General features: G+C 41.1%; 4 protein-coding genes across 6 annotated transcripts; 3 read left to right on the forward strand and 1 right to left on the reverse strand.

The window, feature by feature from the left end:
• Positions 1-24,357: 24,357 nt before the first annotated feature.
• On the forward strand, positions 24,358-70,150 carry JADE3 (jade family PHD finger 3). Its single transcript, XM_053935059.1, has 11 exons — positions 24,358-24,407; positions 38,567-38,626; positions 39,750-39,832; positions 49,326-49,483; positions 51,361-51,551; positions 53,680-53,891; positions 56,458-56,625; positions 62,305-62,421; positions 62,886-63,359; positions 65,086-65,203; positions 66,701-70,150. Exons 2-11 carry the CDS (start codon positions 38,578-38,580, stop codon positions 67,591-67,593), a joined length of 2,463 nt encoding a protein of 820 aa, XP_053791034.1. The 5' UTR covers positions 24,358-24,407; positions 38,567-38,577; the 3' UTR covers positions 67,594-70,150.
• A 68-nt stretch (positions 70,151-70,218) lies between these two features.
• Positions 70,219-77,536, reverse strand: LOC128783706 (uncharacterized). Its single transcript, XM_053934726.1, has 3 exons — positions 77,514-77,536; positions 76,946-77,214; positions 70,219-70,703 (listed from the first exon to the last, which is right to left on the reverse strand). The coding sequence occupies exons 1-3, from the start codon at positions 77,534-77,536 to the stop codon at positions 70,222-70,224; spliced, it is 774 nt and encodes a 257-aa protein (XP_053790701.1). The 3' UTR covers positions 70,219-70,221.
• RGN (regucalcin) lies at positions 77,249-88,491 on the forward strand. 3 transcript variants are annotated; one of them, XM_053935061.1, is made up of 7 exons: positions 77,249-77,354; positions 77,749-77,914; positions 80,357-80,539; positions 81,815-82,030; positions 83,473-83,604; positions 87,260-87,414; positions 88,150-88,491. In XM_053935061.1, the coding sequence occupies exons 2-7, from the start codon at positions 77,752-77,754 to the stop codon at positions 88,198-88,200; spliced, it is 900 nt and encodes a 299-aa protein (XP_053791036.1). In that variant the 5' UTR covers positions 77,249-77,354; positions 77,749-77,751; the 3' UTR covers positions 88,201-88,491. The 3 variants fall into 3 exon arrangements, with proteins under 3 accessions (XP_053791036.1, XP_053791037.1, XP_053791035.1); XM_053935062.1 differs by lacking the exon at positions 77,249-77,354 and adding an exon at positions 77,364-77,462 and having other exon boundaries at positions 77,701-77,914; XM_053935060.1 differs by lacking the exon at positions 77,249-77,354 and adding an exon at positions 77,364-77,462.
• Positions 88,492-90,902: 2,411 nt separating this feature from the next.
• Positions 90,903-103,837, forward strand: LOC128783944 (regucalcin-like). Its single transcript, XM_053935138.1, has 7 exons — positions 90,903-90,945; positions 96,858-97,026; positions 97,468-97,650; positions 98,876-99,091; positions 100,531-100,662; positions 101,279-101,433; positions 103,196-103,837. Exons 2-7 carry the CDS (start codon positions 96,861-96,863, stop codon positions 103,244-103,246), a joined length of 903 nt encoding a protein of 300 aa, XP_053791113.1. The 5' UTR covers positions 90,903-90,945; positions 96,858-96,860; the 3' UTR covers positions 103,247-103,837.
• The last annotated feature ends 6,273 nt before the right edge of the window (positions 103,838-110,110 follow it).

Consider the following 110,110-nt stretch of genomic DNA (forward strand, 5'->3'; position numbering starts at 1 on the left):
TCACATTTAATATATATGCATTTTTGCATTACTTTAATCCACATACCATGCTGCACTTACATAACTTGGACATTTTTTTTTAAATTCCATAAAGAAGCCTTGACCTTTTATTACAAAATACTTGCTTAAGTCATTCTGACTAATAAGGTAAAAAAAGGTTGTTTTACTGACTTTAAGCATGAGTAAAACTCTGGAGCTGAATATTTTCTTATTTAAATGCTGGCTTTTAAGTACTTAGGTGTAATTAATACAGAATTCAGGGTTCTGCACAAATTTAAATCAGCATTGATAAGATCTTCTAAAATATGTTGATTTCAAAGGCTGTTTTCCTAAAAATTTAATGCAGGACATAGTGAAATAAGTCTTTTAACACCTAGGAGTAGCCCAGTTGCCTGCCTGATTAGTTCCTAAACTCTAGTAGGTCTTTCACTATCAGGTTCCTTGTTGACTCATTGGGACCTTTGTGCCATTTATTTTTTGAATTAATGAGTAAGCCTCCTGAGTCCACAAGGGTGATATACATCTTTGGAGGTCTGCAGGAACAGCTCTTCCAAGGCATGTTTAAATCTGATCTAAACCATGTAAATTCTAGTCCAACAGTTTCAAAAGCTATGAATAAGTGCCAATTGCAAGTATTGTCTCTAGCATCCATGGATTTGAGTGGGATGGTGCAACTGGCTGTAGCACTTCCTGAAGCTGTGTGCTGTAGTACTGCATTTTGCTGCAGTATATGTTGGAAGGCAGCTAGCTCTGGGAGTCCACCCTGTTCCCTGGACATTGATTGCAGAGTTTGCAGTAGGAGCTATAGTAATTTGCTGAGGACAACAATTTCTGAAAAGTAATAATTTGCTGTATTGCCATCCTGGAGGTTTTTCTTAAAGCTGTCTAGTCAGAGCTCTGTCTCTCAACACAACCATCTACATATGGCAAAACCTTGCAAACATCAAACCTGCTAGAAACAACATGTGCAGGAGGATTAACTGAATGCCTGGGAGTCATGGAGCATTAACAGTCCAGACATTGATATCTTGGTGTCCAGTTTGATAGAAAAATGCTTTTTACTGCTTTCATCTCTTCAGAGTGCCCAGTTGCCATAAGACTGTTGCTGGTAATGTTTGTGGTCAGAGTCTTCCTGAGGCACACATAATTATCACTGCTTCTGAGTAAGAGAGAAGAAAAGGAGGAGGAAGTGAGAGAAGCTTTTAAAAAAGCTCTTTAGTTTTCTGAGTACATAAAGAAAAATGTGCAACTGCTCATTCTTTCTTTTTTTTTTTTTTTATGCATTTAGTGATAATCCCCAGCTATTACAATTTCATGGCCAGAGTATCTGAGTATTTTCCCAGAATGTATATTAAGCAATGTGGCCAGCATCTGTCAAGTACAAGTCATCCTCTTTCCAATTGCTCAAGGCTTTAAAATTTACAGTGCTGCAAGGGTCTAGGAGATCTTTCAAATATGTGTGGATTTTGCTTGTATCCTTTTGCTAAAAAAGATGTAGACAATTTGTCCTTCAAACAACAAAGTTCATAGATAGGAAATTACAGTGATGTTAAAAGGCTCTTGAACAGTGTTTAAATGAGTGTTTGTCTCATGCTCCCAAACTGCAAAGGCTGAAAGCAATGTGCTATTACAAGTTCTACCCAAATGATGAAGCTAAATTTAAAGCAAAGCACCTCTGCAGTACTGGGAGCTCAAAGGACTCTGTGTCTAAATAACAGTGGTATGTATCTCTCTGCTTTTCCAATTTCATTTTAGCACAAGTATTGTGGTAGTGAAGTCACAGTTCATAGTCATGTGCGATTCTACACTTTTAATTTTAGGAACCTTTTGTCATAGGGAAGAAAACTTGGAAAGCTTGGGTTTGTTTCTTTATTTTGTTTGTTTGGTTTTTTGTTTGTTTGTTTGTTTGTTTGGGTTTTTTTGGGTTTTTTTTGGTTTTTTTTGGTTTTTTTTTTTTCCTGTTTAAGCCATTAAACTCATGTGTCTCAAAAATAAAAAGAAAATAAATTAAACCTTTTGGGGGACATGGAAAGGTGGGATGACCACAGAGCTGTGATTTCTGAGCACTGAAGGGAGCAGCAGCCCTATTCTCCCCTATTTACATGGATGCTGTCTGTTGTGGTGAGATTTTCCCCAAACTGATGTACATCACCAGGGAGGCAGCTAACTTTTCAGGTCTTTTAGGCAATTTTATTTCCTCACTAATACAAGCATAAAATGTATTCTTTGATTCTTTTTTTTTTTTTTAGGTACTTACTTCTATGCTTTTAAGGTACAGAGCTATAATACTAATCGGTTTTGAAAGCTACTGGCAGCCCTCTGCATTCTGTGCTACTGTCTTAGAAGGAGAAAGATAAATCAAAGATCTCCCTAAGCACAGAACTTTGAACTTGTCAGATCCTGGGAAGTGAAGCTGGCACATTTTGCTCTTAAGAGAGTAAATGGCTCATGATTATGAAAGTACTATATTTTTTTTTTTGTCTGAATGTACTGAACTTTTTATGAAGGGAGATCTTCCCCCCCCATTTCTGAAGTCCCTCCACAAAAAACCCCAACACTTCAGGGGCCTTTTTTTATAGGGTCCTGGAGATAAAATGGAAGGGCTGTACTATGACCTGAGGGCATCTTTTGATAGCTGCCCCAACAAGTGCTAAGGATTGGATTCAGTGTTTAAAGACTATCTTTTGAAGCTCTGAGTGTTCTTTGCTTCTATTTCTACTAGTGAGTATTAGAAACATTTTTAGCCACAAGGGTTTAGAGATGGCTAGTCATCCTTATTTGAGATTCTGCTTTGCATTTTTTACACAGAAGAATGAAAGTTTCTCTGCAGTCATAATTAATGCTCTCATTTGCAGGTGCATGTTTAAGATTTATGGTAACAGTTCAGTAATTTTGCTCACTGTGAAAGGAAAATAAAGAAGTTAAGCTTTTCTGTCTCTTGCCAGTAACTGCCAATGCTTGCTCTGGTTTCAAGGACATTGTATCAAGTTTTCATCAATGGTATCTGCTCTGCTGATGAAGGGAGTTTTATGCAGCATCTATGCATTTCAAAGAAAAGTAGTACACCAGCCTTTGGTATCTGTGTATTTCTTTTATCAGACACAACTAGAATTGCTGACCATGGAGTCTTCTGTGTGCAGGCCGGGAATGCCACAAAGACTTGGAGGTAAGGGGTTTGAATTAACTTCCCAGGCCTTTCTAATGCTTGTTTCCCCCGACTACTCCTCTGTGACATACTTGTCTTTTTCTTCTCTGTTATCTGATCAGCAACAGCAGATGCAGTATTAAAAAATACTTCTTGTTGCTGTTGTTCAAATTTACTGGAGTATTTCTAGGTATTTCAGTTAGAGGTACTTCTTTTGTGGCTCAGATCCATGTTAAACTCTGCGTGACCATCTCCTCAAATGTTAAACTCTACTTCAGTGTAACTTTCTTAATATCCTAATATACCACAGGCAGCTTTTGTACAGCTGAGTTAGGACTTGGTTCAACTTGGGTATGGTATATGTGCATACATTATTTTACCCTGATCATACCTCTTCTAGTTTCCAGATCATTCTTTCTTTGGGAAGACTTCCTGTTTGTGCTACATTTTATCAATGTGTTAACATCTGGCTTTGTAAATTCCTTATATTCTCTAGGTGCATAAGAGCATCTGAAGTTCATCCTTTCGTGAGCAAATGTATAAACTGTGTTGCATACGTCTTCAAAAAGAACAAAAGTGTACAGTCTGCTTCCTATTTATTAATCTTGCTTGGTGTTCCTATAGAAATACACAGTGAATGTAAAGCATTTATTGAAATATGTAGCCGCACAGACTTTCTGATGCTAGTTTTCCTACGTCACTTATCTTTTGGCTATGAGCCCACCATGTACAGCTATGGATTTACTATAGAATTAGAAGCTTGGATGTCATTTTCTCTTGACATGTGACAGCCAGTGTAGGGAGGGGTGTGTGATTCCAGACATGGGAAATGAAGATAGCTGTTAAACACCTTTCCTGGGCTGGGCTGCATCTGCTCCTGATGAGGTCACACATATATAAAGTAGTCTGTCAGGAAACTTCTTGTAAGGATGTTTTCTTCACTGATGGGAATATACATTCTTTATTGTCCTTCAGAATGATGGATACTTTAAACATTATATGTGTGTGTGTGTGTTGTGAGTATACTCTACTAAGGTTTCAAGGACATGAAAAAAATATAAATTGTTCTGAAATCCTAATGAAGATATTGGTACTTGAAAATGGTTTTTGTTTAGTTTAATTCAATCAGACTTTATTTCTTTTATGACAAGAAAACAGGTCTTTAGTACTGAACTTTGTTTTATCACTCTGAATTCCCTTCATTTGGGTCTTCAAATCTCTTGTCTTAAATTCAGTATTGCTTGCCCTGCTGCCTGCTTCAGCTGGTTCGATATGAAGGATTCCACAAGTGGCGGTGGTAGGGGCAGCATTCTTGGTGTTTTACTTGATATTGTGGTTTTCTGAAGCTGCTCAGAGTGCTTTTCTGGCACATAAATGAACTGAAGGCAAATGAGGTGATTGCTGGTGTGTGAAGGAAGTCATATGTGTCAGCACTGGTGTTTAGTTGTGGTCTAACTGCATTTGTAGAAAGCTATGCCTCATATTACACTCAAGAATATGAACCAGTTATTCTAAAGAAAAAAGACTATTATTTTTTATTTTGAAGCAGGTAGTAGATACATAGAAGTCCTTGCCAGCAGTGATTTACAGTCAGGAGCCTGCAAGAATTCAGTGAGAGATGACTTGGACAAGTACTTGGAGAAGTGATTTGTTTGGGGTTACTAAAGAGACGCTCCACATACTGCTTGGGAAATGTGATTAAGTACTTGGAGAGTACTCAGGGGAAGTATCTTACTGTGGATGCCCACATGGGCCAAGAGGAAGTCAGTGCGAGGTGCCCGTGACTTGGTAGAGCAGGTGGGAGGCTAGGCTGAGCTAGATGGAACATTTGGCTGAAACAGTCCCTCCTTTCTTATGATCTGTTTCTCTTCATCTTTTGACTGCTGTCAGAAAACTTTGTAGAAATGCAGCTCACGCATGCCAAACTATCCTTTCCGTGCTTGCTGCTTATCTCTTCCTTTTTCTCCTTTGTACTCCTTATTATAATCTTGCTGTTTCTTCTCTATGCCTGACCTGTACCCCAGAGAAGAGAAGGCCTGTACCCCAGATCTGAGTTCCCAGGTTCCATTTCTTTTTCTGCCAAGTTTCCATAGCCCTTCTGTGCCTCAGTTACTGTGTGCATGGAGAAACAGGGCTGCAGCAGCCAAGGGGTGATCTTCAACTAAGACTCTTTGCAGCAGACCTTCTGGTAAGAAAGGCAAAAGGGCTTTCCAGAGGATTTGACGCAAGTGATACTTAATAATAGCAGTATGGGAAATGAGTGTGGGTGTGGGGTGTAACAACAGAGCAGGTTTGCTGAATTTTTGCCACTGTTTCCTTTATTCTGATGCTTCCTACTGTGCTTTCTATCTAATGTTGTTTCAATGTCACGGGCTGAATGATTAAGACTGATTGCTGGCTAAAAGCTGCCTTAAGGTAAAGTTTACGCTCATTATTTTCCAGATTGTGCCACTGAGGCAATATGTCCTCAGTTGAATTCTGGACTGGGCTGAGATGGGTGCACCGTGCCCTCAGAAGCTGTTAGAAGGTAAAAGGGATGTGGTGAGGTGCCTGGCCACCTCTGTCACTGCCACCAGCTGCCCAGTCCAAGGCTGAGTCTCGGTAGCCAGTGGCTTCAGGGATGCAGACCAGGCATTGCCTCCTGGCTCATCTTCTGAACTGGCAAAGGGAAAAGTAACATGTGAGAGCGGTGGGAGCCAGCTCCTGTCTCTCACCCGGTTTCAGGTATGGTTCTCTCCCCCCAGTCCCTGACACCCACTGGAAGGGCTGGGAACTGTGACCTTCCCTTCCAGCCTCTTCACAGAATCACAGAATGAATTAGGTTGGAAAGACCCCTGGGAGCATCAAGTCCAACCCATTACCAAACTCTGCTATGTCAACTAGACCATGACACTGAGTGCCACATCCAGTCTTTTCTTAAACATCTCCAGGGACAGTGACTGCACTACCTCCCTGGACAGCCCATCCCAGTATCTAATCGCCCTTTCTGTGGAAAAATTCTTCCTCATGTCCGACCTAAACCTCCCGTCATAGTTTTAGACTAAGACCTCTTGTCCTGTCGCTGGTTGCCTAGGAGAAGAGGTCGACCCCCACCTGGCTACGGTCTCCTTTCGTGGTTGTAGAAAGTGATAAGGTCACCCCTGAGCCTCCTCTTCTCCAGGCTGAACAACCCCCGCTCCCTCAGCCGTTCCTCTCAGGACATGCGCTCCACACCTTCACCAGACACACTGCCCTTCTTCCTTCCCTGCCGCCTGCTTCCCGCTCGCTCTCCGGGCGGGGGGCGGCTTTGCCGGCGCAGCTGGCAGGAAGGCCCGGCGCGGGCAGGGAGGGAAGGGGAAGAGGCGGGGCCTGGAGCCCAGCAGTGTCAATAATACAATAGGGCTCTTGTGCGGCTGCCGCCGCCGGAGGAGGAGCGGGCCGGGCTGCGGGCGCGCCGAGCAGCCGGCACGCAGGGCGGGAGCCGCCGCCGGCCACGGGCCCGGGCGGGCGAGCGAGCGGGGGCGATGCGCGCCGGCGCGGGACGGCACCAGCAGCACCCGCAGCAGGAGCCGCCGCCGCCGCGGCGGGAGCGCCAGCCCTGACGGCCGCGGCCGCCCACGGCAGGGAGCAGGGCAGGAGGAGGAGGCGGCGGCGCGCCGGGCCGGGCCGGCGGCGGGAGGTGAGCGCGGCCCGGGCTGCCCGCATGGAGGCGGGGCGGGGGGCGGGCGCCGGGGCCGCCGCGCCGGGCCTGTGCGGGGGAGGCGCCGGGCCTGCGGCGGCGGCGTTTGGCGCCAAGGCCGGGCAGGAGGGAGGAGGAGGAGGAGGAAGCGGCGGCGGGAGCTGCGGGTACGTGGGGCACCGGCGGAGAGCGCGCGGAGCCGCGCCGGGGGCGGCGGGTGGCGCGGCGGGCAGCCCGTCCGGTGTGGGCGCTGCGGCCCCGGCCGCGTCCGGAGGGAAAAGTTGCGGCGGCTCCGGAGCCGGGCGGGAGCTGCACCCGCGGGGGGCGGCAAGGGCCGGACGACCTCCGGCCAAGCGCCCTTTTGTTCGCCGCAGCCCGGAGAGGCGGCGACCCGGCGGTGCCCGAGCCGGCGGGGCCCTGCGGAGCGCGGCTGGGCGTGGCTGGCGGGCGGGCAGACAGACAGACAGACAGACAGCCGGGCGCTTGTCCGCCGCCGAGCACCGCTCCGCCGGTATGTCGAGGAACTTGCTAGAACTGAGTTTGACAATGAAGCGCTAGCGCAGCCCTCCCGCCTGCCCGGCCGCGCCGCCAAGGTAAGTTTTCTCCTGAGCGGCGGGGGCGGATGGCCCCCCAGTGCCCTCTGTGTCTGCAGGCAGAGGAACAGGAAGGTCCTGACTTCACTTCTCCAGATCAATCCTTACTACCTTGCATGGTGTTTGCTTTAATGCTGTTCATCTTCCTGCAAAGGCATGGCTTCGTTCTACGGATGTACCGTGACCAGTATGGTTAGCGGCTGGGGATGTAGTAAAAGTATTTGTACTTGCAAATAATTATGGGATGATTAATGGGAGAATTTGGTACAGGGCACTCTAAAATACATCTTACCAGGCAAATAAACGCCACGTTTTTCTGTCTTTTAACTATAGTTGTTTTATAAATAGCACTTGTAGTTACTTTAGGAGTTCAGCTATTGTTTGCAAATTGTTATAATGAGTAGCTATGTGTTTTTATTAAAATATCACTAAATTTGTGCTGTACTTCAAAGCCCAATGTATTTTTCATGTTCAGGAGAGAAGGGATGCTGAAGACAACATCCAAGTGTGATTAGAAAACCTTCAGTTACTACACACTAGACACTTGAAGGCTTTTGTGCTTCTCTGTTAATGGAAAAGAGCCTTTGTGCTAAAACTGAAAGATTAAGAGAAATGTATTTTGTCCTGGTGCTTGCAAGATGCTTAATCAGCAGCTGACTTTTTACATCAGGTTGGTGCTTGTTATGGGCTGTTCTGTAGAGCATCTTGAGCACACCTGCTCATCTCTATACAGTGAGACCGCATCTTCGTGATGGTTAGAGAGCTGGCTTGAAAATGTGAGAGCCTTAGGCTGGAAAGGTCGACCTGGATGAAGGCACGTTTGCATAACTTTCCAGCTTGCCAGAGAGTTCCTTAAGGAGACATCAGAAAAGTCTTTACCTGTACTTACCAATGGGAGAAAATGCAATTTGAAGTCTCTTTGGTTAAGAATGGACCTTTTCAGACTAAAAGCAAATTAGTACTTTTAGGATGTAAAGTTTGTGTTGTTTTGTTTTTCTTTTTAAACTGAACTTCTGACCTCTTTTCAGACTAGATATGCCCTGTTTTTATTGCAGAGAGGAGGAGAACTCGCTTTATTTGCAAAACTTGGACTTTAGATGTAGTAAAAGTAATCAAAATAGCAGAACTGTTTCTGTTACCTGTCCCTCCTTTGATGTTTCCTCTTTCTAAGTTCCTTTTACAACAAAGCCTCCCTCCCCCAGTGGGAAAAATTCCTCTGAGTTGGGTCTGACCATAGGTCTGTTTTATTATATTTGTATTACATACATGTAGCAAATACCCACAAAGGTTTGCCGGAGAACTGATGTAGGAACATATGCAGTGGCATTTATTGGCAAGGATGCATGTTCATTTGGGATCTCATTAAAACAATGAAAATCCGCTGTGAATGTAAGAGGCTGGGATAGATAGATCTCAGTGTAGTGTTAGAATAAACCCAACTGTTTTCTTCTCTGGGGTTCTGTGCACTTCCTCTCAGTGGCAGAAAATCAGGAAGTTTGTGTTTGGGATTTATTGGGATACTTGGGATTGTCGTGGGCTTTTTGTTTTGATTTTTAAAATATACATACTTTTGATAAACCTGGATGATTTGCTTATGGAGAAGAATTTATATGATGCCTTCTTATCTACAATTTAGTATTATTTTTACATGTACAGTTTTATATGTATATACACATGGGCAGAGACTTATGTGCGTGGTCACTGTAGTAGCTATCACATGCTGAATGCTGTAGAGCATTTTCCTCAAGAGCTTGTTGCAGCTGGGCTGGGGGATATCTTGATTGGTGATCTCAGCTCCTGGCTAGTGTGTTGGCAAGTGTTCAAGGCCATGGTGAAAATGGCTGGATTTGGTAGATTTGATGGAGAGAAGTGAAACTAAATCCTGTACAAGCTGACTTGAGTTTGAAACATTCCTGCAGTGTTCCTTGTGGTCTATTTAGGTAGCTTATTTCAATCTTTGTAATTAATTTCTGACTATCATGCTCCAGTGGGTGAGGAGCGGGGCATGGTGCCTGCATATTTTTGGTTAGCTTGGCAAGACATGGGATGCATCTGGAGAAGGAATGTGCACCCATTTCTGTAGTGCATCTTTTATCATCCATGGATGGAAATGTCATGTAAACATATGTTTCTGTGGTTTGTCTTCCTCCTTTAGTCCCTAGAAGTCTCCTTCAGAAGTTGGTATGTGCTTTGGGAGGCTATTACTTGAATGGGTTTGATGGTGTAGTGTTATGACCACTCTTCAGAAAATATCAGGCAATTTGATAGCAAAGAATGTTGTATTCAACTGAAATGTAAAAGTTAATATTATGTTAAGTATAGGTATCATTCTCTCAATGCATTTTATAACCAAAAAGTTACTGTTTTGTCTAGATCAGTGGTAGTGTTGTGTTTTAGTTGGTGACTTCTTTTGTTATGGACAGAAATGGACTGAGCCAAAACTTGCTATTTGCACATGTTGCTTAATCTCTCCACTCCCACAATTTTTGTGGGAGCTATAGCTAAGGAGGCTCAGGGGCTTTTGAATTCTACAGAGAGGGAAACCTCTGAAATTGTGTGGTGTTTCTCTTTTCTGAAGATTTGAAGTGCCTGTAATGCTCGAGGCTTCATGTAATTGGAGACATAAATACAATTTTTACATACTTTACTTAAAATGGAAACTAACAAGTTAATAATAGCTCTTATCGGGAGTATTTATGTAATGGAAGCCAACAGATGCTATTTGCATCTTGAAGAGCTGATGTACAAAACGTTATGTCAAGGCCTTGGCAGGTTTTATGCTGGTGGAGGCTGGGTCAGGTGGGAGTGGGAGATGCTGGAGATCTGGAGGGCTTGATGGCACCTCTGAAAAGTGAGATAACTGTATGAAATTTTGCCTTTTAGCACATAGCTTATTTTAATCTAATGCTGCTAATAAAAAGAACAGCATTTTGATTTGAGAATTGATTTCTTTTATGTTTATTCATGTTAAATGATCAATTAAACCTGTCACTTTAAAAGTACTTTTCTTTCTGCTATTTTCCAGTTACAACTGCACGTCTAATGTTCAGAACCCCTAAAAATTGTGTCTATAGGTATTATGTTTTTTGATACTTCAACTTACTTTGACTACAAGAAGGTATCTGGTAAATAAGTTTCAGAAACGTAATGTGACAAACTGGATGTTGCTTTCTGTGGAAAGATGCCGATGTATTTACCAAGCACCTCCCTGTTTCCCTGGGCCGTTCACTCTTTCTTACTCATTTGCTTCCAAGTTACCCTTTTGTAGATGACATCTGAACTTTTCCAACTTCTAATATCTTATTTCAGTGTGTAGGAGACCAAGAATTTAGGGATTAGAGCAGTCTGGGAAGTGTGATCTTGGACCTAAGGAAAGCTCCTGTGTTTGTTGAGCTGTACTGCAGGCTTTACTCTGATTTAAAGGAATGGAAGAGACCCCGAGCTGTGAGCATGACTGCGGAGGCTCCACTGGTACTTGCTTAGTTGCCCTCTTCAGAGAAGCAGGAGAAGGTGGGAGGATAAGCTCATGACTGCTGATACTATTTGTTATAACTTTCTCCTGGATTAAATACTGGATGCTTGCCTTAGCTTGTTAAACTTTGTTTGAAAAATTTGGAGTGCTTTTCTTCTTCAAAGTACACCTGTTACAGCATTAGATTAAAGAGCTGTGCTTCTTGATTATTGAATTGAATGGTGAACATAACATATCATGTAGTTAATGTCTCTTTGTATTTTAATTAGAGCTCTAGGAGATGTTAAAAAACAGGTTTATACACATGCCTGACTGGTTGCTAAACTGAATATGCTTGTCACACAGTCTTGAGGGAATAATGTATTATTTTGCTAATCTACTGTTCTAGGCTTCCCCCAGCCCCCTTTCTTTCCTTTTTCACCACCTTGCTCTAAAAAGTTATTCTTGAATATTTTCTGAGGGTCTGTCTTATCTGCTGAAAGCTCCTGACAGTTGATAGCCTTTGCTGGTGAAAGGCTCAGGCTCTTGCTCATGTCTTAGAGAGCAGTTTCATGCCTGCACAAGTGGTTTGGTGCACAGCAAGTCCAACAGCTTCTAGGCGTTAGCATAGTGCATTGGGTGAGCAGAGGCTAGGATGCCTGAGCTCCTCCAAAGGGAGGGGTGATACCCCACACACCAGGTGCTGCAAAATGAAACAACTGACCAGGAACATTTATTGGAGGTAGTTAATTTTGTGTGACTGTGTTATGAATAGTTTTCCAAGCTTTGTTTTTTATTTTCAGGTAGTTCTTGTTTTGGAATATGCTCTTGGGTTGATGACAGAATAGTGAGAGGAGAACTGCATAGGAGAATTTCTGCCTGGGTGCTGCATTTTAATTGTGCTATACAGTTTATCATGTAATATTGAATGACTGAAATTCATTAAATCTGTTGATAAATGATCGTTTTAATACAAGTGCTAGACAAGAGTTACAGTAACATGGCTGTTCACAAGCACTTGAAAACCATAACTAAACTATGAGCTTTCATTCATACTTAAAAATGTAAGTCTTGGTTTTAGACCAGACAGTTTGTAAATAATGATTCCTCTATAGACTGTGGTAGCATTGAGAAAATTACTACTTTTAATGTGCAAATATTTAAATCTTGCCGTCCGTATCAAGTATAGCAGAATAAAATGGTAGTATTTTCTATCTACTGACATGTCAGAAAATCTGACATCTTGAACTGCTGGATACACAAGTGTATAGGAGAAAAGTCTACCCTGTCATGGGAGGAAACAAATGTCCCTAGTGGGACTCCTTGTGTTTAATTCTCTTTATTTGTTCTGCTTTTAACTGCTTGTACTTATTTAATGTTCTTTCAGTGTTAATTTGCAGGCTTCGATATCAAAGTGGCTGTAGAGGGCTCATCATAGGAAATAGTGTCCGTGTCCTGTACAGGTTTTGGCTTTAATGAAAAAACAAGCCAACCAAGGACTTTGAGGAGCTGAAATACTCAGTATGTAAGTACATTACAGACACACAGGAAAGTATTAGGCTCAGCAATTCTCTGGCCAGGAGGAGCCTCAGCAGAGAGGTAGGACTAATACTTCTCCCACTTTTATTAATACTTGGATAGAAAAAGCAGTAATAAAGTGGTGCTCTTCTTCCTGCTTTCATACTAATAGACTCTTTTTCCCAGCAGGAAAATAGTGACTGAAATAGTGATAACTAGTGATTACTCTGCAGTGCAATGTAAACTTGTTAGATGTTGTTTGATAGGAGGGAGGAAAAAAATGCTCATTTCAAGCACAGATAACAGCTTTTTATGTTAAGTTATTTTTTTCCCAAGAACTGCTGACCAGAGCACTGAAAAAGGAAGGGCTACTGCTTGTCAGTGTTGCTGCTATGCTTTGCCATTGTTCACCTTGTTTGGGGGAGTTCCAGCAACTCTTAGGCTTGAGCCTAATTCAAGAGCAGTTGTGTTGTTTTACAAAAATCAAATTGCCTGTCATTTAAGTAACTGAAAAGCAGATACTTAAACCTGTTAATGAAGTTGCAGTCTTCCTTATGTTAACTATGTAATCATTTCCATTGTAGCATGAAATGAGCAATCTTGAGAAGTAAGTGAAGCATTTTGCTTGACAAATTTGAACTTGCAGCTCTGCAACAGAATGTGCTAGGAGTGAGGGAGGAACCAAAAAGTTGTTCTTAATGTAAGGTACATGTTTATGAACAACAGTATTGTAATGGCTAGGAAGTAAAATTCACTTCTTCTTATGATACTGATTCTTTTATGGAAGATATTTTTTCAAAATATTATGCCTGTATAACAGATACTAATGTTCTTCACTTTCTTGGGTACTGCTTGTTCACTTTTTTGGGCCAAAGAAGAAGATCAAAAAATCAAAATAATTCCATATTTTTATATAAATAGAAATGATACAAAATGATTTTGTATGCCCTTTGCAACTGGTATCCATAAATTTGGGTGGTTTCATTTTGATTCTTGTAGTTTTGTACTTTTTAATGATTCATACTACAATTTCCAGTGATATTTTATGAAAATTGTGAAAGTTGTTCTTTATTCAGGTATTTTTCAGATGCCTAAGTTTGCTCATGTTAGTAGTAAACATATTTTTGATCCAAATACTTACGTAGATAGCTAGTGTACAAAGAGTTTACGTAAAATGGCAACTGAATGAGATTTTACCAGTGACTGGCAGGTTACATTTGTGTGTGTTTCTGCAGTTTTGATGGAGATCTGACTTGCCTTATTTGGTCGTATACACCTATACAGAGACAGAATATCTCTGGTATAATACTGTAGAAAATGGGACTCTGCCCTGAGCTCCATGAAAGAGGAGTTTAAACTGTGTTTCAATACTTAGTATTCTTAGTAGTCTTTCCTCTGTTGCTTAAAACTGGATACATATGGATCTGATGCATGATGTTTTCATTTTTCCTCCTCTGTAAATGCCATAGAACTTCAGAAGGTGGGACATAAGTTATTAGAAAGCTTACATACCTGCCAATCAGCTCAGTACCAGTCAGAGCCCTGTGACTGCCATTAGGTGGATTAAACTGGCTTAAGTGCTGTCTTAGATACTTTGTTTGGCATCTTCTATATACTTGTTCCAGATTTTCAGAAGCCTCTCTATGTAACAGCAAACAGGGATGTGCATTAATCTAGGTTACTGAAATCCAGTAGCTTTTGCAGGTGCCATTTCATTCTCTGTTTAAGATTATTGAACTACTTTTTTTTCTGTGTTCACTTCTGTGTGCTTGACTTCGACATTTGAATTAGTCAATTTTTGAAGTATGAATGGGTTAAGAGTTGGAAAAAAAAGTGAAAAAACTTAAGGGAAAAAGTCAAGCCTCAATTGCAGAAGAGAACTTGAACGTGATTTGTAGTTCTTACTTACCTCTCTCAGCCATCCATGTCTTTGATGCCTTTGTAGTCTCCCTTTGGTTTCCCCTCTTCTTTTTGGAAAGCATAACTTTCCAACTTTTTCCTTATTATTGGAAAAAACAGTGTTTCCAGTGAGTGTCTCACAGTCTTCTTGGGACCCTATAAATCATCTGGGTAAAATTAAATTTGTCTCCTGTACCAGACTACAGACAGTATAGACTTCCAGATTATTTGCAGTCAACCTGAAAGTATTTTGGCAGACTTGTTGGTTTGGTGTGTTTTTTTTTTTTTTTTGGTGTAAGTTTGCTCAGTCTGATAAAGGGGGCCTTTTCCTTCATCAGTGTTTTTTTTGTAAGGTGGTTTTTTTTTTTTTTTTGTGGCTGGTACATTTGTGGGGGTTTACATATGTGCATGTACAAAAGCATCGTGCACTGCAAATTCAAGTTGTATTTTTTAAAATTCATTAAAAGAAGCGTTTGTGATGTAAAACTTTTTTCCTGATGTGATGACTATTTAGCTAGTGTTTAACAAGAAACCCTTCTGTGTTATGCCTGTACATAGGTAAATTTTGCTTGGTTAAGGAAATTAAATCTCTGTGTTGTACTTAAACACACATCAGCAATTGTGTTTACTTTGGTACAGATAATGAGAGTGTTTCAAAACAAACTTGCTTTTATATAGGGAGGAACTGCTAGAAAAAGTAAAACAGTGGCAAAGCATTGGTTTAGTGAAGTAAATTTTAAAACATTTCAATGCATCCTGGTTACTTGTATCAAACTCTTTTTAAACCATTTGCTACCCTAAGATAATTTTTTTGTCAAAATATGATTTTTCTTTCCCCCTTTAAATAATTTCAGGGACTCTATCCTAAGCTCATTCTATCAAATAAGCCAGCTTTCATAACAGTTTGAAGGTGTTGCTCTGGTGTAACTCTCTTATAATGATCCGACTGGTCATGTACACCTAATTCTGAAGTGGCATTAGTGTCAGCCTTTGCACAAGGGCTGTACTAGTTGAGCCAGCTTCACTCCTGCACCAGATTCCTTTGGCCGTAACAAAGCATCTTTAGATCTTTCTTTTAGAGGTTTTAATGTCGCATTAGGGTACACTATGTCACCTCTGCCTGTTTGTGGTCTCTTATAGGTTCATAGGGATTTAATCAGTCAGAACTGTGGATTTAACTGCATGATGGCAATTCTCAAAAGAGAAAAAGCTCAGCTCCTTTGTTTACTTCTGCTTTTGAGCTTTCCAGGTCTGGCAGGATTATAGAGGTTTTTGTGCTTCAGGTAAGCAGAAGTAATGTAAAACTCTGAGAGCAAACCTATTAAGGCTAGTTTTCTCTTTTTTTTTTTTTTTTTTTTTTTAATGCCCGTGTATGTGAAGGGCAGTGTTACCTGCTGTCCTTCTTGGAACTGGTGGAAGCCCATCCATAATGATGTGGGTGGGAGACTATCCAAGTCTAGTTTTATCCCTTGCTTAACAATATCAGAAGTTTTGCCTCTATAAAGGTAACAGCTTTGTATAGTGGAAGTCTTACGTTAATAAACTACAAGAAAACAGAAAGATCTTAGGCAGTATTTTAGACAATTCTGTTAAAGGTTTTTCCTTTTGACAGTAAGTTTTTCTGACAGTGGGTGCTTTGAAAAAGAATAGTTTTCTTGCTTTACAACTTGGTCTTGCAATCCTCCACCCTTCCCCAATATATTTGCATCAGAAGATTTTAAGAAATAAACTCAGTTTTGTAATTTAGGAATTCTGCTCACAAATTCATCAGATAAATGTTTTGCTAATTTCTGGCTTTGTTTTGGCACTGGCTTTAATTCCCATTGACTCCACCAAGACCACAGTTTCCTTGCTTGTTTCTCAGAGCTTGTCATGTGTTTTGCCTGAGTAGGAATGACTTTGGAAAAGGATTGACACAAGTTTCTCCTTCATAGCAGTAAAAAAACCCCCAACACAACCCTTTCCAACCATTTAAGATCATCTTCAAGGAAGAAGGCATATTTGATTGCTGCTATGGGATTTGTAGCCACAGAGGAAGAAGGTGATGAGGTCTTGTTTACTGTGTTTTAGTTTCTGCTGCTTCATTAATTGTCATTTGATTGGGCTCCAAGTCTTGTGTTTTTGTGGTCTAAGGGCAAAGCTTGGGTGCTTTATTTATTTATGCAGTTTCTTTGCAGGTGAAGGTGACAGTTTAAGTGCTGGTGTGATATCTGACCATGAAGGAACAGAGAGGCTTTCCTTATGAAAAATCACAAATACCAATGTGCCAAGTTTGATAAACGATGTCAAAAGTATGTTAAATCACTGTGATAATCAAGTGAAGTTAGCAATGTTACCTTTTTCTTGCCCCCTGTTTTTTTCTTCTGGGAGCTGTCATTCAGTTAAATACTGACTAAATTGTTTTATGTGAGGTGAGCTGTTTATGAAGGTTATTTTTCTGTGGCCACTGAGACCCCCTTGAGGGTCAGGAATATTCAGTATATCTACACTGCTCTTTACTCAAATTCCACATAGCTGGAGCATTTGAAGAAACTCAAAAGAGTGTGCTCTTCAGCCTTTCTGAAGCCCTGTGTTGTACACTGGTGAGCATCGCAACTTAATGTATACAGAAAAGGAGACAGAATCTTTTCTTGTTGTCATCCAGTTGTGAGATAACTTTCCTCCTGTAATCCAGGCATAAATTATTCTTAATATTTTTGCTTGTAATTTCCTTTTTTTTTCTATTTGCATTGACTAGGATTGGAACAGAGGCTCACCAGGCTCATTTGTTTTGTAAAAGCAGGTGGTGGTTGAAGCATAGATAAGAAATGCTTGCACAGAATCGTCTTCTGGTGAAGCGATGGGAATGACCATATATACTTAAGTGCTGTCGGTAGGCAGCAGCAGAGTTGTGCAATGGAAAAGGGTTTAAGGAAAAGGCAGAAAGTGCTTGAGCAGACTCTTGGTGGACAGGAGAGGAGAGCTGGGAAAATGGGGTGAAAACTAAGGACAGCCTTTGAAGGTGTGGCAACTGCTGACACCTTATGTGATACTGAATTTGATCCCTGAAGAGTGCATATGAGGAGAGGAGGAAGAAAGGTCCAAGCATGTGTCTGACTCCTGAAGGTATCCATTTACAGTACTGCAAATCAGTAGTTGAATCTGTGAGAAGAGAGAGTTCTGGCATCATTCCCTATTTGGTGTGTGAGCTGGCTGTCCTGAACATGCTGGGCACTTTGAAACTCACTGTAAAGACCTTTCCATTTGCTGCGTGGGGAGTTAAAACCTTGTGGGGTTTGCTGTTTCTTGTTCCAGAGCTTTAGCTTGAGTGCATTGAAGTGCACAGTTTGGTATTACTTTGGTCCAAAGTTTAAATGTGTCCCTTCATATTTTATATTGTCATTGTGTGGAGAATCCACATACTGCTTTTAGCATTTGTAACTCTCTTGTGTGTGTGGTGCAGTCATGGGACTTGCTGTGGAGAATATGGAAGTGGCATATCTGTGCCATCAGAAACGTAACATCTGTTATCTTACCATACTTTAGAAATTCTCACACTTAAATAGTTTTATTCTTTATTTTACGATCTCCGCTAAAGGTCCCTAACTGTGTACAAATATAGTTACATTAAATAATAGAATTCGGCTATGGAAAAAGTTGCTTCTAGGTCATCTAGATTTATTGCTTCTGAAACGTTTGTTTGAACCACCCTTCAGAAAATGTGTGTTTGAACCTTCCTACAGGAAGCGCACACGAGCACATCTGTTTAGTACAGGAGGTACAAGTCGAATGAGGTGGGTTGATACTTAAAATGCAACTGGCTAGCATGTGGCTGTGGCTAACAGCAGGACATGTAATGTTCTCCTACCTCAAGAACTGCATTCATTTTGTTTTGCTCCAGATCCTCATAAATAGCTCGTTTTTGCTGCTCTGTGGCTCATAGACCTGTTTTCAAGTTCCTGGTAGTAGGTACTGCCAAAATACTTCTGTTGTTTCTGCCTGTACCCCATTCCAGGCTTTGTGGATCAGGAAGCCTCCTGCCAGTTTCCTATGTTTTTATCTCAGTTTAGATCTTGTACTTGCAGCCTTCTGCCTCATGCATTTGTATTCTTTCTGCTACATTCCTCTGCTTTGAGGAGCATCCTACTGCAGGGAATACCTGCTCTTCAGAGAGAGATGCATCCTGCACCAGGCTGAAGGAACACATCGCCTTAGCATTTTGTCCCACAAAAGAGGAGCAGGGATCTGAGCTGCTGTGCACCAGCTGTCATTGCATGCCATGCAGCTGTACACTGTAGCATCTGTCAGGGATATCTCTATCTATATCTATATAGATATATCCCTCAGTCTCTGATGTAGGGAAGAGAGATGGCATGGTGGAATAGCTACCTGGAATTGCTTTGCTCTCACCAGCATGCAGCGATATGCCTGAGTTCTGTGGAGTATCTGATGCACAGTACTTGCTGCTCCACAGCACCATGTCTGCATGGTGAGGTGCAGCCCTCAGCACAGACAGTCCCAATAAAACACTTTGTGCAGTGCTCTTTATACTCAAGTCCCATTTATTGTTGCCTTGCCTTTGGGCTGGGTTGAGAACAGCTGAGCTCTGCGGAGCATGTTGTGTTGGCAGCACAGCAACCAGGACTCTTGTCCAATCTTTGTTTAAACGTCAAGGGCTGCAGCCTCCAGTCCTCCCCCTGGGGACATGGGTCGGCAGTTCTGACTCTCAGGATGTTTCCTTAATGCTAAGCCTAAACCTTTTGGGTTTTATCTTAAATTTATCCCATTACATTTCATCTCTTACAGACGCAGGCTTTTGTTTGACTAATTATAATCTCCTATCTGTATATGAAGAATGTAAACAGCTTTGCAGCTTAAAGTAGGTGTTTTGTTTATGTTGGTGTTAGTAGTTTTTCCCTGTAAGGGCAGTTTTTTCAGCCTGACTCAGTTTTTTGCATATGTATGTTACTTGCGTTATGTAACAACGATTTTCAAGTAATCAATAAGATATTTTGAGTGTTTTGCAAAGTGGTTGGCTCTACACACAAACTAAATAACTGCTGTGTTGGGTCACCATCTGAGTGCCTGGGGCCCAGGACTTCAGAACATTTCATAAAATGTCTTGATGTTACTTGTTAGCTGCCTTATGAAACCTGTCCTTCTAGACATCCTGCTGCATTGTTTGTCTGAAGGTGGGGTAAGCCACTGTGGGAAATTTTTTTCCCAGCAAGTTTTAATTGGTTGCTGGGAATTACTAAATCGCTGGCTGTTATTAAGAATAGGCTTGTTGCTGCATAAAGGTGTCACAAAATAGTTTTGTGACAGTGGAAAGAAGTGAAGGTGCTAGAGAGTTGCAGGATTTACTAAATGCTTTCAGTGTATCTGATCTAACTTAAGGTGAGATGGACTGTCTTTGGATTTTTACAACGAAATTGTGAATTTATACTGAATTACTTTGGCTAAGCCAATGTGGAAAAGGGGTAAAAATTAAGAAGCTGCAGAGTACTCGCTGTAGTCAGGACTGTTTAGAAGCTTGTGAAGAAGAGGAGGAAAAAACAACAAAACGGTTTATTACAAGCAGAAATCCAACACTGTTTGCTTCAAAGACTTTGTAGGGATTTTACAAGACTTCTCTTAAAGCTTACTGACTTTTTCTTTGCTACCTTTAATCTCTGTAGGATAAGTATTGCCTGGAAATAGCTCTTCAGTTAAATATGATGGGTACTGTTGGATACTTGTTGGATACTGATGGATACTCGTTCTGTTATAATTTTTTTCAGAACTATAAGAGAAAGAGTACCATTACTTTCCTGCTTCATACTGTATTTATAATCTGAAAGACTATTGGCTTTATTTTTTTTTCTGTCTTCGTAGTATTAATTTTTTTAATCTGCCTTTTGTAAGAGGTCTCTGTAATGTTTACTTTTAGTCCATGTGGAGCTGTCTGTATGTGCTGTATATCTGAAACAGTCTGTAAAAAAATTAGGAAATTATAAAATTTTCTAATACCTTTCCCACCTAAGCAGTGTTATATCCCTGGGATTATTTATGGAGGAGATGTGAAATATCACAAGACCAGCTTTCTAATTCAGTTTTGAAAGTACTTTGTGAGGTAGGAATTGCACAGTAGATGATGCAAGTTATCAGGCAATCCATATTATCAGAAGCTAGCTAAGGAAGCATGGATTAACTGAAATGCTCACAGGAATGTTTGTAGCTGCTCAGAGGAACTGAGAGGATAATTGCTAATTAGTTTCAAACAAGACAGGTGAATTAATATTTGCAATTAATGATGTGGGTGAAGGGATGAGGACTCTGTTCATTCAATACCTGAATCAAGCTGGGTGGAGCTGCATGTACACTTGAGAAGATGCTTTGAACTCAGAGTTACTTTGACTGATTGGAGATGGAGTCTGGAAGGAGGGGTTGAATGGAGCTGAGCAGGGCATGGAGGGGCAGTTCTGTGATATAAAGGTTTGGCTGCATGCCTGCAGGCTGGGAGCAACAGGCCCCAGCAGCAATAATTGCTCACAGCCAGGACTTGAGACAACAGTCATGCTGTTGCAAAAGCAAATGCACTGGAGTTTGTATGTAGGATTATTATCTGCAACTCATGTGAGTGACAGTAAAGGATATTTTTCTATAAAAAGAGAATAACAATTTTTTGTGTAGGGAAAGATTCAGATGGGAAACTTTGTTGAGGACATCACAACTTCATACTTGTTTTGTGTGCCAGCCCTGTAAAGGGCACCTAGAAGAATCAGAAGTATAGAAGACATGTCCTATAAACAGAGGGTGAGAAAACTGTGTTTTCTTTATTCTGGAGAAAAGATAAGGACCCACTGACAAGAAAGTTAAGTTGGTGTTCAAACTGTGTCAAGAAGAAAGAGGTGAGATCATCAGGGTCCAGGGCTAGGAGACACCTGGTAAAGGCTTAAGCAGAATGGGGAAAGGTGTGCTTAAAGTGCTGGGACAAACTTCCTGGCAGTAAGGGTCACATAGTGTGGAAGGGGCTCCCCTGGAGAAGCTGAGGAACCTCTGTAATGCAGAGTCTGAGTTCTCAGTCCTACCTGAAAAAGGCTGTCCTTTTTCAGGACCCTGGCAGATCTTTATTCTGCGGCCATCTCTGTTTTTGCAAATGGCAGCGCAGTGTGTGGGATGGTTGATGAAAAAAGCACGAAGCTCTATTTTCAACCAGTCCAATTCTTGTTTTGGTGGCTTGGCTGTTGGTAAGCACTGTGGTAAATTACAGAGAGAGTGATAGTATAGCAGTAGTGATAACTACAAAAATAGATCTGTGTTCCAAGTGGCCTTCTGTTGTTATAAGCTGTATTTTAAGAAATAAATCTTGCTGATGCTTTTTTCCCTGGTGACGCTTAGTTTCCAGGCAGTATTTATGAAAAGCTACTGTGCATTTCTAAGTTTGTTTTCTGTGTCTACACTGTCCTTTAGCTCCTATAATTATTTTTCTGTTTCTTCATGCCACAATTTCTGTTGCTGGCCCATTACTTTTTCAAATGCATCTGGAGAGTAGGAGTTAAGTCTGTTGGCAGTGTGGAAGGGAGGGTGAGCATCTTCTGTGCATTCTTTACCTTGCTCCTGAACTTGTTGCTCACAGGGGGATTAGTATTCTTCCATTTTTTGTAATCTGTTGAGGAAGAACCCCCTGATCATTAATTTGAGGTGACTCTAATGTAGTGTTTCTCAATCAATATGTTAAGACAGCTTTTAAAGCTTTTAAAACAAGGAGGGGGGAAATAGTATTTTGTGGGAGCAACTGTATTTTTCATCCCATTTTGTATATTTGTTCATGGTTGTGAAATAAGTGAAGTTGGGACTGAAGATTATGACTGTATACTGTAAGGATTAGAGGAAGAAAACAATTTTTAGTTGAACCTTCCAGTATTTCAGAGTTCATCTTGGCATTTGACTGAGCAAATAAATGTGTTTTTAATGAAGAGTTCAAAAATATATTAGTTTTGTGGTTCAGCTGGGAGGCAAAAGCTGTGGTTTTGTTCACACTTAAAAGTTGTAGGCTGTGTTGCATTTTAATGATGCCATTTGAGCTGCCACAACCAGGGCTTTGCATGTGTTTCTATGGAAAACTTATATTAAATGGGTTCAGTCGGGACATTAAAGAATTATCCTGTAATTAAATATGTCATAAGAAAAATTCATTCAAGGTCATGTTTGGAAAACTTAGCCAGCCATTTATTAATTATTTACTTATTTTCTTCACTTGCCCTCCCTCCTCCAGTGCATTTTGTGGGTGAGGCTCTTGGCATTTCTTAGCTGGAGGGTAGAGTAGTACCAGGCAGAGCAGCAGTGGGCTGTTTAAGTGAGCCCCTCTGGTCACCCCAACTCCCTGTGTGCCAGGTGTTTCTGCTGCTCCTGAGCTGGGTTCCTCTGGATGGAGCAGGAGGCTCCTGCATGGACCCTGTGGATTACTTTGGGCCATGTGTGTGGTGGTGGTGGCCGAGTGTGTCTGCTTATCTCAAGTTAAAAACCCGACCCACATAGTGTGATTCATGTTTCAACAGCCTTGGCTCTGGTACTGCTTTGATCAACAGATCATCTTGTCTTGCTCAAAGTTAATTGCTTAATGTGGGGTATAGCCAGAGAATGTCAGGAAGATGGGAAGAGGAATTTAGGAAGATTAAAAAAAAAACTCAAACAAACCCCCAAACCAACCAAGCACCTCTGCTGCCGACTCCCCCCCCCCCCCCCCCCGCAAAAAACCCAAAACAAAAGACACAGAAACACAAAAAACGCCCAAAAGTGAAACTTTAAATCAAAGAGAATTAGTACAGCCAAAACTTAAAAATTTTGCATAGTCAATAGACAGGAGCTGTAATATATAATGTGTTCCCCTTCTCTTCCCTGCCTCCCCCTCAGAGTGTAAGGAAATGTTTTCTTTTGATGCCACAGCCTAAGTTGAGAAACAATAGTTGTAATAAGTAATGGGATCTGTGCCACTCCTCAGTGGATGGGTGGTTGTATCTTTTTCTTGCACTCCAGATGGGTGGAGGAGCGCAGATGTTGAGTATGGTGCTGACACTTTGACCAGAAACTGCTTTATGTAATTTAGAAAAACATTGTCATGTCCCCCTTTTTAATTCCTTTTTCTTCTGGCAGGGTATGCAGCTATCGCTTCCTTGGTTTTTACTTGCAGTTTTGCTCTCTAATACTTTGTTCCACACCTCTTAGCTGCCCTGTTTTTGTTAACTTTTTGCTCCAAGGCATGGGGCAGACTGCCTGCCAGGAGAACCCTTGGTGGGGCTGCTGACATCTCTGGGGAGTGCTGCAACTCATCTGCTGGGTGTGACGGCTTTAATGCCTTTGCCATGTGCATTACAATAGAGCACAAAACATACATGTGCATGATCCTGCAGGAGGGGAATGTGGGCAGTTGGTAGAGGGAAAAAGTCCTTCTATTCCCATATTTAATGTTGCTCAAGGCTCAGGACTAGATTAAAAAGGACGAGTAAGCAAAATCCCTGCCAGGGAAGCTAAGCTATTTGGGATTGTCAAGGAGAGGTCTGGAGGAATGTCGTGGGGAATTAAATCAGGAGCCACATGGAGCTTTCCCTCTATGCTTATTTTATTTGCCCTCCTGTGAATTTCTAAGCATGCGTGGTTCATAGAAGACCCTCTTGAATGAAGAAAGCATCTGTGTATAAGGAGAAATCAACACCTTAAGTCAGCTGAATAAGTGTGCATCTATCTGAATGTGTTAGTTGAAGTGTTTTTATTCCCAAAACAGGATAGAGAAAATACTAATCAAAATTTCATTTTGTTGGTATTGGTAAAGTTGGTTCCTGTTCATGTTAAGACTTTGAGGATATTCTTATAAATTTGTTTTTAGCTGTAGTACTTGCTGCATTGCTATCACAGTATGTGCACATATAGCTTATACATTTAATTTTTCCACATATCAAATGAGAATTGTGGAATTTAAGGCTTTATATTCTGGGCATATAATTTGCTTGGGAAAGTTGCAATAAAAATTTAATACAACCTTCACTTACTTGCCAAAATTTAAAATGTAGCTCAAACATGAAATGCCTGATGTCACTCCTACTACCTAAAAGCACTCCTTTCATTTTTTTAGGAGCTTGTGATGTCATCAGCTGAAGCGAAAACTTCTACCTCATGACCTGGCATGTAAGTGAAGGAGGAACTGATACTTAAAAATAAAAAAATAAATGTGTCTGTTGGTGTTTACAATGTGTAAATTGAATCTATATACCTTCAACTTTCAGATATCACCTTTTGAATGAAAGCTTTCTGAACTTTAAAGGAATATAAAGTCTTTTAAAGGGGAGGAAGTCATAAAAGAAGCTGTTAATAGTAACATTTCAGCCTGCAGGACTCCTTAATAATTTCAGTTAAAATCTTTTTTATGTATCTCATAATGCTTGAAATGCTGGTAGGCATAGATGGAATAATTTTATCTTACCTCAATATTTATATATGCTGCTTCTACTCCTTTTTATTCTGTGATTCTTTTCTGGATATAAATTCTGGTAGTTGTGATGAATGCTTACTATACATTGTGATACCCTTCCTAAAATTAAATACTCTGCTTGTGCAGAAGATTTAGATTCTTGATATACTCAAGATACTTCATCGTGAACTTTCTGCAGCTTTGTGACTCTTCTATTTTATTCCCTTAAGTAAGCAAAAATATTTTAATCCTCTGCAGAGGCATTTTTAGATTTTTTTTTTTATCTGCCCACTCTGCTTTTCTTTTATGTGGCTTAGAGGATTAAAGTGTAGTCAATGCTTTGAGGGGCCAATGTCAGCGGTGAGCTGAGTGTTCCTAATTGGTGCCAACACCTGTCCCTCATTATGAAGCCTTGTTCAAGCTGTCCGGTGAACCGAGGTAACCGGTCTCCCTTGTATGTCTCTAATGTGATTATAAAGCCCTCTCCTCATGCAAGTTTTATTACTTATTCAACTTTTGGACTGATGTGGAAAGTAAAGCTAAGCTGAGCCATTTGGCTGGCTACCAAAGATCATAAGGAGTGGCAAAGAGAAGGGATTCACTCATCTCAATTTCAAGAATTTTAGATCAAAGCCTGCTTCTGGTTTGACCATTTAATTTTTTTTTTTAAATGGGAGGAGGACTGTTTTTGGTTTTTTTTTTTTTTCTAGTTTTCAATGCCAAATGCTCTGAATTTAGAGACCAGATCTACAGACTCCAGCTGAGCTGTGAACATCTAAGTGCAGCTGCCATTGTGCATAACCCATTGATTTTTTGCAAACAGAGCTTTGGCCTTGACTACTCTTGTACCATCACTTTGTCTTCGAGGGGTCAGGGCTTAGCAATTCTTTCCTACACAAAACCAGCATCAGCCTCTCCTCCCACCTGATTCTGTACTGTTAGCAGGGCTGTGATGCACTGTGCTTTGCCATTGCAGTTGGAAAAGATGACATCAGATTTCACCAATGAAATGAGTGGCTCAGATGAGATGGATCACTATCATGTTTGGGCTTTGTAGGCAGAAGTTTAAGCATGGTCACATTTTTCTAAGTAGTTTAGGTAGGTTTTTAAGCGTTTAGCTTGCAGAATTCAAGTGTGCAGCAATACAGTGCTGGCTGGAAGTTTTGGGTTATTTCCTTATGAGGGAGGAGAGAGGCAGAATAACTTCAGATGTGTATCTTGGAAAGGTTTGAGATAATAAACCTGTAAGAATCACATGAGAACGCTGTTAGTTATCCAGATTGGAAAAACATAAGAAAATGAAAGTGTTGTGGATTCTTAAACTTGTGACATGGAATTGGAAGTCTAGTTATTAAAGGGATTGAATCTCTGCATAATAGAAGAGAACCCAAAAGAAAATCCCAAGTGGATAGGGCCCTAAGGTTGATGTAGGCTGTTTTTGTACAACTGTTTATTTGATTTCTCCTTAAAAAAGAAAAACTAAAAATCAACAACTTAAGTACATTGGGGGTGATCTAATCTTTTACTTAATAATTTTGACTAGAATAGTTTGGTGAACAGCAGTCAACAAATTTTAATAATAACAATATGTCAAGTGTCAGAATTTCTGCTGATTGTGCTCATCATAATCAAAATCTTATCAGATAAACATACTCATTTCAATATTTATCATGGCCTTATAAACACCCATCTGATCTGTAGTCCACAGAGGTCAGGTTAGGAAGTGATGAATTAAAAAACAATGAAATCTGTAGCACAAGAAGAATTAATGGGTTATGAGTATGTGTAGTTCCAGATGATTTACCTTACTCAATTAGGCCAGTTGCTGTCTCTGATAATGTTCAGCAGTGGACACCACAGGAAAGAAAGCATTATAAAGTTCTATTGACTTTGTTTCTCATAAAATTTTGGTTTTGGGATTTCCAGCAGATTGACATGACATTATGTTTAATAGCCCTTGTTTTCCATTTTGCTTATTTTTCTTCAATCTGTTTGCTTTTCAACCTCTGCAATATGCCATAGCATGGAGTTTCTCAAAGTCATTTTGTACATAATGACCTTTTTTTTCTTCATTTAATTACTTTCCCTTGAAGTTCCTTCTGTAACTTTGTTTTCCGTATCTCCTGGGCCATGAGAAGCTGTGAGTTGTCTCTTCGTTCTGTTGCTTCTCTTTGCCACTTAAAACAGATCTCCCCTCTTCTACATCCTCCTTTCACAGATAGTCTGTTTCATCTCTTACCCTAAAGCCATGGCAAACTTTCCTTAGAGCTGTAGTTGGGGGTTCACATTTTACAAATACTTCTCCAATGGTGTTGAGGGAGCTGGAAGGTACTGCCTTGCACTTAGCCTGAATGAGTGACCCACTAATGTTGCTCATCCATAAAGCTTTCTCTGTGCTGCTGAGTGGGTGTAGCAAATGAAACCAGACAGGCTTGTGTTGATGCTTGTTGCTGCTGCTCTTGGGCCTTCCCAGAAGAATGCCTTTCTTGCATCAGTGTGCTGTTCTCCTCCTACAGTAGTTTGCTACAGGTGATTTGGGAATGTCCAAGTACTGTATTTTTAAAGACATTCAATTAATGTGTGTGTTTTCATCTTCAGACCTAGAAGTGTCTCACACCTGTGAGACACTGTGGTGTGACTGTGTATGTATTAATTAGAAACCATAGTCAGTGTTGGGATAGGCCAACAGCACTCTGCCTCACTGGCAGGGATGGCTGAGGGAGCAGCTGCATGTGTCTGATCTGTGATCTGATACCATATCACAGCTTCTCTGTGAACAGCCGGTCACTTTTGGTGTTGCAGAGCTGGGGAGGTGGGTGGCCAGAGTCTGGGGTGGCAGTTTTATTCTGCCCCAGTCCAAGTGCAGGCTTGATTGTGCCTTCTCTCCTTTGCAGAGCCCCTGGTAACTGGTACAGCTGCAATCTGCCCCATGTCCTGCAGCTAGGCGAGGTAAGAGCCTGCAGAGAAGGCAGCTTCTTTACAGGTCTGTGAAAACCTCCCTGACCAGGTGGAGTTGCATGTACAAAACATATCAGCTGCAGGTTTTGCATTGCATCATGGAATCTTAAGAGTGATGCTGCTGTAAAGGTGGTTTTGTTTGTTTTGTTCAGTTTTGTAGTTGTACTTTCAGTTGGAACCACTTTTCTCTTCCAGTTTCTCAGCAGAGATTTTAGTACTGCTCTTTGACAGCATGGGATTCAATTGCAGCAGCTGCAGCATCTTGTAGCTTTTACCATATGAGTAAACATGTAGTGAAACACCTTCCCGCTTCCATGGCTTGTAGGCATTTCCATTCTTGCCAGTACAGGAGTGCAGACAAGAGACCTGCTTTGGAGGCAGACTCACTACTTCACACCTTAGCAGTTTTAGAAGGTCAGTTGTGATAGTTCCTTATCCTCAGGTGATGGAGAGTGTTCTCCTCTACTTTGAGTCCACCTGTTCAAGTCCCCATGTTCTTTGTGATCCACCTTGTAGGTTGGCACCTTTTCTCCTGTGCCAAAAAAGCCACCTGCATCAGCTCAGCTTCAGCACAGCTTGAGAAGGACATGTTTTCTACTAGGAACAATAGAATAGTGATGGTCTAGTCTTGTTTAAATCTTGTTTATTTCCACAGAACAGAAGAGGAAGGAGGACTTTAAAGGACTGTTAATGGTTAGTCCTGATCAGTGTGTCCCCTCATTAAAAATATGGAAGTACTTTGGCTTCAACTTGGCCATTTGTTGAGAAATTGAATCTTACATGGTTTTCAGGATGCATCTCTTGACTGCTTTCCCAAAGAAGATGTGCCTTGAAGCAGTTGTGCGTTACACCCAGGATGCAACAACCTTGGGCAAATAGAATCGTCCTTTCCTCTTTTCAGGGTAGCATTAGCCCCAGTGAACAAGTCTGTTACTTATTTAGTCATCGCTGCAGCTTGTGTTATGACAGAGAAAAATACTTGTTTCTGCCTCTACTTTGTACATAAAAATGGACAAACATCAGTTGGCCACAGTACATCTTTCATAATGTTTTTTCCCCACCTCAGTTTGGTGATATAGAGAAACCTGGAATGGTATTTATTTTTATAAATCTATTTTAAATCTTTGACTTAAAGACCCTCTGTGTCCTCTGATGTGTTGTATGTTACAGATTGTAGTACATAACATTAATTTAATTACACAGGCATTAAAATTAAAATTAATTTTAAATCATTAGTTATTATGACAGATGTTTTATCTCTTCAAAAGGTTTTTTTTAAACTAAAAAGTATTTTAAGAAACCTTATAGTAAATGTTTTCTCATGTGTGATGTTTTGAAATGGAGAACCAAAATAATAATGCAACTGCATATATACATGTTGTGTGAAATGAAAATGTAGAAGAATGTTAGTATTCAACCAGAGATTTGAAATATTCCAAATACTATTTAGAGTTCTGCCTGTGACAGTACATTCCCTTTAATTGTTCCCATCCAATGATCCCCTCAGTGCACTCTTTTTATGTGAGGAAAACTTTAGTATCCAGATTGTTTATTTCAACTTGTAAATGACAGACATTTCTTGTCAGATAAGGAAAGAAATTATCAACCTAATGTTTCCTGCAGGAAAATATTTGTGTTCTTACTTTCTTTGAGTAGGGTATAAAGATGCATATTGATGTTTTCTGCCTTTTACAATCCTTCAGGTTTTGTTGGTGCTGCAAAATTTTGCAGTGAAGTGGTTAGCCTCTTCAAAGCATTATAAGTAAGAAAAAAAATGAGTTGAAACAGATAAAATATTTAATGCAGGCTGCTGTTGTTGACTCTTATTTGAGACTTGAAAAGAACAAAGCAAGAACAGTGAAACCTACTTTAATATATTTATTAGCAAGTACAAAAAATTAAATTATTATTTTAAGCAAGTGTTTTGTAGGATATAAGAACTGTTTCCTATGCTATTAATAGAAAAGTTGCTTTTCATTATCCCAAATAGCACATACATTTCTAGATCCTTCCTTCTTTGATAATATTTCCTGCCTGTGATCCTAGCTGCAATACTAGTTCCTGCACCTGTATTTTGTCATGAAAGAATGCATTAGTACAGCTGAAGAAAAGAAAAAGATACAAGTGGGCAACTGCTGGCAGCGTCAGGCAGATAGGGCAATGTGGAACTTAACTTGAACTAGTATAATACTGGTTATTGCTTAATTTTCAATTAAGTAATGATACTTCTATAGGTTTTTTTTTTTTTGTCCCCATCTCTCCTCTCCCTGCAGTTTCATCATTGTGCAACAGCAGAACAATACTTAGTGCATCACAGGGATTTTTCTTCTGTTTTTTTCCACATGTGCATCAGCACAGGAAGGGCAGTGAGTGGCAAGGTCACAGAATATGCACTTGGGAGACCTGGATGCAGCTGCTGCTGATGCTGGAGGCTCCAGTGTGATGTATGGCTGCTCTGCGCTGCAGCTCTGAAATGTCAGGGCTTTTAGTGCTTGCTTAATATGAGCTTATCATGAGAGTAGATACGGTGAAGACTGAAAAACACTTAGAGCCAAGGTAACGTGAATCATACCAGTTCTTAAAATAGAAAGCCCAGCTAAATGCTCAGAGGTTTTTCTGCTCTGTCATATTGGTGGAGAGTGTGCTGCTCCTGTTTCTCACCAGTGCTTGGCATGCCCGTGGCTGCAGTCTCCTTGCAAATACAGGGCGTGTGGCTGTGTTTGGGTGTTGAACCCCCTGGGCAGCCAGCCCCTTGTTTGCTTAGCAGAGGCTGTGATGTCCTGTTCTGGTCCATTTTTAGTAGCAGTGCATCCACATCAGTCTTTCTTCAAAGCAGATATTGTCCTTAGCTTCATTTAGCAAGTGGGCTTTGTGGGGTTTTCTTCTCTTTTGTTCCTTGGTTTTTGAATGTCTTAGTGTTAAGTCAGGTATAAGTTTTCTTCTGAAGAAGCCCTGTAAAATAGACAGAACATGTTCCATAACTGTCTCCCCACCTGAGGGCTCTTCTGAGTGGATGAGCTTCCAGAGCATGAGTAACTGGGGTAGGTGCTTTTCCATGGCACTTGGTGCACGTGCAGTTAGAGGGCCCTGTGTGAGCTGGCCCCTGCCTCCTGGGCATTTCCTTCAGGGATCGATTAGCTGCTGTGTTGTTTCCAGCAGCCTGACAAGAGGCAGTTCATGTGATGCTGAGCAAAGGAAGTGAGAGCTGTAGTGGCATCCCTCTGTTGGCAATGTCCTGCTGGTCACCTCAGCAGGTGCTGGTGCTTATTTGTTCAAAATCACTGTGACTTTCCCGTTGGGAACTTGTTCCTCATTTCATCTTGTTGGGGACTTCCTTGTCCTCCCCAAGGGAGGGACCTATAGGAACAAGATGGACCTGGCTGGGGTGGGCAGGCACAGTACCCTGTTGAGGGCCGTGACTCCCTTTTCTGAGGGATGTACCCTCATTTTAGCCTTTTCCCTGCCTGGGAGTGATGCCAGGAGGAAGGTGAGAGGAGCTGGGAGGTGGAGGAGTGTTCAGCGAGCTGGAGCCAGGCAGACACACTTCAGGCGTGTAAGCGTGGTGATGCCAGGCAGCACCAGACTGGTTGTGGTTCTAGGGAAGGAGGGGATTTGGGTTTTTTAAAATTTTATATTAAAAGCAGACTTGCATTCAAATGCTGTATGGTCTTTTGAAGGAAATAATTTTGTGTGTCCAAATCTCTGCTACTGTTTTAGGAAAATGATAGTCCTGCTAATAACCAGCTGGTATAAAACCAGTGTTGTGCTCAGGAGTAGAAAACTGATAATGAGGACTGAAGCAGAGAGTGGCTCAGAACCACGTACACAGTGATGTAATTGCTTGAATTAATGACAGTCTGATGTTGTTCATTCTTGTTTTAGTTGACTCTGCCCAGATCAGTATTGTCTTCAGGATGCTAATGCTAAAACTGTGTCTATAATGGACAGAAATATTTCCATGTCAGCCTGGCCCACCTGGCTGTTCTGTGTACAGGCCAACACGTGTAGCTTGCCTCAAACATGAAAGTAAGGCCACTAAGTCACTGCTGGGTGTCAGGAAAGCACTGCAAAAACAGTGCAGTGTAATTTCTTTGTAGCCTCTTGGAGAGTATAGGCTGAGGTAATGGTGGCACTGCACGTGCGTGCTGCTGATGATTTGTTCTTCTGAGGATTTCTGGTTTTTAACAAGCTGCTTGGTGTGAGGCAGTTCAGGAAGGCCTCTGGTGTAAATCTGCTCCCCTGCCTCACAGTGGGTCAATGCATGGATGTGGTACCAGAAATTAAAAACTGTACTTCTGTTTTCAAGGTAGGAAAGGTGTGCTGTATTTTATCGTGTTGTCAAAGCATGTTATTGATGTGAAGTAGCATCACTTAGCTCTTTTTATATCGGCAAAGTGATGGTCATTAGGTACTTTCCACTAGACTGAATGATGGATCATCATGGTAGAAGGGCACATGAAATGATGTCAGGGTTCCCTTTTGGCCCATAATCCACAATGAATGTATGTGTGTGATTATATTTGGGTTTCTTCATCCTGGTTTTAGGATCTATCAGATGATGCAGTCCAGAATTTAACAAATTCAGGGGGTAAGTAATGTTAGAATATGATATTTTGGGCTTCTTTTTTTCTTCTCCTTTTTAAACCTACAGTACCTTTGAGGCAGCTGCCGAATTGCTTTATATAAAGATGTAACATACAAGGAAGATAGAGTTTGAGAGTATGTCTTGTTGCTACTGCATTTCATATAGACCCATGTTAGTAGCCAGATTCCTGTAATGTGCACTTCCTTGCTTGCTACAATTACTTACTGCCTAATGACAAAGGAATTGGCTGTTGCTGGTACTGCTGCTTCTAAAAACCGGTGCATTCCTCCTTTGTTGAATTACAGATAATATTATGTTAACCAAGACTTAGTATGGAATAGTAGCAAGAAAAATTTTGTGGTGGGCCCAGAACAATCTTCACAAAATAATTAATTTATTTATTTTGGGAGTTAGGGTAGACTAAGATAGATGTGGTCACTCTGTTATGGACTTCCTGAGTAGAGTAGGTGTATGCTATACATTTTAAAGAATTTTCTGGTTAGAGTGAAAAAAAAAAGCAATCACAGAATTGTTAAGGTTGTTACTTTGTTTGCTGATCATCTATTCTGTGAATTGATTAACCTTTCAAACCTTTTCAGTGTAGCAAATATTGCTACATCAGGTTCTAAGTGAGTATTTTTTTCTGTTTATATAGCCTTTTTGTGAGATTGCATAGGATAGTAAAAAATAACAATAAAAAACACAAACACGAGTGATCTCTCTTCCTCTAGTTATTTGAGAGGTTGTATTAACTCTATTCATACTTCGTAATTTCCCTGGCAGTTGACTATGAAATTTGACCTATTTAAATGGTTTTACTGTACGACATTTCCTGGAGACCTTTCAAGATAATTTGCTTCCTAATCTAAATTTAACAGTTACATAAACCACATTTTGGAGACTTGGAAATTGCTACCTACTGCCTCTGCCTTTTTTTTTTTTGTTTTGTTTTGTTTTGTTTTGTGGTGGTTTTTTTTTTTTTTTGTAGACAAGCCATATTGTAAAAATGTAAGTACAGAATTTTAATCTGAAATTTGCATGTAGCCTGTCATTTGGTTTTCATACATAGATGCTGTTTTTCTTTTTAATAAAATAAAGTAGGTTACTTTTTGTCCCACTTGAAAATTTCCATAGTGTTGTGGCCAATTCCATTTTTGTCAGGCTATTTTAAGATGTGAAGAAATAAAATCTCACAGGTCTAGGATATATTTGCTTAACCGTTTCTTGAATTTTCTGGTTCTGTTTTTTCTACCTCTGTAGGTCCTAACAGGTACTGAGTAGTATATGGATGGATGTGTTTAACCTTTGTCTGCAACAAACTGAAGCCAGGAAGCACTGCTATTCCTTGGAGATACTGTTTTGTTCAGAAATCTTGGCTGGTTGTAAGGATTCGTTTTGTGTGCTTGTCACTGACGTCTTGCCTAATATGCTGTACAAATTCAGACTCTGTGATATCATCCTTGTGTCTGCTGTTACTGATGAACTATCAGAGGAAAGCATTAAAAAAAGAAGCTAAATGTAATAGTTTATTTAGTAAATTTAGTTGTTTACTCTGGTGCATGTAATAGTATATAGTATACTATTATATAGTATAGTATGTAATAGTGCATGTAATGGTGATGTAATAGTTTATTTAGTAAATTTAGTTGTTTACTCTGGTGCAAATTGAAAATGAAAAAATATTTGTTTGTCTTGTTTCTACAGGTATTTGAAATGGGTTTTTGTTTTGGATAAGGCTCTGAAATTTTGTTACCTGTCTGCTACCTACGTGTGCTGCTTGAGTGATTTTTTTTTTTTTTTGAGTAATCCATGGTAACTAGTTTTGAAAAGTGGGAAGTGCCTTAAGTCAGTACTGCATTGATTTTCTGCAGGGGCAGGAGAGAATGGTGGTAGAGGCAAGTGGCTGCTTCTTGTTCACTTTAGCACTTGTGAATAAGCAAAAAGGAGCAAGCGTAACTTGGAAATCATTAATTACAAAACATATCCATTAGATTTTTGGAAATATCAGTGTTACTGTCTTAAGATTCTTGCACATGCTGGCTGAGGTGTTGATTCCTCTTAGCTTGGGATTCATGTTTTAATTTCAGCCAGTTGCATGTAGGGTGGCTTTTCCTGGCTTTCCTTGAAAGTGCAGTGATGTGTTGGATGCAAGCATCGGTCTGTCTCCAGGGCAAAATTCCCAATATGTACAGCAGCCTTGTGGAAGCCAGGGAAAGCTGGCAGCGCAGTGTTACTGTCTGTGGCTGAGGCTTTCCTGGGGTTGTTTTCTGCTTAAACGCACAAAAAGGTTCAGGGCATCTTGACCCACGTTCAGTTGTTAAGGTGACTGCAAGGCAGTGATGCTGATTTCTCTTTTTTAAGGTTGCAGTTCATGTCTTAAGTTGTTTCAGGCAGATAGGGCATAAATGTGCAGCCATGGCTTGGCAAGTTTGAAGTGTAACAGGTGCAGAATATGGTTCAAGTTTAGGAATAACTCTAGTAATTCATATTAAAAATGATGCCAGCAAATGTTTCATTGCAGTAATTGCCTGGAGAGTTGAACATCTTTTTCCTTGTGATGTGATGATTTCTTACTGCTGCTTCTGTTTTTCACTTTTCATTTAGAAGATCCCTGAAGGTGGGCATCTTTAGAATTTATGTATGTTGTCATACAAATGATGAATAATATGTTAGTCCCCCTATGGATTAAAAAAAAAAAAGGGGTGAAAACCACTTAATATATTATGTTTGTATTTTTGATTATAATTTTTGAGGTAATCTGTGCTTGCCTATGATGCCTGTGCACTCTGGAAGCCCATAGCCAAAGTACCCTACTTACTTTCTAAGGTAGTGAGAATCATCATCTAGTGACTAAGAAACGAGGATTTTCTCCAGGCCACGTTGCTTCTGCTCTGCTTCTGCTCTGCTCTGAAACAATGTTTCAGTCTTGAGTTGCTTTACACTCCCATAGCTTGTACATTGAAACTACTTCAAAGTGTCAATGTTAAAACTTCAGTCTATTCAGTCAAGGAGTTCAGCGTGCCCATTTACAAAATGCCTGGACAAAAACTGCAGGATGCCAGTCTGCTCTGGGGATTTTGGACTGAAGCTGGGAAAGGTTGACATCAATTTTCATGGGTGTGGGGGAAGAGGAGGTGTCCCCTGTTTTTCTGAATTGAGCAGCTTCTGATTCTTCTCCATTCTTCAAAGGCAGGTGAAGTGATGCAGGAGCTTTCCCGCTGAATGGATGTTACTTTGGGATCCCTCTCTAGTGTCTAGGGAATGGAAGCATCATTATCAGGGAGCCTTTCTGATGAGCCCTCATGCTTTGGTGTGGAAGTGAGCTGGAAGCTGTGTGGCAGTCCCAGTGTATGCAAGGGTACATCAAAGCGGCTCTCTGTTTAAAAAAAAAATTGAAATCCCCTGTAGAGGTGGTCTCTGCTGAATCGTGCTGAGGCTCTGGGTCCTCCTGCATCGTGTGGGGACATAGAGTGAACTTGTAGCCTGTTAAGCACTTATATAACCTGATTTACCAAACATAGCACACCTGTAATTTGTTGTAACTCTCTGGATCTTTATACACTGTTGATGTGGTTAATATTGCTGAAAAAAATCAGGCAGGAATACAGTAATATTACTATTCAGGGCTTTTTGCCCTCAGTGACTACTTTTTCTGTTTCTGTCTGCTGTCATGGAGGTGTAAATCTCTTGCCTGAGCTGCTACAAACCCAGTTCTCAAATAACAGTTACTTTTGTTTAGTGTGTGTTTGTTTGTTTTTCTACTCTCTCGGAGGTTTTGGCAGAGGTGTGCTTTCTGCTCTAAAGGTTTTGTTACACTTGACATTTCTATGTAAGCTGTCTTTGAAATGTAGGCATCTCTGCTCTTCTTTCCTAGTCGCCCAGGCAGAAGTCCAGGCTTTCTGGGTGTTCTGTCCTGTAGTTGTCTCTCTCAACCTCATGTTTGACCCTACTTTAATTGAATGCTCATGTTATACTTTGCAGATAGCTGTCCTTAGTACAGAGTGAAAAGGTTTTATTGCTGCATGTTTATATAGACTCTAAGAGATGGGAAACACCTGCCATAAGCTTTCAACAACTTTTAACAATTGCTCAAAAATTCACCTGAACATAAAACCACAGCAAGTAGCAAGCACTTCCATTTCTTGCTGGGAAATGGAAGTGCTTGCTACTTGCTAAGAAATGGAAATGGGGAATACTGCTCGGCTCACCTAGATGCTTTTTTGTTGTCTCCCAAGGTCTTCTAACATACCTGATGGTCTTTAAGCCAGGAAGTGAAACCTGCCAGCAGATAAGTTGTCATGAGCAGAACCTGCATTTTTTTAGCCCCTTGCATGCTCCAAGGTGCTGGGTTTGGCCTGCAGTGCAAGCTCTCAAACAGACAGTACAATTTTATTTGCTCTTGATTAAAATCCATGCCTTTAAATTTTGTAAGTTGCCAATATGAAAGTAGTCTTCCAGACCTGCCTTCAGTACCCTGCAGCAAACTTCAAGCCTGGTGCACCCAAAACATGTACAAAGACAAGTCCTTCTGACCCAAGTGCCTTCAACATGTCAAACAGCTTTTGTCCAAGAGCTTCATGAAGTTTCTTCATCTGAACAAGCTACCTTACGTTGCTTGCTGGAAGCAAAGCCCTGTGGTGTATTGAGTATTTAATTTTTGATGTCACTCTTTTCTTGGACCCTGGTCTGCACATATAGCATGACTGCCTTGTCTCCTCTATGTTGCCTGAGCTGTGAGATTATTAATGTGAAATTATTTGTTATGTAATGGGATTTTATACCTTGCTTAAGTGATGATGCAAATTACCTTTGTCCTGTGTGTTTCTGTCTTCCCCCCAGGTTAAATACCTGACTCAGAAATTCTGTGTCTGCTTTCTTGATGACTGGAAGCATCACTTCCTTTGTCAGCTTTCAGGAGTGTGGACAATGTCTTTTTTTATAACAGGTTGAAAGGATTGATTTAAACTTCCAGTGATCACTGCATTTAGATTCAGTAAACTCACTGTCTTAAATACAAAGACTGCTGTAATTTTCCACTAAATTAAACACTTGTGCTGCAAACAATTCAATTTCAATCTCTTCAAAGCCTTTGGGCAGCCTTCTCTTATCTGGAGATCTTGTTTATCCCGTGGTATTTGGATAATCTCAAGACCCATTGTACAGTAACCACTGTGGAGTGCTAATGAAATGGGATATTCAGCTGTGTTGTTTTTTTTTTTAATGGCATGTAGTTATGTTGAAGCAATGAAGCTGCTTACACTTCAGGTGTAGCCAAGCTGGCACTTAGAGTACTGCAGACATCATATCAGGTCCAGCTGTCTGTAACCTACTTGAGCATATCTTCTGCTTAAAAACAAGCAAAAAAGATAGAGTTCTTGTATATTCCTGCAGAAATACTTTTTACTTATTTTCTTTATTGATTTTTGCATTCAATCCATTACAAACATAGGGGTGATTTTTATTTACTGCTATTAATTGTAAACTGTTATTGAACCTTAGTGAACAAACGTAATGTTGAATATTATAGAGTGGCAGGACTAATAAGATATATATGGATTTTTCTTGGCACTTGTTTAGAGTATGTAGCTGGTAACTGTTTTGATTTTTCTTTTATTAAGTAGAGAAAGTTACTCTTCCCCTCTCTGTAGCATTACATGTTCAAAAATGAATTTTGAAAAGTTCAAGACCTTTTTTTAATGCAATTAGTGCAGTTCCACTGAAATGTTTCTCAGTGATACTCTTGTTCACTTCTCAGACTTCTGAAAACCACATTGCTTGTGAAATAAATGGTGAACAGATGACTTACATGGCATCAGTCACTCCGTTCTATGATTGTCACTATTTAAAATCTGCCTTTTGCTCTGCATGGATGCCTTAAGGTTTCTTTGTGTTTTGTTTGTTTGTTTAGATTTTTTTAAGGTGTGTTATATTTCTAAATCCTTGCCTTGCTGTGCATCCACCTTATTTCCTGGCCTCCACCCGTCTCTCAGTTAGCTACTGCCACCATGGCAACTCTTCCTCCAGCTGAACAGATGGGACATGGAGTGGAGCAGTGCACCGCTCATGCCCTGCCGGGAATCAGCTGGCGGGTTGCACTTCTTTCTGCAAAATTAAAAGCAGGCTCTGCCCAGCAGAGGCAGGCTGGTTTTGGGGGTGCTCAGTTTCACAAATAGTACTGTGATCTAATAGTTGCTTGCAGAAATAAAACATAGTGACTGAACTGGGATTACTTGTATGCCTGAGACCTCTTCAGAGGAGCCATTGCCTTTTAGTTTGAAGAACTTGGCGTCAACCGTAGAACGGTTGTCATCAACTTGGTTTTTTTCTCTTTAGGATGCGTCAGGATGAAACGCCACAGGCATCTAAGCACCAGTGACAGCTCAGACAATGAGAGTAAGTAATACCTGCTAATTTTTCTTTGGTCTATCACCCCCTTGTGGTTTCCCTCTGTGGTTTGAAGGCAAACAGTTTCACCTCTTAAAATTTTAAAGAAAATGTTTCTTGATTGATTTCTTTTTGTATTTGTGGTCTTTGGTGTTCTGAATCACGTTACCAGAGGAAAATAAGGCAAAGGATCTTACAAGGGGAGTTTTGAGTATACTTAGAATTTCAAGAGAAACTTGTGTATTTTTCTCATTCATAGTTGGCAAGAAGAAATCTGTAAATCAAGAGAAATTGTACTGCCCAGGGTTCTATTTTGTTTATTTTTTAAAAAAGAATCCCATTGTCTCATGGTATGCAGAGTTTCAACATTAAACATTGGGGGTGGCAAGTTACTTGAGCATTAATTTGTTAGAATTATAATCAGTATATTGATTGTTGTGCTATTTCAAACTGATTCTTGATCTACTCCACTTCAGTCTGTTCAACAATGTAGTAAAGTTACACTTTAAGTGTTCCTTGGCAGACATCCACCTGAATATCTTCCCATTTTATCTGCAAGAAACCCAAAACAGAACAACCCTGTGTGACAGGGTCTTGTTTGTTGCTTATAAACCTGTGCCCATCTAGTAGCTCTATATATGATAATGATTCATTGTCATATTCACTGCAAGTCATTGATGTATCCTCTGCTAAAATAACATTTTGCCAGAAACATCTAAGATATCACACTATGTTTTTTTTGCATCTCTTGTTAGCACATTTTAGTATCATTGCTTTGTTCTTCAGGGGGTTTTTTTGAGCATTTTCAAGCTCTGTTTTACTATTCCTTCCACTTCGTTTGAAGGGAACTAAATGAAAGAAAGCAGTCTGTCTGCTTGTTTCTGTTTACTCATGCTTGTATTGGGCAGAGCAGAGTGTACCCATAAACTTGGTGTGCTGAGGTTTTATAAAGAATGAGTGGAACAGGAGGAGCTGAAATTAAGCCTACAGACTGCCTAACAGGTTTTTTTTTTCCCACATCTTGTCAAAAATTATAATTCAAGCGATTGGAGTGCCTTGTTTCACTGGAAAAATTAAATGAATTCAACTTGAGCTATAATGATCCTTTTTTATTTCTTTTTTTTTCTAACAGGTCCTTCCACTTCCTTTTCTTCTTGTTCTAAATACAGGAGCAAGTCAAAAACACCAGCAAATGAACAAAAGAAGCCTGCTGAGGTAAGAACTGGGTTGGTCACTGGTAGTTTTCTTTCGTACAGTTTTCATGTTTCTAAGCCTTGAAGAAGTGAGCTATGAATCTAGTGCTGGTGAGTCCTTTTGTCACCTGTCAAATTCTCTGTGGACCCTCATTTTCCTCACCATGTGAATATTGTAGGAACTCTGATGTTTGATGGACCAAAATGACTTAGGGCATTTGCAGATAGTTACATGTAGTTTGTTCTTTCCCTGGAATTCTAATATCATTTTGAAATTGGCAAAAGCTGGTATGGTCTTATGATTCGAGAGCATAGCACAGAAAAGTGGTTCATATGTATGTTTTTGGGAAGGATACTGTCTTTCTGCTTCAGGATGAAACAGTGGGACACTTAAGTGGGTAGGATATGTATGTGTAGTGTTTGCTACTTGGTTACTCTTGGCTTTTTGCTGTCAATGTAGCTTTTTTGTTTACTCGGCCATCTCCACTTGTTAGAACCTCAATGCTTACCACCACTGTCACTAGACCTGTACTGACCTATTTAATAAATTGACATCTATGCACAATCCAGTACCCAAAGCCATCCTGTTGGTCATTCCATTGGTAGCCCCTCTTAGTGGAAGATTTGTTGGCTGCCTTCTCCAGATTTTATGCTTGCTTTCTTAAGGCCTGAAGTCAGATACTAACTGCAAATTTGAGAAATATTTCTTGTAGCTAATTCCCCTTACTTGTTATCACATTGCCTCTGAATGAGTCCTTCAGAATTTTAGTATGACTGCTGAAAAAAGACTGACAAACCCCACTTTATTTCTGTAGAATTTAAAGTTATTTACTATAACAGCAGCTTTTTACCTGAGTGGTTACTGCTGTGCAAGGTTGTGTGAAATACATAGATTGTGCTCCTATAGCTTAAGCTATTCAGCAAACATGCTTTGTGCTTCTTTTCTAAATGCTGCTAACTAGGTGGGTTTGGTGTGGTAAGAACAAGGTAAATGATACAGAATGTGTAATTTCTTTGGAAGCTTAATTCTTACTGAAAGTCAATTCAAGAAAACTCACTTCTAAAAGAAAATGCAAAAAAAAGTTCAAAAAAATTGGCTAGAACAAGCTAGCTACATAGTGTTTTATTTGCAGCCACCAAGAAGGTTAAGAAAAACCCACTAAGCTTTTTGCCTTTAAGATGTTGTTATGAGGATTATGGTTCTTTAAGAATTTAAATCTTAAAGCAGCTTGTGGCTGTTGAGGTCTTGTAAGTGTTGCTCATGTGTGCCTAGGCAGCAGCTCTGTTACCAGTCAAGCTGTGCAAATGGGAGCTGAAGCACATACATTGCCAGGCTTGTTGCTGTTTCAGATACACCTCAGTGCTAGTCCCTTACCAATCCCTTCTTTCCCTTACCAAGGGATTGGTAAGGGACCAATCATCCAGTCATCCAGCCCAGCCATCCAGTTTTATTCTTCTATCTCTCCATCTTAGGGATTGCCCTATTACAGCCTTCTTTGAGTTTGCTCCATTCTTTCTCTATGTGCATATGTACATTAAAACAATAATTATGAAGATGTGGTCCAGCTATGTAGCATACAAGTTTTCTGTTTACATAACTTCTAGGAATTAAAACAAGCGGTGTTTTCAGTTCCTTCTTTTGAGATCATCTTTGCTGCTTTTTAGTGGTTCTGAGGTAAAATCTTGATTCCTCTAGTGCTTGAAAATATGAAATTTTGGAGAACAAAATCTGGAATGTACACTTGAAGTTTAATAAGTCTATTTCATAATGTAATCCTTCCAGTAAAACTGGAATCTCTTTGTTGTATTTGACTTAAGATTCTCCTCCTGGGGAAAATAAAGGAATTAAAAAAAAAAAAAAAGGAAAGAAATCCCAAACTTTAGAACATATCCTGTTTGGAAAGAGTGTTATGAGTATAATATTTAAAAGATCCCTGAAACAAATAAAGTTCTCCAGGAAAGGGAGTGAAAGGGAAGGTGACAGTAGTACTGTACCTCTTGTGCAAAAGACTTGTGGCTAGTCTTTGTTTTGCTTTTGTTCCACTAAAAGCAAGCGTTCCCTCCAACCCGGTGAAAACCATATGCTGGGAAGTGTATTATACAAAATGCTTTTGTCAGCAGAGCATGGAAATTGATTATTTATGCATCAAGTGGTGACAGGGGAGCAAAGCAAATACTGAAAAGGGATCCGACTACATATCTAATATCTATTAGATAGAAATTTAAATTTTCAGGCTGACAGCATCTCTTTAGCAAGGCTTCTCTGTAACAAGTTGGCATTGCTCTCCTTTCATTCACCTCTGCTTGCCAGGCAGCAGGCTGTTTCTTGAGTTAGTGATGCAGAAAATGTAGAAGGTCAAAGCTATAAATAGTTGTTTGGGAATATTTTTGTTCACGGTCTTCATACATTAATTTTTTTTCATGCCAGTAAGCCTTGGTTTTTCAAATCAATTACATGTGAATACATATGCTTTCTTCCCCTTCCTCTACTATCACCAGCCCAACCTGAGTACCTGGGTTCTCTCCAAATAAAAGCTTGGGTTTGGTGCTCCAATAAGCAGGTAGTGAGTATATGTTCAGTTCAGGACTTATCTGAATATGCCGGTGTCCTCTGAGATTGCCTGTAAAAAGTGATGAGCGGCTGCATCTGAGGACTGCTTGAATTGCCTTCCAGGTGCTTTAGAATCCAGGTGGGTTTGGGAATGGCCTCAGTGGAGCGAGGTCATCTGGTTTTACTGCCAGGCCAAGAGGTGTTGTGATACACTGCAAATGGCCATTTCCAGGGCCTGTATCAATCCAGAAGGGATTGATCAATGTTACTCGGTTGGACCTGGTTTCAACTTACTCCAGTCTCCTCCTTGGAGAAGAAGGTGAGAACAAGGGAAGCCTGTAATGATGCTTCTTCAGACCATGGTGCTTCTGTAGGTAATGTCAAAAGCAGGGCTGTGTCTCTTTCTTGCTGCTGGCCTTCTGGATTACAGTCTATCACAAACTACTGAAATGGTGACTTAAAAATTCTGTTATCCAATTAGCTTTAGCATTTACTGTGAATAAATAAGCTGTGTTGAGATTAGAGGCACACCAGTAATTCAAAGTCATAGCTGGTTTGGAGACTTTTATGATGATGTTGGCCACATAGCATTTGTGGTGTTGCCCCTCAGTGGATTTAAACGTAGACAGGAGAGACTCACAGCCTTCTGCAGTAGGCTGTGTGGGAGCAGCAGGGTAGGAGACATTTGGATGTCTGGCTCGGCATGAAGCCTGTACTTGGCAGTTTCCTGTCTCCATGAAAGCTGAGGCAGAAAATGATGGCAGAGTAGTGGGAATCATTTTTGCAGGGAAAATGCATTAGCTGGACCGGCCTGTATGACTGACCAGGTCTTTTCCCTTTATGCTTGTGGGGTCACAAAAGAGCCTAAGAGATCTTTATGACACTCAAATTTATGTATATCTTTTTTCAATCCTGTCTCAGTGCAAAGAAGTTAAGTTAGTGTACTTTTTTTTTTAACACCCCTTCCATATAACATGGTAATATTTTACTTCTCTTTGCAAATAGGGTTTCGAATCTCACAGCAGGCGTAGTTTTTAATCCCCTCGTTGCTGATTGTGACAGCTGTATTATCATGTGAAATGCAGCTTATCTTCCAAAACTAAATGGTCTGCATTCATTACTTGGGTACATGAAACTCTTTTTAGTGGCATTTAACTGCCACATAAATTGTAGGTCTTGATCCTGAGAAGCAGCCTGTAAGACTAGTATCTTGGCAGCAAATGGACTCCTTTTGCAGTTTGGAAGTGCTTTATTTTGTTCTGTGACTGAATGGGCAACATGGTTAAACTATATTGCTTTGCATGCACCATGTGTAATAAGAGACTGCCACTTTTATGTGCATGCTTACCTTAAAAAATTCTGAATTTTCTGAGACGTGTACAGGCTTCTCAAGACCTCTGGTGAGCGTGTGTTATCCATGAGCTGCTTTTTAGCCTGCTTGGGTTAGTTGATTAAAAAAAAAAATGTAAGGTTGGAGGTGCAAACTCATCAATTACTTCTATGATAGCTTTTTTTTTTCCCTTTGAGATACTGTCTCAGGCTATTTGAACTCTTTAGGAAGAGGTGACCCAAATGCAGAGAGGTGTGGAAGAGCTTGCTTGTGAAAAAGCTGAGCTATTTTACCTTTGAAGTGAATGAGCAGGCATAACAGTAAAGTGTGAATGGGTTGGAAACAGCAGAGCTAGAGTGCTTCAGTCCTGCCTGTCCTTGTGATGGAAAAACTGGACAGAAAAGGCAGCCGTGAGCATTGAAAAATGAGGCCAAAACTTAGAAAATCTGTAGCAATTGAAAGGATATCCTTTTCATGCAATTAGGCTGGGAAGCTCATCTGCTACAGGAAGTTGTTGAGACTGAGAATTAAACAAGATTAAAAAAGGAATTGGACAGATGATAGCAAGTACAGATTTTTAAAAATATCTGTATAAATTAGTACCACTTTAAAAATTGATTGTTAGGATTAACCCCAAAATCCAAAGCTTATGTCTGATTAGCAACCAGAAGGAAACTTGACATGTTCTTGCACATTCTTCTGGCTCATGAGATACTGTCAGAGACACGATGTTAGGTAGCATTGATTTAGTATCCAATTTCCTGGCCTTTCCTATACATGCTTGTAAAAGGAGGCTAGGAAGAATCATGGCTACTTAAATGAAAAGTACAATATTTAATTTGCTCGAGCCCTGGATAATTCATTAAAATAGTTTTAGAGAATAGGAAGTTTTAACATCAGGATTTACTGCCTTGCTTGTCCAAATTGTGTGGATGTTTGAGAGCTACAAATTTATTTCTACACGTATTCCTGACTATCACTATCACTTTTAACATTTAAGTTTTTCAGTCTCGTTGGTATATGTCCCTGGAACTGTAGCTTCATTTGCATTTGAAATTTATGTTGCCTTTTATTTACTTTGCTGCCACATATCCCACAACCAACCAAAATCCAAAGCAAACCGGCTTTAAGTTTCTACACTTCTCTATAAGGCAAGTTACTTAGTTCAGCAATTTCATGCCCAGGTTGCAATGTATTAGCAAGAAAAATTCTACCTTTCCAGGACAGGGTCACCAAATTCTGTTCTTGGAGCTTCATGCCCTGTAAATGGGTAGTCTTTTGCACATACTGTCAAATATCTGTACAAAGATAAACTATGCTCAGATACTGTGTGGCTGTATTACACTTGCAATAAGTCATATTAGAATTTAAATTTTGTTTTATTATTTATGTGGTGATTTTAGGTGTAAACCTGCTGCTTCGTGTGTTTGCTGAGGGCCTGTTCTTGAGAGCTACAATAGTAGAGTAAGCCTTAATGTTTGGGGGTGCTTACGGGAATAAAAGTTACTGGATCCTTTCAAAGGAGAATAAATAAAATTATTTGACCCTCGACATGATGGAAAAACTCTTGTGTAATTTACATTTCACATAAATCCAGGAGTTTGACAATAGAATTTTAAACTTGGCCTTTGAGATGGATTGGGAGGGGCACCAAAAATCTAGGAAAATGCTAGATGTTGTCTGGTTAGAGAGGATGCTGGCCCTCATTCCATGCTGTTTGCTGTAAAAGATCTAATACACTTTTGCAGGGAAGTCAGGACATTATAGTTCCCTTCTGCTTTTTAAAAAAATCATAGCTTTGTGTTTCTGAGCAGTGCATCTCCTGACTCCCCAGGTGATGGGTGTGATGAAAAGCCTGAGTTGCCAAGTTCTGCCGGGTGCAGGGGAAGCCTCACCACTGAAGCAATTACATGCAATCCAGCATAAAGTGGGCTTTGGTTATTTGGTAACTCGTGTTTATCCCAAATCAAGGACTTTTCTTCTTTTACATGTCTCATGCTCAGACAGGGAGGAGGTATGCAATAAAAAATAAACCACAAAACAAGAAAGACTGTGAGGTGGCATAACTGGGACAGGTGACCCATACTGACCAGAGGGATATTCCACCCCATAGAACTATTATATAAACTGGAGGAGTTACCCAGAAGGGGAGCTGATCTGGGTTTGGGAAGCGGGGTCTGGCATTGGTCAGTGGGTGGTGAGCAACTGTATTGTGCATCACTTGTTTGAGTTTTTCCTTTTTATTATCATTATTGTTATTATTATTTGCCATTATTATTGTATTTAACTTTATTTTCAATTATTAAACTGTTCTTATCTCAACATACAAATTTTAGTTTGATTCTACTCCCCATTCCACTGGGTTTGGCGGGGGGAAGACAGGAGGGGGGTTGAGCAAGCGGCTGAGTAGAATTTTGTTTCCAGCTGGGCTTAAGACCACAACAAGACTAAAGAACAAGGTCTTTTGTTCTATATTTAAGCTCCAGTACTAAAGCATGAAATATGTAATAGAAGGTCTCAATGAAGTGGTAATGATTAGATTATGAGACAATGATTACATAAGCAGACACATTTAATTGATGTAATTTACTCAAAGTGCTGCACTGTTTGTGGTTGAAGCTAAAAATTCCTGGCAGCAAAATGCAATTTTAAGTTCAGACCAAACAGTCTTGCATGGTAAGGCTAAAACTCCTTTGTACTTTCATGCTCTCTTTGCTAAAAAATATTTTTTAAAAATCCCACTGTCACACAGTAACTACTGTGGAATGCTCTAAATGGTGGGGAGTTTCCCACTTCTGTGTGGCTCTGGGAGCTGCACTTGGTTATAGCTCAGCTCTGCAAGGCCTTCTGTTGTGTGCTAAAGACGCTTGACACCAGCTCAGTCTGGTTGTGAGGAGTGACGTTTCTGGATGGGAATACCTTATAAGCCTAGCCTTGGCATGCTCATTTTTCAGGTATTTTCAATATGTATGATATTACAGGTGATGTTAAAATAAAGTTGAGGGGGTGTCATTTATATAAGGTAAGAAGTAGAACTACTTTGGAGTGATTGAAAGATTGGCCACTGAGCGTCATGGGCTAACTGGAAATGCAGGTGGTTCTTGCCAAGAGGGGAGAGTGGGTGCTGTGGAGCAGACTAGCTGTTGTTCTCTGGACACAGTTAGTAAAGGAGCAGCATTTATTTGTTTTTCAAATGTTGGAAAGAAACAGCCATGAGGAGAAGCTGGCTATTTAAATCCTGAAGGTGTGTGTGCTGCTCTTTGTGTAGATGGCTTAGTTCATGGCCTTGAGGCTGACTCCTGAAGTAGAATTTACTTGATTTGTCAGAAAACTCTCTTTGGGTCCCCTGAGTGTTTTGGTTTACTTACATGATGAAAGAAATACAGACTGAGTATTCTCATATGTTGCCCTCTGAGAGTATTTTACTGTTGGATGACCCTGCTTTGCCACACGTGAAGAAATGAAGAATGACTAGAACTAAAGATTGTAATCATTCCAAATGTCTGCAAGAAATCCTCAATTGCACTGTTAATCACAAGTACGAACAGGAAATTCTTAGGAAGTCTTAGCTGAGTTTTGGAGTCCCTTAAGGTTTCAACAGTTATCTTTTTATTGATTAAATTTTTGACCTTCAGTGGTACCTGTACTGTAAACTGTAGGAATCTGAAGCAGAGAACTTTATCTTGTGGCATGGTGATGGTGTGGTCAGTACTTGCAACAGTCAAAAGAAACCCTGAAGAAGTTCATGCTCCAGGAGGGGGCTTGTGCTCTAAAAGTAGAGATATGGTTTGCATACATAATGGATGATCAGAAGATTTGCTGCTAAGCAATGTAGTTAGAATACTGATGCCTTTAATAGCATTTTTCATCTAGTGGTTAAGAAATAGTGCATTTGATAGGAAATATGTCACTTTTATATTCTGTCAGTGGCTTAAAAGGTAGTTTGTAAAGCACTTACCTCAGATAAGATTTGAGAAATATATTTTCTGGTAATTAAAGCAGTCATTGCACTTCCCTGTATTATACTTTTCCCTTCCAGTGTTCTTTGGAATTGTGCCCTGTTAGTGTTTCTCATAATTCTGGCTCTGTACCTGTAACACAGAAAACTAAAATGGCTTTTAAGTGGCATAAATAATTTTACATTTTATTTTGTTGTGTACATATAGTGCTTGGGGAAAAAAAAAAAGGATGCTTGCAGTCTTGCAGTCTCAATGCTTTCACTCTTAACATTCAGATTTTAATACAGGCCTGTTAGGTACCTGAGGAGTTTTATACAGAAGGCAGCAGTGAACAGTCTGTTCTGAACCAAGACAGGTAACACATTAATAGGAAATACATGACCCTTGAGTCTGTGGGTTTGAGTACCCTCGGTCAGCTTGCTCTCCTGGCCATCCATATGAGATGCAGTTGTAGAACATAATGAAGTAATGCTAATGTTCCAGGTCACAGCAGCTATTTCAATACCCATTTAGCACAGAGACTTTTAAAGTAATATTTACTTGATGATTTCCAAGAACAGCTGAGAATTTCTGCAGTAGGCATAAGCAGTCTGGTACTGTCAAATTGAACAGGGTACATGAAGATATTGGGCTCTGAGATTGTTTATTACTCTTCTGGTTATAAAACTGAATTAGTGAAAAGAGAGTTCAACCTGTCACAACTTACTGCAGGGATATTTTCCATGTCGTTTTATTGCCCTTTGAGGATTTGATTTCTTATTACAATAATACAGTTAATTAGTTGCAATGTCTCCCTAAAACCAAGTCACAGTTACTGTTTTGCTTTACTGAACATTAAGCTGGTGCAGTGGGGGAGAAAACCCACAGAGGATACATATGCTCTTTATTTAAATTGTAGGCACCTGTAGTTGACAGACACTGAAATTAAGTAAGCTTTGAGATGACTGATAATCACGTTTACATGCTTGTAAAAACGTGACTCTCTGGAGCCAAGTGTTATGGCTGGAGATTTGCCGCTGTGGTTTGCTTTGTATGAGAGTGGTGTTTCAAAGTGTAGGTTTGCTGAAGGATGCTGAGGCTGGTTATTGTCCATCACTGCTTACACACAGAGCAACACAGATCTTGTGTTGCGGCAAAGGCAGCTGTTCATCTTCGATCTCGGAGATCCCAACCAATAAAGCTTCAAGTGGTTTTAATAAATGAGCGAGTGCCTATCCATCAGTTTTGCCATGGCAACTGTTTGTAGCCCATGATGAATATGACAGTTTAAAGTAGCTGAACTGAGTGAAAGAAAAGGATATCCTACTTTGTGTTTAAGTTAGGATACAACCTACAGGCTGACAATAAGCTGATTGAAAATATGGTGACAAGTCTTGAATCAGATGCAGGCTTCCTTTCTCCTCTCTCTGCTTACCTGTAAAAACCTTCTTCCTTCTGGTTAGCCTTTGGGCAGCAGCATGGTTTTGAATTAGTGTAAACTTCTTATCATACTGTACCTAATGCACTAAAAATTAATAATCTAGGTAGTTTCAAATTGATTTCTTTATGTTGATAGTATTTTAAAAAATTATCAATGTATATGCACTGTTTCAGTGTAGATAAGAAAAATGCCTGCCACGTTCTTCAATGCAATGCTCTTTCTCAAATCTGTCTTTGCACTCTGTGTTTCCTGCAGGTGTTCCGCAAGGATCTCATTAGTGCCATGAAACTCCCAGATTCTCACCATGTCAACCCTGATGAGTATTACGTCTTTGCGGACACATGGAAACAAGAATGGGAGAAAGGGGTTCAGGTTCCAGCCAGTCCAGAAACTATTCCGCAGCCTTCTCTCAGGTATTGGTGATCAGACATGGATCATGTGCACAAAATGGCAACTCAGAGAAGATGGTCGCTCAAAACCAAGTTGTCTAAGTGCAGTCAGCTTTTCTCTGTTGGTATGTTTAAATCTTCAGTGTAGCAGCTTTCAGACATGTTCTTAAACCACACGAGTGCCAATTTGGAAAACATTTCTGTGGTGCTTCAGTCCAGATCTCATTCTGTCTGCACGCTGTTACAGTATCTACATTGTGAGTGTAAAGAGATCTTTTTTCTTCAGGCACATGGTGCTATGGATTAAAAGCTGTTTTTTATTTGAGCATGGGAAGTTGAATAAATTAAAAATAAACCCATATCTTATGCATATTACTTGAAAGGTTTCCCTACCCTGCATGATGATATAGAGCACTAGGCATGCAGTAATTACTGATACCTGATAAAATTACTAATTTGTTTTTATAATCTAATTTTGGTTATTCTCGATGTTTTAACCTTTTCTGCCTTCTCTCACCACAGTTGGCCGTTTAACATTATAGAAGTTCAGTGATCTCAGATTTTGGGAATACATAAAGAATCTTCTGCTCTCTCACACTGTGTTTAGATTAGGGAAACATAGCACTGTAGTCCTGCAACCCTTTTTGGTGGAAACAAAGCATGTTTCAACAAAGAAAGGTTAATGCCAGTGTTGTCTTCAAGACAAAGATAAATTAATTGTCTGGTGAAAGTGCTGAGTCAGCATAATTTAATTTCCACTGGTGCTATTGTCAGTACCAAGTTATTAAAAATAAGTATATAGCAGCTCATACCAGCAGTATTATATTAGCTGTATAGCTATAATAGCTATAGATTTGGCTGGAACAGAGAAAAGAAAAGCTCACAAGGGAATTAGAGGAAAAAATGAGCAGGGTGAAGGGGGGTGGAGAATGGCAGAAGGTCGTTACTTGTGCTAACATTGATAATCCACATTGTCCAGTTAGAATTATTTGGGTTACAGCTTGACAGCTGCCTCCCCCTTCTTTGCTGTCTTATTTTCCAGAGTTTTTATCTTTTCCTTGTCCTGTGGAGGGTGAGCTCCAGAAAGCATGTAGAGCTGCTCATGCATGGCACTGTTCCATTCTGTATCTCTCTGGCTTCCTTCCACATGTAGGGCTTTTTGCATTGAATTCAGAGAAAAATTGAACTTTATCTAGTTAAGATTATTCTTTCCATTCCAAAATCAAACCAATTAAACACCGAGTTTTATCTCTGAAAATACTTGAAAGAAACAACAGAAGGAACACAAATATTTTTCTCCATTGCTTCTTGGATGACTTTTCCCCTTTACATTTTTGCTTGGCATCAGAATGTTTTTTGCATAATGAAAATAATGTATTTGTGATGTGGATAAGGTGTCAGTTACAAAATTAGGGATGACTGAGTATCCCAAATGGAGAGTGAGGATTTTTCCACCACACACACAGACACTACAGTAGAATTACTACAGTAAGCTTTCATGAAAAAGCTGGTATTTTCAAGAGATCAGTTGGCAAGATTTCCTTATGTCATTTAGGAAGAATATAGGACAAAGATTGTATTGGTTTTATGCACAATACTTTCAGTGGGTTTCAGAAACAGTTGCTTTGTCATACCAGTAGCATTTGTTAAATTGAAGTCATATGGACAGGCTTACATTTTAAAAAGGATTCTGTATATGTAGTAAACCTTGGAACATTTTGTGTGAAGAAATGACATTTAGAGAATCCTGTCTCCCCAGGCTGACTATACTTACTGGCTTACTTAATATACTTACTTAATCTGTGAAACCCCAGCTTTGCACTTACAGCAAATATTTTATGTCTTTCAAGGATGGGTCTTAAAAAGCTGTAAGTATTTTTTTTTTTTCTTTTCATTCACAGGGTTGTAGCAGAAAAGGTAAAAGAAGTACTGTATACACGACCCAGAAAATACATCCACTGTTCCAGCCAAGAACCCACAGAACCAGGTTACATCAACATCTTGGAGCTAGCAGAATCTGTGTGTCGCTATGACTTGGATGACATGGACATCTTTTGGCTCCAGGAGCTAAATGAAGAGCTTACAGAAATGGGTAATTGCACAACATTTTCTCATTTTAAAAGCTGCACTTAATTTCTGCTGTTTGAGTTGTAGTCTGCTGTGTAAGGTCTCTGAAAGATTGCTGAGTGAGAATTGAATGGAAGTGCTAAGAGAAGCAGGAGCTAAAAAAGTAATTACTTTCTTGATCTCTTAATGTTTTATATTTTACCTGTTTTGTCTAAAAATTTCTTGACGTCCAAAATCATCTGCAACTTCTGCAGACTGAGGCAGGAGAGGAAAAGCCCACACCAGGTGGAATTCATTTTAGGACTTCAAAAGTTAAAGAGTTTATGTAGGGAAAGCAGATGTTTCCATTTCTTGAACTTGGAACATATCTACAAATTGAGAGTTCTGAGGAATTTGCATGCTGGGTTCTCAACAGAGTAATTAAGATTCACACATGTTAGCCCATTCAAAATCAGCTAAGTAAACTCTTTTGCCATGCAAGTTGTGGGTATAGAGGTCTATGAGAAGGAGTGAGCTATGGAAAATAATATTGGAATGATCACTGGAATAACTGAATTGTGATTGAATAGCCTGTGTGGCTAGTATTCTTCCATGGGTGATTGTAGGTCCTTTAGGAAAGACAGGTTAGCATCTCCTTGTATTTGCTTTTAATAAAATAAGAAGTACCCATAGAGAAGTGACAATCAATGGCAGTATTGTCTGTAACAGCAATGAAATAGTGGTGACTGAGCTCCAGAGAGGAGTGAGGAGGGGAAGTAGTTTTTCTGGTCCTGGACTTCAGGACAGCATGTTTCTGTTTAGGTAACTGGGTGGGATCTGGGAGGCAGCTCTGAAGCATGGAATTACTGAAGAGAGCTAGCAGCACTTCAAGAACACTGTCCTCCAAGCACAAGAAAGTTCCAATTATACATTCAGGAAAATGAGTAGATGTGTTGAGAGACTGGTTTGGTGAAGTAGGGAGTTCATGACTGAGCTCCAGTGCCAAAGGATGCATATAAGTAGAAGCAAGGACAACAGCTTCCCAGGCATACAGGAATGCAGTAAGCAAAAGCTGTTAGCTTTTCAAGGGCGCAGATCTGCATCCATGGAAATTTTCAAGATACGACTACATGTATCTTTTGAGCAACAGCCTTTTTGGATTTCCTATTCCCTGTTTAGAGCCTGGGCAGGGGCTGAAGCCCTCTGTAGGACTTTTCCCACCTGAATGATTCGGTAATTCTTTTAATTCAGGCAATGAGAAAGTATTAGGGCATGGGAGAGAACACTTTAACTCTCTCTGTTTCTTTTTTGTAACAAGGAATCAAAATTAGTAGCCTTAGTTGAAATATTAGCCTCTGCAATTAATGTTACATGAATATCCCAACATTTGAAGGCCTAAGTAAATCATAAGCTGTGAACATCATGATCATTTTTGAGCAAGGATTTTGATGACATGCAATTTGGAGTTGTAGCTGTGAACATCATGGGGTTTCTAATGCAGTGCGCATCCTGAAGCTGCAAGCTGATGGCCAATCTCATAGCAAATACTTTTACAGTGATCCTGCTTACGCTAAGTTTGATTAGTGGTGAGTATAGATAGCATGTGTAGTGTTCAGATAGTATGTATTGCAACAGTATATTTATCTACTATTTTGTTTTTAAAAAAACATCAGAAAAATAAAAGCACTTTTCATAAACATCATGTTTTGATCACTTCATCACAAGGGACTTAGAGCTACTGGGTGGTGCAACTTTCATCATAAGATATGAAGTATTCTTGATAAGTTTTATTTCCTAGGGCATTCGTCTTCAGAAGAACACAGTGCATGATTTTTGGATTTCATTAGTGTTTAGTAAAATTACAGAGGTGCAGGAAGGGTTGTATGAGAGCAGCCAGCAGTTACAGCTACTGCTGTCTTTTGTGCTGCAGTGTTTTCTTCCAGGCGCAACCTTGTGGTTTGTGTAAAATTTTTACTCAAATAATAGTTCTGCTTGTATTTATAAAATAATGTTATAATTAGCCTGTGAGTGAAAAATCTCGTCTATTTTTATTTTATTTTTAGATGCTGTGTCTATTGCATTAGTCGGTAGAAGTTGTCTTTTTTCTCCTCCTGCTTCTCTGACTCAGAAGCATCTGACTGTCCTCTAATTGCCCTTCCCTTTCTCTTTTGTAGGATGTGGGCTCCTGGATGAAAACACAATGGAGAAGACAATTGAAGTGCTGGAGCGGCACTGTCATGAGAATATGAATCACGCCATCGAGACTGAAGAAGGGTTGGGTATCGAATATGATGAGGACGTCATCTGTGATGTGTGCCGGTCCCCGGACAGTGAAGATGGGAATGACATGGTGTTCTGTGACAAGTGTAACATTTGTGTCCATCAGGTTAGTGCCTGCAGAAATGTTGACACTTTCCTGTGGTTTAAATTTACCCAGGCAAATGTGCAATTTGAATGGATGTTAAATGCTAAGTGGAGGACTTTGCGGTTTTCTACATATGAAGGCTGGTGCGATACTGAGGTGAATTTTTACACTATAACAATTACAAGTAGATTAAGTGGCCTAGCATAGTTAATAAGTGGACAGCCACAGTCTAACAGGAATGCAAAGTGTGGTTTTGGGACATGCAAGTATTTCTTCTGTGACTGTAAATAATTGTTCCCCCTATTACTAAATCTGCTTTTGAAGATAAACAGGACAGGAAATACTGGCTTGCCTGTTTGTGAGAAATCTAAAGATCATTTGTTTGAGGTTTTTTTTGCCTTTATTGAATACTTATTTAGTCAGACATAGACTGTCCAAATTTAGCCATCTGGAACCATATATAGGCACTTTTATAGAGTGATCCTTTTCAGAAGCCATCAGCACCTGCAAAAACCATCGTCTCAGTCTGAATGGTGCTCATGTTTATAGTGTTTCAGATGTAGTCAAGACTTTACACTGCCTGAGCTCAGCATAGTCAGGTAAAGGTATCCTTATCAGAAGAGTGGTATGAATCCTGTGGCTTTTGTACATCCTATTCTGGAAGGGAGTTTTGCTACAAATTGAAAGGAGAACAAGAAAGTGTTGTTCTTTTTTTTTAAATGCATTTTTGTACTGACTGTGAGTAATATTTGGAATACACATCTGACTGAAAAAAGACCTGTCACCTTCCTGCTCACAGTGGGCTGGCTTCTAGCCCGGCTGCTTTCCTGACCTGAGTCCCTGTGTGAAGCAGCCTGTGAGCCTGAGTTGGCAGTAAGGTGGCCAGTGACAGGAATATGGTTGGCAGATGGGCTGCTTGCTTCAGTCCCTGCTTGTGCCTATTAAGGAGTAGTGATGGGTTTGCAGTCAAAGGCTCATGGTTGTCTGCTGACAGCTGAGCTTGAGTTGATGGTCTGCTGCCTTCTTGCCCCTCACTCTTCCCTGTGCTGGATCTGCTTGAAACAAACTGGAGAGTGTGCCTGGGCTAGAGCAAATCCTAACTATTACAGGGCTAGAGCAAATCCTAACTGTAACAATAACTTGTTTTATTTTTAATCTGGATCAGCTTTGGTTCAACAAGTAGCCTCAGGTCTGTTTGTCATCACAAGTTTGGAGGTGGAGGGGAGGAGGAGTGTGAGAAAATTCCTCTTTCATGGTACCCTGTTGTGCTGGCTCAAACACATGGTGAAATGACTGTTTTAGTAGTCTAGGTATCCTTTGCTTATCAGTTAAAATTAGAAAGTAGTTTCAGTCCATTTCCAACACCCTAGATATGATCTTAGATGTAATGCTGCTTCTGCTCTAGTAACAGAAAGAATTCTGGTGGGAATATGCCACAGAGGAGGAAAAGAACACTTGTAAAATTTGGATTGCAGCTCCCCCTGTTGGGCTTATACTGGAGTTGGCACATCAGAAAAAAAACCATTTAGGTTAGTCAGTTTTGACGCATTTAATTCAGGAAAGTCCCCCTCCCTACAAGCTTGACATAAATGTGCAGTGTTTTATGATATTGTTTAATATTAAATACTGAGATATTGTAAGCAGAAGGCTGGAAAGGCAAGTATGGGAATTTTATAGTAGATTTAATCTGAAAAAATGGTTACAACTAATGATCCCATTCTTTTGAATCTTTTGATGTTATCATTACCAGAGATAGTGTTAGAAATTGAGATCTCCTGTGATGTCCACCCTTTTGATAAAACTTTTATTTGGAGTGGTTGCATGAAATTAGGCCTCTGTGGTAACCAGTGATTTCAGATATGCTCAGCTTCATGGAGGTAAGGGGGATATGCATGTACAGCAGGGTCCACCATTGGCTCCATTAAGCATCACGAGGAATTTGAATTAGAAATTAAACTATTTATTTTCCTTTCTTTGTTTTAATTCTCAAACCTAGCAAAACTTAAGAAATCTCTCATTTTCCATATGGTTAAGTATAATGCTTGGGAAATAGGTATAAAACCCAGCATCTTAAAATTCCAGTATATGCTGTGATTTTTGTTGCAGTATTATATAAATATTTAAAGAAAAAAAGTTCACAGAACTGTAACCACAAACACTTCAGGAAATTGTTTTCAGTCAAACAGCTCATATCCCTATCCCTAAATAGAATTATGTTAGAGCACTACATTTTTAGCAGTAGGAAATGGTGATTTTAGAAAGTATTAGATACAGAAGCTAATTTAAAGGAATATCCATGTTTACTTCAGAAGTTTAAAAGTCACTAAAGGCAAAGGTGAAGGTTTGTAACACCAGTGCTGTTGTGCGGTCTCAGTGGATATGTTTTATAAACATGTGTAAAATCTATTGCTTTTGAGGCTGTTTCTCTTAGATTAATTGACTCATTTTAAAGTAAAGAAATCACAGAAAGATTAAGTGAAGGCCAGATTGTGCCTTTACTTTTTGAAAGCTTGACTCTGTGTGATTATGAATGCTTGTGTGTGAAACAATGTCAGCACAATGATTCCAATATCTGTTTTTCTCCAAGGCTTGCTATGGAATCTTAAAAGTACCTGAAGGGAGCTGGCTGTGTCGCACCTGCGTCCTGGGAATACATCCTCAGTGTCTCCTCTGTCCTAAAAGAGGAGGTGCCATGAAAGCTACCAGGACAGGGACCAAGTGGGCACATGTGAGCTGTGCTCTTTGGATTCCAGAGGTAAATTTCTCTCCTGTCCTCCTCCTTCTAGTTCCATCCTCTGCTTTTTGACATTCTCATGATTTAAGGTCTTTGACGTAATACTGGGCTTTATTTTGATAGGCATGCTCAGTCTGTGAAGTCTGGGAGAGAGCCCAGCTTGTATTCCATTAATGAGTCACTTTGTTGTCTCCATTTAGTCAGCAATCACTTCTTGGTGTCATTATAGTATCTGTGACCTGCTAGAAAGGGCCACTGATATAAGCTGTATCTAACAACTGCAGCTTCATTGTCTCATATTTTTTGATGAATTTCTGTGCTCAGATACGTGTGTAATTTGCATGAGTACCTCCACTTTTTTCAGAGTTATGTTTGTTTGTTTGCTTGAAGGATGCCTGCACTGCATTATTTCTATAAGATGTATGCTGCAATTTGTACTTAAAATTTCTTTGAATTAGAATTTTTCTGAATGGTGGGGAGATGAGAATTTTTATCTCCATGTTGTATACACTTTATAAGTAAAGGCTTTTTTGCTATATCTGTGCATAACATATATGGAGAATTTAATAATGAAGTTTTACACCTCCTCCTCCATTTTGAATTAAGTTTAGCATCACAGTGTAGTTCTGTAAATCAGAAAGTTCACTTAGGTATAGATGGAGTTTGTGTTTAATTTTGCACTTGGGATATTTATGTTTTATTTCTGGTAAGATTCACAAATCCATTATGGTGGGTGGTTTAATGTGAGACAGTAGCCAGATCTGTCAGCACCATAAAATCAAGGGTACAGTATTTTCTAAATTTTCTGCTCCCAAGTGCAGACAGGTCTGATGTGTGCACAACTTTGAGGAAGATGCTGAGATTTTGATTTGGTTTATTTTGACTTAGCAACCGGATATAATGTGTAATTCTTAGTTGTCTCAGGCATATAGCTCCTTCTTAAGGAGATTCTTTGCAGTTGCACTTTTCCCTTCAGGCCTACTTGTAGTTTCTGTCATCTCTTTCACCTTCAAGGAGAGAGGAGTTGAGGAAAAAAAACAGAAATACTTACTTTAAAAAAAACCACTTCTCTTGTGCTTATGAAGTGTCTTGCCTGGAAGCTGTCCTGGCTCTGAGCTGACTGGTTTCTCTAAGAGGTCCATTCTGCATGTGGTTGCCTTGCTGTTCTCATCAGCAAAGGAACGGTGAGGTTTGGGAAGGTGGTGATGGCCAGGCAGGAAGCACACTCTGACTTCCTGCCTGTCCATCTCCCTTTGGCTGAGGAAGAGAAGCTACTGGGGGACACCCAGGGCACCCAGAGCTTGAATCCAGCTGTTTCCACAGCCCATTCAGCGATTCCAGATTTTGGACACCTCCTCCTCTCCACACCAACGCCAAGTGTGTCAGGCATAGTGAAGAGGTGGCATATGCCTGCAGGCATGGGAAATGCCTCTTGGATCCATTCTCGAAGGCTTCTGTATAGTCACTTGTAAAACAATTCAGTTTCCAGAGAAGCCAGGAAACCCTTTGTAAATCTACTAAAATGGCAAGTCAGTTCCTGTCTGGAGCGGCTTTATGTGCTGCTGGGGGCAAGAAGGACATAGAGTTTGAAGACCCAGGGATGGATGCTTTAGGGGTGAATGTGTATTATCATATATCTATTTTTTTTCTTCCAAGGTACTAGCATGCTGGAACTCCATAAAAGAAACATTAATTACAAGGTCACTGGTATTTCCTCTTGTGGCCCTAACAAAGTGAAGCATGGAAGAAAGCAGGGAGGAAGGGGCTATAAATGTCTGTCTTGTGGCAAAAGGTTCAAAGAGGCTTCATGAGTCAGCAAGTGTAGTCTAGCATTGTTGCAGTCAATTGTGCCAGGTATTCTCCTGCATTAATTCATTCAGCACTGTCTTAAAATCTTTTTTCTTCCCTGCCTTCCTTGGGAGTTAACGCTTTTTAAAGGCTTTCTTTTCGCTCCCTTGGCTGATTGGGACAGTTGAAGGTTTTTACTTTCCAAAGAGTACTCGTTGGTTTATATCCTCTTTTTCTTCTGCCTTTACTTTGCTTTAGTGTAAATGTGTGGTCTATTTCATGGTTTTTTTTTAAGGTGTTCTTCTAAATTAAAAAAAAAAAAATCAAAAAAGGAAACACTGATACCAGAAAACCTGTATTGAGTGTTTTGAAATTCAAGGTGTTTCTCTGCCTTAGATAACCTATTATAGGTATGTCTTTGCCAGTCAATATGGTGTTAGCTGAAGCAGAAAGTGATAATGCCCCCCCTGGGTGAGGAAAGATAAAATTTACTGTCCTGAGCAGCTGTTGTGAGTGGCTGTGCTCAAGCCACTGGGCTGAACCACTGATGCAGATCCTTGTGTACTGGTGCAGCTGGTGGTGGCACAGTTAGCAGGGAAGCAGAGGACAGCAAGGTGATTGATCATGTGCATAACAGATAATAGGCTTCAACAACCCATTGTCTTCACTCTCTCCCACTCTTAGAACTTCTACAGAGTGTAGCAGTCAAGATGTAACCTGATGCAAAGTTTGAAAAGTTTGCAAAGAAGAAATTGAGGAAATGACTACATGTTATGGCAGATGGATCATTTCTGCCTTGCAATGGGAGTTTTTTGGGGGGGATGAAAAGGTTGGGCTCTGCTCTCTGGATCCCTTGTGAGCAGCAAAGTTCAAACGGACTTTGCCTTGAATCCTCTCTGCAGAAACATGCAGGTGGCACAAGGCCAGTATAAATAAATTGCACCTGACTCTGTAAGTGCCTCTTTGTACTTTTACAAAGCGGGATAATATCAACAGTCAGCATTACAAGCTGAATGAACAGTATTCCCAATATAAATGTTTCCTGACCTTATGAGTCTCCTCTGGGGAAGGAGCAGGGAGAATATTAAGGGGGCAGAAAGGGACAGGGAAAAGGTCTGTGTCAATTCCCAGCTCCTGCTGAGAAGCTCAGTGGAAAGCTGGTATTACTCAATCTCCAGGAAAAAATCATTGCAGATTCTGGTTTCTTTTTGAAAAGAATATAGACAACCTGACACATTGATACACTCCCTTAATTCCTAAGGGAAGTCTTGTCTCTCAGTGTAGTGGTAACAGTCAGTCTTCCTACAATATTGTTTCAGAAATACCTGTGCAACTTGTAACCAGCTATTTTGAGCATGGTCAAGTTAGGTTCATGAAAGTGTCTTTCCTTTTGGAAGCAAAAAAGCTACATTTGATGATATTGAAGAGCACTGACCATGATTTTGTTGAACTACTTGGGCATTCCAGGGACAGTCTGGTCACTTCTACACCAATTATAGGAAGACCACAAGAGGTTAAATTGTTAGTCACATCTGTCTCATGAGTGCATCATGTGTTGCCTGACTGTTCTTCTTTAAAACCTCAATCTTCTGAAGCATCTCAGTGTCTTCCTAATGAAGACTTTTGGAAATACCATGCAACTGGTTGACCTCAGTATATTCCAGGAGATGTGGGCTTGCACTTGGCAGAGAGGGAAGTACTGTAACAAACATCTTATTTGAGTCCATGTATGTCATGAATTCATGAACTGTTGGTCAGCTATTTTTTTCTAATGTGAAAATTATGAACTGGGTAATCTCTTGCAAAGTTTTTTTTTTCCACCTACATAAATGATCCTTAAAGCAATGCATGATAAGGAGAGTAGCAAAAATATTCTGAGCATAGCAACTGTGATTTAGCACTGCTATCTTTGGGTAAGTCTACCTCACTGAGGAGATCTCCTGAAGCAATGCTTTTCATCCTTAGGGATTAAACAGGTTTTAAAATGAGTATGTGCATCAAGTGATTGATGATGTACCTCCAAAGGGAAGCTAAAAAATTCAGCTTTGTCTACTGGCTCTTGTAAAGCTGCCAGTTCAGTTACCACATGTTAAACTAATTCATACAATCCAGATTTTCCTGGGTGTCCCTTACTGTGGAGTTAATCTATGAAAATTACTGTACAAAAACAAAATAATTGTTGTTCAAATCTCGTCCTTAACTGCTTTTTTAAGCCATCAGCTTTCTTCTGGCCTCACAGTGCCACAGAGCATGACCTAGGAACCTCCTTTCTTTGAATTCTTACGTTTGACCCCTTTGAGCAGAAGCCCATAGTCCCACCACAGGAAATACAGGTCTGCTCTATTCAGATGAATTGTTTTTAGAAAGTGTGGAGTATCAGCATTGTGGTTTTGGTTCAGCCAGGTAGCCCTTCAAGGCACACAAATGCTGAGTTCAGAAAGTGTTGTAGAAGTGTCAAAATCCAAGCTTTTGGAGACTGGTGTTTTTGGGATAGTTATCCCACTGAAATCTTCTGCCACGTGCCATTCTCATACTGGCCCAGTTCTGCATGTTAGTCATTCAGAGCTGGCCAAGTTTTTGTTTCTGTGCTTGGATAAATCCTGTCAGGAATGGCTCAGGGATGCCTACAGATACAGATATATCTGTTTTGGTTTCCAAATCATAGAGGAAAGTCCTCATTTCCCTGTATAGACAACAGGCAACTGAGAAACTTCTATCACAATGTATATGTGGAAGTTAATATAACAAAGAATAGAAAAAGCTATTCTGTCTATATCTGGGGTTTTTTTTCCTTTCTTTTAGTAATATCTATAATCTGATCTACTAGAGACAAATTGATCATCCAAACTTATTCTGTGAAAACTAACACAACACAATATATCCTGCTTTGCCATAAGAGAAGTTTGTTGTATTTTTTCTCAAATTATGTTTGATACAGTCCATAGTTAGGAAGGTGTATTAGGATTATCTCTTGTGGTAGGAGTGCTCCGTGGAGAGGCAGAGCTGGGAAGCAAGGCTTTTCCTGGCTGCTGACTGATAGATCTGGTTCTGTCCCAAATCTTGAGTTGACAGAAGTAGATACCATAGCAGATCTAGGGATTTTATAGAAGGAACTTTTCAGGAAAGTGTTTCTCTTTTGTTCTCAGGGGCTTGTATTTTGGCATTTTTTAAGTCAGACCTGTGAAAGCAGCACAGAGGGGAAAAAAAACAAAAATCCACAAGGGAATGGAAATAAACTTAGAGCCAACACTTGCTGCAGTCTCTCAACTGGTAGTGGTTTAGCAATGGTATTCCCCAGTTTAGTGTTCCCACTGAAGCACTTCAAAATATGCACCACTCCCCCCCTCCCTTGCACCAGGCTGCAGAAGGGATTTGGAGGCACAAATGGTAAAAATCATGGATCGAGAAAAGAAGAATTTACTGGAAGCAGCAGTGAAATAAGAAAAACAAACAGTAAGAGCTACAATATCAGTAATGGGAAGGAGCCAGTGCTACCCGACCACTGGCTTCACACCACACTTACCTGACCAGAAGAGAGCCCTTCCCCCCACTCTTGGAAAATTTTGTGAGCTGGTACAGAATAACCTCTGGGTCCTAGCCATGTTCCCTCTTGGCTACAGCAAAAATTAACCCTCTCCTGGCTGGAATCAGGACATTGGTTAATAACAAAGGTGTTCTGTAGCTGCTTCAAATGTTTTGAATAATTGCAACTTCAAGTCACCAGGTTAAAATGATAGCATTCCACACTATTGTCTGCATGTGGGATCTTTTGGGGTCCCTTTCTGAGAAGTAGGAGTACATGGAGATCTTGCAGGAAGAGATGAATGACTTTCTTCTTCTAGTATAAAGGGAGAGCTTGGGGTTTTTTTTCCCTTTGATAACTGTTTTCTACACTGCTTTTTTTCTTTACAGGTTAGTATTGCTTGCCCAGAAAGGATGGAGCCGATCACAAAGGTGTCTCACATTCCACCAAGTCGATGGGCTCTAGTGTGTAGTTTGTGCAAACTGAAAACTGGTGCTTGCATTCAGGTATGTACTTGTCCCATAGTGACTCTGCAGGGGGGAATTTGTCAGAAGGGCAATTTCAGTTTTGCATTTTGTTCTTCCTGTGTTCAGAGATGCTTTACAATGGAGATGACTGTTGGATATATTGTTGTATATATTGTCTGCTTCTTCATAGCAATTTGCTATCACATTAGTTGACTAGACAGAAGAATTAGTCTGGGTTGCTGTCTTTTGAATAAAGCTGAGGTGTTTAAGAGCCAGTTCTGTGTGTATCAAAGATGAACAGAAAACTTCCACTGAACACTCTGCAAACAAGAAAATACTATATGGGGTAATACCAACTTCAAAGGGATCAATATTTTTAAGAATGTGTAGGAAATTGGTTTTGGTAGGGATGGATTTTCATGCAGTTGAGGTAGTTATGTCCCTTTTTTCTAGTTTGCTGCTACTGTTAGTAATTGAGGCTTTTTGTTTTACTTTGTCTGCAGTGCTCCGTGAAAAGCTGCATCACTGCCTTTCATGTCACCTGTGCCTTTGAGCATAGCTTAGAGATGAAGACTATCCTGGATGATGGGGATGAGGTCAAGTTCAAGTCTTACTGTCTAAAGCACAGCAAGAACAAACAGAATTCGCTGCCTGATGTTGAGGAGCACCCCAAGAGCGTGTCAGAGCAGAAGCAAACAGAGAGTGAGAAAACGAGCCTGCGAGCCCAAAAACTCCGAGAGCTGGAAGAAGAATTTTACTCACTAGTAAAAGTGGAGGATGTTGCAGCAGAGCTGGGCCTTCCAAAACTTGCTGTAGACTTCATCTACAATTACTGGAAATTAAAGCGAAAAAGTAACTTTAACAAACCATTGTTTCCTCCCAAGGAGGATGAAGAAAATGGCTTGGTGCAGCCAAAAGAAGATAGCATTCATACTCGCATGAGGATGTTCATGCATTTAAGGCAGGACCTAGAGAGGGTAAGAATTGTAAAGTTTTGAAAAACTTTTTGCAGGTGAGCAAGGTCTTTCTTTGTGGATGACAGTGAGAATGGGGAAAGCACAGTGAGGCGATTTTAAAAATAATAATTAAAAAAAAAAAAAATAAGGCCTTCAACTCCAGTCTTTTGATATACTGTACTGCCTGCTGCAGAGGCTTTCAGGTGCTGCCTCTCTCAGTCCAGTGAAAAGACCTAAGGTGAAAGCAGTGCTTCCTAACTTGCTTAAAGGTTATTCCTTCATGTGTTTTAAGATGCATATTTCTATGCACAATGGACATGTTTGGTAATTGACTCTATAACTTCAGCTTCAGTTGAGTAAATGTTTAAAAAATGAAGAAATTTATTTGACCCACTGTAGTAGTAGGTAGTAATACAAACTAAATGAGAAAAAATAAGTTACTTTTAATAAAAAGAAAATGAGAGTAAGGCTTGTTACCTCTTGGAGGTTGCCCATTAGGTTGGCCTGTTGGGTAGGGGTCACCTGCAATTTTCAAGTGCTTAGAGGAAGGTAATGAATGTAAAAAAGGTAGTAAAATAGATGTGATGAGGAGAGGGGAAGTAAAAGCAGAAGAGAGGTAATAGTGTTGTAAGAAAAGGGGAAACAATATTGGGAAGAGAACAACATGAAAATACAGGAAGATTATTGGAGCCAAGATTTGCACTTGTCAGTGTAACTGTTGTCTTTAATCTGTCATAATCAATCTCAGATCTTTTCCAGGACTGCTTTAGATATGGAAGCTTACTTCAAGAAAAAATATAAAACCCATAAAATGCCTCAGATGGAGGGTTGGTACTTGAGGGTGGCTTTTTTATTGTTTTTCAAGAGACCATGTAAAGCTTTTTGTTTGGTAAATGTTTGGTTTGCACCAAATATTGTTGATATACTTTTTCTGAGTGGAGGTGATTCATAATTTGAAACGCCTGTTTCCAAGTTTCTGAATTTCTTGTGCCACAAGATTTTCTATTCTGTTATATCTTGGGACAAATATAAATTTGGGAATCTTGGAATTTTGTTTTTAGGTAAAGAGATTCCAGTTCTGAACAGATGGAACTGAGTGCTGGGGAAAGTGTGTTTGGCAAATACCTTTCAACCAGCCCCTATGCTGTTTTTGTGTTTTGAAAGCACGTTTAGGTGTTTATCAAGAACTGTCAGTGTCTCTTTTTTATTGCCTTAGATAAAAATGTTGCTATTAACTCAAACAAGTAGAATTATGTGCAACTGAATCAGAATGGTTTGAGTTGGAAGGGACCTTAAAGACTCTCTAGTTCCAACACTCCTGCCATGGACAAGGGACACCTTCCATGAGACCAAGTTGCTCAAAGCCCCATCCATGCTTCAGAAATGGTGCCTCCACAACTTCTCTGGGCAACCTGTTGCAGTGTCTTACTGTTAACAATGTCTTCCTTATGCCCAATGTAAATTTACCCTCCTTCAGTTCAAAAACATTACCTCTTTCTGTCACTACAGGCTCTGGTATCTCTGTCTTTCTCATAATCCCTTTTCATATATGGAAGAACTGCAGTGAGAGCTCTCCAGAGCCTTCTCTTTTCCAAGCTGAACATTTTTTTAATAGTTAAGTATGTTCAGTAATATTCACAAGAACTTTACCAAGTAATGTAATGTAATGTACCAAGTAATGTAATGTAATGTTGATACACTTTTTATTTTCTTATTGCCTTTTAAGTCTCCTATTATTCCTCTGTAGGTAAGAAATCTCTGCTACATGGTAAGCAGGAGAGAGAAACTGAAGTTGTCCCACAGTAAAGTACATGAACAGGTCTTCAACTTGCAAGTCCAACTCATTAATCAGGAAATTGCTGCAGGTAATAATATAAATGTAAAATATTTATAAATCCTGCCTGTATTTAAACTAAAGCAGTGTATTCTCTTTATGTTCCTGATTAGTGCTTTTAACATGTAAAAACACCTTTAAGAATTTTCTTCAAGTACATAGTCAATCAAAGTAGCAACACAGAGAGAACTCTATAATTGCTTAAAATATTTACTTGAATATTTCTTTATTTTATGGCTGTTTTTGGTATATGCCTTTGTTTATCACCGTGGCATCCAGACAGCAGAAATGAACTGGTGCTGATCTCTAGGTTTTTGCGCTGTTTTGGCTGCTGCACAGTGTGGCACTGGTTCCCCACAGCAAGCTCTACCCTGCTGGTTGGGTCTCCAGCTGAGAAGGCTTTTTTGCTTGCTGTCACCAATTGGTTCCTTCAGGCAACAGAAAGAGTGACTGATGGGAATTGCTGCTTTTCTCATGCGCCTTGTGCACGCCATGAGCAGCGCAGATTTCTTAGCTTGTTATCTGCATTTGCTCTCCTTCCTTCAAAAAGAGTTTAAGCACTCTGGGTATTAATAGGGACTAGTAACTGTTTGGGAATGCTGAGGTGTCAAACCCCACTCTGCCCTTTGCATTTACAGCAACTTTTTAAAATAAGGAGCACAGCATTTGGAAAGAGGAAGAGCCTATGCATACCAGTGTAGTTACTGCGATTTTTTTTTTAATAGGAAGGGCAGCTATTTTTTTGTGTGAAATTAAGATCTCTCTGGTCTTTCAAGATACATACTTCACCAGTGAAGTCTTTGTGCTTTTTTTCTCTGCCCCTGAAACATGGATAGGTTTCGTTAGTACTGATAAGGGGCTTTTTTTTTAACTGTTTTAGATCAGACTAGTACTTCATAGAAGCAGTGGCACTCTGAAGCTTCTTGCTTTTGTGTAAATGCATTTTATTAGAAATGTCTACTAAGTTTATTTAATGTCTTTACAAATACAAATGGTTTTTTTTAATACTTATAGCTTGATACTTGCAATGGGTGCTGTATGCATGTGTTACCATGAACAACTTGTATGTTGAGGTAAAAAGACTTTTGAAGCTTAGAGAATTTTATAGTACAAAGCAGAGTTGAACTAAGTCCAAATTGAAACTCAGTTTGAAGCATTGTTTTTTCTTCATCCAAAACTGAATATGAACCTTTTTTACAGCTTTATTGGAACAACTTCAGTCATATCTCAAAACTGGTTCAATTCACTGGCTTAAAGCCCTGTAAAAAAGGGCACATTGTTGTTTTTAATTGAAATATTTAAATGCTTACCTAAATTCCAAAGCAGTAGATAATTTGGAACAGTTAGGTTATCCCAACTTCTCCTTAGTTTCCTAAAGTAATTTCACACTAATTATTTACAAATGATTCTTACTGTTGCATGACTGTATAATGGACTATAAAACTTGTTATGGGTGACAAAAGAAATTACGCTTTTTAAAAAGGCCTTTTTTCTTTTTCTTCTGCTTCCTCGCCTCTTTCTCCTGTAGGCCATACTCTGACAAGTGCACTAGAGAGCACACTGTTCTACCCACCTCCCAGGATCACCCTGAAGTTAAAAATGCCCAAATCAGCATTGGGAGACTGCAAAAATAACTCACTGAAGCCTGGCAACAGACCGCTTTCTCCTGACAACAACAGCACTGTTTACAGCAAACGGAGTGTGCCAATGTCAAAGGAATCATTTGAAATTAAAGCAAAATCTTACGCCAGGTATCAGCACGACAGCAGAAGTAATGGGTTGCTGGCAGGGATCGGCAAGCCTCGGGGTGAGGCAAAGGATTCTGGCCCCATGCAGCTGATGGAGTTTCACCGGAGCCAGCCTTCTGGGAAGCCTTTAGCGCTCCAGGCTGCTTTGCATGGACAGTCTTCCATTGGAAATGGGCGGGTGCAGCAGGAGAACTCAAGGCTGGTGTCCAAATCCAATGGTCTGATGGGCAGGGCTGGAGATGTGAGCCAGAGAGACAGCTCCAGCCAGACGTCCTACGAGCAAGAGTCTGTGCTCACAGCTCACTTGGCCAGCCAGAGTGGATTCCGAAAATCCACCATAGAACATTTCAGCCGGTCCTTTAAAGAGGCTACCAACAGTCTGGTGAGGACCACGGAAGATCTCCGGTGCTGTGAAAAGCCAACAAGAAGACTTGCAACAAAAGATCGCTTGTGGAGCAAGCAGGCACTTGAAGGTGCTCCGTACCAGGACAACGATGGGTACTGTCCTGACTTAGAGCTGAGTGACTCTGAAGCAGAAAGTGATGAAAACAAAGAACAAGTGAGGTTAAGACGAAGTAGCTCAGAGAGAGAAAGCCCAAGTAAGGACTTTGGAAGAGACTGTCACAATAGAAACAAAAAGAATATGATATCTCACAGTTCGGTACAAAGGTGATTAGAAGCCCCCACGGGGTAATTCAGCCTTTATGTATTCCAGTGTACCAGTGCAAAGCTCAGCATCAAAAGGTTCCAGAAAATAGTCTAGGACCTATTTAGGAAGAGCTGCAGTAGGGGATGGGGGAGGGGAGAGAAATCAGAATAGTTTTGTTCAACTGTGAATTGGTTTGCAGTCTTTGCAAGGTTAGCTCAGTTATCCACAAAATCAAGTGGAAATTGTGTGTTTTATCAGAGGGTAACATCTGGGAGAGCACAAAGTGGTTAATAGTGCAAAAATTCAGGAAACTGCTTCCCCCTTGCCAGCTTAAGTGCAAGGCACCGTGTTCATGTGGAGGCAGTCTCGTGGTGGTGGACAGGTTTTGAAGAAGTCCTTGCATTGCTCTAACGTGTTGCAAGAGACTGCAAACGGAGACACTGAAACTGCGTTGTTATGGCACCTGCAGTATGGCTTTGATCCAGCAATGCACTTGCGGATGTGTTAGGAAGTTAAGCACGTGAAAAGTCCTGCTGGTTTCCCCCGGGAACATTTGTGCTCAGATATCCGAGCACATGCCAGTGTGCTCTGCTGGATCAGGCCCAAAGTGACTACTAAGTGATGATCCCCTTCTGCAGGAGGCTTTGAACTGCAGTGGCGTTTGCAGGCTCCCTGCGGAGGGCAGAAGCAGGTGTCAGCTGGCGCTGCCAAACTCACTGACCTCTAGATGTGCCCCCATTCCCTGCTTTTGCTGAAGGTTGTGTTTCTCTTCACAATAATTCGCTTATTTTGTAAATATACAACTTCTAGTACTTCAGTTTTTTTAATCTCTGTACATAGATGCTTGTTGTGGGATGCACTTGTAAATATTTTACCCAGCTAACAAGTACAGATGGCTAATTTTGTGGATAGTGTTTACAAAAGTAGATGTACTACTTTAAAGAAAAATGCTATTTGACACTTACATTTAGGCAATCACCGGTGATGCCAGGTTCCTCTTGAAACTGAGATTTCATATCCAGAGGTGTTTTTACCTGGTATTTTTAAAGTCAGCTGAATTAGAAATAATTTTAGCTGAATTTTTTTTCAGGTGCAAATTTTCAACCCTAGTTGCCTGAACACAGGCAGAGGAGTCTTCTGGCATCTAGGTCTATAAAATTTTAGCAAGTCATCATTTAGAGTATGATGGTTTAATTAAAAATGTTTTTTTTAATTGCTGAAAATCTACTATTTTATTATGCTGCTTTTGAACCTCTGGATCAGTTGCTGTTTCCCAGTCTAACACATTTTTTGTACGTCCTTTAAAATCAGCAGTTGTTAAATAGTGATTAAATTTCAGCCAGTACTGACTGAGGAGTAGAGAAGGGAATGAATCCCTTTCTGTTTGTTTCAAAGACAGGGGATTTTTGTTTGAATGCAAACTAACTTCTTGTTTTACAGATGGTATTGTGTTGATCAACAAAGCTACTGCACTATTTTTGTCTGAAATGCTGTACATTTCATAAACATGCAACATCCTCTGTCCCCACATCACTGGCTGGAATGACCCATAGGTTCTGTAGGGCATGTTGTACAGCTCTGTTGAGGGTTCAGTTTTGTCTACAAACAAAAAGGTGTTTCCCTCACAGCATGAAGACGACTTTGCAGGATCTGAATAGCAGCTCGGTTTTGCTTCATAGTTTTAATTTATTGCTTTTAGGCTGGGAAATGGCAACGACATTTTCAGATTTGTTTTTAACTTTGAAATCTCCCTAGTTGCAATAGGACTAGCAGGTCAGGGGCTGGAGGACTCTTCAGTAGTGAAATAATTTTTTAAAAAGTATATTTGGCCAATCTGCTCTGTTTGCTTCATGCATATTAATTTTTTTTCTTCTTGATTTTATGTATATTTGTGTAATTGATCTTTCTAGAGCTGTATCTTCAAAATTATTTCTTTTGGTGTAAATATGCAGTAGCAATTTAGGTTTCCACATATTTTATTTTTATGGGAAATGCTTTGTGTTCTAAGCCATGGGTCATTCAGAATAAGTAAACAAATGTCTATTCATTTGTATTCTGGTTCTGATTCTCTTAGTTCTCCTTCAATATTTATTAGTAATCCTCTCTCACTGGCCATGAAATTTCATGAAGCTTTTATTGGGAACACTTACCTGGGAGGTCAGCAAAGTGTTTGTTATTTTGTGGCTGGAAGCATATGACAGAAGGGAGGGAAAATGGTGCTTCAGCAAAACTCAGAGTTTCTGCTCTTCTGGGGTTATCAATTCAGTTGTTTCCAGTCTGGGCAATGGTTTTGCTAATTTTTACATGATTTTAATAGACATATGAAGGAGCCCTTGGTTATGTAGTTCTCAAGTATTGTCCCCAAAGTGCATTTGCTAGTTTTTATTGTGCGTTCGGTGGCTAACTGTTTGAAGTATTACCTCTTAACCTTATTTGTCAATTTTTTGTTGTGTTTTTGCATTTTGTTTTATATATATATAAATATATATATATATTCAATTTTCCAAGATGGACTCGGTCTTTTTCAGATGTCCCCTTTTTACAAGTACTTTTTCATTAAATTATGAAACTGCTAACAATATTTTCATTTGTTGTGATTTATTCAGACCCTCTGTGTCTGGCAGGTTGTAAAACTCATGAGTACTGTGTCTATCAGGAGTAAATTATTTCTGCAGATTTAGCAATACTGTAACAAGTTAAGTATCCAGGAAAACCCTTCCCCTTCAGCCTCCCAAAAAAGAGTCGCTGAGCACAAATTTGCTGTGTATAGCAAACAGTGCAAGCCTGGCTTTTGTTTCTGCCTAGCTGAGCAAATGTAACAGACCATTTGCTGCCCTGGCCTTCCTTTTCAATGTATTTGCTTATGCTGTAGTATGGCTGGTTTTCCCTGGTCGGACAAAGTGAGTTAGAGAGGAAGAGCCGTAGCCAGGCCTTCTGTCTGATCCCTCTTCTTGTACCCCGCAGGCGTGCGCAGCTGAACACCCACCAGTCTGCGTGCAAAGGACAAGGTGGGGCCAGCGGGTTCCTGGGCCATGTCGGCTTCACGTTGGTTTTACCCGACCTTCTGCTGTAGTTCCCCCTGCTCCCACAGGCCGGTGCTGTGAGGTACCTTGCTGGCACAGAGGAGCTGCTCCCTGTGGAGGGAAGATGGGAAAATGAGAAGGTGGAGGGAGAGGTGCTGGGCTAGGTGCACAACTGATCCCTTAGCATCCCTCCTGCTGTGACTGGCTCTTCAACTGGCAGCCTTCAAGAAGGATGGGATTTGCAATGTGGGTGTTGCAAGCAGCAGTGACCCTCCTGCCTGTGATGGCTCTGGCAGCAGCAGAGTGAGTCAGAGCTGAGCAGCCAACGCTGTGCACTGGCTTAAGGACGGGAGTGACTGAGCAGGTGGCCCCAGGCATGCTAGAACTGCAGCTAGAGAAATCTTGGGTGAAATGGAGCCCAAATCCCTCAGCTGAAAAGCAAACAGGAGGTAAAAAAAGGGGAATAGGCAGTAAAGGTGCAGACAGAAGGGAAGAAAAACCATCACTAGGAAGAAGCAGTAGGTGTTGGACTGTCAGTTGTTTTTCAGGACCAGGATTTCTTCTTCCCTAAAGGCATCTTGCAACAGATACCAGCAACAGACTTCCTTGTTGTGACATTCTGACTGGTGGCTTCTAATTCCCTCTCCACATACAGTCTGCTTGTGGCTGGGATGTGGGAAAGACAGGGCCAAGGAAGGAGACTGGTGCCCCCATTAATTTGGAAACAGCTACTATTGGCTTGTAAAGTCTTTTCAAATAACTAAGTGTGCTTACTTGTTGATGATAACATGGGCCAAGGACTAAAGGGGCTGCACGGTGGTTCTGAGCACCATCATTTCTGCAGTTACGTTTCTGCCCTAAAAGAAATGTTTCTCATGTATAACTTGTATATATCACTTGTGGAATGTTTTCTTTGCACCATGAATCCCAAACGATTGAAGGGGAAATTACAAATGTTTGGCTATTAAATGTAAGCCTGAAACATTCCCTTGATTTTGCTGTGGTCGCTCTGGTGACCTGGTCTAGACGTACAGGCTATACTGCAGACTCTTGGTGTGGATCTGACACCTGGGAGGGAACCAAAGCCTGCCTCTGTGAGCTGTGAAGATAATCCAGCGAAAACACTCATTCTGATCTTGGGAATTTGGATGATCCCAGTACTTGTAAAGGTTTAGCACTGCAGGGAATTGACACATCTATTAAAAAAAATGCTTTTGAAGCGAATTAAGGAACAAAAGCCGCTTGCACAACCAGGGAGCTTGGCATGCAAGGGAAAAATACCGGGGAAGGGCAGAGATGGAAAACAATGGAGTGCCTCAATGCGGCTTCCTTAGGAAGAAATGAAGACGCACGGACTTCTGGGCTCTGGTTTCATGAGAGATGCCTTGGTACTGCTGCTTCTGAACCATCCTTTTACACCAGCTTCATGGCTGAACACTTTTGCCACTCCTGAGGTGAAACTCTGTGGCATATCCCTCTTGCAGAGATGATTCTGGGATAACTGCTGTCAGGCTCTGCTCCTAACCAAGTGAGTGCATCTAGTGGGATGCAACAGGTGGATTAAAGTGACTGCAAGCACAGACTTCCGAAAGAAGATGTTACATAGCAGTTGGGTAAGTTGTTTGAAAATAGCGGATGTGCATGACTATTTCTGTTCCTCAAGTTCACCCCTCTGCAAAGAGCTTCGATAAATTTGTGTGACCACGTGGTTGTAGGAGAAGCAGTCTCGCATGTTTGCTCATTAATTTTCCTGCCTCTGTGTATGCAGCTTCCAGATAATATTTCTTTTTCTAGTAAGCTTCTTTAGTCTGGCACAACCTCCTGGATCCACCTTGCCCTACCCTTTCTCTGGGATTCTTCTTTTGTTTCAGGGCAGACCCTTCCTGCCTTCCACTGCTTTCTCAGCAGACTTGGAGCTGGGTATCTGCCTCCTCACCTTGGCTGCTTTATCTGATACACATTGTTTTAAATCTCTGGGTAGGTTCCATAATGACACCTTCATGGTTTCTTTTGGCTTAAACATCCTGAAGATATTTTTTTCTGGTTTCTGTTGTTTCTCCTTAGGTGCTGCCCCACCCACCCTATCTGGAGGAAAGAGCACTGGGGAGCAGGGCACAAATTGTATTTTGACAGTTCCATAGCAGTTCCAGAGTTGTTCTGCTCATGAAATCGGTGGGCCAGTGTCCTGAGGAAGAATTTAAAACTTAACACAACAGCAACCTCAAAGGAAAGTGCCATCAAGAGATCAAGAAATCTCCTGGTCATCTGAGAGCTCTTCAGTCTTCAAGAGTAATACCTATAAAAAGAAAAGGTGTTATATACCATTTGGGAAAATGCCTCTGGTTATACCTTGGGGAGTGCAGGCCCTGGTGAGGGAATGAGTCATCTAAAGGGGAAAACCACCTCTGAACTAGCCCACCCACTTCACCTGAAATTGCAGTGTCTGCTTGCATTCCTTTGTTGTTCCTTATCTCAGAAGGGTAGTGCTGAGTAGTTCGGGAGCCCCTGTCACTGGCATTTTAGGCTCCATTTGCATCTGATTGAATGGAACCTGACCAAAGCACTTCCCCTCCTTAAAACTGGCTCAGCTATTGTTCTGTTGTCTCCTCTAAAACGAAGTAGGGCATTGTTTAATCCTTTTCCTGATTAATCATTATACAACAAGCAAGACATCTCTCCTGGTTAAAGGAAGCACAGAGGCTGAAAAGCTGGATGAGCAAGGTGATGCATGTATTAATAAGCAAGTTGTAGTTTACACTCGTTACAAATGGCTGGTACATAAACCAGACTCCTCAAATTGTCTGGTTGAACATCTTAAATTAAAGCTCTGTGAAGTCACCCTAAATCTGCAGTTAATTTAAAATTTAATTTTGATTTGGCCAGAAGAAGGATTTGCATGCCTGTAAGCTGCAAACACTGAAAGCACTGTTGCTAGATCAGTTATTTGAATGAAAGATGCTGCCTTTCCCTGAAGTCCTGGCTCTGTTGCATGACCTCTGTTGTGACTGTAATTTTGCAGCTGCTGTAGCACATATCAATGCTCTTTTTTTTAACCCTGAGGCAAGCAAAATGCAAATATAGGTCACATGGGGTACAAAGACCAGAAAAGTAAGGCATTAATGAAAAATGTCTTGGCTGTGTTCCACTGAAGAATGCTTTCTGAAGCACCCTGTTGCCCAACTGCTCCTGGTACAGAGCAGACATCTGGAGAGGCACAGGCTGGGAACTCAAGATTTGTGAAGCAGCTTCAGGCAGCAGAAACCTGCAATTTTTGGTGCTCCTATGACAAAGAAGTTGGAGGTGTATGTGCGACACTGTGAGGGTGTTCATGAAGCACTGGGGAGACTGGCTGTAGTGGGAAGGGTCACACATTTGCTTAAGCATTGTTATTCTTAAGTGAGAGATGCTTTTTCATGAGCCTGTGGCCTGTACAGAAGGAATTGTGCTGAAAGAAGTCTGTGTAATAAACTGTAATAAGTAAAGGGTACACAATTGTCATTTTTGTGAAAACTGGTTTTTAAAGGCTAAATATTTCAATATGACTTCATGATGATTTGGTGCAATCCTTTGTAGAAAAGATTCCCTGTCTGAGAGTCTTAATCCACTCTGCATTAACTTCTGTGACAGTGGTGTTAGACACATAAATTAGTCAATGGGCACAAATCTGCTGGTGCCACCTTCTCCCAAGCAGACATTTGCAAACAGGAAAAGGGAGTATTTGGCGAATGTTTTATTATGTTTAAATACGAAACTGTGATCATCCAGACTAGTAAACAATTGAAACTTCTCAGCAGTTTGATCTCTCCTGGAGTTACTTGTTGCTTGCTAACAAACTTGATCTGGATACACAAGCCAATTCCAAGAACTATACTTGGCTGCAAACAAGTGCATGGCAGTGCCAACTCTTCCTTTCCAGTGAACTGATGGCAGTGACTGATTTCATGTTTCTACCTCTGTCCTTGCTCAGTGTTTTTTGCTTGTCCCTCCATCTGTATACCCCCAAATGCAATATTATGTGCTAGGAGAGAATTCCCACATGCCCACTCTGGTTGCCCTAATGGATTTATCAGGCTTGCAGTGAGGTAGTGGCTCTTTGGGCTCCAAGGCCCTTGGCACAGTCCTCACTCTCAGCTGTACCTTGCCCATCTGCCAAGGTGGCCTGACAGACTCAGAGGCAGCTCTTGGAATACACATAGCTGATATATAGCATTTGCACTTCGTACCAGCCATGGATAAGGCCTAGAGCTCTCCCACCTTCGAGCAGGAAGGAGGACTTGCAGTAGTAAGGAAGGAAAAAAGACAAGGATTGCTCTAAAGATGAAGGAATAGCAGGATGAAGCTCATAAAAGAAGACAAGAACAACTGGAACTTTCCAGGAATGAACAGAAGTAAAACCCAGTCTCTATAGCACCTGAAATAGTCAAACATCTCTTCTTGCCTACTGTTGTTGAGAGTGGGGGGATTTTTCCAGCTCTGTGGTGCTCTGGGCTGTTCTCCAGAACTGCTGCATGTTTCCTGAACTGGCAAGAAGGGTAGTGGCTTCTGACAGGCTGAGGGAACCTGCAGGCTGAGGCAAGGCTGTGACTTCACCCTACAAGGCCTCCCAGATCACAGATCTCTTTGTGTTCTCCATGGTTGTAGATAAGTAAGAATTCCACTTCCCTGCTCCCTCCTACCATGTGGAATAAATGCTAAGCTACTAGTGTGTCCTGTGGAAGCCACAGAGGTGCTGTTAGCTCCCTATCAGTCAGATTTGGCCACACAGTAGACTCTGGCTGCAGTACAACAGTGGGAAATTCCCAGTGGGAAGGCACAAGGCAGTACAATCTTTGGCAGCCACCTCTTCTGTGCTCTTCTCTCCCACAGTGAACTTGTACTGGCAGAAGGCTTCATCTGATGCTCTCTGTGAAGGCACCCCACCATGGATTCCTCCCTGCTCTACCTTTCAACAAGCTTGGATTAGCCATTACAGAGAAGACAAAGCAGGGGTGCTGTCCCATGTAACTAGAGAGCCAAGCTCCAAATACACAGCACAGAGTTTGTGTTGTAACCCAGTGCTTACAGAAGCTGTTAATTTTCTCCCAAGGTGTGTGCCAGCACACAGCTTGTTTTGATGCCTCCAAACCATGCTGGCAAATGCTTAAGTCAGCAAGGAACAGAGAGACTGCTCAGGTGGGTTGAGGGTGTATCTCCTGTTGCTGCTGGATTCAGTAAGCTCTTGCATTGCATCCCAAAGGCCTTGTAGTGTGCAAAAACAATGGGAGAGCAGTAAATGTGGCTAAGCATTGTAAGAAGCAATAATTGTTCTTCATTGTACTTAATGAACTCTTTGGTTCTTTGCATGTTTTTTTTTTTTTATTTCTGAATCTTCTTTCCATGTTGTGAAGTGCATGGAAAAAAAGGAGAGATGTGGCACTTTTTTTCTGTATCTCTGCATTGGTTGTTGCTAATAATTTGCTTGCCTCAGGTCTGAGATGAAATCCTGCTATTTGTTGTACATGCAGCAGTAGAACAGAAAGAGAAATTAATGCAATTCTAAGCATTGAAGGAATACTATGGAAGCCTATAAAATAGAAGTCTTAACTGCTCAGATAAGGTGACAATAAGTTAATGAATATCACATCAGTACTCCATCAGAAGAAGCCTACATGAAACACATGTTGGTAAGGTCATGTAGCCCATGAACTTTCCAAAGATACCACTAATAGAAATAAATGTGACCAAATGAAGCCAGGGCTGTGACCGCCTGCTTTATGAATAAAAGCAACCAAATAAAAAATAATATTCAACAGGAGATAACTGCCAACAGGTGGGTGTATGATAAGGAACAGATAAAATCTCTAAGAGGAGATCTAAAAGACTCTGCTGGATGCTATGCGATCACTGGTGTGCAGTGCCCCTTGAATAATGGGGCTGCTATGTAAGCCAGCTGGAAAGCAGCGTCTGGATGGGGAAGAGGTGAGCTTTGGAGCAGCTGAGTTAATTCTGGTTTGTGGGAATACAGCAGCAATCCAGCCTGTGCTGCCTTGTGCTCCTGAGTTTCCAGGTGGACACACACAAGGCATGGAGCAGTGGGACTGAAGCCACTTGACGTCACTGGTGATCCCTGTGGGGATCACCAACTCCAAGTCAAAAGGCAATATGTCATGGGATGCTGAAGAGGAGCCCTGGGATAAAAAAAGTACCACTGCTTTGAGACTTGAGGCCTGAGAGCTGTTAGTGGCCACAGGCACAACAGACAACTGTATTTGCAAATTTTGTTGCCAGCTGCTTGCCTCGTACCTTTGGAAGTTTTTGAGACTAAACAGCATGGGGAGTAAAAAAGGAGAGGGCATGCTGAAAGCTTGGGATACCTGGATAACCAAGGTGCTGCTGCAGGAGCTGTGAAGGATCCCTGGTGCTGGAAGTCAGGGCCAAGTCTCTGTGGCCACCCACACCAGAGCAAGAAGGCAGGGAGAAACCAGGCCTTTCGGGAATCAGCCTCTCCGGGGGTTCAGTAACTTGGCCACAGTAGTGGGAAAGAAAGCTCTTCTCCCTGTCTTCCCTCCCTGCAGCTCTTGGAAGGTGGGTGCCGAGCCGCTGCTGCTTGGACCGCCGCCACCGCTCTCTCCTGGCGCTGACCCTGCACGGGGAGGAGGATCCCGAAGGGCCCGGCCGGGCAGGGGGGCCCGCCCCTGCCGGGGTACCCAAGGCGCGGCCGCTTCCCCTCTCCCAGCCCGCTATAAGAGCGGCGGCAGGAGCGCTCCTGCGTGCTGGGAATAGGTACGGCCGGGGAATACGTACGGCCGGGGCGTGCTGGGGGGCGCGCTTCGTTATTATTAGTTATTGATATTTATTATCGCTGCTCTCCTCTCCCGTGTTCACAAGCAGGTAGGTAGGTACAGGCACACGCCTGTGTGTGCGTGACACGGCGGCACTCACGCTGCGCCCCAGCAGCCGGGCATGCGGGGGCGGGCCCGCGGCGGAGCGGCCTTTGCCTCCCTGCGCCCGCCTGCACCCCGATTTAATTTTTCCCCTCTCTTTTATTATTCCACCTCCTTTTTTTTTTTTTTTTTTTTTTTTTTTTTTTTTTTTTTCCCTCGTTCCCTTTCTTGCTCCCTCCCCGCAGGCCGTGGCGGGGCCGCGGTGTAACACGCGGTGACGATTCCCTCCGCAGGCCATGTCATCTGTCAGCATCGAGTGCGTGGCCAAGGAGGGCTGCAGGATCGGCGAGTCGCCCGTGTGGGACGAGAAGGAGGGCGCGCTGCTCTACGTGGACATCACGGGTAGGAAGGTGTGCCGCTGGAGCCCGGTCACCAGGCAAGCACAGGCCATTCCCGTGGGTAAGGAGCCGCTGGAAAACTCTCCTCTGTGTGTGGGAGCTGCGTGCTGGGACTCGGGTTGTGTCCCTGGGCAGCTGCACGCTGCTCAGATCTGGAGACCTTTCCCTACAGCCTGGGTTTCCTCGGTTGCCAGCACACTGGGAAGCACTAGGTACAGACCAGACATAGCCCTGGGGACTTTCCTTATGATTTTTTAGTACTGGGTTATGTTTGATCTATTTCTTTTCCCTGTAAGTTCTCCTCAGCTCGCTCTCTTTTATTCATACTTTGTCCCAGACGTAGTTCTTCTGTTGGTGTCTGTAGTAGTTCTGATGTGAATGATCAATGCTCATAACATTTTCTGTATTGAAAGAAGATTTCCAGTAATGCTTTAAGAAGTTGATACTTCTTTAAGGTAGTGGTGTCACCAGCTAGAGTCTCAATGGTTCAAGTATTTTTTCCAGAAAGGAAAAGATGTGCTAACTCACATTAAGAAAGGATTGCACATTTACTGCTGGATGTGATAGAGTAAATATTTGTGTTGGGAGACAGCTCCTTAAGTGGTTTCATTACAATTTATTATTTTCTCATGTTCAATAACACTTGGTGAAAATAAATTTTGCCTACCTATAAGCTGTTCACATTATTCACTAGGAACTGATCTGGGCTTATCTGCCTTTCAAATTACTGTAGTTGCCAATTTCAAGATGAGAGAAGGCCTAATAGTGATTTTGGAAGTGTTGCTTCCCAAACTTACTTCCTCTTAGCTTAGCTGAGGAAATGTGCTTCTCCCTGCCTTTCCCCTAATTCGATCTACTCTCAAAAGTGTAGTCTTTTACTTGTGGCCTCTCTGGAGATGTGGAAGGGAGAGCAGCTGAAGTAGCTCCTGTTTTTCTTTTTTTTTTTAAATTATTTCCTCTCTTTAGTAATAAAATAGTTATGATTAATAGCTGTGTCTTTGGGAATGCCACAATTAAAAGGAAAAAGAAAACAACCCCCAAACAACCAAAAAATGCCATGAGCTTATAGTAGCAAGCTTCCAAAGTGGAAACTAAGAGAAATTATTCACTATTAAAGCTTTTAATAAGAGAACTGTAACAACCCCATGCTTAGAAACAACTACAAATGCCCTTTATAACTTTACAGGGGGAACACCATGGCTGCATAACTGGGCCTGGAGGGGAGACCTTATGGTCATTTTTCTCTTGGGTGCAAGACTTGCAATCCTGTGCTCTGCTAGGAAAGCCCCTGCTGCTGATACAGGCAGAAAACCACTTTTATTAGTGTGCTTACTAGCAATCCAAAGAGCAGCAAAATTACTATAAGTGGTAGGTGCCACACAGGGCTGAGGTGACTCTGCTGTCCTCTGTGCTGGCACGGGAAGGGGTGGCACCCCAGTGTAAGTGAGCCCAGACCACCAGCAGCCTCAGCTGCTAGAGCTGAGCTTGCAGTCAGGTGTTCATCTCCAGTGCTGGGGGCAAATAGCATTTGGATTTCTGTCATGGTGGTACTGCTGCCAGGGCTCCAAAGGGAAGGGGCATCCTGAGCCATGAGCAAACAGCTGGAAAGGAGCAGTTCCTTTTGTCACCCAGTAGTGGCTGGTGGTGGTTATAAGTGTTCATGAAAGAATTACCTAATTATATCCCTGTAAAGCTATAAATACAAGAAATGTTTCAGTTTTAAATGACAAAATTAGTGATTTGTCCCATTTATAGAAAATACTAGGCCAGACTTGGTTGCCCTGCCTAAAGTTATTATTCCTTAGATTGTATCTGATTGTAGGCTTTTACAGAAATGGTGTCTTCGCACTCACTGTTTTTTTTTTTTATTAATTCCCTTATAATAACTTGTAATTGAGGTTTTATGTGTAATAGCTCAAGTGAGTGTAAACTAATCATGGAGCATTTACTAGTTTTCTGTTTTGTTTTAGCTCTTGGGAAGCTCTGCCACTCCTTGGTGTGTTTTTGGTGCTGCTGGAGGTTTGTTCAAGCAGCACAGCAGAGTGTGGTATGGGGTGGTGTCTCTCCTGCCCAGTGTGACCTGTCCCAGTGCAGATATACTCTGCCTCCATCACTTCATGGCTCATTTACACAGGAGCTGTGCTAAATAAACACGGTTGCTCTAGAGCTCTTGTGACAATTTGGAGAGAGGAAAACCCACACAGTAAGCTATTGTAAAAAGCATATGTTTCTGTCCCACTTTTTATACTTTTTTTTTTTTCCAATAAAGCACCTAGCGCAACTAGTTGCTGGTAATGATTATAGCTCCTGGTAGCAGTGGTAATACTCAAGTTCACGTGACATAATCTGTTTCTATGTATTTAAACATCAGTTTTGGTGGTAGAAAAGTAGGTTGTTTCTTTTGCCTGTGGTTTTGCTGAATTCAGTTGGCATGTCTAAAGTGGATAGGAAAGAAATGTCTCTTCAGAGCACATCTCACTTTTCAATTTCACCCTGTTTCCAGATGCTCCTGTGAGCTCCGTGGCTCTCCGGAAGTCTGGGGATTATGTCATCACCCTAGGAACCAGGTTTGCTGCTTTGAAATGGAAAGAGGAGCTGGTAACCACCATTACTCAAGTAGACAAGGATAAAGCAAATACCCGATTCAATGATGGCAAGGTGGATCCTGCAGGGAGGTATTTTGCAGGTATGCTGCAGTCTCTTTCTTCCCTCTGGTGCTTGCTGGGTTTTGGTGATAAAATGCAGTGATCAGTTGTAGATGCAGCAAGTTTTCCTTCATAGTTAAATGGTGGGGATTTTTTTTTTTTGTTTTCTTCAAACAGAGCTTAAATCCATTTACAAATTTGTTTATATCACCTGGGCACAATGTAATCTGTTAAAAAGAGACTGACTGCTCGAAGCCTGCCTAGTTTAAGATACTGGCCTTGCCTCTTTCCTGTCAGCTGCTTGTTTTGAATACTGGAAGGGTGCCAATAGAAAATATTTTTCCAGTGGGAAATTTATTATATTGTGTGGTTTGTTCTCTGTAGCTCAGAATATTATTTCTAAAAACTAAGGGACTATTCATCCTGGAGATGAGAAGGCTCAGGCAATTGCACCTGTATGTATAAATACCTGACTGAGGAAGGAGTAAAAGAGATGGAGGCCAGGCTCTGCTCAGTGATGCCCACTGAAAGACCGGAAGGGGTGGGCACAAACTGAAACTCAGCCCATTCTGTATGAACGTAAGAAAACTCTTTTACTGAGGATGACCAGACAGTGGAACAGGTTGTCCAGAGAGAGTACAGAGTCTTCATCCATGGAGATCTTCAACACCCAACACTGGTGGGAGGAACCTGTGGTGTCTGACCCTGCTCTGAGCAGGGGGTGATCCTGGATGATGTCCAGAGGTACCCTCCAGCCTCAGCTGTGATGCTGTCCTCCTGATTTCTAAGACACCATTCTGTGCTTCTGCTGTGTCATTCAGTCCCAAGACCTACCTTAACCTGCATTTACCCAGCCTCTCAAGAGCCAGTCTCAGCTGCCAACTGCAACGTGTAAAGATGAGATTTGCTTTAAAGGAGGCTTTAGTGTAAGACTCATTCTGAGGGAGGAGGTAATTTTTTTTCCACTCTCTCAGCTCTACAAGGCATTAAGATTTATTTTAAGTTAAATGCTGGCCACACCTGTCTTAATATATGAATGACTGAATAAAACATTATGCAGGAATCATGCTGCACATCATTTCTGCTGCAGAAACGTTCAAAAGAGCAAAGGCTGTGTTTTGCCACCATCTGCTGAAAGCAAGCACTTTGGAAGTCTGTCTTTTTCTTTTGCTTTTAACTCAGTTTCTTCCTCAAATTTCAGAAGCGACCCCTTCTACACTGGCAGTGTGATCACCTGTGTAGTGAGAGGCTGCCCCCAAACCTGGAGAAGAGTCCATTTGCTCTGAACCTGCTTTTTCCCTTTTGGCTCTGCACAGGTACAATGGCAGAGGAGATTCGTCCTGCCGTGCTGGAGAGACACCAGGGCTCTCTGTACACGCTCTTCCCTGACCTCTCAGTGGTGAAACACTTTGACCAGGTGGACATTTCTAATGGACTGGACTGGTCGCTGGATCACAGAACCTTCTTTTACATTGACAGCTTGTCCTACTCAGTGGATGCCTTTGATTATGACCTCCAAACTGGAAAAATTGGTATGAATGGTTGTATTCTAAAATAATTGTTTGTGCCTAAAGATTGTGATGTTTGTTTCTGCTCTGGTTCTACACAGAGATGATCAGAGCTTTGGGGGATGAACAGAAGCCATATTAACCTCTGTCTGTGCCTGCGTAGGCTCCTGGCTCAAACCAGTCAGGGTCGTTTGGTAATATTTTAAAGTTTTTAAATTGTCAGTTTGAGTAGTAATCTGTACTACTGTTACTAAACACAAGGCATATCTGACAAAGTGTATCTCATCTGTCTCTTCCTGTGCTGCATGTTTCTTGTTACTGGCAGCACAAAGTGACAGCAAGCTTGTAGTCTTGCACAAAACCTCTACCAGTTTCTCTAGATACTTTTTCACTCTTCATCCTGTTTTGTTTTTTAAAACACAGTCTACTAAAGGAAGATTCTGCAGAAAGAACAAGGCAACAACAGTAGCAGTAACTCAAAGCTTCCTTCGTTAATTTAAAACAAAACAAAGCCTTAAGGGCTTCTACAAGCTTGGGCAAAAGAAAAATTCCGGTGACTTGGACTAGTAATTTGCTTTTGAGTACAAGGGCTGCAATATTTTGCTTTAAATGAACCCAGCCAACTTGATGTTTAGTTTTAAAACTCTGAATTTAAAGTAATTTTGAATGTAGGACTTTGTCCTAATGTCTCTCTCTTATGGCTTACAACTGAATTTTTCCCTAGGAAATAGGGTACTTCTCTCTCTCACTCATTCTCACTCCCTCTTCTGTGGGCAGTCTGACAATCCCCAGCAGCAAAAAGGAAACTCATTAAAAATATTGCTGCATATGAGAAGCATTGAAGTTGTCAGAGCATAAAATAAACAATGTTGGAAAGTTGGGTTTAATTTTCTTTAATAATAGTGGATAAAAGTTCAGATAGAGTTGTTTGTTTTTTGGTCAATAGTATGCCTTTGAAATTGATGCTTTACCCGCTCCCCCCCCCAACTCTGTGTTTATGTAAGCTCTCAGTTTGTAGATCTGAAGGTCAGTTTTGTGTTGAAACAGTGATTATTGGCACGCTCCAGCAAACTGTTTGAAAAGTCTCCAGCTGGAGCAAGCCATACTTGAAATTATTCAGACTGCTTTTAAAACGAGTAATTAATTTTATGAATGTATCTAACATTAATTTATTCCATTATTAATTTAATATTGTAAGTAGGGAACACGAGTGTTGCACTAGAAATGAATGCCAGAAAGAAGGATTATACTTTCAATGGATAGAGACTGATTCACAGGCTTTCACGCTGAGAAACAACTGTCTCGGGAAACAAACAGGGCAGCAGACATAATCTGTTTCTTTCATGGGAAAAAAACTCAGGGCCTCAGCACAGCTTTTGAAAATAATAGTACAAATAACTCTGCTGGGCTGTGACTGATAAAAATTTTAACAAATGTCTCAGTTCTGTGGTTCTTCTATGCTGCAGGCAACCGTAGGAGTATATACAAACTGGAAAAAGAGGAGAGCATTCCTGATGGGATGTGCATTGACACAGAAGGCAAACTCTGGGTGGCTTGTTATGATGGTGGGAGAGTGATTCGCCTTGACCCTGAGACAGGTAAGTCCTTGCAAAGATGGACTGGAATTTTATGTTCAACAAAACAAAAAAAACCAAAAGAAGAAATAAAAACAAAGAGTGAGGGGTGGAGTTTTTTCACCTCACAGAAATGGTGTATCTGCTCTTTTTAAAAAACTTTGCTTTTTTGCTTTTTTTTTGCTTTTTTATTATCATTTCAAACAATTTTATGTCCCTGCTCTCAAAAATTACCTTCGTAAATATGTCTCCTTTGTTCCCAGCATCTGTTGTATTGGAAAAGATAAAGTCACTACAGAGACCATCATTCTGCTTGTGAATTGTTTGAGTTAGCATCCTCTTGCATCCTCCAAAATTAAGACCAGTGTTTATCTCATTGATAAATGGGAAAGATGACTTAAACCATTTTTGAGTCTTGTTTCTTCAGCTTAGTGTATTCTTTTGGGCAGCCTGCTGGATTTTATTACAACTCCCATGGGATGCTGATGCCAGCAACATCTTTTTTATTGTTGGAAGTTACTTGCACGATCAATTATGCAATGAAATAATTAAAAAATGTTTCATGAATTCCACAGCATTTTATCATTCCCACAGTAATGTCTTGGGTGTGCCCATTCTCTGAGTCTGTTTTTCATTGCTGCTCTCATTTGGACTCTAGTGATGTGCCAGGGATGATTTACTCTGGGCAGAAAACACATGTAAAGCACTTAAGGGAAACTGAACCACAGTGGCTGCAAGCGGCCGTTGGGTGAGAATGGGAGCATGATTTTGTCAGATCCCAAAGAGCACAAGTTTGCATCATGCAGCAGAAGAGCAACTGCAGGGGGATGCATCTGGAGCCTAGCAGAAGGCTTGGGGTTTTGTGGGACTGTGGATTCAGGGACGCCAGTGCCTTGTGTGCAGCATGCAACAGGTCCTGGCACATGTGCTTCTGATTCTGCTGGAGACCTCTGCTCGAGGCTCAGGCTGTGCTTTCCCCCTCACCTTTTGATCTGTACCCATCCAAATCTTGCCAACCTGTAGGACTTCTCCAGTTCTGCAGAGTCTACACCCCAGCTCTAGGAAAAGGAAACTCCAGCTGGGAGATGCCAGCAATGCTGGGACTTGTTTTTGGACCCACATCCTCTCACTGTGGTGGGCAGAGCACTCCTTGGTGACATCCACCAACCCTCTGAATACTCTCCTGCGGTAGTAGATTCAATAATTTTTCCTCTCTGGTTCACTGTTTCTACCTTTTTCGTGCCTGGCCTTTTCTTTTTCTCCCTGACCTTTTTTATTTTCCTTTCTTTTTTCGCTTATTTTCCTTTTCCTTCTCCCTTTTGGAGGTGTCTTTATATGGGAAAGCTAGAAGGAATAGTGTCCACAAGCAGATGTGTAGGGATAGCAAGAATATTGATGGTAGAGTACATATCCCTAATGCACTCCCAGTCTTTAACTATGCTCACAGATGGGTGAGGTACTGATGTGTTGGTAGTACATTTCTCAGCGTGCTTCTCTTTCATAAACCTGTTCTGTCTCCCCCTCACCCATGTCATTGCACCTGCAGAGAACAGTGTTGTGAAGTTTCACAGGGTAAGTGTCCATGTCAAAAAAAAGCCACCTTTTTTTGTGAATATCTCATGCTTACCTGCCCTCTCATGCTATCATTTTGAAATAATATCTATAATCTGCAATTTGCTGAATTCTGAATGAACTGTAATTATTTAGGGAGATAACCCCCTCAGGTTTGAAGAGAATTCTATGAAAGCTTTTTTTAATGCACAATAGCCATTAAGTGTGGCTTGAATGGCTGTCAGCCAGTTGCAGATACATCCACCAATAAAGAGCTCATCTAAAGCACATGAGGGATTTTCAGGTTTCAATGATAACAAAGCCTGGACTTTGTTTTTAGGGCAACGGGACCAGGAAACTTTTTTGTTTGGCATCTTTCCTAAGTGAAGGTTTTGAGGTTCAGGGTGAAGCAGCTTTTCAGGTCTAGGCTTCTTTGGCAGAGATGGCTGTTGCCTTTAGATGGAGGGTATGCTACAGGGAAAGGCTAATGGCTGATCCCATGGGGTTTGCAAAGGACTCAAGGGATGCCTAGCTTACATGTTACCAAGTGTTGTCATAGCTTCTGATCACTTAGTGAGTTTTATTCTTTAAATTTGAATCCTAGAACCATTAAGGCTGGAAAAGGCCTCCAAGGTCATGGAGTCAAACCATCAACCAGCACTGCCAAGTCTACCCCTAAATCATGTCTATAAATACCACATCTACATGGTTTTTAAATACTTTCAGGGATGATGATTCCACTGCTTCCCTGGACAGCCTGTTTCAATGCTTGACAACCCTTTCAGTAAAGAAATTTTTCCTAATGTCCAATCTAGACTGCAATTAAATATTTTATAGTTCTTCCTAATGATTGTTTTTAATATCTTTTGATTTTTATAGTGTCAGAAAGATTTGCTATATTTGTCTTTCCTATAGAGACCAAGCACAGAGTAATACTTCAGATAGACTGTAGAGCAGCCAAGTGCAGATTTTCTTGAAACTCTAGGGAGACACCTCAGAGCTTTGTAAATTATATATTCCAGGCTGTTTTCCACTGAGAGCACTCTACAACTGCAACCAGGGTCTATCCCCTTCTCTTTGGGGCTCATGCCTCTTTTCCTACAGTCCATGTTTTTTCCTTTTGAATGCCCTTCCCACTAATTTTCTCCCAGACTTGGTGTCCGTCAATTTCTAGGGTTCCCAGCATCAAATTTACTTTCCTGCTATTTCAACACATCACTAAAGTTAATTACTGTAAGGAGACCAGGCCCTTTATGCATGCAATTGGGAGAACAGAGAAGTTAAACATTTTGTAAGGAAATACATGTGCTTTAGCATATTTCTAGAAAGAGAAATTCACTTACAGGTACATAAGATAGGCATAATGGGAATAGGCTATTATTGCCCAGGATTAGCAGAAATTTTGGAAAAATCTGCTGCAAGATGTCTCGACAGCCTTATGGTTAGGGCTAGAGGCAATCTGTTCACTACCGTTATTAAGACCATTGTTATTTGTTGGCATAATAAATGCGTGGTGTTATTTATGGTAGCGCTAGTTTTTTATAAACATCAGATATGTCCCATGATCCCTATTTTATGCAAGCTTGATTTGAAAGACTGTTGAAATGTCAGGAAAAGCTTCTAGGAATTAATCTTCCTTAACCGCAGGCAGTAGAGGTGTAGCAGGAGGTACGCCTCCGTAACGCTGCACGAGGTCTGCTCGCTCCAGGCTGCCTTTGTAGTTAAAAGTAGAAAAGTCAGCAGGTCTAGGGCGTGATTCATGTGACCTGTTTTAGAGAGGAATTCTATCCCATTTCCATTGGCTCCATGGACAGCCTAGATGATGAGCTCAGATATGTATTTGTGCTGTGGATGTTAGCATTTAATTAGAGGACAAGCTGGGATTGAAGTGGGATTTGTTGGTGATACCTGAAACTGAAACTTGTCAAATGATACATCATCAACAACAGGGTTCACAGAAGTCTGGTTTCTCCCTGTCATGTTGCTCATCAGTCAGGATGGGACCTACCCCAGCTCTGGTTCTCATTTTTGCAGAACATTTAGCTCTACAACGGTTATTTGCGATAATTTGTTTAAATTTCTTGTTCTAAGTAGACAAACAAGAAACATCATGCATATTTTCCTCCAGGAAAAAGACTCCAGACTGTGAAACTTCCCGTAGACAAAACAACTTCCTGCTGTTTTGGAGGAAAGGATTATTCAGAAATGTTTGTGACTTCTGCCAGTGATGGAATGGATAAAGAGTGGCTTTCACGGCAACCGCAGGCTGGTGGGATTTTCAAGGTGAATAATACTTTCTCCTTTCATTTTAGAAGGCCATTGTTTCACTCCTGATTTTTTCAGGTAGCAAAACTCCAGTTGGCAGTGGTGGAAAGCAGGAAAAAGACAGTTGTTAGAACACTGGTCATATATGTTAAGCTGTTGTTTGTATTTTTTGTTCCTGTTGCAGAAAGTTAAGCACATTTACAGATGTGAAGATACTTTGGGGTTTCAACTTCATGCCAATGCTGACAGTGCAAATTTTCTATGCAATCATATCTTTGTACTTCTCCCTTTCCCAACACTGTTTGCGTTTTCTATTTATGGAAAAGATGGGTAAATACTTACACGTCTAAATCAGTGGCAGATAAAAGCATCTGCTTTTATTTACTTTCTAGTTAATTATCACAAAGTTATCTCTTTAAAAAATTGTTCCACTGGGATTTGTTTTAAAGCCCTGTTCTTTGTGTTTGCATGCTGAAGGTTACATTGTGAACTGCAGAATTAAGGCTTAGCGGTATCTAAGAGAAGAGGCTTTTGGGGAACGGACTCTGGCCTGTGATTACTGAGCTTTAGAGAAAGAGCATGCATTGAAATTCCAGTCTGTGATGAGCTGATGTGTGCAAAATATAGTAGGATGTCAAGTTGGAGAACACAGTCCTTCTCTAAATTAAAGCATGTCTAGTTGTGTAAGGAAAACAAGTGTCTAATAATGGTGAATTATCACTCTGTTGTTTTTTTTTCTCTGTGTTTTAACAGATAACAGGACTGGGGGTGAAAGGAGTTCCACCGTATCCATTTGCAGGTTAAATACACTCTTCAGAACGGATTAGAGACGGCTGACGTAAGCAAGACAAGTCTGAAGGTCTTATTCTGGTGTTCAGCATCTTTTGCTTGGAAACTATAACACCATTATAATATTTCATCAGGAAAGGATGAAAAACTACTGAAATATGTGGAATATTTTAAAACTGATCTTTTTTCTCCCTTTAAACTTACTTGAAATATATGATGGTACTTTTTCTGCTGGGCTAAAAAGATTCTCATCCTAATAAGCTACTGTTGTAATTCTATTTTATGATTAAATAATATTTTAATATATTTTTATTGAGTATTCTTCTGTCTCATTTGCAACTTACACTGTATTGTTTGACTGATTAAACTAGTTGTATTGTCTCTTTTACATATTTTCAAAGTTCCTCATAAAATGCCCTTTGGTGGTCTTACCACTGTTTTAACTGTAGCTTTGTTTGTCCTATGATGTTCTCAACAACTGAAACATTAATACCTCTCACTGCATCTGCAGCTTCCTTCTAACAGGCCTCAGCTGTGGCTGTGCTTAAATTAACTGTGGCAATCTGTGGAATTTACCACAGTCTCTCCCCAGCGCTTGTTACCATGTTGCTCATTTTGTTAAATATAAACCCAAAATTTTGGAGTCAAGAACCATATCCTTTTCTATCCTTTGAAGATCTTGACCTGTTCTGGGGACATCCACGATGACAGGAAATTGGGCATTCTTGTCTGTTTGTGTATAAAGCACAACCTGCACATACTTCCTCCAGAACCAACCTCCCCCAGAGTACAGAGAGGCAAGGCAGGCCCACATGCCCCAAGAGCCACTGCTTTTACAAATATGAAGGAAAGGGAAGATCTATAGCAATTTCTTCACACTGCCTGTTGTCAATGAAAACTCACTCACTGGATTGCATTTTTGCGTTTAACTTCTGGCCTGTATGTGCTGCAACAACTGTGATGTATCTCAGTTGTATTTTAAACACAGATTTTTGCTCTTGGAATGTTACAGGTTTCAATGTTAGTGCACCTCCATCTGCAGGTGGAATAGCTGTGTGTCCTCATCCTGCTGTGTGAGGGTAACCCACCAGGTGACTGCCAAGAAAGCCTGTGGCAGTGCATTTTCTCTCCAAGTAGCTCCAAGAATCAGCACATAATGGTTTCCCATTCCTGCAGGCTTGTTGCAGTTAGTTTCTGATGGATCATCTTGTGTTGGCTGCACCCTCCAGTGTGCAGTGGATGACTCAGCTGCCCACCAAGGCCTTGGTGCTGCTTTGATCCAAGGGTTTAAAGATAATTTTCTGCACATTACTGTTTCCCCTCTTTAAATCATGCAGGGATCTGTCTTGGCAGCTGAGGAAAAAAGGAGATTTAAGCAGCCCGACTTCAGGGTGGATGAGCATGAGGCAGTGAAGGAAGCTGGGCCTTGTTCTTTTGAGTGTCCACATCCTCCATTTATTTTGTGCTACAAGGCAATCTAAAGGCACAATCTAAAATCTACTCAAGGCACAGTATTGAGAAAGCTTGAGTTGAGGGAGATGGTGAATGTGGCAAGTTTAGGGCTCTGATCTCAATAAAGTCACAAACCTGGTGATACCTGCAGCTGTATAAACCGCTGTTGGGCAGCTGTGGTTGATCACTAGTGGAGATCCAGAGATGCAGCAGAAAATAAGTGGACATAAACACAGATAAGCTCACTCTGCCATTGCTGTTGAGGTTTTGTACCTGTCCTTACCCTCACACCACCGCACTGGCAGTAGGGTGATTGCCAGCACAACACAAAAAAAAAAGGCCGATCTTTTTTATGTTTTTACTGCATTAGAAAAGTAAGAGCAATCGCTTGTATAGGCATGAAAAATTGGGTCAAAGATTAGTTTATCAGAGCTGGCCAGGAGGCACCCATGAGATGCAGGGAGAAGGACATAGCTGCTGGAGCTCCTCTTCCTCCATGCTGTGCATGGGTGGCACTGGGCAAAGGTCTGAATAATGTGTGTCTTTGTGTGTGTGAGAGCAGAGGCAGGTAAAATAAGTTGCTGCAGACATTTTACAAATGAATGCCACCTCCCCCTTCAGTAAAGGCACTTAGTTGGCTTTGCTGCACAGGTCTCATGGGCTTCACATGAGCAGGAAGAGCCAACTCTGCCAGGAGAGTTGCATTTTTAATGCTGCCGAAATGCCCTGGGAGCGCGTCTCAGCGCAGCCTCCAGTGCAGAGGCTGGAGCTGCTTCCCGCACCCCAGCCCCGAGGAGCCCAAACTGGTGCTGCCGGCGTATTTTGACTTGAGTCCCATGACAGAGTGCTGGATCTGGCAAACTGGAGCAGAGCCGTTGCCGGTTCTCTCAATTAGGAAGGCTTCCTGACTTTTGTTTAATCCCTTGCTTATTAATGGCGCTCACCTCTTTGATCAAAGATCAGCACTGATTTCAATTAGGGTTGAGCAAGAACCCAGTGACAGGAAAGGCTGTATCAGGAGGAGCAGCTGCTGAGCCCTGAAGGGTTTCTTCACCCTCATGACCAAAATCTACACTCATAGGTAAAGCGTAGTTCCCAACCAAGCTGGAGAAAGCTCTTATAATCCTTTGCTGGCAAAATAGCTCTGCTGAAATAAAAGCAAGCGGCACTGACTGCCTGGGGAACTCCAGTTCTTCCCATCTCGAGCATAAGGGAGGGACCAGGCCCTTCCTACAAAAGGGCGAAGCCACAAAAAGATAAGCTTTGGCTTCACTTTTGGACAGCACTGTCAAGTGGGATATTGCTGGGGTGAGTAGCTATACCTGTATCTGCCTGGGGTTTTTAATACCTGTATCTTTGTTAACTCTGCCTGTTAGAGGGAGAGCTCTCCTTCTAGAGGACAGGGAGACAGCTGCAAAGGTGCATAAAAGCTTTAAGAGATCAGGACAACAAGTAACAAGCAAAGTTGAGTAGAGCAATGAATGATGGGATGGACCCTCAAGGGGAATAAGTAACACAAGTATATTTTGGGGAGTTACGGGGAAAAATGGGAAGCGATGGATTTACTAAATATTTGCAAAGCCACAAGAACAAATTCTGAGCTACTATATGAGCACATGCCTTTGGGGAACAGAAGACAAGCACAATTGTTTAAATACCACATTATGTGGTGTGACAATGCCTTGGTATTCTCCTGACTATGTTGATAAAAACTACGGACTACAAAAAGAAGTGGGTAAGAGTTGCATCAGAGGACACCAAAGCAGTGGGACAGAGGAAACCACACCAGAAGGAGACAAGTGGTTGGGTATCAGCCAGGGGTACAGGGGTGCATGGCTGCCTTTGGCCAACTTCACTAGAAACTTCTGCTTTGCAACGCAGCAACATTAGAAACAAGCAAAGTGCATGGCAAGGCCAGGCTCTTTATGTTGTGGAAACAATTAAAAGAAAAGCTGGCTGGCTAGCAAATACGTGCACCTGCTACTGCAGAACTGTACCACTCATCAACAACACCCACAAAAACTTGGAGATGTGTCTCTTCCTAAAGGGACTGACTTCTGGAAAGGCAGATGTGGGATGTTGAAATGGCAGAGTGGGAGATGTGGTAATTGTGTTGGTAGCCTAGAAGTGGTCAGGGTAGGAATAAAAGATGGTGCAAAATGTGGCAGGGGCATTCCCAGAGCATTTGCAGCCACACGAATAAATTGGAGAGACATGTTCTGGTATCATTTTCCCACTGCTGTCCTTCCTGTGCCACCGATGATTCAGCATCCAAACTGCTCACCCAGAAAGCTGCATGTTTGGTGTTTTCAGTTGCAGCAAGGTGAATTCTTCATCCCTCTGCCTCACTTGGTTTTACATTGCTGCAGCCTGTGATGGGGAAGTCAAGTCACCAGAAGTGAACAGCTGTGTGGAAAACATTATTTTCTCCTCCAAAATCCATTTAGAGAAAATGCTTTGGGAAATATTTTGCAGAAAACAAGATAACTTATATTTTTCATTTTTTAAGATGAAAATTAATTTTCAGTGAAAATTATCAGAAGCCAGAGTTTTCATTTTGAATATGTTTTACAGCTGAAAATGCTGTGAAAAACATGCATATTGTTCTAATTGAACCTTCATTTGAAGTTATCACTAGTTTATAAAAAAGAAAGTAGAGAGTAACATGATAATTTTTCTGAGAGCAAGCAGAGACTGAGGGTTTGTGCTGAGATGAGATGGAGCCATTGGAAGCCAAGGAAATCTCAGCAGGGTCCTCAAGGCACCCAGAATCACTTTGTCTGTAATACAGTGATTGTGGAAGGAGTTTGACTTGGAAATATTACTGACTTTTTCCCTAGAAATGTTTGAATTTGTCTCTGTCTTAGGGCTGTAATTTTTTAATCTCTGAATGTTGATTGATGGTGACTATGGTAGGATAATAAGTCTATCTTGTCTACTTGCTTATCAGGGAAAGATGTTTATCCTGTGAATCATTTGAACATCAAATTACAAAGTTCATTAAAGTCTTTAATGAATAAAGAAATGCACTGTTCCTGCATGCTGGACTGGGGCTGATTTCTCCCAAGTGCCTTCTGCCCTTGCTGAGTGTGGCCCTGTCACCAAAACTCTGGTGGTCGCCCTGGCTCACTGCCCAGTTTGGTCTCTGTCCCCATGGCAAGCCTGTCTTGTCCCCACCTTGCTGGTCCTGCCATCACCTACCTCTGCTGAGCAGGGCTGGGTGGGAAAAGGCACTTGGCATCTTCTACTTGTGCCTCCTACAGACAAATAAAGAAGGCAAATGCCAAAGAAGGAAGAAAATAAAAGCCAGGCAAGACATCACCATCCTGCAGCATCCATGGCAATTGCTGAGACTTCCTGGTAAAAGTCCTTCTCTGTGTCTGCTACAGGCAGCAGCTTGGAGCTTTTTGCCAAAGTGGGATCAGGCTTTGCATGCTCGAGGTGAGGAGCCCTGTGACTTCACACACAAGAAGGTTGTGGCACAGCTGGGAGTAGGAGCCAAGTCTTAAAGATGATAATAAGCCTTAATCACAACAATATTTTTTTCCTTATCAGAGTACTACAAAACCCTCCCTCACATCTTTCATTAACCTTCCCTTTTCAGCACCCTAAATTTTGGAAGACTGGGCTAGCCCTTGGGGCGACTGAATGGTGCAACGCCTCAGTTTCCCTCTCGCACTCTCGTGACACGAGAAAAATACTGAGCAAGGATTTTTCCCTATCACATGTCCTGCTGCTGGCACTGCAAACCAGACCATTCAGAAAGGCTTTGGTCCCTGCCTCATCATTCATGTGACTGCTGACTGAATACAAAATGTAAAGGGTTACCTGCTCCATGCAGATAACATCAACTGGGGCACATTTTTAACCATCGCTGAAAACAGCAGCCAGTTTCATTGGACCAGTGCTGGAAAAGAGTCACCAAGCCAGGTCTTGCGATATTTTCCTCAGCAGGTGCGTTGGTGTGATGAACTGCAGAGTTTCGCATAGGTGTCCTCCAGCTTGGTAAAGATATTCAGCTGTTTGACTGAGGGGAAAAGGGTTCTTAAAATTCTTTGGTTTATGCAGATGGTTGCTTGACTGTACATTAAAAGTTTTAGCTGTCTGTCTGCTTATATGAAGGTTCAGTTTGACATTAAAAATGAAATTATGTGTGTTTGCACGGGAGGGAGAGGGGGAAAGAAACAGCAAAAAAACTTCTAAGGCCAGTCATTCATTTGTATTTTACCTCTCTCTTTTTAGGGTACTGAAATGACCCTGAATCATTCTGTGCAGATGATTTGAAAAGGAATGTGGACAGAGGTCTAGAAAGGCTATTTTCAAATGCCTGCCAGAGAGAGGGCTTAGATTCTAGAGCAGACAGGATGTTTTTACATTCATTTTTTATTCCTAACAGGAAATTTTTCTTATGGTCTCCAAGTTCTGGTAACTTTTACCAGTTAAACAGTTTAACAGTTTAACTGGGAAAATGTTTCAGTAACACCTGTCCATCCCTTGTGCGCGAGTCCAGGAGGCTACAAAGCCAACAAAATGTTGGAAAGAGGATATAGGCAGGGTGATTGCAATGTTTTTTTCTGCAGGGATTTTGCTTTGGGAGAATACAGATTGGTGATTTTTGCTTGGAATTTCTAATCTTTCCTTGCATGCTCATCTCTGATGGGTCAGTGCTGTACCAAGCAGGGTGCAAGGTGCCACAGATAAAGGTGTCCAGGTGGCAGGATGCCTGGAGAGTGATTATGCTGTGATATTTTGAAACAGGTTTTTGGGGGTCATTTCCTCATTTTTCCCTCTGAGATGCTGTATTTGGTGAAATGTTACTGCTACATTGTTCCATGGGGTGTCAGCAGGGAGGGCATGGCAGGAAATGAGCAGAGCACTGAGCAGAGAGGTGGGGACAGGGACTGGATAGGACCGGGGCTGAGTCCCTCACAGCTTGTGGGGACTCTTTTTGAGGGCAATGCTGCCACTTAGGGTTGGATGGTCCTTCCTGTTAAAAGCCTCCATTTTCAGCTGCTTGTAAAAATTAGTGAAACCTCAGCTAGCAAAACACAGACCTTCCCTTCTAATTGCCCTCTTCTTCAAAACAGGGAGGGGTGATGATGATTTGAGCCACAATATTGACCAGTATGGAAACCTCCACAGCTGGAGTGACACACAGGAGTTATTTATTTGGCAGAGGGGGAAGGATGCTGTGGCTGAATGTGCAGTCAGGGAAGGTGGGTGTGCACTGAGGGCCCATGGGACAGGGCAGGTCTCTGCAGCATCTGGGGGAACAGGAGAGGGGGAAGCAGGCAGCTGGTGCAAGTAGGATGGTTTCTCCCCTGCCTATGCCTTGTGAAACAGCTGGCAATGGTGTGATTGTGTACTTCTCATGTGGCATGTGGGATGGGTCTGTGAATCAGTATTTCACCACGGCTTATCTGCCAGGCCCCTGTTTTGGTGTTGCAGAAGTTGGACAAGGGGAATGTAAATGAAACAGGAGCTGGTGGGAAAAGAAAGGTTTAATAAGTCTCGGCTGGGTCAATGAAGCAGCTGACAAGACAAATACACACTGGCTGCTGCAGATCTGGAGGCTTCCTGCCTCTGCAGGAACCACACTGCTGCCGGGCTGCTGCCGAACGCTTGTTTTCCCACAGGGGTGAGAACAGCTCTGTGCTTTCCAGACCATGATACAATAAAGTCAGCATTGTGTCTCCAAGCCTTGAGTCCCACATATGGCAGCCACATGACACAAAGCTTTAACCCACAAGAAACTCACTCCTCCAGCTCAAGCATTGTTTAACAGGTTTCTGGAGGTTAAAACTTGGCATCTTGCTGTGTATCTTCATTTACGCTTTAGATGCGATTTACCTGCATGGAACAGCTTGCTGCCCAGCCTCTTGTGGCCAGTGTATTTTGGAAGGGAGAAGAATATATTTGATAGATGCATTGTTTGAAACTTACCTTAGTGGTGTGACTCATTGCAGGAAAGATCCCATGTCCCTCAGCCCTGGCATTTCCACTCACAGTGATTGACTGGCTCTTCCCACGTATTTTGAAGTGCATTAATGCTAATTAATTATCTGTAAACCTTATCGCCAGCTCACCTACTAGGAAACAATACCCACTTGGAGACAGTAATCCCTAGGATTGATGTTATGTCAGGGATTGGCTGCCTCCCAAGAATTATCTCCCAATCTGTGGAAAAAATGTGCTGAGGCCAGTGGGTGCAGCAGTGGAGGCGGCTCCATTAGGGGTGACTGAGGCAGTGAGTGGGCCTCTTTCTTTTGTAAGAGCTGAAATGGTGGAGGTTATTGCTCACTTCCCACCCCACAGCAAGGTCAGGATCCGTGTTTTAGAGGACATCAGTGGGTAGTGAACACAAAACTGATGGGATGTGCACCATGTGTGGGTGTCAACCAGCTGTGGCTGATTGACTGATGTCCCTGAGAGCACCCTGATGCAATGGGGACGGGGTAGCCAGGGCATGAACAACTTTTGGCAGAAGCAGGCATATGGAATGGGAGCTTCACTGGTGGCTTTGACCCACCAAGCAGGAACTGGGGTAATTGCATCCCACAGCCTGGCATTGGGAAAAATTCGGAGTGTGCAGCAGGGGCTGGAGATGAAGTTGGGGCACTGAGGGGACTGATGAAGAGGAAATGCTTAGTGGGAAAACAAAGCAGTAGAATTTCAAAGGCAGGAGCCTTCCTCAGTATTTGCATATTCTCACTGACTTGGTGTGGGAACAGGCATTTGTTGTGCAGTGGCCTCTGTGGCAAAGTGGAGTCAGTGCTGTGGGTGTGTAAATGTCTTCCTGTGGAGGAAGTCAATGCACCTGTGTTAAATAGGGCAGAGCCTTGATTTTCCACATAAAGATTGATCCACCACTCATTGGTGCTGCTGCCTTCTGATCCCTCCTTGTGGTCTGAGGGACCCTTAGGATCACGGATCCCCGGACAGCAGCTTGGTTCCAGCTTAGGGCCATAGCCCCAGCACTCCTGAGACAGGTGCCTCATCAGCAGCTGTGGTTTAGGAAAGTTTTGGTAAGGAGGAGCTTTGGCACCTCAAGCTCAATTCCAGCCATCAGGCCATGGAAATGTCATAAGAACCTCCTAAATTACTTTGTCATGTGGGATTTGGAGTGCTTTGCTATTTACAATCTCTGTTTTTTAATATTGTAGGCATGAAAAAATTCACGTAAGAGCTTTTAATTACATCCATTATTAACTTCCCCTTAGACCATGTCTTCCTCCATCAAAATCGAGTCTGTTGTGAAGGAGAAGAACCGGATGGGAGAGTGCCCAGTCTGGGAAGAAAGGGAGAATGCACTTGTCTATGTAGACATCAACTCACAGAAGGTTTGCCGCTGGAGCCCAGTCACCAATGAGGTGCAGAGCGTGTCTGTGGGTAAGAGTCCGTACTTGCTGCTTCATCCTGGGACTCTTTGTCTGTCCCATCCACCCCTCCTGGTAGAAGTCCTACAGGCTGGTAGTCTCTCTTACTTTCCATGGAACCACACACCCTGTCTTCCCACAATGTGTTGTTGAGCACAGTGTGGCCTAAGCCAGCCGAGCAGAGAGGACCGTGTACGTGTTGCCCCTGATATGCCTAAATGGGAATGCATGTTTCATTTGGGACCTGCAGAGGAAAAGGTGCAGTCCTAATGGCTGTGCCATCCTGGAAGGTGGAAAAATCCATGGAACATAGAGCCAGTGAGATGTGCTAACAATCCCAGGGGAGAAGGATCTGAGCATCAGCTCAGCCATTGCCAGCCAGGGATGTCCCTCAGTGAGGGCTGAGTGATGGCCCCAGAACTACCCTTCATCTTCTGCTCTCTCTCACCCACAGATGCCCGTGTCGGCTCAGTGGCTCTGCGGCAGTGTGGGGGCTATGTCATCGCCCTGGGGACCAGGTTTGCCTTCCTGGACTGGGACACCCAGGCAGTCACCACCATCCTCGAGCTTGAGCAGGATAAACCCAACAACAGGTTCAATGATGGGAAAGTGGATCCAAAGGGGAGGTTTTTTGCTGGTAAGTTCCTGGCAGAAATTTCCCCTGGAGCAAAGGGAAACTAATTATAGTGTATTTTATATAAGGATTTTTTATTTATTCCCTGTCTTGTGAATGCTCTCCTTGGTTACTGCCCAGTGGAGGAGGACAAGGGACTCTACATCTTCTGGCCTAGATGAGGACAGATGCTGTTGACAAGAGCCATCTGACAGGAAGGCTCTCCTACTTTAGTGGATGGCATTATTCAAACACCTGCCTTAATGGAAAAGCCAGTGAAGGGCTCATGTAGGTGGGATTTTTTCTGCAGATGTAGAGAAGGATGCAACTTCTAGAGCAGAACATGAGCTGCAGCTTGCACCCTTTATGTCCAGCCTCTCTTGGTTAGCCTGTGAAAAACAAGAATGTGCCTCCTGAAGGCAAGAAGGAGGTTTAGGTTGTACAGTGTGTAAAAGGCCTTCACCCACAGGGTGGTCAGGCACTGGAACAAGCTCCCCAGGGAAGCGGTCATGGCACGAAGCCCTACAGAGTTCAAGAATTGTTTGAGCAATGCCCTCAGGCACATGATGTGCACCTGTATTTTAATGGTCACAGCCCATTTAAATCATGAAATAGCCTACAAAGAGCAACAACAAAAACAGCATATGATTGATGCCTGCCTGCATCTCAACTTCTGCTGTGGGCAAAACCACAACCCCCTTGCGTGTCCTCATGGTCCTTTGGGTCTTTGATGTCTATGACTTAAACCTCATGGTAATGCAGAAACATCCTTTCATTGGCCAGGATCTGCTCTGTGGGAGGCAGCTGCCCCTGATCTGCTCCTTTTACTGTTTCTCATCAATCTGACAGAACCTATTAGTCCCTTTCACCATAGGATTGCAGAATTGTAGAGTCATAGAATGGTTTGGGTTGGAAGGAACCCTTAAGACCATCTAGTTCTGACCTCCCTGCCATAGGCAAAGACACCTTCCACTACACCAGGTTGCTCAAAGCTCCATCCGACCTGGCCTTGAACACTTCCAAGCATGCGGCATCCATAACTTCTCTTGGCAACCAGTTCCCATGCCTCACCACCCTCACAGCAAAGAATTTCTTCCTAAAAATATTTTATTTTTAGGAAGAAAAGAAAAAAAATATCACAATCCTGTGATTCTCCCTAGGACCTCTTGGTAACACTTAGAGGAGGTTTTTGATCAAACACGAGGAGCAAGCTTCTACTTTCTAACCAGTTCTTCCACTTCCATTTCAGGTACGATGGCTGAAGAGACAGCACCAGGGGTCCGAGCGAGGCGACAAGGAGCTCTCTATACCCTCTTCCCTGACCATTCAGTAATAAAACAGCTAGACCAGTTGGACATCTCCAATGGTCTGGATTGGTCCCTGGACCACAGGACCTTCTTTCACATCGACAGCCTGTCATACGCTGTCCATGCCTTCAGCTATGATGTGCACACTGGAAAGATTGGTACTCATGCTTTTAAATTTGGTGACAAGTAGTGCTACCGAGCTGTCTGCAGCAGGACTTGGGCCTGTGAGATGCAGCGATTTATTTGACAGATCTCGCATCTTTTGGTTACAACTTGTCAGCTGGTTGACTGTGATATTTCTCAAATTTAGTTACTCACCAGGTGTATTTGGTGAACAAACCTTTGACAGTTTTTCAGCTTACTTTCATCTGGAGAGATGGCTCATACTTAGACCTGTTCAAAGAGTTGCGGGGAAGAAGCCATTTACACTGCAGAATGAGAAAGACCTTTTAGGATGGTATTTATTCTTGGGTGCCATCTACTGGAATTACTTTGATTGTACTAGCTCCATAAATACAAGTGGAGAACATGCATGTATGCATTTTGCAGAAAGGCATTCAGATGATCAAGCTGTCATTGTGACAGAGGTTTCCCAACTTCCTATCCATTTTATGGATAAACATTTTTTTTATTGTATCTGCAAGGAAGTAAATTTAAGTGTAAGCAAAATAGATCTAACTTAATTTCAAAACTCTTTGAAATATTTTCATGCTGTATCAGCCTGATACACTCCACAGGAATTTAAATGACTGAACTGCCTTTGTATTTTAAAGAGTGCAGACTTTGGGTAATCACAGATGAAAATCACACAAAGTAGTTGCATTCACTCAGATTTAATTTTGTTGAGAACTTCTCTTTCTACAGATTATAGGATATAAGATTTCAAAAGAGGATATAATGCAACATTTCCCCCTGCAAATATAAAAAAGTAACATGTTTGAGCTTCCTAGCCTTGGCTTTTTGTTCATAGCTGTCTATTTTTGGGTAGTGTAATGACCAGAAGGTGCTGGGTGGGTCAGAGCAGGTAATCTGTGACCCATGGGCCCTGCTCCATGGACCAGATGTGCTTACCAACATATCTGCACTGCATCCCTGACCATGAGTTGGTGTCCAGGTTTAATCAAAACTGGTTGCTTGGTTGGCCATTAAAAAGTAAAGATTTTGATCTTTATTTAGGAGATCATGCTTATCAGTATGTTTAAACCCAGGTAATTATTTATGTGACATATCTAGGCTGCCATGACCAATAAAAGTCCAGGAAAAGTTACTGCACTTGCAGCAGTTGTGTGGTGGCAGGCAGCAGGTGGATTAACAAGAGAGATAGGGGCATTTTTTTCTCTTCTCTTGGTAAAATAACAGGAACACTAATTTGCTACAATCCCAGACTGAGATGGCTGTGCTAGGGACTTGTCTCTGCCAGGCTGAATTAGGCTTTTAACACATCTGCACAATGCAGGTGTGATGTACTTTTTGCAGCATGTCTTTCTCACTGAAAATGAACGTAGCTGTTTGCAAGAGTATGGAAGAGGTTAGACTGGGATCTGATACAGAATGGGTAGCAGCCCACATAGCATCAACTTTGTAACTCTTCCTGCAGCCTGCCCCAAGCTTTTGTACCATCTGGAAAAGGAGGAGCAAATGCCTGACGGGATGTGCATAGACGCAGAAGGGAAGCTCTGGGTGGCCTGTATTGATGGCGGCAGAGTCATTCGCATAGACCCAGAGACAGGTAAGGCCTCTACCAGTTTGTGCATATAAATGTGAGGGGAATGGCAGCAGGAGGAATGGTTTGAAGGGGAGATAAGGTGAAAAGTATTGCCCATTTCTGCCCCATGGGTTGCCAAGAGCATCGCTGGCTCAGGCTCTGATCATGTAAAGAATGCAGCTCCCTGTGCTGCCTCCCAGTGTTAGGTACCCCTGCTCCCACTGTTGGCGGATGAACTGCACACTCTTATTAATAACACCACTATCAAAAAACCCCCACAAAATACTGCATATAAAATTTCTCAGTGTTGAAATTCTTAATTGGAAAATGCTTTAAGGAACAACATCCATCCCATCCCAGGTGTCCCTGCCCTTCCTGACCTCACACACAGTACTGCTTTGTTTTGAGAAAAGGAAATGAAGCCTCACAGCTGTGGGGGAGAGCCTGAAAAATAGTTAGAAATGAGGCAGATGAAATAATTTGATTTCCCCACAAACTGTCCTTTAGGATATGTCTCTGTCTGAAAGGGAGGTGCCTTCTGAGTAAATGTCACATCTGTGCCATGTGTACTGACAGTACATTCATAATTACATGCTTCCTAAAAAATGAACATTAGAAAACAATTGCACATTTTTCCCAGGAAAAAGAATCCAAACTGTGAGGCTACCTACTCCAAGGATCACCTCTTGCTGCTTTGGTGGAAAAGACTACTCAGAAATGTATGTGACTTCTGCATATGATGGACTGGACGAGGCCACCTTAGCCAAGGAACCTCATGCAGGAGAGATTTTCAAGGTGAGTAGATTTTATTTCTTTCTTTCTGTACATCAGACCTGCCAAGCCTCATGTTCTGAGAGTGAGGTAGCCCCAGCTGCCCTTGCTCATCCCACTCACCTCATGAGCTGCTCCAGGTGCATAACTTGTCCCCAGCCAGGCCCAGCTGCTTTTGTAGAGCTGCTCATGCACTTGGAAAGAAGACATGGAGAAATCGCAAGTTTTAGTGTTGATGGCTGGGTTGGCCAAAGTTGGCTGGTCAGGATCTGAAGGCAGTGAATGGGTTTGGGTCTGCCATATGGATAATGTATTCTGTAATACACTGCAAGGAATTGCTTTTATCTTTTACTATAATTAAATAACTTTTGGAAATTTCATTCTCTTACTTCTCAGTTTTAAATTGTGCCAGGAAATCTAAATGCTTACAGTACATATTTCTCCTTTAAAAATTAAATGTTTAAATTTACGAGGGCAACATTTTGTATCTCAATCCGAAAACTTTTAGGATTTTTTTTTGTCTGTTAAAAATTGTGAGGATTTGAAGGAATTTTGAATGAGTTAGAAATGGGATTTTGAATGAGTTAGAAATGGGATTTCTGAGTTGTTTTAGATGATGTGATTAATTTGTTTAAGTTTCTATATATGTAGGAAGGGTGAGTTTGGCTCACATCTTCACCACATGGTTTAGAAGGTCACGAGACTTTTAGTTCTAACATCTTTTAAGGACTTATTAACTAATAAAACACTGTTAAAAAGGATATTTATGTTTTTGATTTAATCTTCAAATATTTCATCTTATGGATTCATGTTACAGTGTAAGCTTTCTTAGCTAATCATGTTATGATATATAAATCTATAATACTGTACTCTAAAACTCTAAACTTTCCTCTACCTAGCTTAATGTGTCTCTACTTTAAACTATAAATCCACATTCTCGCTTCTAGCCCTTAAGTTTGGAAACCTTTTCTAAGGTCTCAAATAAAATTCTGTGTTTAATTCTAAGCTTTAGCTTACAGGCCTAAAGTTCTGGGAATTCCCTACATTTCAGATTCCAACAAAAAATGCTACTTTTAAAAAAAAACATTTTTGTCTGGGGCTCTTGAATCTGAAATTTGTTTCTCTCTTCTTTTTTTTTTTTCTTTTTTTTTTTTTTTCACTCCATTAGCAAAAAGCACATCAGGAGAATAAAATGCAGTTCTTACTCAGCAATTGCCATCAACTCAAACCAAACTCTTTTATCAGTTTGGCCACAGGATGAAGTTATGTTACAGGAGGGATGGAGATCTATTCTGGGATCTGGGACACTCCTGTTGAAATCAGTGCTTAGAGCAGATATCTCATGGCTGAGAACTGATACATTCAAGCAGCACAGTTTAGAAGCCCACAGGAGGATTAAATAAGCATCTATTTGGTTTTGTTCTTGAGTTCTCCAGTTCCACAAGGGACTTGGTGTTTTCCAAACGAATGTTTTTCTTGCATGGGCAAAGCATGTTAAAAATTACTATGAATTGTTTTGTAGATAAGGACTACATGCAAGGGCCACAGATAACGTTTAAATTAGCAAAATTATTGAGTAGTGCTTGATAATCTTAGTGATCTTAAAGAGTTTGGAAGAACTCCAGGTAATGACTCCTTCTGGGCTCCTCTTGAAGCAGGGGACCCTCCACGCAGTAGTCTGTTGCTATGATATTTTTCTACAATGTTTGAATGTTTTCATTATACTCAGTTGGAGATTTATCTGTTTCCTTTCTTTTATCTTTTAATTTTTAATATTTTAAAACAGATAACAGGCCTGGGTGTGAAAGGGATCCCACAGAATTTCTATGCTGCTTGAACCTTGACACTGAAGAGCAAAGAAGAAATGCTTCCCTCTTGTAGTAAATCTGACTGGAAGAAGTCAAATGAACTACAGAATTCATTTGTGTGAAGATTTCTAAGCCCACATTTGTGAGTGTACTTGTTTGGAGTTGAAGATATTTCTTCTTCTGTGGGCCTGTGGCTTGATGCAATAGGTTAGAGAGGTAAAGTTAATCTGTGTTACACCTTGGTAGCTTTTGTGACTTTCCATAAACCTCTAAATGCTCAAGTGTAGTTTCAATGAACTTTCTGATGACCAACTCTGGATTTTCAAGTCTGTGCTGTTCCCAAAGCAGAGTCTGACTCCTCATGTTACAGTGATGCACCAGCAACAATATGGCATATTTGAATAAACATTTTAAGAGTGGTGTCTTGAACTGGACTGTTCCTCTGCTGCAGGATTCCCCTGAGGTGTTTTTGTTTGTTTGTTTTTTTTTTTTTTTTTTTTTTTTTTTTTTTAATGATAAGACCTATTTGTAGTATCCAGGTTCCATTTTTACATCTTCATTAACCTTTTTCCAGGCTGTCCTGTCTTCATGACACCACTTAGGCTGCTGAAAATAAACTATGCAACTACATTTAAAGAAATGCTTACAGATGTTTTTTCTCTGCATTCAGATGTTACCTTGAAAGCACTGACTGACCACACACAGTCAGTGAACACACAGGCTGTGGGCCACCAGGACAGTCTGGAATACCAAACATGGATGCTTGGTGGAGTTGTCCTTTCAGGGGTGATATTCACACATACACACACACAAACTTCCCTTTCTTTATATGCTTTGATGTACCCATGGCCTCACCATCTTGTTCCCCTTTCTTCTGGTGCTCATCCACTCCTGTTTCAAGTATTTTCCCCCTTTTTATCCTCTAGATCCTCCCCTCCTTTCTCCTCCAGAAAGCACAACATCAAGGTGTATATTTAAAGGCTGTTTAAATAATGACCCAGCTCTACCCTGGACTCACTGAACCAGTGTGATCCTTTCAGGATTTTAGAATGCTTGAGACCTGTAGATACACAGTGAAATCTAACCTTTGCATTGAGTTTGCTATCTTTTTGCTGCCTGGAAAGGGACACAGTACATAATACATTTTCAGCTCTTTAAAGCTGACACCTCTAGAGTTGCAAAGAAGGCAATAATACACATCATTTACCAGACCAGATGTTTCAGTGTCTTCCTCTGAGGTATTTGACCTTTTCACCCCTGCTATTCAAAGCCCTCAGATACCATGAGTAGGGAGAAAGTACTCAGTGCCTCATGAGGATAATCTCCCCCAATAACCCATGCATAGAGGAGCACGGGAACTGTGGTTAGCCATGCAGAAATATTGAACACAGTTTCCACGGGGCTGTATGCAGAGTGCCTCTAAAATTTGTTTTCTCCAAACCCAGCATCCCTCTCCTAGCCAAGGGGTCCCTCATAACAGTTTTGAAAGAACCAAACTGTGTTGAATTCTTTTCTTTAAAAATACCCATATTTCCCAATTCTCTTATGTGGTAGCCTTCTGGTCTGCTGAAAAGTAGGAGATCTGGTGCTGAGATCTGATCAGGCAGGGGATAGGTCAAGCCACATGTCCTAGGAAAATGTTCTACCCATTTCAAAGGTGACAGGAGAAGTTTAGGTGGTATATTTGACCCCTCAGTTGAACTGGGCCACAGTACAGAAAGAAATGTGAAATCCAGAGGACCAGGAAGGGAGCTTTGTTCACTAAGTCCTATTGTATACTTGGCCACAAACAGAATTTTCCAAATTGCATTATTTCAATGCAGTTACCTGAAGTCTACTCTAAAACCCATGTTAGGTGTTTTTCAGACACTTATTGTAGATGGTTACTTTAGGCCATTAGAAAGCGCTTCGTTCCTGTGCTGCTTGACAGATAATTTGTATAACAGGATGAAAGGGCATGGCCTATCACTCCTATCACTCCTTTTGGACTGGAAGGGAGGTGAGTCCATGGAGCTGCACAGAGACAACTTGATTGAGAAATAAAACATTCAGCTTATTGTAATGTTTGCTCAACAAATAGGCTGTTGTTTTTCTTCCTAAGTTATAATTCCAATAGTAATTAAACTACTGGGGGTTCTTAAGAGCAAGGTGCTAAATGCCCTTTGGCACCATGTCAATGCCAAACTGGTATAAGGAACATGGACAATTATGCAAGATTTCCTGTTTACCCCATCTGGAGAGGAATGTGATGGCAGGGTGTTTGGAGGCAAGTCGAGTGTCCCAACCTTTAATTAAAAAAATATAGGAAGTGAGTGCAGATACTTTATTTAACAAAAAATACCCAGTTACTTGCAAAATTGCCTACCTACTAGGTCCTTTGCTCTGCCAGAAAAGCAAAGTAGATAATTTTGAAACAATTTACACTTGAGAAATACTTACTACCCCTGCAATTTTTTTTTTTTTTGCTAGATCTTTCCCAGGCATGTAAGCTGGGGTTGCTGGTTTGTTATTCTCCAGCCACTCCTCCCTCCATTTCTAAAGGGAGACATGATGCGTGCTGCTCTCAGAATCCAAGGTCTGAGTACTTTGGGAACTCTCTGTAGCACAGCTTCTCAAACCAAAAAAGGCTTGAAGATAGATGAGTTTCTCTCTGCTACCCAAAGGCCCACTACTTTGCTTCTCTTCAGATTTCAGAAGTTGCTGTTTTGTGATTTTGCTTTCTAAAAGACAGTGATAACTGAAAATCATGTTGGGGCTGGCTGTTCTCCAAACTCAGTTCACCAAAGCGAGGCCAAGGCTCCTTGCCTTGAGACAAGGGATGAAAGCATGAAGGAAGCTGGTAGAGGACAGGGTTCATTCCTTTTGTGCATATAGGGAACAATACGGTATCCACAGTCCTTGCTGAGGATACACTCTGAGGTGGTTACTCAGTGGCTGCGTACTTGGTTGGTGTGGGTCAGCCCTACGTAGGGTCAGCCTTACCCCATTATGCTCCTGCCCAGGGGTAACCTTCAGAAAATAAACCAGCTAGTCAACAATATGGCACAGACTGATGGGAGCTGGCTTCTGTTTTAAGGGATTGCTCTGAACATCCTGCCTTTTATAAGTATCTATTATGTTTTATCTATATTTAACCTATACAACACTGGATGATATTAAACTAATAGTATTATAAGTTAGTCATTCCATGCTTCACCTTGTGAAGCATATAAAAAATGTGCTGGTGACTGACTGGTTTTGTAAAATTCTCTACCTAACTGCAGCAAAAGTTGGTCTGAGCTCCCTCTTAGTAAGCAGGCATTGGTTAACTTTGTTTTTGAAATGAAGCAAACTGGAATAAAAATCCATACAGAATCTGGAACTTAAAGCTTTTGATTGATACAGGTTGTGATAGCCTGCCTTTGATGCAGCCCAGGACACAGCTGGTTTTCTCAGCTGTGAGAACACATTGCCAGCTCATGTCCAGCCTCTCATCCACCAGCAGCCTCAAGTCCTTCTTGGCAGGGCTGCTCTTGGTCACTGCACTGTGACTGATCCAGGCTTTTGCAGATAATCTGTGTCAGGAGTAGGAAACTCCATTTCCTCAAAGTCAGTTCAGCGATTTACCTGCCACAGAATCAATGGAAAATAAATTAAATTACAGTGTAATCTGAAATTTAGGGAAGCTTTCCAATGACTCTCCGGGGCTTTAAAGAGAGGAGTTATTTCATTTTTGGCATTACATCTGTATAGTTGTGTTCACGCCAAGCATTTATTTTCCACTGCAGAAACTGCTTCAAGGCTCAGTGGTGTTTTGTCAGCTCTTCCTTTGCTGATGTACACTAGCCTGACAAAATAGTTGTCTTTCTTTTTTGTGTTATAACATTAACACAAAACCCCACACAAACATTAACAAAAAACTTTGGGAAATTATTAGGAAAATTTTAGGCTGCTTTGTTTCTTACATGGAGATGTAAGAAGAAATGAGAAATTTTGCAAGGCCTCAAATTAAGAATATGCAAATAAGATGTAAAATCTTTATTATGGACTTTAATTTTAGTCTTTAACGTTGGAAAGGTATTTATGTCACCTTCAGTTTTTGCTTTCCTACCAATATCTCTAGTGACAAGAAAGCTTGGAAATAGAGAAATGGAAAATTATTCTGTTCTGCAATGGTGCCAGCTTGCTGTTTTCATTTTCTCTTAAAAACCTTTCCCTAATTCTGCTTTCCCAAAGGAAGGATAGTGCATGGAGACCTATTCATATAGCTCCAGCACTTGTATCTTCATCCTGAGTGCCTAGTGATTCCCCTAGTAACTCTCTATATACAAATAAATAATTAAAATGTAAATAAATATATTTTTAATAATAAAGAAATAAATTACCTTCCTAGATGTAGGAAAAATGTTACATGCTTTTGAAGGCCTCCAGTGGGAAATCTACTCCAACTGAAATGAATTTTTAAATTTTGTAGTGTCAATAACTAAGTGCTTACTTTTGGTAAATTGGAGCTTTTTTTGGACATCTTCAAAACACCTTCTTCCTTTTATTGCTGACTCATTTACTTGAAGAAGACTGGTCCAACAGGTAGATGCTTAACCATTAGACACAACCAAATCCCCAAAACCAAAATAAAACAAAGGCAGAATTCTTTGCATATGGGACAACTCCTTTATTTTTACATCTCTGTGTGGTATATTTATCACATACAAACTATATTTATCACATACTTTTGACCTTCTCTACTAAAATCAACATTGGTCAAAGATCTCCTATAATTGTTCCTGCTTATGCAAAATTTCATTCTTCTTAAGCTACAAGACCATACCAAGTAAATGATTCAAGTAGTAGAAGATTCAAGTGATGCTGGAGGGTATAAGTTGAAACCTTTCTTATGTGCCTTAGAGGCAGAACTCTGAGATAGCATAGAATAATCAGAAAGGATTGGAGAAAATGTTTATTGATATAAATTTTAATGCTAGCCAGACAACAAGATTTTCCAGTGGTACATCGCCTGAGGGTAACCATCCCTAGATAGTGCTAAAATATTCCTTCATTCTGTACTGTGTGTACTACCTGTGTACTGAATGTTTGTGTTATCTGTGCTATAAGAACCAGGTTTGGGGAACAATAAGACTTTAGTGGACATTTTACGTCTTTTTTAAAAGACAAGAGTACTAACTGCAGCCTCTGCTAAGTTTTGCATCTGTTGACCCACTTCAGTCCAAACTGGATTAAATTGTCTAACCAGCATCTATTCTGTGTGACAAAGAAGAGGCCTGAAATGAAGGACTTCTTACCTGTTTGATGTAAAGACGCCAGTTTCACAAGCTTTACTTCCCCTCACAATAGGACTAGGAGGACCACGAGGACAGGAAAGCAACCCCCACCTCAGTACCATATAACTGCCTACACTATGTCCCACAGCCTTCTTGTCGTGCACTCCTCTCACACATGCAGCAAAGATAGTTTCTGTAAACCTGTCATTTCCCAGTAGTCACTCTGATAAATACAATAATCCTGCCCTGTGGCCATTAAAGAATCAGAAATCAACAGCAGAAACACCAAGTGTCCATGACCCATCAGGTGAAAATGTACCTACAGTCTTTGCCACACAATACAACAGGCAACTGAAGAATAACACAACACTTAAGGAATCAGCACAATTAAAGGAAGGAGAGTCTTACTGATGGAAGACAACTTAAGCTGACTTAGTAAAGTCTAAACTAACTCTTAAGTTCTTATGAATTCCTGATGGCACTTGCAAGGACAGGTTTCTCTGTGTTCAGTACAGAAGGAGACATTTTACTTTGAAGTGTTCTATTCCTTTAGCACTAAGCCCATCTCTACATCCCTAAGACAAGTGCAGATACCTGTTATCTCCTGTTGAGCTGGTTTAAGTAGTTTCTGGAAAACACTAGCTCATCTCTTTCATCCTTCCCATTGTTCTGTTTCCTGAAAGAAGTGTTTACTCTAAAGAGTAAGCTGAGTAAGTTGAGGCCTCCATGATTCATGGGTCAGGTGGCTATATGCTCTTAAGTTCTATGGCCCTCAAGGTATCTAGAATTTAAAAATCTTCTTCAGTTAATCTGTCTAAAACTTAGTAGTTCAAAAATTATGGATTTACCAGTCTTGAAAGAAGACCTTATAATGACATAGGGGCGATTTTGTGTTTTTCAAAGCTCTTCATTTTGGATCTTTACAGATGGAAAATGATGAAAGAAATCAAGATGTTGATGACATCATTAAATATTCAGAATGCCTAAACACTTTGTTGTAGAATGAAAGCTGAAATGCTAAGGTATGATCCCAAGCCCCATATATTATCTGATAGAGAATAAAGCTTTTTTCCTGGCTCTGCAATAAAGCCTATTTGAGATACATATACAATAGAAAAAGGAAGATTCTTCTTCCTTGTGTTCTGTTTGAAGAACACCTAGGACCTTGAAGTCTGCCTAGGATATAACTTCAGGTTGCAGGCTTTACATTTCATCATTTGCATTATGTTTGACTAGTAATTATTTGAAATGACAAGTTCCACATCAGCCTCCTCTATGGACATTTGGCCTGTGTGCTGGTACACGACACATATAATATTGCAATATGACTATTTTATTCTTATGCTGTATTTTTATGAACTGTAAAAAACTTGTTTAAATAAAATGGAGTTTGCACTTAGTGTTATAGAATTGCCTTATTTTACATTGCGTGCATGTAGATATATAAATTTTTAATATTCTTTCTGCTCATAGCACTGAAAATAGTATAATTACCTAGATTGGGTATATTTGGGGAATTTTATATAAAGAAATGTCATGTTTTCAGGGAAATGTCCAGCTGTGCTGGAAAAGGCATGCTTTTAATGTAAAAGGTCTCCTCAGTATTCTCCCTTTCTGTGATTCAGTGATGTTATC

Source organism: Vidua chalybeata, chromosome 2 (genome assembly GCF_026979565.1).
Source record: "Vidua chalybeata isolate OUT-0048 chromosome 2, bVidCha1 merged haplotype, whole genome shotgun sequence".
Classification (NCBI taxonomy): domain Eukaryota; kingdom Metazoa; phylum Chordata; class Aves; order Passeriformes; family Viduidae; genus Vidua; species Vidua chalybeata.

What these genes read in the sequence shown, in the direction of transcription:
- JADE3 (XM_053935059.1), top strand. Translation starts at nt 38,578, where the DNA reads ATGAAACGCCACAGGCATCTAAGCACCAGTGACAGCTCAGACAATGAG. An exon ending in AACAAAAGAAGCCTGCTGAG is followed by an intron (nt 39,833 to 49,325) that starts GTAAGAACTGGG and finishes TGTTTCCTGCAG; the next exon opens with GTGTTCCGCAAGGATCTCAT. An exon ending in ATTCCGCAGCCTTCTCTCAG is followed by an intron (nt 49,484 to 51,360) that starts GTATTGGTGATC and finishes TTTCATTCACAG; the next exon opens with GGTTGTAGCAGAAAAGGTAA.
- LOC128783706 (XM_053934726.1), bottom strand. Translation starts at nt 77,536, where the DNA reads ATGCCCGGCTGCTGGGGCGCAGC. An exon ending in CCCGGCTGCTGGGGCGCAGC is followed by an intron (nt 77,215 to 77,513) that starts GTGAGTGCCGCC and finishes CTCCCCGTGCAG; the next exon opens with GGTCAGCGCCAGGAGAGAGC. An exon ending in GCAGCACCTTGGTTATCCAG is followed by an intron (nt 70,704 to 76,945) that starts GTATCCCAAGCT and finishes TTCCCTCCACAG; the next exon opens with GGAGCAGCTCCTCTGTGCCA.
- RGN (XM_053935061.1), top strand. Translation starts at nt 77,752, where the DNA reads ATGTCATCTGTCAGCATCGAGTGCGTGGCCAAGGAGGGCTGCAGGATC. An exon ending in AGCACAGGCCATTCCCGTGG is followed by an intron (nt 77,915 to 80,356) that starts GTAAGGAGCCGC and finishes CCCTGTTTCCAG; the next exon opens with ATGCTCCTGTGAGCTCCGTG. An exon ending in CCTCCAAACTGGAAAAATTG is followed by an intron (nt 82,031 to 83,472) that starts GTATGAATGGTT and finishes TCTATGCTGCAG; the next exon opens with GCAACCGTAGGAGTATATAC.
- LOC128783944 (XM_053935138.1), top strand. Translation starts at nt 96,861, where the DNA reads ATGTCTTCCTCCATCAAAATCGAGTCTGTTGTGAAGGAGAAGAACCGG. An exon ending in TCGCATAGACCCAGAGACAG is followed by an intron (nt 100,663 to 101,278) that starts GTAAGGCCTCTA and finishes CATTTTTCCCAG; the next exon opens with GAAAAAGAATCCAAACTGTG. An exon ending in ATGCAGGAGAGATTTTCAAG is followed by an intron (nt 101,434 to 103,195) that starts GTGAGTAGATTT and finishes ATTTTAAAACAG; the next exon opens with ATAACAGGCCTGGGTGTGAA.